Genomic DNA, 144179 nt, shown 5'->3' on the forward strand with positions numbered 1-144179 from the left:
TTCTCTCACTTGGAGGAGGGTGGTCATGATCGTGTCCAGCGTGGGGATGGGTAAGGAGTTGGGGGAGGGCACTGAAAGGGAGCAAGTGTCTAGGTTATTGGAGTAGGGGGGGAGAGGGGTGAGGGTGTTAGGGAAGTCATTGGAGTTGGAGTTGGGGGAGATAGCGAGTGTGTTTGTGTTCGGGTAGGTAGGGAGGTTGGGGGGAGTGAAAGGATTAGTGATGGTGTTGGTGTTAATGGACAGGGAATCTATGGTGGGGGGGTGAGGCAATTGCGGGACGTGTGGAGGCTGGGGGTTGCGGGGGAGACAGTGTAGTAGAGGGGAGTGAGAGTGGGGGGGAGAGGTTGAGGGAGGAGTGAGGGTCAGGAGTGGCGGGAGTGCAAAGAGTGGAGGGGGAGAGGTTGAGGGAGTAGTGAGGGCTAGGAGTGGCGGGAGTGCAAAGAGTGGGGGGGGAGATGGGTTGGGAGAGAGTCATGTTGTGTGGGGTGCGGTCAGGTGAGGTGGGTTGTTCTGAGAAGCTAGTAGGAAGTGTGGGGTTCTCGTTCTGTGGGAGTGGGGTAGAGGGGGTGGGGGTGTTGGTGGCAGAGGGGAGATCCGCGTCTGGGATTGAGGAGTGGGAAATGTATGTTCGCGGGGGGTGACAGTGTACAGTACTGGGGGGAGGGAGGAGGTGCGTGTTAGTGGTAGGAGGTGCTGTGGGCTGTGGGAGTGGGGTAGAGGGGGTGGGGGTGGGGGTGTTGGTGGCAGAGGGGAGATCCGCGTCTGGGATTGAGGAGTGTGAAATGTATGTAGCCGGGGGGTGACAGTGTACAGTATTGGGGGGAGGGAGGAGGTGCGTGTTAGTGGTAGGAGGTGCTGTGGGGTCGAGGATGTTGGTATTGGAGGTCAGATGGTGTGGGAACTGCGCGTTGGAAATGTATTCTTTGAAGGTGGGGAACAGGTTGTCAAATAGGTCAAGGTTTCTGTCTGTGGATTGAATTAAGATGGTACCATTATTGTAGATAGTGATGGATGCTCTAGCTGGGTAGAGTTGGGATGGAGTGGTGGAAAGTGTTATGCCATGGGCAGTTTTCCTGTAGGTCGTGATGGTGAGTAGGGAGAGGAATGCTTTTCTCCATTGTGCTCTGCGTACAGTGTAAAGAATGATATCAGTGCTCTTAGCTCCATTGGTGAGGGAGAAGTAGGTGTCTAAAAAGAGGGTTTCAGGGTGGGACTTTAAGAAGTTGTGTTTAAAACGTTTTGCGTTTTTTTTGGAGAGCTCTGGGGGGTAGTTAATTTTATATGTGTGCTTGCCCGTGTGTTCCATGTTGGATGAAGGGGAAGAGGCAGTGAGGGTCGGTGTGGGAAAGGAGCTATGGTGAGCGCGAGGGAGGAGTGGTAGAAAAAGTTAAGAAGTGTGTATGGAGGGGTAGAGAATTTGACTAGCCTAAGATGGCCGCTTCGTTAGGTATGGTGGAGTGATGAGGATTGACTAGTCTAAGATGGCCGCCAGGGTAGAGAGGCAGCAAAGAGTATAGTAGTCCTATGTTTGTTATTATGACCTTAGATCAGGGAGGCAGATACGTTTCGAGGAAGTCCTGCTTCCATCTTACTGGGAGGGTAGAGGTGAGTCCTATGTCTATTTTGGAGGACCAAGGGAAAAGCAGTGCTGTTTGATTAGCTTTGTGAGGGTCTGGCAATTTGTTGTTGCAAGTTTACGACCCCAGCCATTTTGGGTGAAAGATGTGTTTTCTGAGGAGGTCAGGGAAATGGAGTCGAGTAAATACCACAATTTTATGATCCCAGCCATTTTTGGCAAAGGATCACAAAAATAAAGTCTCTGTAAATCAACTTAAAAAGCGGTGCAAAAATGAAAATGAAAAACTGAGAAGGAGGCACGATACCTTGCCATAGTCCTGGGGTCGTTTTTTGTCCGAGAAGATTGATTTGCTGGCTTCAAAATGCCCTTTTTTCACATTGCCGGTGTGTGTATTCCTCTCTTCCAGTTGAAGGTTCAGTAGAAATAAGAACTCCATTAATGAATGATAGCCGATGGTAGTGCTATCAGCGTTCTTTTTCATTTATTCAGAGCATTTCCTGGGGGGGGCGGGGCTATTAGGCGCCTTCTTTCCATGTGTAAGTTTCCGTGTGATCTAGCCGACTCACCGCCCAGCTCTCCCACTAAGCACTGCAGCCCAACCGCTATTGAACAGTTGCTCCGCTGCCCTTCATCTCCATAGCTCCCGGCGGGCAATCCGGTGGGAGCGGGGAGAGGCTAGATGTACCTCCGTCACGAGCCGCGTAGAACGGGGACTTGGCGCTCCAGCGCAGGGATCAATCCTCCGGGGCCTCTGCAATGCTCGCTGCCTCAAACATCGGCACTCACCGCAGGAGGGCCGGCCCCGTCGCTTCGCTCCGTTCTGTGGGCTCCACGCGACCACCTGCGACTGGCGATCGCAGGCAGTCACGGCAGGTTGAACGGCAAGCAGTCACGGCAGTGTCGGGGCCCCAGACTACAGCGCTTCTCCAACGCCCACAGGCTGCACGGCAGTGACTGCAGCCCCGGCAGGCAGTCCCGGCAGGCTCCAGACTGCCAACAGGGAAACCGAAGAAGATCCGATGCCTTGCGGGCCAGACGTGACCGCTAGTGACCGGTGATCGCAGCAGACACGGCAGGCAGTCACGGCAGGCAGTCACGGCAGTGTCGGGGCCCCAGACGACAGCGCTTCTCCGACGCCCACAGCCTCCCGGTCACTAGCCGCTACCAGCCTCCTCGGCGACCGCAGCATCCACAGCAGGTTCTCCCCCGCCGTACTGGGCTCCGCCGATGTTCCGGTGAGAGATGCAGGGGTCCCAACCGCCAGTGCTACAGGTACGTGTGTTACATCGATGTTACCATTCGATCCAGTTACTTTTAGACTCCAGTTACTTGTGTTCAATCCAGTTACTTGTTTTCAATCCAGTTACTTGTTTTCCTCGCCAAAGATGAGTGCTATCAGGGATAATTCCAAGAAAGGGATCCCAAGCACTAGGAGCTCCGGACTAGAGCTCCTACCAGGCGGCCATTTTGATGGACCATGGATTGATGCATTGTGATCTGCTGCATTTAGCCCACACCACAACGCGACAGTATGCCTGCAACCTCCGCATCATCTTGGACAGCAAGCTATGCATCAACCAACAGGTAACCGCTGTCTCATCCGCCTGCTTACACACCCTGCGCAAGCTCCGCAAGATCTTCAGGTGGTTCCCAGCCAACACCAGAAGGGCCAACATGCAGCCCTCATCAACAGCAGGCTAGACTACGGGAACACACTCTATAAAGGAATTACTGAACACCTGCTGAAGACACTGCAGACAATACAAAATGTATCAGCAAGACTCACCCTTAACCTACCCAGATGGATTCACACTACACCCCACCTTAGGAAGCTACACTGGCTCCCAATCCCGAAATGATGCCAGTTCAAGATGTTGACCCATGCATACAAAACTCCTGCACAACGAAGGACCAGCTTACATCAACAAATTCATGACCTTCCACTAACCCACCAGGCACCTACGTTCTGCCTCCCACTTCCTTGCGGACCCCCCGGATCCATCAAGCCAACATCGGTGGATGCTCCTTCTCACATTTGGCAGCCAAAGCTTTAAACAACCTTCCCTTGCACCTCAGGACCTCTTCATCGCTCCAGCAATTCATAAAAGAACTCAAGACTCAAGAACCGACACCACACAGCAGCTAGCATCTCCAGCAACTTTAGACCCTCACAGGGGATTTGCCACCCTTTATAAATGAGTGATTGATTGTCAAAAGATGTTCCCTTTTCTCAACTATGGTAATGCTGATTTTGGCTCAATAATATTTTTTTTTATAAGCGATCCACTAGTTTACAGTCTTGAGTCCGAGAACTAGCCTAAACTCCCCTGAAGTCTTTTGGACAAGGAAAATGATGAATGCCTTTCCTTTCTTCTCCTCTATCACTGGAATGAGAGCTGCTTTGATGATCACATTTGGAATCCCATCCATAACATCTGCTCGCCGTAAAGGGTCCTTTAGAAGTGTGGCAGCAATTCTATGGAGGAGTGGAGGAAAAATTCACTCTGTTATATTCTTGAACAGTCTCTACTGCCCATTTGTTAGTAATTGATGTTGGCCATGGCCTTGCAAAATATTTAAACCATCCCCCTTCTTGTGTTGCTGACAGAGTTGGATAGTATTCCTTTCAGCATGTAGGCAGAGCACTGAGAAATAGGCTGAAACTGGGATTTATTCCTACAGGGATGACCCAGCACCTTCAGAGGATGAGGTTGGATCAAACACTCTTTGAAAGCTGAAACCCCTTCCTTCTTGACTCAGATTTGACTGTGGCTAATGAATATTTGTCCTTTGTTGACTTTTTTGAAGATTTGCTACAGCTTGCCACCGTGCAGTTTAGCCCCAGAGACAGGAAGATGCATTAGTGTGTTCCTTTGTGTTGAGTCTGCTTTCCATGGGTGAGTTCAGAGGTGGCTCTTGGATGCTATGGAAGCTCCTGATGCTGCTGCGTCTGCTCTTAATGCATCAAACAAGATATCTGAAAGAAAGCATCCCATTTGCTCCTTTATAGAAAGAGTGTTCCTTAAATCTAAAACCTGTTGAATTTTGTTAGACTTGGCATCTTTGGTGTGGTTTCCCCTGACTTTTCTCCTGTATTTTTGATGCTGTGCTGGATTTCGTTTTCGCTGGCTTAGATGCTTTGGGCACTTTGCCGTTGCTGATCAGTGTCAAAGTGCAAGTGCTTCCTGTTTACATTGTGAGCACAATTGGTTCTGTCTAATTGGCATATTTGATTTACTAGTAAGCCCCCAGTAATGTGCCCTAAGTGTGCCAGGGCCTGTAAATCAAATGTTACCAGTGGGCCTGCAGCAATCCTTGTGCCACCCACATGAGTAGCCCTGAAAAGGTATCTCAGACCTGCCACTGTAGTGCCTGTGCGCAGTTTGATAACTACCATGTCAACCTGAAAGTGCACCCACTTGGGAGGCCCTCACCTTCCCTTTTCTCTCTTTGGTAGGCCCAAGGTAACCCTCAGACAGGCGGCAGTGTGGGTGAAATTTAGGACATGTACTGGTGTGTGTGGCATGTCCTGAGAGTGAAATACTGCCAATTTTGTTTTTCACTATTGAAAGGCTATCTGCCCCATAGGATAGAATGGGAAAAACATTGCAACACCTTACAAGTATAACTTCTCATTGGGGCAAGATAGAGAAATAAAGTTTAGGCTCTCTGAACTCAGAATTGAATAACACCTCTTTTAGAAAAAATGTTTTTTAAATTGTGTGTTTGAAACTGTCACTTTTAGAAAGTATACATTTTCTTGTTTAACGATTCTATGTGCCTCTGCCTGTTTGTGTATTGTCTATCTGGTTTCGAAGTGACAGGGGCTGGGGATGTGCATTCCCTGTAGACAGCCACTGGGGGGGGTGGGGGGTTGAGGTGTGCATGGCCTTTCCTGGATGATTCAGAGAGAGCTGACTGGGACTTGGCTGCATTTAGAGTAGTGGGAGGAGATTTCCTTGCACCTGAATTAGGCCTGTCTCCCTTGCACCATGCTGTGTCCACCCCCTGTGGTCATACTGCACCAGTGAGAACAGAACTCATTTGGACTGGCCTCATAGACCCTTGCACGTAGAGAACAAAGACATTTTGGGGTATAAGTATTAGACATAAAACCACTGAACGTGAGATTACTTCTGTACTCAAGAGGATCCTTTGCCAAGGAGAAGAGCTGAAGAGCTGTGAGGAGGAGGAATCTATGGCATAATATCGACAGAATATAGACATACAAAAATATCGAAGCAAAAATATCGACATCAAAAATATCGAAGGTCTGTCTACATAAAGGTAAGTACAAAAATATCGGAAAAGAATATCGGAGTACAAAAATATAGAAGTCAAAAATATTGTTTTTTTAAATGTATTAATAATTATGCAAAAATAATTTAAAAAGACATATAATTTAACAAATTATAGATATAAACATTAAAACATGTTTAAAAAAATAACTAATACATATACATTTAAAATAAATTAAAAACTCTACATATAAATTAATATATATACTTACTCTACATATTGCATCAGTAGTGAAAGCGTGGATAGCGTAGGGGTAAAAATTACTATTCCCACTCCAGAGGGTGCAACAATAGGGAAAGCGCTGGATAGCGTAGGGGTAAAAATTACTATTCCGACTCCAGAGGGTGTAACAGTAGGGAAAGCGTTGGATAGCGTAGGGGAAAAATATACTATTCCCACTCCAAAGGGTGCAACAGTAGGGAAAGCGTTGGATAGCATAGGGGTAAAAAATACTATTCCCACTCCAGAGGGTGCAACAGTAGGGAAAGCGTTGGATAGCGTAGGGGTAAAAATTACTATTCCCACTCCGAAGGGTGCAACAGTAGGGAAAGCGTTGGATAGCGTAAGGGTAAAAATTACTATTCCCACTCCAGAGGGTGCAACTGTAGGGAAAGCGTTCGATAGCTTAGGGGTAAAAATTACTATTCCCACTCCAAAGGGTGCAACTGTAGGGAAAGCGTTGGATAGCGTAGGGGTAAAAATTACTATTCCCACTCCAGAGGGTGCAATAGTAGCAAAAGCGCAGAATAGCGTAAGCGTTATATTTACATACTTATCAGTTCGATATTTTTTTTAACAAAAATATATTACTAAATACCAAATATTTATAATTATTATGTACTTAAATAACAAAAAATTACTTCCCACGCTACTCCCCCTTTAACACACAACACACTACACATACAAAAAAACACAATTAATATATATATCAATTAATCAATTAATAACGATTAATATTATTAAATTGATGTAATTATAAATTAACTAATTGACAAATATTAATTACCAATTAGTAATTAATTACCAATTAATAATTTATTAACAAGATATTTACAAAAATAAACAACATTTATTAATAAATTATGTATTATTAATATTATAAAATAATTAAAACAAACTAATTACCAATTAATTAATTAACAATTAATTAATAATAAATACCAATAAATAAATACAATCTCTTTAAATAATTTAATTTAATTATTTCACAACCTATTCCCCTATAAACACACACGCCACTACACATAAATAAATCACATAAAAATGTAATTAATCACTTAATAATACTTAATTACCAATTAATTAATAATTAACAATAACAAAAAATGAAAAAATATTACTACATTAACTCTAATTAATTTAATTAACTAATTAATAGTAATTAATTACCAATTAATTAACAATGAATTATTAATTAAAATATTTAAAAAAACATAATAATTAATTAATTAATTATAATGAAATTACTTCCCACCCTGTTCCCCTATAAACACACAACCCGCTCTGACACTAAAACGCAAAATGTAAACCAAATTACTAATTTCTAAACATACATTAAAAACATGTTTAACAAACATATAAAATACATAATAAAATACATAAAACTAAACAAAATTTCGATAGTAGGGCCATATGTATCATAGTTCCGTTTTGCGAATTCTAAATAGCGATTTTTAAGGAATCGCTATTTAGAATTCGCAAAACGGTATGTATGTAAAAAATCGCTTCTTTTTAGCGATTCCTTAACATTCCTAATTTGCGATTACCAAATTGCTAATCGCAAATTACCCATTCATTTCTATGGGCCAGGAGGCCCATAGGAATGAAGGGGAAATTTGCGATTAGCAATTTGCTAATCGCAAATTAAGAATATTTTCAAGGGTGCAGGAGTGTCTCAAGAACACCCTGCTGCACCCCTGAAAATGACATGTGGGGGCATATGGCGCACATACATGCCCTAAGGGCATGTATGAGCGTCATATGGCACCTTTGTTTTTTTTTAAAAGAATTCGCAACTTACCACCAACTAGAAGTTGGTGGTAATTTGCGAATCCTTATGGGCATTTTTGCATTATTTTTTCTTTGATACATTGCATTTAAGGAATCGCAAAATTTGCGATTTCTTAAGTGCAATCGCAAAATAAGGAATAGCAAATTTTGCGATTCCTTATTTTGCAGCAAAAATGTTACATACATACCATTTAGCAAATTAGCATTCGCAAAGGCTGAAATTCTGCGAATTTCGGCCTTTGCGAATTCTAATTAGCTTGATACATATGGCCCTTAGTAACATACATACCTTAAAATCGATCGATATTATTGCACATCAATATTCTATACCATCGAAATTAAAACATCAATATTATTGTATATCGATATTTTAATTTCGATATTTTGTCTCCCTACCGAGGAGGAGTACTGACCCTTTTGCTGTGTGCTGGTTGGGTTTGGCCTTTAGTTGCCGTTTCTGCCACAGAAAGGACAAAGACTGGAACATTGCTTAAACCTGCTTGAATAAGATCTCCAAGGGCCTGTGTGTGCTGGCCTCCTGTTCTTAAGTCTCAGGGACACAAAGCCTTCACCCCCCAGCTCCCTTGAACTCTGTTGCTGAGAGTTCTGATCAGCCAGGAGGAGCCTGTTCCAGTTCTGGGCTTCTTGAGGTTGTTCCTGCTGTTTGGGAGCTGGAAGAAAAGAAAAACTGAAGAAATTGATGCAACGCTCTTCTTGCAGCTGTTTTTCCAACGCAGCACCAATGTGTGAGAAGAATCTCCATGCATCGCTGTGCCACTGCCTAAATCGATGCACCGACTTTCGCTGCTGTAAGAACCAATGCATTGAGGTATCGCGGCTGTAGAAACCGACTCAGTGATGCGCGATGCTGCCGCATCGATCACCGACGCATCCCAGATTTCCATGCATCATTTTTCAGACGCCTCACCCACGGACCAGAATTGTCTTGGAGTCGATGCATCCCTTCTCCCTACAGTCCGAATTTGACGCATCACTTCTCCTGCGTGCAGCAGAACTATCACATCGCCTCCCCAAGGTCTCAGGAACTGACGCATGTCTTTGTTTTTGATACTTCCCATCTCTGGGGCTGTTTAGCCTTGTGAATTTTGACACATCTACAGGTACTTTGTAAGAAATCACACATCCATAGTTCTCTATGGACTAAGTTGTTTGAAACCTTTTCAAAGTTATATTCCTATTACATGTATGTTGGATTATTGTCATTGTGGTCTTCTTGAGTTTAAATAAATATACTTCATTGTTCTAAGCTGGTGTGGTGTCCATTTGTGTTGTTATCACTGCATTACTGTTTGTGAACCCTACTCTTCTACTGCAACCTTGGCTCTCGGCAAATCTTCTTAATTCTTTTTATTTGTTTTATTTTTCTAAAGCAATAATTGCTATATTCAATTGTCAGTCTTTATAGTCTTTTTCAGTAGTTCTGTTCAGTCATAATGCACTGTTCAAATAATCATTATTGTTGAATTGAATCAGTTATTTATCAGATGTAAAACTTGATTGTAATTTTGTTTCAAGAATATGAATCATAGCATACTGTGATAATGTGGCATGTCATGGAGGTTCAAGTGGTTCTGCTCTCAATTCATTTGATTCATAGGCTGTCGGAGTAGCCCATTCTCCGTATAATAAATCTATTTAGGTGCTGAATACCTGCAATTAGTACTCCTGCTCTCTTAGATCGCGTTGGTGCCTTTTGATCTTCTTCTTTATCACTTATACCACTTGATTCTGTCTCTTCCACAATGGTTTAGGGTATACGTTAAACTGTCAAACTAGATTTCAATTTTCTCCTACTCCTTGGTCATTTCTTTCTCCTTTGTACTCGTTCACTCCTCACGCTTGTTTTTTCTAGGGTCATTCGGTTGCACCAGTGATGATTCACCAGCTTTCCCTCTTTCTGGTCTCATATCTTTGTCTTCAGGGAATATGCTAACACCACTTTGTGAGACTTCAGGCACTTTGACAGAAGTGGAATTCTGATGGACGTTACCCCCCTCTCATCCTTTAGGCTGCACACATGATGTCATAGACTTATCTAAAATGTCATCAGGTCATCAAGTGAACACCTCACCCTCTAGGTGTGTAAGACATAAATCTAATTGGGTATTCCAAAACATTTCACAACTGTACTGTTCATCTGGATCACCTGCCCCTTCCAGCCTGGTTCCAGGCAGGATTTCCTAACATTCTTTTTAAATACATCCCAGTTATTGGGGCTAAAATTGTGGCACTGATCCTGACTTGGGATGAGAGTGGCAGCTCCAACCTGGTGAGAGAACATACCACATCAGCCAACCCCATGCATTAGTCGAGAATTATGACATCTGTGATATTTAAAAGCGCATTTGCAGGCACAACAGGCAGTCGCATGGCACATCCCATGAGTATCTCAAGTGGCGACAATCCTGTTCTCCTGTCAGGGGTACTTTGGAGACTCATCAATACTAATGGCAAAGCATCTGGACATTTCAGTGATGTAGATGCACATACTTTGGCAAGAAGAAATGTCAGTGTTCATTTAAGCTGCTGTCCAATTGTAGGGCCACAAACAGCATTCTTAGGATCACATTATTAAAATGAGTCCCTCATTCTGACTCCAGAGAAACCAGGAATCCAACCCTTGGTATGATTTCTCCCAACAGCATATGGGCCACAGTGAGGCTGTCATTTCTCAGTGTTGAATAGGCTTCCACGGGAGAAAAAGCACACCATAATTAGAATATATCTCAACCCATTGCAAACAGGCATTTTGATAAAATCCAACTGCATTCTGGTAAAGAGTCCACCTCATAATCGTGTGTGACTCAATGTTATAGGGGTTCTCCTTCCTACATTCATTTGCTAACAGGTCACTATCTGTGGCACCATTCCTCAGCTAGAGCTCTAAATCAGGAATTGAATTAGTTCTGTCTAAATATTCACACCATGGCATCCCTTCTGATGTGTGCAGGGCCATGAATATGTCTCATCATGGGAAATAACAGGCTAAGAGGCAACACAAACTTTCCATCAGCTGAAACTCAAATCGTATTTGTATTTTTAACACATCATGCTCTGAACCATCACTGTTTTTCTCCGTCTGGCACTTCTTCCTGCATTCTCTTGATTTTCTCCCAAATGTCAGCTACTGACAACAGCAATGAAAATGTGGTGACCTAATCATATATTCATTTGCACACTCCCCAATAAATGCACATGCCACACCGGCACAATACCGAGAACTTCATTGGCCAATCTGTTTCCAAAAGTCTCCAAATGATTTCATCTCCAGTGGGCTATGCATTTATCAACTGAAAATTCTGGTGGCAATTATAATGCTTCCAACAGTCTTATCACATATCCCTCAGTCCGGATAGGAGTTCCAGACAAAACTATGAATACCCTTTGTGAGCATAACTGTCTAACATCAGGGCCCAAACCAAAGCCATACTAACAATCAGTAAATATTGTCACCAGCAATTGCTCTGAAAGATAACATGCTATTGTATGGGTGACCAATTCTTCCACTTGAGCAAAGGTAACACCTCGAAGCCAGGAGGCTTCTGCCACTTCCTGAATTGTACAGACAGCATAATCTGCTCCTAAATTCCCCTCGTTATCTTTTAGGCATGAAACATCACCAAAGATTACATAATTCGACTCATTAATGGGTTAACCCTAAATATCAGTGTTAGAAATGACGGTCCCTAATTGGCAGAGGTATGCACCTTTGTCCAAGTACAGACGCTTGTTTCTAGTTAGGGCCTTGGTGGATACACACTTTAGATAACCCTTGCACGGGCTTATCCCATAGGTAATATGTAAAGTATTTGAGCTCAAAACAAAAAGTAACACAGTGAAAACATCCCTAATGGACACCACACCAGTTTAGAAAAATAATGTATCTTTATCTAAGCTAAACAAGACCGAAATGACAAAAATTCAAAATTCACATATCAAAATGAAACTTAAAAACAGTTACTTGTAGAAATAGTACTTGTAGAAAAAAATAGCTACATCTGGAGCTATTACGATGTCATGACAGGCATAAATGAAAAGAACAATGCTGGCGAGGTGTGCGGCATTGGTCATGGAGTCACAAAGACCCCCAAACAACAGTACCTTAGAATGAAGTCTTTGGACGATGCATCGTGGAGGTGAGGCGATGTTGCCAGCTCCCTGGCTGCCACGAGGGTGAGGGGTCATGTCCGCAAGGCGGCAAAATGTCAAGTCCAGGACATGGGAAGTGAATTGCATCAGCAGTGAGGCATCAGTTCTGGTGAGGTGATGCAAAGTCAAAGAGTTGTGAAGTCACCCTGGTCATTTATTGGTTCCGTGTTAACAGGATGCAGGCGCTGGCAGTGACGGCGATAGTGCGAGGGCTAATGTCAAGAAGGCTTATAAATGAAGTCGTCAGCAGACATCGAAGGACATCAGAGCTGCTGTGCAGGCAGAGCGGTGCATTGTGCATTTCACGAGCAGTGCCCCTGGCCTTGGTGCAGGTTGCGCTGTTGCTGGCGGTGGCTCTGTAGGCGTCAGTGTTATTTGCTTTCTTTAAGTTTCTTCCAGCTCCCAGCAGCAGGGACAGCCTCCAGAGGCCCAAAACTGGAATAGGCACATCCTGCCAGGTCAGAAATCCAAGCAGTGGAGTCACATGAGCTGGTGGTGCTGTTTTTGTGTCACTGAGACTTCAAAACAGGAGGCCAGCACACACAAGCCCTTAAATATTCTTCTTCAAGCAGGTTTCTCAGCAAAGTTCCAGTCTTTGTCCATTCCTTGGCAACAGCAGCAACTGCAGGCCAGTCCTGCAAAGCACACAGCAGAGGGATAGTACTCCTCCTCACAGCTCTCCAGCTCTTCTCCTTAACAAATGTTCCTCTTGAGTCCAGAAGTGATCTAATTCTCTGGGGTGTAAGGTCCACTACTTATACTCCATTATGTCATTGCTCTCTTTGTGGCTAGGGTCTCTGAGCCCAGTCCAAACCAGTTCTGCCCTCTCTGGCCCAGCTTCACCACAGGAGGTGGAGACAACATTGTGCAGAGGAGATACTGCCTATTTGCCTATTTAGGACTAAGTGGAACTCCTCCCACCACTCGCAATGCAGCAATGTCTATTCAGCTCAGCTCTGAGTCACCCAGGAAAGGCAGGACATACCTCAACTCCCCGGTGACTGTCTACAGTGAATGCACATCCCCAGCCCAAGTCACTACAAAACCAGACAGTTAATACACAAACAACAGAGGCACACATAACGATTAAATAAGAAAATGTCTACATTCTAAAAGTGGAATTTTCAAACATACAATATAAAAACCATAAAAAGATGGACAAATAGCCTTTCAATAGTGACCAACAGAATTGCCAGCATTTCACTGTCAAGACATGTCACACACTCCAGTACATGTCCTACCTTTCATGTATACTGCACCCTGCCCATGGGGGTATCTTGGGCCTAGCTAAGGGGTGTCTTACATGTAAGAAAAGGAAAGGTTAGGGCCTGGCAAGTGGGTGTACTTGCCAGGTCGGCATGACTGTTTAAATCTGCACATGCATACACTACAGTGGCAGGTCTGAGACATATTTACAGGACTACTTATATGGGTGGCACAGTCAGTGCTGCAGGCCAACTGGTAGCATTTGGTTTACAGACCCTGGGCACACACAGTGTACTGTACTGGGGAATTACCAGTAAATCAAATATGCCAATCATGGTTAACCAATTATAATGATAATTTACACAGAGAGCATATGCACTTTAGCACTGATTAGCAGTGATAAAGTGCCCAGAGTCCTAATGCCAACTAACAAAAACAGATCAGGAAAAATAGGAGGAAGAAGCAAAACGTTTGGGGACCACCCTTCAAAAAGTGCCAATTTTAACACAACTCCCTTCCAGCCTAAAGCCAGGGTAGACCAATCAATACCTTGATGGGCTTCCCTGCTTGGGGTGATAGAACATGGAACCTGGCCTGCAACAGCAGGTGTCTATTCCAGTTCAATGCTTCCCTAAACCCCTTTATATCTCTCCGTCCAAACTCTCAGGGCACACTAAGCTAGCCCATGGGGAACCCGTCTCCTCACCTGTGGACATCATCTGTGCAGTGCCTTAGCTTACCTTGCTCACAGATGTGTCCCAGCAGCCAGACAGTACCCTTATGGGCAACACAGCGGTGTGGCCCAGTCCACCCCTGTGTCCCCCTCCCAGGGGCAACTCTGTCCACCCAAACAGCAAGCTCCCTAATCTCTTTGGCACCAGAGAGTGGGGGCAATAGCCTCAAGTGCCTGGCATTGTTTCAGCTGGAATCTGTACCATGGGCAACATGGAATGACTATGGTATTAATCTTTTGTTAAGTCCTGCATAATTGTACACATGAGTTTGGCTTCTGCATGACAAAATTCCTTGTTTTAACACTGATTTGATCACTGGTGTGATTCCAGCCACTGTCTCTGCTGTGAGATTGTATGGTGGCGGTCTCGGGAATTCTGTTTCTGGTTTAATTGTTATTCAGAAAGGTTCTACATTTTTAATGACTTTGATATCCTTCCGTGAAAATCCCATGCTTCGAGTTTTACAATGTCTCTTAAATAAGACGTTAAATCAATTGCTGTTCTTACAAGGAAGAGTCCACCATTTTAAATTCAACACCTTCATTGTGCATTTGAAATGCAACACCCTTCAGTATACAGTAAATTGGGTAGATTGTGCAATTTAATTTGCACAAAAGATCTCTTCCTAACAAATTTACAGGACTTTAGTGATACACAACAATTGATGATCTTCTTCAAATGAGACTTTTTTTATAGAAACCTTCATTGAGACAGATTTAGTTATTTTCTTGTTTGTGACACCTACAACTGGGATCTTCTTTCACAAGAGGGGTAGGTCAGTGACTTCCACTGTTCTAACAGTGGAATGAGTGGCACTGGTTTCAATCAGAAATAACACTGGCTGGACAGTTACTTCCCCTTCTACAAATAGGCCATTCTGGTCTACCTCCATGTACGCAATCTTCCTCCCCCCTCTTGTACCATCACTGTGAATTGTCAGAGTCACAGCTCTCATTGTCAAACATAGGGAATTGTTGAAAAGGACTCTGATTCTGGAAAGGATTTGGGTTTCTTGGTGCTTCATTCACATTAAATATAATTTACTGGTGTGCTGTTGGGCCACCGGAGCTTGAATCATAGAGGCTTGAGACTGATTTGACGTTTGCATTTGATGAACTGGGACCTGACTGAGACATTCAGCATTTGAGCTGGATGCGCACTTTGCATTTTCCCATCACCAGTTACTCAATTCGAATTTTGACTGCACTCCCTCCTCCAATTCCAGAGTTTTTTTACAATAATTAGAAGGAGTCAACATCTTCAATGTCACAATATCTATTCCTGATATTTGATCAATCGGAACACCGCAACCTCTTCCCTGTGGAACATTCACTCAGCCTTCTACAATTTGACCTCCATTCTGAAAACCAACACCTTGAATTCGACCACATTTCCTTCATACACCTGATTTTGAAACCCTTTTCTGTGAAAGCTTCACCTGTGCAAGCATAAACGTCTCTTTATGTATTTCCTACTTCCTCTCTTGTTCATCGCTACAGTACTTACCATACCTCAAGATCTCATCGAATGGGTTTGTCTGCCAGCAAATCACATGCTGTTGTTTCTGCATACTGTTCTCTGGGTGCACCACAAAAAAAGAACTGTGACAGGAAACCCCCCATATCTCCTTTTTCAGGATTTTCTCATTATTTGTGTTGTTTAACACCTGTAACAACCATTCATAATAAGCATGCACTGATTATTTGGCTTCCTGAGCCATCCTGTTAATTTTCAACCATGTCCCTTGATGGTACCTTCCCCTTCCCTTCAAAAAGGTTATCACCGTGTCATAATTTGTCATAACTATGGGCAAATGTGCATGGGTACCTGAATCTCTTGGGGGCTCGCTACGTGGCCATTTTACAAGTATCTTACACTCAGCCCATAGATCATTCACTACCACAATGCTGAAAAGGGTATTGTTGGACCTGGCCCTCTCTGCAGGGTCACCCCCAAACATTTTGCCTTCCTCCTCCTCCTTTTACTGAATTCATTTTTGTCGGTCCTAGGACTCGCACTTTGCCACTGCTAACCAGGGTTTTAGTGCTCGTACTCACTCCCCTAAACATTGTTTGATTGGCATCTACCAAATTTGTATATTTAATTTACTTACAAGTCCCTTGAAGAGTAGTATACCATAGACCCACGGCCTGTAAATTAAATGCTACCAGTGTGCCTGCAGCACCTATTTTCCACCCACTTACATGGCCCCTAAAACAGTGTCCCACTACCATGTTGACTTTAAACATCCTTATCAATCCTTCAACTCCCCTTTTATTGCATTTGTCCCCCCTTAGGTAAGTCCTGTTAGCGCATAGAGCAAGGGGGCGTACATTTAAGAAGTTGGACATGTACATTTAAGTTTTACATGTCCTGGTAGTGAAAAACTCAGAAATTAGCTTTTCACTACTGTGTGGCCTGCCCCTCTCATAAGAAAACATTGTGGATTCCTTATTATATTTAGTAATCTGTAATTCCGAATAGGGAGCACATAGATTTCATGTTTAGTACCTATAAAACTTCAATGATAAATCCTCTCTAATGGTAAAGCAGGATTTTTCATTATAATTTTGCAAATGACACCTTTAGAAAATTCAACACAAAACGATGAGAGAATGAATGTTGAACATTGTCAAACATTCACCCCCCTCAAAGATCTGGGTTTAATCCATTGTAATTTTACTTACCTTAGCATTCCAATTCGGACCCAGCCATATGTAAATCAGCCTTGATCCTGCTTGCCATGGGAACAGCTCCCCCCCCCCGAGCTTTCAGGCCATGTCCTCCATAGACTGGAAAAAAGCATCCTGGGACAGTTTTCGGGGTATCACCCCTCATCAGCCAGGCTAGCTTGAAACCGGTGGCATAGCAAGCACGGGACCCACATCTGGGTATACCTTTCCCACTTAGGGCAACATTGCAACACAAAAAGATGATGGATGGAATGCTGAACATTGTCAAACATTCACCACCAATAACAGATCTGGGTTTAATCCACCTTTATTTAGCTTGCCACGCCATTCCAGTTTGGACCCGGCTTAATGCAAATCAGCCTTGTTCCTTCTCCCCATGAAAATAGTCCAGCTCAAACTGCCAAGCCAGGTCCTCTGTGGACCAAAAAACAAGCATCCTGTGACCGGTTTTGGGGTATCACGCCTCATCAGCCAGGCAAGCTAAAAAACAGTGGTGTATTTAGCAGGGGACCCACGTCTGGGCATACCCTTCCCACTTACTGCAAAATTGCAAAACAAAAAGATGATTGACAGAATTCTGAACATTGTCAAACATTTTCTCCCAGTCACAGATCTGGGTTTAAATCCATCATTATTTTGATCGCCACGCCATTCCAGTTTGGACAAGTAATATGCAAATCAGCCTTGACCCTTCTCGCTAATGGGAACAGCCCAGCCCGAACAGCAAGGCCAGGTCCTCCCTGTACAGGAAAACAAGCATCCTAGGACCGGTCTCAGGGTACCACCCCTCATCGGCCAGGTTAGCTTGAAACCAGTGGATTAGCAATGCAAAGTGAGATGAAGCCCCACAAGGACTCACCACAAAACTTTAATCCTCATTGGAACTGAGGCCAAGTGGCGTGAAACCTCGCAAAGCCTTGCTGCACAACTGCTAGGTTATCGGACTCAAAGTGTTGCCAGACCCTGCAAAGCCTCACCACAGAGCTCAAAGGGACTCATGCAAAGTGGCATCAAACCCTGCAAAGCGACACAGCATAGCTCCTCTGAACCAATGCAAAGCAATGGCAAGCCCTACAAAGCTTCACCGCACAGCTCTTTCAGAACAGATGGTGGACAAAACGAAATCTCACAAAGCAATGCCATGCAGACCGCCCACCAGAATTTATGGTACTGTGTTGAGCGGACGTAGGTGGATCCCTGTAGTCAGCCCATGCTCCATCGAGGTCAGCCTGAACTTGTGACTTTGTCCCTGTCTGGCGAGACTAGATAACCTTAGATGGCACTTGGTGCTTTTATTTGCTATATCCACTTTATTCTTTAAAATGTATTAATTCCGGTTCTAATTATTTGCTCTTTTGCTTTTATGTTGTTTTAGTTATTACATTTTGCTCTATTTTTCTAACTGGTGTGGGATCCTTTTTGTGTGGGATGTGCACTGATTTAATGTTCAAAGTGTGGCACAAATACTTTACAGATTGCCTTCAATTTAAGCCTGACTGCTCTGCGCCAAGGTACCATGAGGTAGAGGACAGGTTAATTTGTCGCTTGCCTGTGCCTTACTCTGGCTAGAACTGTGGTCGCTGCTTCAAAAGGGCTCAAACCTCAATCTACCAGTGACCCAATTTCAGTTATTCAAATTTGTCCACAGAACCTTCTAAATTTTTACAAACCTTTCAATCTGTGTATGCCATTGAGCAGGATTCTCTTTCAGTTAAAAAAAGCTGTTCATGAATGTCACAAGATCCTCTCGACTCCATGCACATTACCATACTTTCCACCAGGTTTTCCCCTGTAGGCAATGTTAAAGCCTCATCTTCATCTGGAGGTAATGGACGTGGTTCACCATTTAGTGTCTGGCTGCTTCTTTTTCCTTCCCTGCTTGTTCACCCACTTGGTCTCTAGTCTGCCAATTCTGAATACATGCATACATGTAGCCAGTACGGCAATGCGCAACCCTTAAAGAGATCTACTTTAAATATCTTTGCTAATGTTGTCCGTTTTTTTATGTGTAATAGCTGCACAACTTGTAATTTACTTACTCAGGTATATCAGTTCATCTTCCTGATATTGATTCAATGCAAAATGTCTAAACATCCCCTAATGATTTCTTCCAATTCCACCTTCAATTTCAGTACAGCTAGGGTCCCGCCCTTTCTTGACTCATGGATGATATCTTTGTATTTCTGTTCTCTGATTCAACAAAGTCTCATTATCAAAAGATCCTATTTCCTCCCATACAATGGGAGGCATAACAAACATCCTTATCCATTCTCTTAAAGTCTGAAGATTCTGTGGTGGAGGAAAGGCAACAATTTGTGAGTGTGGCGATGTTGGGATCAACCCTATTGCGGCCACTCCATCTACAGCTTCTGGAAGAGTAGCATTTGGAGCAATGTTTCATGGGGCAGATGCAACAGATATTGCTAAAGTCCGAGCTGATATGACTTGAGACACTTGTGCAGGAACAGTCACAATAGAAGCAGTAGCACCTGGAGCTAATGCTGTAGTGTTGGGAGTGATCCCCTACATACTACATACAGGTCAACAGGGGCTCTGCCTACTGTACCACTAGTACAACTAGAGTTTGTAGGGTTATATTGACCTGATGATAGAAAAACATAAGGCGGTGGACGTGAAGAAAACAAAGTATCCAAAATATGATCCCCAGAATCACTATCAGTGTCAGTTTTTCTTGCAGTCTCCTCATCTTCATTTTACTGCTTTTAATAATTTTTGTGCTTTACTGTTGTCAAAGCAGGGTTCATTCTAGTTCCCTCAACTACTAATTTCCTCCATCCTTTCATCTCATTTATCATCAGTGTAATGACGCACCACTCCACTTGCTCTATTCTATACTTTTCTTTCTCTTTGGTATTAGCCGCACACTCCCACGCATTTAATGCTTCATATTGTGTGGGTCTAGGAGGTGGTTTCAACTCATATATTTTATTCCTTAAAATATCTATAACCTTCACATAAAATGTGCCAAATTGGGAAATCATAATGCTTCCTCCTTCTCATTAATCTTATGCGAATGACGAAGCCACCAACATGTATGGATCCCTACATTTGTCACTATTTAATGGCTGGCGTACCTTCGGGTGGACCCTCCTCATGCTAACGTTCAGGGACTCCAATATCATCCCTGATTATAGCTCTAAGAGTTTTAAAGCATTTCATGACTACAATGATTCAACATAAAATTAGAAATATCGATTCAAATATTTTCAATGATTTGTTTAAATCACAGTCCAATACAGATCAATATTAGCCCCCAATTTGAACGCATTTCTTTTCTTTGTAAACCTAACACAACACAACACCTGATGACTCACCAACCAATACCTGCATGATATTATGCACTAGTTGTCTATCCTAGCGTGGTACTATTTGGTGCAATTCTCACTCCTAGCAGAATTCAACCTCCTTTACAATTTTCTTGTACACTAAATCCACAGCTTTAAGCAAGCACTATAAACAAATAACTCTTGTCTGCTCCACTGAAGAATTCAAAGTAGTTCAATTACACAAGTATTGAACAGAAATCACCCCAGCGGATATAGTTTCACTTTTACACTGTAAATGTTACTAACACCAATAACTATTAGAAAAATCACAACAATCTTTTATAGTCCTTACCTCGATTGTGTGGTCGATGGTGCTTCACAAACCGACACTACAAAACCTTAGTACACCAGAAATATCACAATATCTTTTATGTATTTATGTTATCCCGGGATCTTGGATTGCGCTGAGTCTGATAACAACTTCAACTGCTCAACATCAAACATGTACGCACATTTTCACAACTAAACCATACACATTATCAGAATGCAAGACACATAACTTTAACAAAATAATGGAAGCTCAACATAGACAACTGGAACGCACAACCCTATTGATACTCACACCGCCACCCCAACAAGCACTTTCGGGACTGCCAAAGTTATTCAGTCTTCAAATTCAAGCTATGGGCTTTTGGACATGGGTAATTATAACCCTGGCTAATTTAGTTAAATTGGCTCCTTTTCTCCTATGACATTAACCAGCACTCTACTACTACTTGCCTGAGCGGGTTTCTTGTATCTCAATTGCCAAGTATAATCATTAAATAACACCCACCACTGGTCGTATGGACCTTTGTTCCTTGACAAAGAGAGACAATAATCATTTCTATCAAATCACACAAAAAGTGACGTCTAATTATGGCTTTACAAGAATCAATAAAGAGAGTTGGTATGATTTAAAGGGTTTTATTAGCAAATGGATTTATTAATTTAGTAGACAATAAATGTAGTCATCATTATTGCAGATTCAAATAATCCTTTAGTCGATATTTCAAAACAAGACAAAATACCACATTAGTAGGAATGTCAAATAAAATAGAGAAAATACAGCAAGTGTGTTCATCTAAATCAATAGGTGGGTAGGAGTAGAGAGTAGTTTCTTCAATAGGCAAGGTAAGGTGTTAGTTCAAAAGACCCAAATGAAGGGTTCTGATAAGAGAATGAAAATGTAACGGCATGAAGCATTGGCACTTGGAAACATTGTAAAGCTGTAAAGTATTCTCAGCTGTAAACAGCAAACGTACCTGGTCTCTAATATAATTCTGCCAATGCCTTATTTCTGCCAAATCTTGCATTCTCCATTCCCACCAACCAATTGATCCTCTGCAAACTCTGGGAGCAGATAAACTACCTAGTTTCCTACATCTTCACAATTAAGTGCACAATCAAGTCCTTGAATTGTTACAATGGGCACATCTTGTGGTCCACACAGTTCTTCCCATGAGTCATGTTTCCTACCATCTCCACCTCTCACAGTGAGAACTTCACTAGCAGTTGTCTAGCACATAACAAATGTCTATTAACTAACTAACAGAAGGTTTCAGGGAAATTAATACATCTGCAGTGGAGGAGAGAAACAACTTGTGCATGACAATAGCTGATTGTGAAAATAGGCCTTTTAACCCTAAGATGTAATGTCGATATTTAATATGGCATCAGTAGTCAGGCTATCTTAAGTCAAAACCATATGATAATTTTTTGTGTGCTTTTAATGTCTAAATATGATTACTTACTACAGATTTGCATTCATTATGTGTGTGTTATTCAACATAGGAAATTGCACTTTTCAGTTAAATGGGTTTCAGTTTGATAAAGGAGAACATTCACTCAATCACAGAGAATGAGCAGGTATTGTCCATAACACCAGACAAATCAAACTTAGATCCCAAATACGGATGGGGCTTTACTTGAGATTGACTAAAATATCAATTGCCTCAGATAGCAACCATTTGAATTAATCTCTATTTCGATCAAAGTTCCCAAGCATAACAATTGTGATATAAGGGTGTGGGAAATTAATGTAATGGCCGATGCCCGGTGGAGCTGTCCTATACAGCTATAGAGGAGTCTGGCCCCTTGGCCGTCACCTACCCAGCCAGTCTTCTGACATTGTTTTTCCTCGTCTCCCCATTTGTGTCCCCTTCCCTCCCCCTCCCCCTCCTCCTCCCTCTGTGATTCTTTGATACAAATTGATGCAACTATGTAACCTGTAACTTGCTGATTCAACTGATATTACCATGTTTCCTATAACTCTCTGATCGTCATGTAAAGCGCTCTGATACCTCCGGGTCTAGCCAGCGCTATATGAAACTCGGCAAATAAAAAATAAATAAATAACATAAATACGTCAAATTTCGGCCAAATTGTGCAACATGAAAATCAGTGATTTGCTGATGTACCTATGCAAGAAATGCGTTATTCCATTAGTTTTTTACCTGTAGACACATTTTGCAGTAAACATTAGTGCAAAAAAGAGACTCCTGAGGGAATTTTTAGTCTCTGCCACTTTATCACCTCAATAAAATAATCAACTTTATGAAAGGCTGATGTTTGAAGTCAATGAAGCATCAGTGAAGAATTCCTGTTATATTCTTTGACCTCAAGGAGGCTGCCTATAGAACAAAGGCATGATCATTAGTTCTGTGTTTGCTGCTAAAAATGCACTGTTTGTAAGGAAATATGTTGCACTTCTCAAACCAAGAGGTTAAATATTGCAGTACAATATTTGAAAATTCCTTTGAAAATATGTGAGAAATCAACCAGGAATCCCCTAGATTGAAATAAATACTTTTCTTGTTAGGTGGCTTTTCATGGTCTCTTTCCAACTTTCAGGCAACTCTTCACTAATTGTTCTATATTATATTACTCTGGCTAAATACCTGTCCTACCCTATGAGATTCACATTTAGAGTGGCAATAGAATACTGGCAATAGAATACTAGTCCGGCCTGTAGCATGGTGCATTTCATGCTGGTTATGGCCTTTGTGATATTTTGCTCATTCATTAATGTCAACAGATTTGTATCAAGTATATGTGCTAGCAAAAGGTTGTATTGTGAGGACAAAATTAAAACCATGTTGGTTTGCCAATAACACATTCCAATGTTTTGAAATTAATCCAAGCCCACCTATTCGCCTTGCTATCCATGTGCTAAATACTGAGGTCCTTTTCCCTTGCTTTGCTTAATAAAACCTAAATCTGGAGCCTTTATGATAATTCTTATAGTATTGTTTAACCTTATGACAAGATTTGATTTGCTTAAGGGAAACATTCATTTAAGTTCTCCTTCTAAAGATGATGTAATCTTTGTCTTGCTTTGAAGCATCCCCCTGGAAACCAGTGTGGACAAGCTGGTGGCTGATGGGAGTGTTTAATCTACATGCCACATGAGGTTTATAAGAAACAGAAGCATTTGCTATAAATGATTCCTATATACCTCCAAAATCTATTAGTTACACTCAATGCTATCAGCAAGACAGGTTAGGTGATTACATTTTTAATTTTGATGGTTGCTCTAATGTTATCAAAGTTTCAAAATGCTGGGATAGTAAACTGAGGTAGTAGTCTGAACATTTTGTGACTCAATACTGAATCCAAACATGGTATCTGAAATGTAGATTGATTATAGTCACTACATCTGGTTGTTAATGCTTTAGGTTTATCAATTAATGAGCTATAGTCAATATAGACCAGGGTATAGTCGATGAAATATTCAAGCACACACCTGCAAATTCCTTATAAGATGGTCTAACCAATTGTAAATTAATTGGATCTGAGTCTAAAAATTATTTCCATTGAACACTGCTAAACTAAGGCAATGTGATAAAAAATAATTCTCTCAAACCATATCAGTAACTTTCAGATCAGTTCTCATGTTCAAAATGCCCCCAATAATGATCATTGAATATGGAAAGCAATACTGTATGTTTTGCATGGATAAACAAGTTACTATTTCATGCCATCTATCTTGAGACTTTTTAGACTTATAGGTATTGAGCCCGATTCACAAAGGTAAAATGAGACGAAAGTCTAACTTTAGGACTTTTGGTATTCTCAAAGGGCATTTATGAGTAGTAAATGCCCTTTGTGAATACCAAAAGTCGTAAAGTTAGACTTTTGTCTCAGTTTACCTTTGTGATTTGGGCCTATTGACTATTACTAGCGGAAAATTGCAAGTTAGGGTCATTTATAGGACTATTATAGAGGCGAAAATACAGTTTTTTGATGTTTCTGTGTTAGGCACGGTGGTGTTAACTTTGGTTCCGACAAGAGTTATATGACCTTTGAATGGGCATGCGGTCTTACTAGAAATGTCTTACTTAATATGCATTTGAAACCCATTGATAGTTGGGCCATCCACTAGTCACTTTTCTTGAGTCAATAATATGGCATGCATGGCAAAAAACTGGACATGTTGAATTGTCACAACAGCACAAGTGGTCAATAATGTTCTGTATACAAGTAGTAGTCACTTAGGGGCACATTAGGATAGCGGTCGGTAAAATCACCCCGACCGCCATGGAGGCGGAAAACACCCGCCCGCCAGGACCGCGGATAAACCGGCGTACAAATTAGGATCAACCGCCACTAAAGACCGATCGCGGCGGTAGCGGTGGAAATAAAACCGCCCGATGCGTGCATTGATGCCAAAACCCCGACCACGGCTGCCGGAAAAGCAGCGGAAAAGACAAGACCGTCCTCAGGTAAAGCGGAGACACCGCGCGGGAAATTAGGATATCCCCGAGTGTCCTGCGGTCGGAACCGCTGTTTCCGACCGCCGCGGTCGCACACAGGAGTGAATGGGAGAGATAGCGGAAGAGCTAAAGTATAGCCACCGCAGCGGAATGAACCTGAAATAAATGGCGGACAAATTCAAAACACCGCAGTGATGACACACATTGAACAAATCAAAGTAGCTATGCCCCCCCCCCCCCGAAAGAAATACAAATAGCAATAAACATTGCAAAAAAAATAAAAGGACAGGGCAACTCCCACAACACACCTGACATCCAAATACCACTTGGCCACACCCACACAGCTGAGTATAAAACCATCAGCTTCACTGACCACAATCCTTTGCAATACTCCAGTAGAGAGGGCCATATACCACATCTTACAGGAGAGGCAAAAGAGCACAGCACACACACACAAACACCACCACCATCATCACCACCACCATCACACCAGCACCAACAATCCCCCAGCACACCTCAGACCTCACACACCAACATCACACCCACCACCCACCCACCAACACCCACAAACAATCCAAACACAACAAAACATGACTGCAGTTAAAATGCCCAAATTCACTGACAGTGAGTTGACAGTCACGGTCAACGAGATAGTGAGAGTAGAGCCACAACTGTTTGGTAGTCTGGTCCAACAAACACCATTAGCCAGAAGGAACCAAATGTGGGAAAGGATAGTCCAAAGGGTGAATGCAGTAGGGACCACCCCAAGATCCAGGAAGGAGATCATGAAGCGGTGGCATGATCTCAAGAGGGTAGTCAAGGAGAGGAGGAGTAAGAACTGGACGCTGGCTAACGTGACTGGCAGTGGCCCTCCCATCCCACCGAAAACATTCACACCATGGGAGGACAAGGTGCTTGCCATACTGCTTCCTGAGAGTCTCACAGGAGTAGCCGGGGGAGCGGAGGCTGGTAAGTACAAACACATGCCAAACAACACACTGAGAATTACTCTCTTGCACAACCCAAACCCCATCACACTGTTCCCCCTCACCTAACAGGTAGGTAGGCATCTTGGAATGGAGTCCTGTTTGTGGGTGGGATGCCTGTTTCACTACTCCCAGCATGCCCCCTGCCCCACAGCCCAGCAGCATGGAGGCCTGTCCCACCCAGGAGCATGTGGCAGCCATTGCACTGTTTCCCCTCACCTAACAGGAAGGTAGGCATCTTGGAATGGAGTCCTGTTTGTGGGTGGGATGCCTGTTTCACTACTCCCAGCATGCCCCCTGCCCCACAGCCCAGCAGCATGGAGGCCTCCCCCACACAGGAGTATGTGGCAGCCATTGCACTGTTCCCCCTCACCTAACAGGAAGGTAGGCATCTTGGAATGGAGTCCTGTTTGTGGGTGGGATGCCTGTATCACTACTCCCAGCATGCCCCCTGCCCCACAGCCCAGCAGCATGGAGGCCTCCCCCACCCAGGAGCATGTGGCAGCCATTGCACTGTTCACCCACACCTAACAGGTAGGTAGGTATCTTCGAATGGAGTCCTGTTTGTGGGTGGGATGCCTGTTTCACTACTCCCAGCATGCCCCCTGCCCCACAGCCCAACAGCATGGAGACCTCCCCCACCCAGGAGCATGTGGCAGCCATTGCACTGGTTCCCCTCACCTAACAGGTAGGTAGCCATCATGTAATGGAGGAGTGTGGGTGGTAGGATTGTATCACAACTCCCAGCATGCCCCCTGCCCCACAGCATGGAGGCCTCCCCCACCCAGGAGCATGTGGCAGCCATTGCACTGTTCCCCCTCACCTAACAGGAAGGTAGGCATCTTGGAATGGAGTCCTGTTTGTGGGTGGGATGCCTATTTCACTACTCCCAGCATGCCCCCTGCCCCACAGCCCAGCAGCAGGGAGGCCTCCCCCACACAGGAGTATGTGGCAGCCATTGCACTGTTCCCCCTTACCTAACAGGAAGGTAGGCATCTTGGAATGGAGTCCTGTTTGTGGGTGGGATGCCTGTATCACTACTCCCAGCATGCCCCCTGCCCCACAGCCCAGCAGCATGGAGGCCTCCCCCACCCAGGAGCATGTGGCAGCCATTGCACTGTTCCCCTCACCTAACAGGTAGGTAGGCATCTTTGAATTGAGTCTTGTTTGTGGGTGGGATGCCTGTTTCACTACTCCCAGCATGCCCCCTGCCCCACAGCATGGAGGCCTCCCCCACCCAGGACCATGTGGCAGCCATTGCACTGTTCCCCCCCCACCTAACAGGAAGGTAGGCACCTTGGAATGGAGTCATGTTTGTGGGTGGGATGCCTGTTTCACTACTCCCAGCATGCCCCCTGCCCCACAGCGAAGCAGCATGGAGGCCTCCCCCACACAGGAGCATGTGGCAGCCATTGCACTGTTCCTCTCACCTAACAGGAAGGTAGGCATCTTGGAATGGAGTACTGTTTGTGGGTGGGATGCCTGTTTCACTACTCCCAGCATGCCCCCTGCCCCAGAGCCCAGCAGCATGGAGGCCTCCCCCACCCAGGAGCATGTGGCAGCCATTGCACTGTTCCCCCTCACCTAACAGGTAGGTAGCCATCATGTAATCGAGGAGTGTGGGTGGTAGGATTGTATCACAACTCCCAGCATGCCCCCTGCCCCACAGCATGGAGGCCTCCCCCACCCAGGAGCATGTGGCAGCCATTGCACTGTTCCCCCTCACTTAACAAGAAGGTAGGCATCTTGGAATAGAGTCCTGTTTGTGGGTGGGATGCCTATTTCACTACTCCCAGCATGCCCCCTGCCACACAGCCCAGCAGCATGGAAGCCTCCCCCACCCAGGAGCATGTGGCAGCCATTGCACTGTTCCCCCTCACCTAACAGGTAGGTAGGCATCTTCGAATCGAGTCCTGTTTATGGGTGGGATGCCTGTTTCACTACTCCCAGCATGCCCCCTGCCCCACAGCCCAGCAGCATGGAGGCCTCCCCCACCCAGGAGCATGTGGCAGCCATTGCACTGTTCCCCCTCACCTAACAGGTAGGTAGCCATTATGTAATGGAGGAGTGTGGGTGGTAGGATTGTATCACAACTCCCGGCATGCCCCCTGCCCCACAGCATGGAGGCCTCCACCACCCAGGACCATGTGGCAGCCATTGCACTGTTCCCCCCCAACTAACAGGAAGGTAGGCATCTTGGAATGGAGTCCTGTTTGTGGGTGGGATGCCTGTTTCACTACTCCAGCATGCCCCCTGCCCCACAGCCCACCAGCATGGAGGCCTCCCCCACACAGGAGCATGTGGCAGCCATTGCACTGTTCCCCCTCACCTAACAGGAAGGTAGGCATCTTGGAATGGAGTCCTGTTTGTGGGTGGGATGCCTGTTTCACTACTCCCAGCATGCCCCCTGCCCCACAGCCCAGCAGCATGGAGGCCTCCCCAACCCAGGAGCATGTGGCAGCCATTGCACTGTTCCCCCTCACCTAACAGGTAGGTAGCCATCATGTAATGGAGGAGTGTGGGTGGTAGGATTGTATCACTACTCCCAGCATGCCCCCTGCCCCACAGCCCAGCAGCATGGAGGCCTCCCCCACACAGGAGCATGTGGCATCCATTGCACTGTTCCCCCTCACCTAACAGGTAGGTAGGCATCTTAACTCCTCCTGGAGTGTGTGTGTGAGAGACCTGCATCCCGAAACGCAGCAACAATTGCATGCAATGCATTGACATCCAACATGTATGAGTAAATGATGTTCCAATGCACTATTAATATTTATTTATTTAGTAATTTGTAGCGCGCGCTGGAGACCGTGTCTTAGAGGGTTCAGGGGGGTGCTTGTGAGAAAGGGTAGATTAAATTAGGGAAAAGAGCCAGGTCTTGAGTTTTTTCCGAAATGGAGGCTCTGAGGTCAGGAATCTCACAGCCTGATTCATGTACATGCCGTTTTGCGTGTCCCTAATAGCGAATCATAGCGATTCGCTATTGAGGACACGCAAAACGGCATTCATGTAGGAATTGCTACTTAAATAGCGATTCCTACATGTTCTTTATTTGCGAGTAGCAATTTGCTACTCGCAAATACTCCCCATTCATTCCTATGGGCCAAGAGGCCCATAGGAATGAATGGGGATTTGCGAGTAGCAATTTGCTACTCGCAACTAAGATAGCGATTTTAAGGGTGCCAGGGGTGTCCAAAGGACGCCCTGTAGCACCCCTAAAATGCACTTTTGGACAGGTGTTGCGCACACACATGTCCAAAGGACATGTGTGTGTGCTACATGCAACTTTGAAAAATGCTTTTAAAAGCATTTTTCTGAGTTTTTGCTATTTACCGACAGGTCTGACCTGTCGGTAAATAGCGGCCCCAAAAGTCCAAAATCGCTATTTTGTTTTGTGTCATGAATAGCATTTGAGGAATCTCTATTAGAGATTCCTTAAATGCCATTCCACGCAAATATGCGAATTCTTACATAGCGATTTTTGCATTTGGTATCATGAATACCAAATGCAAAAATCGCACTCGCAAAGGGCCAGATTCTCAGAATCTGGCCCTTTGCGAGTGCAATTTACCTACATGAATCAGGCTGTCAGTTCCATGGGCAGTTGATTCCACAGTCTGGAGGTGGCTACTGTGAAGGCCCTTCCTCCCGTTCGTGCAAGGTGAAAACGGGGACAGATCATAAGGCGGAGATGGTTTGATCTTAGGTTTCTTGATGCTTGTGAGAACTTCATTCTTCGTCTCAAGTAAATCGGGCCACGATCATTAAGAGCTCTGAAAGCTAGAATTAAAGATTTAAATTGGATGCGTAGTCTTACTGGGAGCCAATGAAGTTTGATCAGATGAGGTGAAATGGAGTGACGATAAGGGATGTTGCAAATCAACCTGGCCGCTGAATTCTAAAATGTTTGTAGTTGATTTACAAGATATGTCGGAGCTCCTACATAAAGACTATTTCCGTAGTCCAAATGATCGGTGATGAGGGCGTGGACTACTGTCTTGCGTGAGTCTAGTGGAAGGAAAGGGAGAATTTTTTTTATCATTCGGAGCTTTCCAAAGCAAGATGTGGTGACTTTATTAATTTGGGTCTTACAGGAGAGAGCGGTATCAACTTGGAAGCCCAAGTAACGAGCAGCTTGGACTGGTACCGGAGGAGGGTTTAGCTCAGTCGGCCACCAGAGACTGGGAGAAATGGGAGATTTCTGGTTAAAAAAAAGGACTTCCGTCTTATCTGTGTTAAGTTTTAAATTGTTGGATGACATCCATGCAGTGATATGCACCATGCAGTGTCTGAAGTTGTTTTCAGAATGGTCTTTAAAGGAGAACACCAACTGAGTGTCGTCAGCGTAAAAATTTACTCTGACGCCCCAGGATTCTACCACTTTTGCCAGTGGTTTTAGATATACATTGAATAAGAGTGGGCTGAGGGCCGATCCTTGTGGAACTCCCCAGATCAATGGTTTCTTGGTGGAAATGTAGTATCCCAGCATCACCTGTTGAAATCTGTCCGTGAGGAAAGATTTGACCCAAGCAAGGGGAGTTCCGCCGACTCCTACCTCTTGTAAGCGAGTGAGTAGTACGTCGTGGGAGATGGTGTCGAATGCAGCGGATAGGTCGAGGAGGACCAACTTGGCCTCCTCTCCCCTATCCGTGCACTCTCTGATTGACTCAGATACCTCAAGTAGGGCTGACTCAGTGCTAAAGTTTGGTCTAAATCCTGACTGAGAGTCATGGAGCAGCAAGTTTGACTCAAGGTAGTTGGACAGCTGCTCTTGTACCGCCTTCTCAAGCACTTTGGCTGGCTTGGGTAGAAGTGAGATTGGTCGGTAATTGGTCAGGCAGGAGGGATCGACACCTGATTTTTTTGGGATGGGAATTAGCATTGCTTGTTTCCATGCGGAAGGAACGACACCTAAAGATAAGGAGGAGTTCCAGATTTCAAGTAGGGGATTTTTTATTTTTTTGCAGCGTTTTATATAGCGCAAACTAGACCCGAACCGAATCAGATATCAGAGCGCTTTACATATTTTTCCAGTTACGTTACATTTTTACGTTTTCCAGTTACTTTCATTTTAGGCACGGGGAGATGAAGTGATTTGCCCAGAATCACAGGAGGTTTTGGCGTCGTTACCGAGACTCGAACCCAGTTCCTCCAGGTCCGAGGTCGAGCGCCCTAGCCGTTAGGCCAACTCTTCTCCCCGATTATTAGCTAACGGGGCAATTGCATTCATAACCAGGGCCGGGGCTGGGTCCAATGGTGAGCCTGATTTACATTTCAAAAATAAATTCAGTGCATACTCCTTGGTGATCGGTTTAAAAATAGTAAATGTAGTCTTGCAGGGGGTGATAGGGACTTCAATAGTCTCTGTTCCATTTTGAAGAATAGTAGCCGTGATGTTTGCAATTTTGTTCACAAAGAAATCAGATAGATCTTCGCTAAATGCTTGGGAAGGGGAGACTGATGTGGATAGAGCAGTGGGGTTGGTGAATTCTTTTACTATGTTAAAGAGGGCTTCAGTGGAATTTTTTGCATTGGTAATAGTTTTTGCAAAGTAGGCACTCATAGAGTTACGTTTGAGTTTGTGAAACTCCTTGAGGGCCTGTCTATATATTAGCTTGGCAGGGGGGTCATAGGTCCGTCGCCAAAGTCGCTCCAACTTTTTGCAACGGCTTCTATGTTCCCTTAGTTCCACGGTAAACCAGGGGGCTGATGGTTTTTGTCTGCGGGGGGTAAGGGTCTGTAACGGGGAAACTTTCTCGATGGCAGTCATAAGATCATTATTGAATGTAAGGACCGCTACATTGAGATCGTCAGGGGGAGAGTTTAAGCTGTTGTTGTATGATTGCTCTAGGGCAGTGCAGGAAATGTTGTGCCATTTTCTGCCTTGTGTTCTAATGGCTAATTCTTTTTTGCCAATTTGAGTTATAGATACCTCGAATGGGATCAAATAATGATCGGACCATGTCAGGGGTGTGGAAGGGAGGATTTTTAACTTCGGCCAGTTGGAAAAAATAAGGTGAAGGGTGTGACCTGCCACGTGAGTAGGACCCCTTACCCCTTGAGTCAAATTTATATTTTGCATGGAGTTTAGGAGGGAGGTGGCCCGGTTGCAGCTACTTATATCAACATGGTGGTTGAAGTCTCCTAATACCGTAAAATGAGGAGGTTTAAGAGACAGGTCTGCAGTTACTGCCAGTAGTTCAGAGATGGCAGCCTGGGGGGTGTTAGGCGGGTTGTAGACCAGGATTCCTGAGAAGATGGCTGTGGTGGAGTCCGAGACTGAAAAATATAGCGCCTCAATGGGCTTTATGTTAGTAATTTTCCTAGACCTGATTGTCAAGTGAGTCTTTAATATTATCACAATTCCTCCACCCGTTTTGGAACTCTCACGGTTTATTCCTGTGAGGTAGTAGTCGGTAGGTAAAGCAAGGGAGATGTCTGGATTGGAGGAGTCTTTAATCCATGTCTCCGTTAGGAACAACAAGTCCCAAGACATGGTAGATAGTAGCAGCCAAATGTCACTGGCGTGGCATGGTAAAGATCTGCAATTCAGCAATCCCATTGAGTATGTTTTCAAGGGAGGGGGCAGGCTATTTGCAGAATTGTGGGAGCAATTCGAATAAGGGGAGAAAGCAAAAGGACAGTTGTGACATTTAAACCTAGAGGGGCTGGACATAGAGAGGTTACATGGTGTAGGGGAAGTGCAAGGTATCTTACATAGGTCAATTAACTGTGATCTAGTCCAGGACAGTCTATGAGCGGGATGGGAACTGACAGCATGGATGGCCCTTGGCCCGGAGCTGGCGCGGACGGGCGCAGACGGGCTTGCCTTAGGCACGGCTTAGGCACGCAAACGGCGCGCCCGCTGCGCTCGCCCGCTGCGCGTTCGGAAGAGGCACATATTTTATAGAGGTGGGATGACAACAAGAGAGGGCGTGGCCTCAGAAAAGGGGCATGGCCATGGGTCTCGCCGGTAATGGCGGCAATGCGGTTTGTTTTTCGTTCCCGCGGCAGCGCTAAGATCCGCTGCGCGGGCTTTGGCAGGAGCGTGATTGTGGGTAAGAGAAAGTTTTAAAATATCACACAAATAGTAACACTCAAAGTTTTTAAAAGATACAGCAAACAAGCTCCCGGCTTCCGCACTATGAAATTACACACAGTGTTGCCATGATTTGTACCACTGCTGATTTCATATTTGTGTAGTGTACAGACAGTCGGTTACACGCAGCTGAGACAATACTTGCACAGTGCCCAACACTGACCATTCCCCATCTACTCCACAGGTGATGAAGAACTCACTGCTGAGGACCACACCAACGACCAGCAGATCCAGTCTCCACCTCCGACACATGGATTCTCAGATGAGCTCCAGCCCGGCCCATCTGGTGTGCCGCAGACCCAGAGGTCCCAGGCCCCCAACCTCACCACCACCACATCTGCTGCAACAACAGCGCATCAGACCCCTGCTGTCACGGCCTCTGCCTCCACTGCAGCCACCACCGTCACCACCGCCACCACCAGTACCAATTGTACCACCAGTACCACCAGTACCACCTGCAGCACCTTCCCTGTCCCAGGGGATGACCAGCCCACACCAACAACTGTGGAGGACAGGGAGAGAGTGCGTGGACCCACAGTGGTGAGGCACGAGGTCCGTGGCAGCAGAGCAGGTGGGAGGGCCAGGGTCACCACCAGACCTCGGGAGGAGTGGACACCATCCCTGGACCACTTCACCAGAGTAGTGGAGGCATTCCAAGAGGTCCAGGGACAAAGTGGCCGGTCGGATGAACTTTTAGAGGAGCTCATCCTGCTGCTGAGGTCCATTGACAACCGCCTTGGACAGATGGTGGACCTCATGGGCCAGCAAGTGGCGTTGCAGAGGGACAGGCCTGTGTCCCAACCACCACCTCCGTCCTTTTGTGCCGCAGGATGACAGTGCACCATCCTCCCCTGCGCCAACAGAGAGGGACAAGTCCCCTCACGCCGCTGGCCAATCAGCAGGACCCCCACCGCTAAAAAGATCTAGAAGGTGTCCAAAGAAGAGCCTGGGAGTCTCCGGAGGCAAAGCACCTGCCACGCGCCAGTCACGGAGCCAGCCGTGATGACAACCCTCTTCCCTACTGCATTGACTGTTTGGACTGTCTTTACCCACATTTCCTTGGCAATGGCACCTGTCTGTTGGACTGGGTCACCACATCCATGTGGACTCTACTCTTGCATCTCATTGAACAGGACTGTCAACTCACTGCTCATTCCCCACTGTCATGTAAATATTCCCGCACAAATCACATGTACACTGTCAAAATAAAATACCAGATGCACCAGTTTTTGTGCTGTATCATTTTTAGTGCAATATTTACAATGTTGACAATGTCCATGATTTGTCCAAATGATGTACAGTAAGTACTGCAGGAATCGTCTGTAGCACCTAGGGAGACACAACAGAACAAAAGTCACTGGTCACATTGTGGCATCACAGGCATAACACTACACAAAACATACACATGACACTACAGGCATACTAGACAATGGGCTGCAGGTGTGAACAAATGGGGTCCTGCATATGTTCAAATATGGAACGTCAATGTCACTTTCACCACACACAGGTGACTGTACGTGTGGCTGTCTGTTACATCCGCGCATAGCCCTTCACAACAACAGCAACCACACCAGACAATTTACACGTTGTACATCGTCCCACACCTTCAAGTGAAGTAGCGTTCAATGAGCTGCTGCCGCAGGTCAACTCCTTCATCCTCTCCACGGTCCTCATCACTGGACGCAGGTCCTACAGCAGGTGCAGGTCTTGGTTCCTCATCATCGTCCAGGCGCAGGGGGATCCCCTTGTGGATGGCCAGGTTGTGCAGCATATAGCATGCCACAACGATCTTGCACACCTTCCCAGGCGAGTATGACAGTGCACCTCCTGTCCTGACAAGGCAGCGGAATCGTGACTTCAGCAGCCCAAACGTCCACTCGGTCACACGTCGGGTCCTGCCATGGGCCTCATTGTAGCGGTGGTCAGCTGGGCTCTGTGGATTCCTCTGCGGGCTCAACAGCCATGGCCTACTGGGATATGTAGAGTCACCTGTGAATGACAAACACACATTGCAATGTTGCACAGCCAGAGTGCATCAGGGAACACACAGCACGCAAATCTGTAGGTATACTCACCCACAATCCAGGCACGCTCGGGATGCAGATTTTCCATAAGTTGGGGCACAATGCTGTTCCTCATGACGTAAGAGTCATGTGCAGAGCCTGGAAATTTTGCACACACATGTGAAATGGTCATGTCCGCAAGGCACACCACCTGCACATTGCTTGAATGGAAGTGTTTTCTGTTCCTATATATGTGCTCTGTTGCCTGTGGAACAACCAGACCTACATGCGTGCAATCAATGGCACCTACAACATGTGGGATGCGCCCAAGGGGATAGAAGTAACCCTTCACACCGGCCAATTCTGCTCCCCTCTGAAAATGGATGTATTGATTCCTATATGTCATTATGGCTGCAAGGACATCCCTCAGCACCTGGCTGAACATGGGCTGCGACATCCCTCCAGCGCTAGCCACGGTCTCCTGGAAGGAACCTGTTGCAAAAAAGTGAAGGGCTGCCATCACCTTGTATGTGGGTGTGAAATCAGTCGGATAGTGATGTCGAGGCTGCAGGTGGGGCTCCAGAAGATCACAAATGACTTTCAGTGATGGTCTATCCAGGCGGAATTTCCGAATGATTGCAACATTCTTCATGTCCTCCAGCACTGTCAGGTGACGTAGGAGATTTGGCCTTCTCCTAGTTGCGAAATGACAGAGAAAAAGTCAGGTTCAACCATCATGAGATGTCCACAGCACATGCCAGCAACTATGTAATGTTACAACAAACACTGCCTGAGAGCTGTATTGCACATCAGCTTACATGTGTGTCCTCATGATACACATAGTGGGCACACATCTCCACTAACCATACTCAAGTGCCACCGACACATTGGTCAATGTAAATACAGAAAAGCAGAACAACACATGTCACATGTGCCCGCCAGTTGCTGGTACATATACAAATGTGGTAGCAGAATCATGACTTTTCCATGATCATCTGCTGTGCCTGTCACAGCTCTATGCATTATGTGAAGCCTGCATACATCCGTCCACACATACATCACAGCAGCATGAAAAATGTCTGTTGTGTGCATGAGCTGATGTGAAGGCACCAGTCTGGGACTATAACATACAGTGACACAAGCCTTGTCAAGGTCAGCAATGACACACATCACATTGATCACATGAACATCATTGTTACCATCTCGAGAGTGTCAAGCACCATCCATCAACAAATGCACAAATAACATGGCAGGGACCACATACCAAAGTGTGGGTTCGACATGGAAGAAGGGCATTGTGTGTACAAAGCTTTGCCCTGCACCATGTTGCTGCTGGGTACTGATATAGTGTCCACGGCGGACAGAGCCATTTGAAGTAATGGAAATCGCGGTACCTACCGCCTGGCCCCGGTGGTGTGACCCCAGCACCACCATCTACCCAGCCAAGGCAGCCATTGGCATGTGGACATGTGTATATGGCGGTGGGTATGCTCCGCCGCAAGAGTCGCGGTACCTACCGCCTGGCCCCGGCGGTGTGACCCCAGCACCACCATCTACCCAGCCAAGGCAGCCATTGGCATGTGGACATGTGTATATGGTCGTGGGTATGCTCTGCCGCATGAGTCGCGGTACCTACCGCCTGGCCCCGGTGGTGTGACCCCAGTACCACCATCTACCCAGCCAAGGCAGCCATTGGCATGTGGACATGTGTATATGGCGTTGGGTATGCTCCGCCGCATGAGTCGCAGTACCTACCACCTGGCCCCGGCTGTGTGACCCCAGCACCACCATCTACCCAGCCAAGGCAGCCATTGGCATGTGGACATGTGTATATGGCCGTGGTTATGCTCCGCCGCATGAGACGCGGTACCTACCATCTGGCCCCGGCGGTGTGACCCCAGCACCACCATCTACCCAGCCAAGGCAGCCATTGGAATGTGGACATGTGTATATGGCCGTGGGTATGCTCCACCGCATGAGTCGCGGTACCTACCGCCTGGCCCCGGCGGTGTGACCCCAGCACCACCATCTACCCAGCCAAGGCAGCCATTGGCATGTGGACATGTGAATATGGCTGTGGGTATGCTTCGCCGCATGAGTCGCGGTACCTACCGCCTGGCCCCGGCGGTGTGACCCCAGCACCACCATCTACTCAGCCAAGGCAGCCATTGGCATGTGGACATGTGTATATGGCGGTGGGTATGCTCCACCGCATGAGTCACGGTACCTACCGCCTGGCCCCGGCGGTGTGACCCCAGCACCACCATCTACCCAGCCAAGGCAGCCATTGGCATGTGGACATGTGTATATAGCCGTGGGTATGCTCCGCCGCATGAGTCGCGGTACTTACCGCCTGGTCCCGGCAGTGTGACCCCAGCACCACCATCTACCCAGCCAAGGCAGCCATCGGCATGTGGACATGTGTATATGGCCGTGGGTATGCTCTGCCGCATGAGTCGCGGTACCTACCGCCTGGCCCCGGCGGTGTGACCCCAGCACCACCATCTACCCAGCCAAGGCAGCCATTGGCATGTGGACATGTGTATATGGCGGTGGGTATGCTCCGCCGCATGAGTCGCGGTACCTACCGCCTGGCCCCGGCGGTGTGACCCCAGCACCACCATCTACCCAGCCAAGGCATCCATTGGCATGTGGACATGTATCGGGTCTAGAGATCATCAGTTTTACAAGTACCTACTTGCACCCACATGGGTGAACCACTCAAGAACTCCATGTACCAGATTCCCGAGGGGTGATCCGGAGGAGGGGCTAGCGGTGTGCGCTCCATTGCGATTGCTTAGGCATGTGGACATGTGTATATGGCCGTGGGTATGCACCGCCGCATGAGGCACGGTACCTACCGCCTGGCCCCTGCGGTGTGACCCCTGCACCACCATCTACCCAGTGAAGGCAGCCATTGGCATGTGTACATGTGTATATGGCGGTGGGTATGCTCCGCCGCATGAGTCGCGGTACCTACCGCCTGGCCCTGGCGGTGTGACCCCAGCACCACCATCTACCCAGCCAAGGCAGCCATTGGCATGTGGACATGTGTATATGGTCGTGGGTATGCTCCGCTGCATGATTCGCGGTACCTACCGTCTGGCCCTGGCGGTGTGACCCCAGCACCACCATCTACCCAGCCAAGGCAGCCATTGGCATGTGGACATGTGTATATGGCGGTGGGTATGCTCCGCCGCATGAGTTGCGGTACCTACCGCCTGGCCCCGGCGGTGTGACCCCAGCACCACCATTTACCCAGCCAAGGCAGCCATTGGCATGTGGACATGTGTATATGGCCGTGGGTATGCTCCGCCGCATGAGTCGCGGTACCTACCGCCTAGCCCCGGCGGTGCGCCACCGCCATGGGTCATTGCATTCAGCTAATGGCAGCGATGATCGTGGTGGCATGATGCAGATTTGAATATCGTGGAAGATGTGCTCCGCTACCGCGGAGGCGATCATTGGATGCTTTTGAATGATGCACCATTGCGGTAGCGCACCCCAGGCACCCGCAGTGCGTCACCGCCGTGGAGCATTGCACACAGCCAATGGCAGCGATGATCGCGGTGGCATGATGCATATTTGAAAATCGCGGAAGGTGTGCTCCGCTACCACGGAGGCAGTCATTGGATGCTTTTGAATGATGCACCATCGCGGTAGCGCACCCTGGGCACCCGCGGTGCGTCACTGCCGTGGAGCATTGCACACAGCCAATGGCAGCGATGATCGCGGTGGCATGATGCAGATTTGAATATCGCGGAAGATGTGCTCCGCTACCGCGGAGGCGGTCATTGGATGCTTTTGAATAATGCACTATCGCGGTAGCGCTCCCCGGGCACCAGCGGTGCATCACCGCCTTGGAGCATTGCACACAGCCAATGGCAGCGATGATCGCGGTGGCATGATGCATATTTGAAAATCGCGAAAGGTGTGCTCCGCCACCGCGGAGGCGGTCATTGGATGTTTTTGAATAAGGCAGACCCGGGCAACCAATTGTAGCAGCTTTTAAGCTTCCAAACGACCCCAGGGGGCTATAAATCTGTGGGAGTGAGCCTCACATTGCCACTGCTCACAGAGCCTGCTGCCTGGGACCATCTCCTGCTGCTGCCTGGGACCATCTCCTGCTGCTGCCTCAAGAGCCTGCTGCCTGGGACCATCTCCTGCTACTGCCTCAAGAGCCCGCTGCCTGGGACCCTGTCCTGCTGCTGCCTCAAGAGCCTGCTGCCTGGGACCCTGTCCTGCTGCTGCCTCAAGAGCCTGCTGCCTGGGACCCTGTCCTGCTGCTGCCCCAAGAGCCTGCTGCCTGGGACCATCTCCTGCTGCTGCCTCAAGAGCCTGCTGCCTGGGACCATCTCCTGCTGCTGCCTCTAGAGCCTGCTGTCTCGGACCCCTCACAACTCACTTCCACCACAGGTCTGCCATATCCACAGGGATGTCAAGAACAGATAAGATCTGTGCCAGTCCATTCACGAGTGAAGGAGCTGGATGTCCTTGTGGACGAGGTGCTGGCACAGTACCCACGGCTGTTTGGTGGTCCCAATGTTGTGGTAAGTCACCATGAAGGGATCTGTAGGGCAGGGTGGTGTCAGACGTGTAGTCGTGATGCTGCAGTATATGCTTGGGGATGTGGGGTGATGACAAACACTGACAGACAAGCTATCTCCAGGTCGAGGGAGTGTTTGTGTTGCAATGTCACTCTTTCCTAGGCCTGTACTCGTATGTGTGAGTGGGGTGTGTTACGTTGTCGGGCATACAGACCCAACGGTTGTTATCCTTTTAGATGCCAGGAAAGTGAAGGTTTGTGAGGACATTTCAGGGTGCCCCTGAAGTCAGAGTCAGTGTGACCCACAGAGTAGGTTCAGTGGCTGCACATCCAGATGTTAAACATCATCCGACATACCTGCTACAGTTGCTTCACACTGAATAGTAGATATGCCCCATCAGTGCCCTGTACAATCTCTGACTTACACACTGCTGTCGATGCATTTGTGTTGAGGCAACATGCATTTGTGTGAATATCATGGAGACTAGGAACCACAATGTGTGCATGCATTCACTAATGTTTATGCCATGCAGAGTGCCCTTGTGAGGGTACCCCCAGTTCTGGAGGGAGGGAGGTTACTGTGAGTCCTGAGTCAGTGTCTGGCTGCTGTACTGATAGATGCTGACATCTGACATTGTGTAATTGTTCATTTGCCCTCCTTTACTCTCATACCTGCAGCTCAAGGTACACCAACGTAAGGCCGTGTGGAGGGCCATAGCAGCAAAGGTGCGAGCCCTGGGGGTATCAAACAGATGACACACACACTGTCACAAGAGGTGGGACGACATCAGCCGGCTGGCTAAGCAAGTGGCAGAGATGACCTTGGGGATGCTACCACGCACAGGGTGTTTGGCACGGCGCACCATGACTCCGCTGATGGGACGCATACTAGCAGTGACCAATCCAGACCTGGATGCACGTCTGAAGGGGCATCAGCAGCAAGACAGAGATGGTGAGTATCTGGGGAGGGAGAGTTTGTCTGGGAGTGGATATATGTGTACAGGGCCTGTGGCAGCGGTGACACATGTGATGTGCGTGTGTTGCCATGCTGTGATATGTGATGTGAGTGGTGACTGTGATGTGTGCCTGTATGAGGCATTGGGCCACCATGGCCTTACTGTGCTGCTCCTGCCTGCAGTTCTCACTCCTTGACAGGATGACAGATTGTTTGTGTCCACATGGTCACTCTTCATTGGGATGGTGTGGGGAGTCCATATTGTGGCGAACTGCAGTGTCCACTTAATGAGTGTGACACCATGTCTGTCTACTTTGCATGCACCATGATGGTTGAGGCCCACACATTCGACGACAATGTGAACCCTGATTGGCACATGGTGATTGCTATGGCCTAGTTGGCATTGTGGCATGTGTAGTCAATACAGGTGTGTGTGTTCCCCTCTGGTTCCCTCTAGGGCTGTCAGTGGTGATGTGTGTTGTGGCCACATCATGTCCATGGGGCAGGTCAATGTGGGCTGGGGCACACCATCCACGGGCAGGGTGCAGTGCTTTTCTTTTACATTTACCGAATCTGTAAGATTCGGTATTTACCGATTCGGTAAATACCGAATCGGTATGTCCCATTGATTCCTAAGGGCCTTGAAGCCCATAGGAATCAATGGGCAATACCGATTCGGTATTTACCGAATCTGTAAATACCGAATCCTGCAAGGGTGCAGGGGGTGTCACTTTGACACCCTCTAGCACCCCAAGTACAGGCTTGTGTGACATGTGGCACACATACATGCCCTAAGGGCATGTCTGTGTGTCACATGGCACAGGTGTGCATGCACAGATGTGCATGCACACCTGAATTCGGTATTTTACCACACAATAGGATTGTGTGGTAAAATACCGACTCTTAAGGGCCTGTGGCACTCTTTGAAGTGCTAGCTACATCTAGAATTACAGAATCGGTATATTTTCCGATTCGGTAATTTACAGAATCGGTAATTTTACCGAATCGGTAAATATACCGATTCTGTAATTTTAAGCCCCCTACATTGCAAAACCCAAATACCGATCGGTAACGGCCGAAATCGGCCGTTACCGACCGGTATTAGAGCTCCTACATCTGGCCCCTAGTGTTGTATGAAAATATGAGTCAGTCTAGCACATGAGGGTCAATTTCGTATATCTAAAACAAAAGAGAGATTCAGATTGGATTTTTGGTGTCCGGGAATAGCCATTCAAGCTGAGAGAAATGTTATAAAGTGGGCTTCATGTTTGAATAGTGGCACAGTGTTGGTAATCAGAGCAGTTCCCATGCAGTACTGTCAATTAATTAATGGGCCATGATTGAACGGTGCCATGGATATTGTGGGACATTTAAGAAGGGCAGTGAACTTTCCTTATGTGATAGTTTTGATACACCTTTTTTTTTAAAGTTGCCTGAAATGAAGTGTGTTGCTGATATATCTAGCAATAGTGTGATTATATTTCTGTATGAGGTATTTAGTATGTAATAATCAGTGTAGAGGGAATAAGAAGCTGTATTCCATTTGGCTTCCCATGGTTAGTTCAGAAAATCAGGGGGAGAATGGATCTTAACCGCTTTATTAGGAGCCGCAATGAGCACCTAAACATATTCGGTCCTGACGAAAGCCTTGAGAAAATACGAGAAGGCTGAAACATGTTGATCTACTAGTGTGGTAGACTAGTAACTGGGCCTACACACACACCATCTTTATATTTTAATTTCTCACATCGCCCGTTTTTCTGAATAAATTCTGTGTCACACAGGGATGTTGGGAATTTTAACCTCACTGCACTTGAGCACTCTTACGCCCTTTTTTAATCTCTGGACAATACTGGCAAATCAGTTGGTCTACATCCAGGCGGAGGACAGCATATGTACTATCTAAAAACCCTATGATGATGCTGTAATAGTACACCAATAATTTCAAAAAGGGGGTGGTGATGGACAGAGTATCTGAGTTAATCAGAACACTCCTACCCAGTCAACAGATCAGGGCATGATCCATCACCGTTTTTTAGCTCACTGCACCATCCCAGTTCAGAACCTAGCTATATGCAAATTAGTCTGTCCCTGGCCCAGTGCATCATGGGAACAGGGCAGACCAAACTACCAAGCCAATTCTTCACTGGAAAGGAAACAAGCTTCCGGGGACCGGTTTCTGGCATTACAGCCGTCTTCGGCCCGGGTTGCTTGAATCCTGATGGTGAAGTGAGCAAGGGACTCATGTCTGAGCATACCCTTCCACACTCATGGTGGCCAAAATAATTTCAAAAAGGGGGTGGTGATGGACAGAGTATCTGAGTTAATCAGAACACTCCTACCCAGTCAACAGATCAGGGCTTGATCCATCACCGTTTTTTAGCTCACTGCACCATCCCAGTTCAGAACCTGGCTATATGCAAATTAGTCTGTCCCTGGCCCAGTGCATCATGGGAACAGGGCAGACCAAACTACCAAGCCAATTCTTCACTGGAAAGGAAACAAGCTTCCGGGGACCGGTTTCTGGCATTACAGCCGTCTTCGGACCGGCTTGCTTGAATCCTGATGGTGCAGTGAGCAAGGGACTCATGTCTGAGCATACCCTTCCACACTCATGGTGGCCAAAATAATTTCAAAAAGGGGGTGGTGATGGACAGAGTATCTGAGTTAATCAGAACACTCCTACCCAGTCAACAGATCAGGGCTTGATCCATCACCGTTTTTTAGCTCACTGCACCATCCCAGTTCAGAACCTGGCTATATGCAAATTAGTCTGTCCCTGGCCCAGTGCATCATGGGAACAGGGCAGACCAAACTACCAAGCCAATTCTTCACTGGAAGGGAAACAAGCTTCCGGGGACCGGTTTCTGGCATTACAGCCGTCTTCGGCCCGGCTTGCTTGAATCCTGATGGTGCAGTGAGCAAGGGACTCATGTCTGAGCATACCCTTCCACACTCATGGTGGCCAAAATAATTTTAAAAATGGGGTGGTGATGGACAGAGTATCTGTCCATCACCACCCCCTTTTTGAATCGTTTTGGCCACCACAAGTGTGGAAGGGTATGCTCAGATGTGAGTCCCTTGCTCACTGCACCATCAGGATTCAAGCAAGCCGGGCCGAAGACGGCTGTAATGCCAGAAACTGGTCCCCGGAAGCTTGTTTCCTTTCCAGTAAAGAATTGGCTTGGTAGTTTGGTCTGCCCTGTTCCCATGATGCACTGGGCCAGGGACAGACTAATTTGCATGTAGCCAGGTTCTGAACTGGGATGGTGCAGTGAGCTAAAAAACGGTGATGGATCAAGCCCTGATCTGTTGACTGGGTAGGAGTGTTCTGATTAACTCAGATACTCTGTCCATCACCACCCCCTTTTTGAATCGTAATAGTACCCCAAGGCGGAGAATCTGTCGTGTATTTCTATAGGTTCTGAATCGATCCCCCTATTCCTGACCCTATTCTGGTTAAACTACCTAGCTAGTTAACTAACAGTCAGCCCATGAGGCAAGAAAACCCCCATGATGCAGATACCGTTATCTGACGCAGTCACACTACGGCACAGGAACGTGTTATCTGATTAGGTCATAACGCTTGAGATCTAATTAGACAAGCGACATTCCTCCAGCCCCTGATAAGGCATACGACGTTCTCATAACAAATCAAACCTATGACAACCTGGATAATCCGTGCGGCCATTGTTTTGATTTCACAGAGAACTTTAGTAAAGAATGTGCTAACGAGCAAGTCGTATGACATCTTTATTGACGTACCTATGTCCATCCTTACGTCAATCCCGGCACCTTTAAGGTATAAATATTGCCGACCTTGCCCTATGCAAACACACGCGTGGTGACAAGACGGAGCAGCCATACTTGCCGAAGCCGAGAGCAGAAGCAGACCCCGCTGGCAGCAGCCCCGCCTTCCTGACGCGCTGAGAGACGCGCTGCTATCTCAAGCCGAGAGACCCAGCACCGGCGCTTCCGGGTAGCCCTCGCAGGCAGCCTGGAATATCGAGAGCAGAGAAAGAGATACCATTCCTCATTCATCCTAAATTCCAGGTACAGAACTGAATAACCCCTCACAGAGAATTCTTTAGTTATTCACTTGGCAAAAACAAACTTAACTTAAACTGTAACTTTCTATTCCCGCCCACGCATTAGACTTAGGTCAGGTACACGGGGTAGGCGTATTTAGAAACACCAGTTGAGTACGTTTAGTCAAATGTATATGTGTATGTAAATATATTTTAATCATTTTAAACATCATATGGCTCAGAAACCATATCAATGTTTTTACAGTATTATTTTATACTATTGCTTCTAATGTATGCACTTTACTTAACTATAAGTATTGCAATAATATCGATCCATTTCTCTTGTACGAGAAAAGAGACTGATCAATAAATAACATCTTTTATTGAACACGCCCGTCTCTTCCTTTTCTCTACATTCTGATGAGACTAAGAATGCACGTACTGACTGAGTAAAATAATTGCCTTGTGCTCACACGACTCTCGAGATTGACTCTTAATTAGGGGAGAGCAAAGTTGTCATGTTCTATGGTTGTCAGAAACTAAATCCCTTCTTGTCTAATCAGGGAAGTTAATCCTTCCTTGAACATTCGAGAAAGTTTCTAGCGAACTCTGAGCTTAGCTGGCAAACCCAAAAATTAAGTCTAGTATCGACAGTAGTAGACCTAGTTAACGTCTGGCCTAGGCCTTCACTGCTGTAGGTACTATTCCAATGCGCAGAGCCTATTGGGAAAATAGGAGCTACACTACATGGCGCCCAACGCGTTTGGAAAGGGCGATAAAACTAACGTAAGACATTTAGAGTAACTCAGTCGTGCTTTCTCACTCAGACCCCTTTTCCCAAATACTCCAAAGACGTCTGGAGTGGGTGAAAGGTTATTATATCCTCCAAAACCTCGCAGGAGGGAACTCCTATGTATGGTTTTTGGTCTAGTCAACGTTGAAGGATAAAACAGTTCCAGAATATTGTGCATCTAATCTCTGTTTCCATAAGAAACCTGATCTGCAAATAAAAATAATACCATCCTGTCAGTAAAATGGGAGACAGTGATGGAGAAAGAGAGGCAATTAGATTAGCTACTGAAATAGCAGATGCTGATGCTACCATGCAAGCAGCAGACGCGGATATAATACTCATTCCGGTCATTAAAAGGAGATCTATAACCTTAAAACTTATAGAAAATGGACTGACACCTAGAGGTGGCACAGTCATATTCGTAATTGAGGCACACGAATATCGGCAGACAGAGGTATACTATACATGGATACATTTTCCAGCAGCAAATGCTGTAACAAAGTACTTCCACTATTACAAAGTAGAGGAACCTCCTGAAACGTACACTCCTTTCGAGGAGGTGGAAGTACCACTCAAATTCCAAGAGCATTTGCTCTTATTTGATGGCGCCCTAATACATAACAATCACATTACAAGGCTCGGTCCTTTAGGAAGACCAGGAGCAACGTGGCCGGTCTTAGCCGGATACACACCACATCCAGACATCGAAAGAATGCCTGCAGCAGAGCTATTAATACAGCTAAAACAACTACTAAAAATTCATAGACAATTAGTTCAGTATGTAATGCGGACTTCAACAATTCAGCCAGCGATTAAACTTCCACAGCTGACCCCTCACCAGGGGAACACAAATAAAATTACACCACAGAACATCCAATCCTGCCTAGGTAAAGTTCCAGCTAAACGGGAACAAATACCATTCTGGTTGGCACAGAAAATTACCCAAATAGAGGCGGTGTTTCCTGACACCACCCCGCTGGAAAAACACAGGATTCTGACTATATGTCTCCCAATGGGAATCGCACCACACATTGAGGACTGTGACACTTGGGGTACAGTCTTTGCTTCCATCTACACAAAAACGCACGGTGTTCCATCCATTTCGGTAATACCAGATGTGCTAAAACAAATTCAAGATGAATACGGTCCAGAACCTGCTTTAACTCTTGGTATGAAATTACTGAAAGACTTCAAGCAGGTCTCGGCTATATTATTAGCCAACATAAAAGGTGAAGCAGCAAACGTGGCGATCCGCCAGAGGTTAAAAGAGACAGATATAGCAGACCAACCAGCTGAAATTGCCAGAATCATAGAAAAATCCTATGAAGAACTAGGCAGAGATAGTCTAGGTGGAATACCAGTAAAACCGCTACTGACTACAAGTCCAGAAAAAATGTTTTTTAATAATAATAATAATTCACCAAAAAAGAACTGGGATGGGAACAAACAATCCAATCCTAAAGAAAAGAAATTCCAGTCCAGAGGAAGGTCTCCTAGGCGAAGAGAGAAATCTCCAAACCCGAGACAAAGGTCACCCCAGAGTGACCCCTCTGGGAATAGATATAACCTTAGAAATAGGGATAATATTAAAAAACCTGATAGATATCAAGACATTGATACACGTCCCTCTCAATCTTTTCAGAATTCCTCGCAGAAATCGGAAAGAAGAGGACGATCAGAAGAGCACGCCAAGTCCAAAGACAAGGAACCTGCTCAACTGAAAAAGAAATTACAATTTCCAAAAAAGAAGGTAGCCAGTATCAAGGTAGTTAACAATGCCGAGAATACTGAGGACACAACTGAAAAACGGAGAGTGGGCTCAGACAATGCTAGACAGCGCAGCAGAGGTGAGCATAGCTCGCAAAGTCCTTATGAATCATCTGGAGACAGTGGACACGAATGAATACCTTCAAGTGGAAACTGCAGATACCAGAGTTAGCAAGCCCCACAAAATATACGAGATAACATTACGTATAGAGGGAGATAAGACTAGGAAAATTAGGGGACTATTTTGGGATAACCTCTCCAAAGGCTATGACATCCTTCTAGCTGAAAAAGACTGGCCACCAGAGTTTGTCAGGGAGTGCCCTCATGGCGAAGAAGTAATTATGCCTGCCTTCTCGAATCAAATACCGATTCATAAAAAATATACACTTGCTAGAAAGTGGGCAGTGGCCTTAGCACCTGCTTTATATAAAAATCATGTAGGATGGGATGAGGATTCTCCTCCTCACAAAATCCAGTTAAAATCACAACCAACTGCACAAAGGCAGTACCCAATTAAGCAAGAAGCTAAAAAACAAGTAAATGAAATACTAGATCAGCTAGAATACCAGGGGGTGATTGAAACTTGCACCTCACAAATGAACAATCCTTTGTTTCCGGTCGCCAAACCAGACAACTCATATCGTCTAGTTTTGGATTACCGACACCTTAACACATGTTGCAAAACCTTTGCAGTGCAAAACTCACACAGTGCTGCACTAATGAATAACATAGTGCGCAAAAAATACAAAACAACCTTGGACATCTCCAATGGATTCTTTTGTCAAAACATAGCACCAGAGAGCAGATATTTAACAGCTTTCTCAGTAAATGGCACTCAAAAACAATTCTGTCGGTTAGCCCAGGGGTACAAGAACAGCCCGGGGGTATTCTCAGCGAGAGTAACAGAATTACTACAACTATATGATGATGAAGCATTATCTTATGTCGATGACATTTACTTAACAGATGATGACTTGAAGACTCACTTGAAAAGAGTGAACACCATAATACTTGGTTTCGCTGCAGAGGGTTACAAATTCAACTTCAAAAAATCCAGAATTGCCCATCTGAAAATCCAGTACGGAGGATATGAATTATCAAGTATTGCCTGGTTGACAGTCTTTTAAGAACTAGAAGAATTAAAAAATCTAAAATATGAAAAGACGTATCCTCTGCCAATCGACATTCTGCCTCTACGACATTACGCCTGTGTAATCTATACAGACGGACATGCTCAACCATCCGTTTGGGGAGAACAAGCATACAACCCCACATGTGAGATTACAAAAGAAGTGTGGCGCGGAGGTAAACTAAGACCTCTATTAACAAAGACACACTCAGTAGAAACCAATTCAGAACAACAAACTGAAATATTAGCTTTGAAAATGGCGCTAGATAATGCGGATCGCGAATTCCCGACACTTATAGTGTCAGATTCATATTACTGCGTCAAATCATATAACAGCGATTTGCAGACATGGATTCAGAACGGTTACAAAGATGACACAGATGCACCAATAAAGCAGAGACTGCTCTGGGAACAAGTAGCTCTTTTGAAAAAAGAACTACCAAAGACTCACGTGACTCACTCACTGAGTCATCAACGTGATGGCGTTCACGTTGTAGGGAATTCATTGGCTGAAGCAGCCGCAGCGGCAGCCACTAAACCGGCTCCCGTAGATCGAAAAAAGCGTACATTAAAATACATTGACGGTGAAACATTGCTGGCGGTGAAAACGTCATCAAAAGGCGACTGCTCAGCGTTACCGATCAACTATCCACTCAATTATACATACATAATCGATGCAAACTCCGTCCCTTTTGCTCGAATCCCTGGAGTGGGGGATAGAGTGATTCCAAACATGGACAGGAGAAAGTTGTTAATCGCAGACGCACACATGGGCGAGGGTCACAGACACCTTAAATTAAAAGATTCTCTGGAAGAATTACAATCACGGTACTGGTGGCCAGGCATGAGCCTGCACTACAACATGTTTGTAAAAAACTGCCCAAACTGCAACAGAGATCGCAGTGGGGAGAGAAGCAGTTTAATACCTCGTCGTATCAAGGCAGATAATATTACCAGCAAAAAGAATGGCTTGCGATTAACATATACAGGCTAGTTTCCACTTATAATGTAGATCACCAGCACTCGGCTGACGTCCGGACTATTATACAAGATTTGCGAGTCTAAATGGCATATACGCTAAGAGCATGCTACGTTCGACCATTTCTTTCACTCAGGCAAACCAGCCTGGGGGGGAAACATGGCCAAATGAGCACAGCCCAGCGGGAATCTTCTCACTTCCTTCCTGAGGGTATGGGATGGTGTAAAGAAAAAACCAAGGCAGAAAGCAATCTATAATAGAAAGGATATTAGGTTCGGGAGCTGGGTGGGTCAAACATCTAATAAGTGTCCAACGTAGTCTAAATAACTTGCCAAGAAATTCTCTGAAGGGATTCAGTCCGTACGAATTATTATTCGGAACTAGGATGTTGATCTCTGACCTTGATAGTCAGACTTCAGTGGTAATAGAAAAAACCTTTGATGTCAAAGATCGTTTGGCTATTTTGCAGGACTTAAACAAAACAAGAAAAGACCTGAGCAACATACAGTTGAAACAACAGCCAACGACCACTGAAGATTCACCACCTGTCCCAGCAAGACCTGTCTGGATTCCAAAAGTCGGGGATCTAGTCAGGGAGAAGATCGCGGTAAGGAAGGAATTTGGGCCTTCTTACAGAAAAGCAGTTCCTGTCTTGTCTGTCAACGGGACAAGATCAGTTGTACTACCGCCACCTGCTGGAAAAAAGGAGAACCGAGTTGTATCCATCGACCTGGTAAAACCACAACATGTGGCCGATAACAAACAGTAGGCCAAGTGGACTCCCAATAAGTAGCAGAACACCAAGGTTTGCTACCAGTACAGAGGTCCTATCAAAGAGGCTCATCACATTCGAAACGCCTACAGAAGAACAACAAGGACTATGCAACAATGCAATAGAACTCAGACCTCTGAAAACCCAAATAAAGACATTTAGCAGAGACACACCAATCTACAATGAAGTTCCAAGTGAAAATGCAAGAAACAAAAATCCTGAACCAATTGGAACAATTGACAGAACTGCATCTGGTTACTTCATCAACTTCGATGATTCCTCTGAAGGTTTCAGCGAACAAAAGACACAGCCATCATCAAAATCCTTTAAAGACAAAGCTAAGGAACTTTTGAAACAACTGAAAGAAACATATCTGGTTACTCCATGGATTGAATTTTGGGTGGGTTTTGGTGCATTTATCCTCATACTTTGGCTCATCATGGTATTTACCTTGGGACGCTTCATTGAGGGAAAATATGCTAAAATGGACACAGCAAGTCAGAACATCAACTTGGTCCTCAAACCACACACATCTTCACACGTCGAGAAACGAGAACTTTCTTCAGAACTTTCTTCAGCCAACTTCACAGCAATTCCAATACCTGGTGGGGTAGCCTGGGACAACACTGACTATGAAATGTATGGTCCGGTCGAGATCCTGAAATATCCACACCAAATCAAGATCTCCTTGAGTGATTTTGCAAAACCAAACTCATTTGCTGATGATTGGGACTTTGAAAGTATAAACAATATGATGTCTGACTTAGTAATGTCTGCTAAATTTACAAAACATGATTATTTGCAAGGTTCTACAAATTATGATAGTATGTATTGCTATAACCATTATGGTAACAGTGTTTTGCATAAATCTGCACAACCAAGAAATGTTTTAGATTATAATCAATGGGAACATTGTGCTACACCTCCAAAAGGGAGCTCTAGAACCGTGTATGACAAATATTCATACTTTCAAGGTTTTAACACTAGTAATGCTGAAACATTTTATTATAAATTGTCAAACAAGACAGGGATGAAAACCATGATAACCAACACAAAATTGATATATTCAGACATATTCTTTGAAAAAATGAATACTTTTGGATTTGATTATTGGGACAAAAATGTTGATTTGAAAAGTGTTTGGGGTACAAAAGAATGGCAAGTACAGGGTTTAGAAGCTTTGTTTAGAGCCTGCATGATCCCAGAACAAATGATATTTTTAAATGACACTGTTCAACAAACCACCTGTCTTGACTTAGCCAAAATCAAAGATTTAAATAACCTGTCTATTCCAAAGCCAACAATGTTTAGCAATAGCTCTGAAACAGATGAAGAAATAGACATAAACCATATACTTAACCAAAACAGAACACATCCTGATTGGAAACAATGGTTGATCTGGCCCACAGATACAAATAACTGTCAAGATAGATTCCTGAATAAAACACAGGGTTTCAAAATGACCAGGCCAGACCCTAGATATCCCCAAAGACATCACCCAGGGATAATAACAACCTACAGTGTGGGCAAATTATGCCTTCAATGGCTACAAACTTCCACACTGCCTGAAATTAAGCAACACCTAACTTTACTTACTGATGGTGCTGAATTGCGTGATTTCATACTGGGACCACGCAAACAGCGTCAAAAGCGTTTCATAGCAGCCTCTGTATATGCAGCATACAATGAGGCCTGGAAGGTTACTCAAATTGAAACAGCAGAAAGAATACGGGAAATTGACCGTATTAATTTGGAAAAATCACTTTCTGTAGTGGACAATGGGTTAATGACTCTGTCCTCCAGAATTTTTTCATTGGACAGCATTGTGTCTTCAGCAATCGATATATTATCGCAAGACTTACTGTTATTACAACATGGACAGTCACAATTGCGTTCCATTGTACAGCTTGGCTGGACGTTACAAAATCTGCGTTCAGGCTATGTGCCTTGGCGTTTAATCAACACAACGTCACTATTCCAAATCTTTAACCTTACTGATAGACAAATCGGTATGGCGCAGAAGGGTGCTGATTATACAATCTTGAGCATTGAAAAACTAGAAAGATTACCAATGACAATGTCAGAACGACCTGTCAGTGAATGGATAATCCACGGAATCATAAATATTCCAATCTCAACCTTCAGGTTTCAATACTGCCAAAAATATATACAGGCTGGCATGTACGAGAAATTGGGAAAGGGGTACCTTAAAACAACTTGGAACCTGCCCTATTCACATGCATGTGTCAGTAACAAAGGACAGAAAGTGTTTCTTAGTGGCAACAATTGTGATATGTCACTAAGCGGCACGGTTCTGTGTAACGGTATTAGTTTGCACGGAGCCTGTGAAGGGAATTCATACAACCTTTCATGTCACCAGCAAGGCGCACCTGCAACTGAAATAGAACCATTCTTTCAAAGACTCTATAATGGGAGTTACATTCTTATTGTAGACCGCAGATGTTGTAGTCTTATGCCCGGGACTCCTTATCTCGTCACTACGACGGCGAAGGTCAAGTGCTGTGGACGTTCTTTATTCCCCAGCTCCTTTCCAGACAGGGAGGCAAGGGCATGGCCCGGTTTGAAAATTACTTCTATTCGAATAGATACTTTAAGCAGAATGAAAACAGTGCTTCTTCAGATGCCTACAAGGCTCACGTCATCTAAAGAAACGTATGATCTACAAGTCGCAAGGACGACTGCAGAGATACATACATTATTATCAACTAATTCCCCCGTACATTTCGCGGAAATCCTGAGCGAAATCTTAAATATTTCTGATACCACTGGGGTCTCAAAGGTATTTAAGACAGTATTTTCGATGGCATTAACACCATTCAAAGCCATACTGGGTATTTTTCCAGATTTCGTCCATTCGATTTTTGGCGGACTTCCCCTGATCCTGGGACTAATTGCAGGAATCCTATTCCTAGTCCTTATTTTCCGTTATGGCAACCCATGTCACAGATCAAACTCTCGCGACAATGGAAGATACGATCCTAGCCATTGGATACCGGGACCGGATATCAAAAATCCTGGGACTCTCCCGGCTTAGAGACCTAAACATGACTTGGTTTCTATCATTTCGACCAATGTGGCAAAGGTGTGTTTTACCTGTACTAAGGTGTCTGCTATGCGGAGAAGAATGCGTGTTAGACACCTGTCTGACGCTACAATCGGATGCGCCGGTGGATGCAGATACACTGTTGGTTCCTACCAAGGTTCACGCACTGTGCTGCCCTCAAAGGCTGCCAATTCTGATGACGGCATTCCTGGAATCTTCACCACTACGATTGAAGGGTAGTGAAGTTCGAGATGAAAGCAGCATCGAACAGGTACGACCTTCTGTCAGCAATGCAAATCAGAATGTCAATGGAGACAATCATGCACACGAATGCATGGTTACCCCTATTTCCGACTTAGTGGAACTTTCCCATGAAGCTGTTGACAGTTTTTTCGAAAGCCTGAATGATATGATGTTCTCTCCGGAACAGAAATAGAGACTTTTGAGTAAACTCGCACACGGCGTTCCCTGAATTCGGCCTTCAACTTTAAAAAAAAAAATAAAGTCACATGAACAATTACAATCCAGTTCACGGACAGCAACTTTTTTCAGCAAGCCCTTAAATTATTTTTCTATATATTTTTTCCCCGGGACACTGATCTTCTGCTTAAAGTAAGAAACTATTCCTAGAGAACTAAGATTTCTATTTTTAGATACTTTATATAGACTTTAGCTGCCCGCTGGTATGTTCACAAATATGTTATTATGTGATGAAATGGTCTCGACCTTCCTTTCTGTATAGCTATATTAAGAGCCATTTCATGTGTATTTCTCATATACCAAAAAGCAATAATGCATAACAATGCGTGTTTAATTTTGCATTTAATTCATAGCTTAAGTGCATACAATATATATGACTGCAATTTTTCAGTATATTTGAAAATTTCAAAATGCATTTATGTATTTTGGGGTGGTAAGGTATACACTATACTCTATAGTATGTTGTACTATGTTATACTATGCATAGATTAGTAGATATGACCATAGTTAGCGTGGAGTGGGTGTCGTGTATTTCTATAGGTTCTGAATCGATCCCCCTATTTCTGACCCTATTCTGGTTAAACTACCTAGCTAGTTAACTAACAGTCAGCCCATGAGGCAAGAAAACCCCCATGATGCAGATACCGTTATCTGACGCAGTCACACTACGGCACAGGAACGTGTTATCTGATTAGGTCATAACGCTTGAGATCTAATTAGACAAGCGACATTCCTCCAGCCCCTGATAAGGCATACGACGTTCTCATAACAAATCAAACCTATGACAACCTGGATAATCCGTGCGGCCATTGTTTTGATTTCACAGAGAACTTTAGTAAAGAATGTGCTAACGAGCAAGTCGTATGACATCTTTATTGACGTACCTATGTCCATCCTTACGTCAATCCCGGCACCTTTAAGGTATAAATATTGCCGACCTTGCCCTATGCAAACACACGCGTGGTGACAAGACGGAGCAGCCATACTTGCCGAAGCCGAGAGCAGAAGCAGACCCCGCTGGCAGCAGCCCCGCCTTCCTGACGCGCTGAGAGACGCGCTGCTATCTCAAGCCGAGAGACCCAGCACCGGCGCTTCCGGGTAGCCCTCGCAGGCAGCCTGGAATATCGAGAGCAGAGAAAGAGATACCATTCCTCATTCATCCTAAATTCCAGGTACAGAACTGAATAACCCCTCACAGAGAATTCTTTAGTTATTCACTTGGCAAAAACAAACTTAACTTAAACTGTAACTTTCTATTCCCGCCCACGCATTAGACTTAGGTCAGGTACACGGGGTAGGCGTATTTAGAAACACCAGTTGAGTACGTTTAGTCAAATGTATATGTGTATGTAAATATATTTTAATCATTTTAAACATCATATGGCTCAGAAACCATATCAATGTTTTTACAGTATTATTTTATACTATTGCTTCTAATGTATGCACTTTACTTAACTATAAGTATTGCAATAATATCGATCCATTTCTCTTGTACGAGAAAAGAGACTGATCAATAAATAACATCTTTTATTGAACACGCCCGTCTCTTCCTTTTCTCTACATTCTGATGAGACTAAGAATGCACGTACTGACTGAGTAAAATAATTGCCTTGTGCTCACACGACTCTCGAGATTGACTCTTAATTAGGGGAGAGCAAAGTTGTCATGTTCTATGGTTGTCAGAAACTAAATCCCTTCTTGTCTAATCAGGGAAGTTAATCCTTCCTTGAACATTCGAGAAAGTTTCTAGCGAACTCTGAGCTTAGCTGGCAAACCCAAAAATTAAGTCTAGTATCGACAGTAGTAGACCTAGTTAACGTCTGGCCTAGGCCTTCACTGCTGTAGGTACTATTCCAATGCGCAGAGCCTATTGGGAAAATAGGAGCTACACTACATGGCGCCCAACGCGTTTGGAAAGGGCGATAAAACTAACGTAAGACATTTAGAGTAACTCAGTCGTGCTTTCTCACTCAGACCCCTTTTCCCAAATACTCCAAAGACGTCTGGAGTGGGTGAAAGGTTATTATATCCTCCAAAACCTCGCAGGAGGGAACTCCTATGTATGGTTTTTGGTCTAGTCAACGTTGAAGGATAAAACAGTTCCAGAATATTGTGCATCTAATCTCTGTTTCCATAAGAAACCTGATCTGCAAATAAAAATAATACCATCCTGTCAGTAAAATGGGAGACAGTGATGGAGAAAGAGAGGCAATTAGATTAGCTACTGAAATAGCAGATGCTGATGCTACCATGCAAGCAGCAGACGCGGATATAATACTCATTCCGGTCATTAAAAGGAGATCTATAACCTTAAAACTTATAGAAAATGGACTGACACCTAGAGGTGGCACAGTCATATTCGTAATTGAGGCACACGAATATCGGCAGACAGAGGTATACTATACATGGATACATTTTCCAGCAGCAAATGCTGTAACAAAGTACTTCCACTATTACAAAGTAGAGGAACCTCCTGAAACGTACACTCCTTTCGAGGAGGTGGAAGTACCACTCAAATTCCAAGAGCATTTGCTCTTATTTGATGGCGCCCTAATACATAACAATCACATTACAAGGCTCGGTCCTTTAGGAAGACCAGGAGCAACGTGGCCGGTCTTAGCCGGATACACACCACATCCAGACATCGAAAGAATGCCTGCAGCAGAGCTATTAATACAGCTAAAACAACTACTAAAAATTCATAGACAATTAGTTCAGTATGTAATGCGGACTTCAACAATTCAGCCAGCGATTAAACTTCCACAGCTGACCCCTCACCAGGGGAACACAAATAAAATTACACCACAGAACATCCAATCCTGCCTAGGTAAAGTTCCAGCTAAACGGGAACAAATACCATTCTGGTTGGCACAGAAAATTACCCAAATAGAGGCGGTGTTTCCTGACACCACCCCGCTGGAAAAACACAGGATTCTTACTATATGTCTCCCAATGGGAATCGCACCACACATTGAGGACTGTGACACTTGGGGTACAGTCTTTGCTTCCATCTACACAAAAACGCACGGTGTTCCATCCATTTCGGTAATACCAGATGTGCTAAAACAAATTCAAGATGAATACGGTCCAGAACCTGCTTTAACTCTTGGTATGAAATTACTGAAAGACTTCAAGCAGGTCTCGGCTATATTATTAGCCAACATAAAAGGTGAAGCAGCAAACGTGGCGATCCGCCAGAGGTTAAAAGAGACAGATATAGCAGACCAACCAGCTGAAATTGCCAGAATCATAGAAAAATCCTATGAAGAACTAGGCAGAGATAGTCTAGGTGGAATACCAGTAAAACCGCTACTGACTACAAGTCCAGAAAAAATGTTTTTTAATAATAATAATAATTCACCAAAAAAGAACTGGGATGGGAACAAACAATCCAATCCTAAAGAAAAGAAATTCCAGTCCAGAGGAAGGTCTCCTAGGCGAAGAGAGAAATCTCCAAACCCGAGACAAAGGTCACCCCAGAGTGACCCCTCTGGGAATAGATATAACCTTAGAAATAGGGATAATATTAAAAAACCTGATAGATATCAAGACATTGATACACGTCCCTCTCAATCTTTTCAGAATTCCTCGCAGAAATCGGAAAGAAGAGGACGATCAGAAGAGCACGCCAAGTCCAAAGACAAGGAACCTGCTCAACTGAAAAAGAAATTACAATTTCCAAAAAAGAAGGTAGCCAGTATCAAGGTAGTTAACAATGCCGAGAATACTGAGGACACAACTGAAAAACGGAGAGTGGGCTCAGACAATGCTAGACAGCGCAGCAGAGGTGAGCATAGCTCGCAAAGTCCTTATGAATCATCTGGAGACAGTGGACACGAATGAATACCTTCAAGTGGAAACTGCAGATACCAGAGTTAGCAAGCCCCACAAAATATACGAGATAACATTACGTATAGAGGGAGATAAGACTAGGAAAATTAGGGGACTATTTTGGGATAACCTCTCCAAAGGCTATGACATCCTTCTAGCTGAAAAAGACTGGCCACCAGAGTTTGTCAGGGAGTGCCCTCATGGCGAAGAAGTAATTATGCCTGCCTTCTCGAATCAAATACCGATTCATAAAAAATATACACTTGCTAGAAAGTGGGCAGTGGCCTTAGCACCTGCTTTATATAAAAATCATGTAGGATGGGATGAGGATTCTCCTCCTCACAAAATCCAGTTAAAATCACAACCAACTGCACAAAGGCAGTACCCAATTAAGCAAGAAGCTAAAAAACAAGTAAATGAAATACTAGATCAGCTAGAATACCAGGGGGTGATTGAAACTTGCACCTCACAAATGAACAATCCTTTGTTTCCGGTCGCCAAACCAGACAACTCATATCGTCTAGTTTTGGATTACCGACACCTTAACACATGTTGCAAAACCTTTGCAGTGCAAAACTCACACAGTGCTGCACTAATGAATAACATAGTGCGCAAAAAATACAAAACAACCTTGGACATCTCCAATGGATTCTTTTGTCAAAACATAGCACCAGAGAGCAGATATTTAACAGCTTTCTCAGTAAATGGCACTCAAAAACAATTCTGTCGGTTAGCCCAGGGGTACAAGAACAGCCCGGGGGTATTCTCAGCGAGAGTAACAGAATTACTACAACTATATGATGATGAAGCATTATCTTATGTCGATGACATTTACTTAACAGATGATGACTTGGAGACTCACTTGAAAAGAGTGAACACCATAATACTTGGTTTCGCTGCAGAGGGTTACAAATTCAACTTCAAAAAATCCAGAATTGCCCATCTAAAAATCCAGTACGGAGGATATGAATTATCAAGTATTGCCTGGTTGACAGTCTTTTAAGAACTAGAAGAATTAAAAAATCTAAAATATGAAAAGACGTATCCTCTGCCAATCGACATTCTGCCTCTACGACATTACGCCTGTGTAATCTATACAGACGGACATGCTCAACCATCCGTTTGGGGAGAACAAGCATACAACCCCACATGTGAGATTACAAAAGAAGTGTGGCGCGGAGGTAAACTAAGACCTCTATTAACAAAGACACACTCAGTAGAAACCAATTCAGAACAACAAACTGAAATATTAGCTTTGAAAATGGCGCTAGATAATGCGGATCGCGAATTCCCGACACTTATAGTGTCAGATTCATATTACTGCGTCAAATCATATAACAGCGATTTGCAGACATGGATTCAGAACGGTTACAAAGATGACACAGATGCACCAATAAAGCAGAGACTGCTCTGGGAACAAGTAGCTCTTTTGAAAAAAGAACTACCAAAGACTCACGTGACTCACTCACTGAGTCATCAACGTGATGGCGTTCACGTTGTAGGGAATTCATTGGCTGAAGCAGCCGCAGCGGCAGCCACTAAACCGGCTCCCGTAGATCGAAAAAAGCGTACATTAAAATACATTGACGGTGAAACATTGCTGGCGGTGAAAACGTCATCAAAAGGCGACTGCTCAGCGTTACCGATCAACTATCCACTCAATTATACATACATAATCGATGCAAACTCCGTCCCTTTTGCTCGAATCCCTGGAGTGGGGGATAGAATGATTCCAAACATGGACAGGAGAAAGTTGTTAATCGCAGACGCACACATGGGCGAGGGTCACAGACACCTTAAATTAAAAGATTCTCTGGAAGAATTACAATCACGGTACTGGTGGCCAGGCATGAGCCTGCACTACACCATGTTTGTAAAAAACTGCCCAAACTGCAACAGAGATCGCAGTGGGGAGAGAAGCAGTTTAATACCTCGTCGTATCAAGGCAGATAATATTACCAGCAAAAAGAATGGCTTGCGATTAACATATACAGGCTAGTTTCCACTTATAATGTAGATCACCAGCACTCGGCTGACGTCCGGACTATTATACAAGATTTGCGAGTCTAAATGGCATATACGCTAAGAGCATGCTACGTTCGACCATTTCTTTCACTCAGGCAAACCAGCCTGGGGGGGAAACATGGCCAAATGAGCACAGCCCAGCGGGAATCTTCTCACTTCCTTCCTGAGGGTATGGGATGGTGTAAAGAAAAAACCAAGGCAGAAAGCAATCTATAATAGAAAGGATATTAGGTTCGGGAGCTGGGTGGGTCAAACATCTAATAAGTGTCCAACGTAGTCTAAATAACTTGCCAAGAAATTCTCTGAAGGGATTCAGTCCGTACGAATTATTATTCGGAACTAGGATGTTGATCTCTGACCTTGATAGTCAGACTTCAGTGGTAATAGAAAAAACCTTTGATGTCAAAGATCGTTTGGCTATTTTGCAGGACTTAAACAAAACAAGAAAAGACCTGAGCAACATACAGTTGAAACAACAGCCAACGACCACTGAAGATTCACCACCTGTCCCAGCAAGACCTGTCTGGATTCCAAAAGTCGGGGATCTAGTCAGGGAGAAGATCGCGGTAAGGAAGGAATTTGGGCCTTCTTACAGAAAAGCAGTTCCTGTCTTGTCTGTCAACGGGACAAGATCAGTTGTACTACCGCCACCTGCTGGAAAAAAGGAGAACCGAGTTGTATCCATCGACCTGGTAAAACCACAACATGTGGCCGATAACAAACAGTAGGCCAAGTGGACTCCCAATAAGTAGCAGAACACCAAGGTTTGCTACCAGTACAGAGGTCCTATCAAAGAGGCTCATCACATTCGAAACGCCTACAGAAGAACAACAAGGACTATGCAACAATGCAATAGAACTCAGACCTCTGAAAACCCAAATAAAGACATTTAGCAGAGACACACCAATCTACAATGAAGTTCCAAGTGAAAATGCAAGAAACAAAAATCCTGAACCAATTGGAACAATTGACAGAACTGCATCTGGTTACTTCATCAACTTCGATGATTCCTCTGAAGGTTTCAGCGAACAAAAGACACAGCCATCATCAAAATCCTTTAAAGACAAAGCTAAGGAACTTTTGAAACAACTGAAAGAAACATATCTGGTTACTCCATGGATTGAATTTTGGGTGGGTTTTGGTGCATTTATCCTCATACTTTGGCTCATCATGGTATTTACCTTGGGACGCTTCATTGAGGGAAAATATGCTAAAATGGACACAGCAAGTCAGAACATCAACTTGGTCCTCAAACCACACACATCTTCACACGTCGAGAAACGAGAACTTTCTTCAGAACTTTCTTCAGCCAACTTCACAGCAATTCCAATACCTGGTGGGGTAGCCTGGGACAACACTGACTATGAAATGTATGGTCCGGTCGAGATCCTGAAATATCCACACCAAATCAAGATCTCCTTGAGTGATTTTGCAAAACCAAACTCATTTGCTGATGATTGGGACTTTGAAAGTATAAACAATATGATGTCTGACTTAGTAATGTCTGCTAAATTTACAAAACATGATTATTTGCAAGGTTCTACAAATTATGATAGTATGTATTGCTATAACCATTATGGTAACAGTGTTTTGCATAAATCTGCACAACCAAGAAATGTTTTAGATTATAATCAATGGGAACATTGTGCTACACCTCCAAAAGGGAGCTCTAGAACCGTGTATGACAAATATTCATACTTTCAAGGTTTTAACACTAGTAATGCTGAAACATTTTATTATAAATTGTCAAACAAGACAGGGATGAAAACCATGATAACCAACACAGAATTGATATATTCAGACATATTCTTTGAAAAAATGAATACTTTTGGATTTGATTATTGGGACAAAAATGTTGATTTGAAAAGTGTTTGGGGTACAAAAGAATGGCAAGTACAGGGTTTAGAAGCTTTGTTTAGAGCCTGCATGATCCCAGAACAAATGATATTTTTAAATGACACTGTTCAACAAACCACCTGTCTTGGCTTAGCCAAAATCAAAGATTTAAATAACCTGTCTATTCCAAAGCCAACAATGTTTAGCAATAGCTCTGAAACAGATGAAGAAATAGACATAAACCATATACTTAACCAAAACAGAACACATCCTGATTGGAAACAATGGTTGATCTGGCCCACAGATACAAATAACTGTCAAGATAGATTCCTGAATAAAACACAGGGTTTCAAAATGACCAGGCCAGACCCTAGATATCCCCAAAGACATCACCCAGGGATAATAACAACCTACAGTGTGGGCAAATTATGCCTTCAATGGCTACAAACTTCCACACTGCCTGAAATTAAGCAACACCTAACTTTACTTACTGATGGTGCTGAATTGCGTGATTTCATACTGGGACCACGCAAACAGCGTCAAAAGCGTTTCATAGCAGCCTCTGTATATGCAGCATACAATGAGGCCTGGAAGGTTACTCAAATTGAAACAGCAGAAAGAATACGGGAAATTGACCGTATTAATTTGGAAAAATCACTTTCTGTAGTGGACAATGGGTTAATGACTCTGTCCTCCAGAATTTTTTCATTGGACAGCATTGTGTCTTCAGCAATCGATATATTATCGCAAGACTTACTGTTATTACAACATGGACAGTCACAATTGCGTTCCATTGTACAGCTTGGCTGGACGTTACAAAATCTGCGTTCAGGCTATGTGCCTTGGCGTTTAATCAACACAACGTCACTATTCCAAATCTTTAACCTTACTGATAGACAAATCGGTATGGCGCAGAAGGGTGCTGATTATACAATCTTGAGCATTGAAAAACTAGAAAGATTACCAATGACAATGTCAGAACGACCTGTCAGTGAATGGATAATCCACGGAATCATAAATATTCCAATCTCAACCTTCAGGTTTCAATACTGCCAAAAATATATACAGGCTGGCATGTACGAGAAATTGGGAAAGGGGTACCTTAAAACAACTTGGAACCTGCCCTATTCACATGCATGTGTCAGTAACAAAGGACAGAAAGTGTTTCTTAGTGGCAACAATTGTGCTATGTCACTAAGCGGCACGGTTCTGTGTAACGGTATTAGTTTGCACGGAGCCTGTGAAGGGAATTCATACAACCTTTCATGTCACCAGCAAGGCGCACCTGCAACTGAAATAGAACCATTCTTTCAAAGACTCTATAATGGGAGTTACATTCTTATTGTAGACCGCAGATGTTGTAGTCTTATGCCCGGGACTCCTTATCTCGTCACTACGACGGCGAAGGTCAAGTGCTGTGGACGTTCTTTATTCCCCAGCTCCTTTCCAGACAGGGAGGCAAGGGCATGGCCCGGTTTGAAAATTACTTCTATTCGAATAGATACTTTAAGCAGAATGAAAACAGTGCTTCTTCAGACGCCTACAAGGCTCACGTCATCTAAAGAAACGTATGATCTACAAGTCGCAAGGACGACTGCAGAGATACATACATTATTATCAACTAATTCCCCCGTACATTTCGCGGAAATCCTGAGCGAAATCTTAAATATTTCTGATACCACTGGGGTCTCAAAGGTATTTAAGACAGTATTTTCGATGGCATTAACACCATTCAAAGCCATACTGGGTATTTTTCCAGATTTCGTCCATTCGATTTTTGGCGGACTTCCCCTGATCCTGGGACTAATTGCAGGAATCCTATTCCTAGTCCTTATTTTCCGTTATGGCAACCCATGTCACAGATCAAACTCTCGCGACAATGGAAGATACGATCCTAGCCATTGGATACCGGGACCGGATATCAAAAATCCTGGGACTCTCCCGGCTTAGAGACCTAAACATGACTTGGTTTCTATCATTTCGACCAATGTGGCAAAGGTGTGTTTTACCTGTACTAAGGTGTCTGCTATGCGGAGAAGAATGCGTGTTAGACACCTGTCTGACGCTACAATCGGATGCGCCGGTGGATGCAGATACACTGTTGGTTCCTACCAAGGTTCACGCACTGTGCTGCCCTCAAAGGCTGCCAATTCTGATGACGGCATTCCTGGAATCTTCACCACTACGATTGAAGGGTAGTGAAGTTCGAGATGAAAGCAGCATCGAACAGGTACGACCTTCTGTCAGCAATGCAAATCAGAATGTCAATGGAGACAATCATGCACACGAATGCATGGTTACCCCTATTTCCGACTTAGTGGAACTTTCCCATGAAGCTGTTGACAGTTTTTTCGAAAGCCTGAATGATATGATGTTCTCTCCGGAACAGAAATAGAGACTTTTGAGTAAACTCGCACACGGCGTTCCCTGAATTCGGCCTTCAACTTTAAAAAAAAAAATAAAGTCACATGAACAATTACAATCCAGTTCACGGACAGCAACTTTTTTCAGCAAGCCCTTAAATTATTTTTCTATATATTTTTTCCCCGGGACACTGATCTTCTGCTTAAAGTAAGAAACTATTCCTAGAGAACTAAGATTTCTATTTTTAGATACTTTATATAGACTTTAGCTGCCCGCTGGTATGTTCACAAATATTTTATTATGTGATGAAATGGTCTCGACCTTCCTTTCTGTATAGCTATATTAAGAGCCATTTCATGTGTATTTCTCATATACCAAAAAGCAATAATGCATAACAATGCGTGTTTAATTTTGCATTTAATTCATAGCTTAAGTGCATACAATATATATGACTGCAATTTTTCAGTATATTTGAAAATTTCAAAATGCATTTATGTATTTTGGGGTGGTAAGGTATACACTATACTCTATAGTATGTTGTACTATGTTATACTATGCATAGATTAGTAGATATGACCATAGTTAGCGTGGAGTGGGTGTCGTGTATTTCTATAGGTTCTGAATCGATCCCCCTATTCCTGACCCTATTCTGGTTAAACTACCTAGCTAGTTAACTAACAGTCAGCCCATGAGGCAAGAAAACCCCCATGATGCAGATACCGTTATCTGACGCAGTCACACTACGGCACAGGAACGTGTTATCTGATTAGGTCATAACGCTTGAGATCTAATTAGACAAGCGACATTCCTCCAGCCCCTGATAAGGCATACGACGTTCTCATAACAAATCAAACCTATGACAACCTGGATAATCCGTGCGGCCATTGTTTTGATTTCACAGAGAACTTTAGTAAAGAATGTGCTAACGAGCAAGTCGTATGACATCTTTATTGACGTACCTATGTCCATCCTTACGTCAATCCCGGCACCTTTAAGGTATAAATATTGCCGACCTTGCCCTATGCAAACACACGCGTGGTGACAAGACGGAGCAGCCATACTTGCCGAAGCCGAGAGCAGAAGCAGACCCCGCTGGCAGCAGCCCCGCCTTCCTGACGCGCTGAGAGACGCGCTGCTATCTCAAGCCGAGAGACCCAGCACCGGCGCTTCCGGGTAGCCCTCGCAGGCAGCCTGGAATATCGAGAGCAGAGAAAGAGATACCATTCCTCATTCATCCTAAATTCCAGGTACAGAACTGAATAACCCCTCACAGAGAATTCTTTAGTTATTCACTTGGCAAAAACAAACTTAACTTAAACTGTAACTTTCTATTCCCGCCCACGCATTAGACTTAGGTCGGGTACACGGGGTAGGCGTATTTAGAAACACCAGTTGAGTACGTTTAGTCAAATGTATATGTGTATGTAAATATATTTTAATCATTTTAAACATCATATGGCTCAGAAACCATATCAATGTTTTTACAGTATTATTTTATACTATTGCTTCTAATGTATGCACTTTACTTAACTATAAGTATTGCAATAATATCGATCCATTTCTCTTGTACGAGAAAAGAGACTGATCAATAAATAACATCTTTTATTGAACACGCCCGTCTCTTCCTTTTCTCTACATTCTGATGAGACTAAGAATGCACGTACTGACTGAGTAAAATAATTGCCTTGTGCTCACACGACTCTCGAGATTGACTCTTGATTAGGGGAGAGCAAAGTTGTCATGTTCTATGGTTGTCAGAAACTAAATCCCTTCTTGTCTAATCAGGGAAGTTAATCCTTCCTTGAACATTCGAGAAAGTTTCTAGCGAACTCTGAGCTTAGCTGGCAAACCCAAAAATTAAGTCTAGTATCGACAGTAGTAGACCTAGTTAACGTCTGGCCTAGGCCTTCACTGCTGTAGGTACTATTCCAATGCGCAGAGCCTATTGGGAAAATAGGAGCTACACTACAAATCAAGATATACCGCCATTTGCCTGTGTACGTTTATGAGGGTTTTTATACGGCTCCAACACTACCTAGACCCTGATTTCACAGGACAAGTGATCCATTCTCCCCCTGATTTTCTGAGGTATTTAGTAAAAAGGATTTCCAGAACTTGATTCTGACCAACAGTGGAGCATAGTTTTGTTCTTTTGAAATACAGATGTACTTGGGAGGAAAATTGATCGAACATCGTAGGTGTGTGCTGTATTCTTCCACGATCAATGGTGTTGTGGAAAGTTTTAATAAAAAAACTCAAAGAGGGTATACAACTGGCCAAAAGTGGTTGCTTGAGATGGAGAGATTAGTTTTTAGAATGGTTGATTGTCTATTGTTTGGCACCATATCGGGTGATGGCTAATAATCTATTTGAATTGTTTAAGGGCAGAAGATCTCATTCTAAACTATTTCTAAGATGTGATGAAATACCAAAAAGATGGATAAGCATGAACACCCAGGATTCCTTGAGACACAGAGAGTGAAACTTACCAAAAAGAGGAAGAAAGAGCATGATGTTGCAAACAATACCAAAGCAGTGAATGTGAAGTTAAGAGATGTTGTGAAAGTTTGGGCTCCTACAGGAAAGTCTATGTGGTCCAAGTTTACCAAACGAATGGTGGAAAAAATCCTGCAATGTGGTCAAGTACAAGGGTGGTATTATTTGGAACTTAGGGCGAGTGGGAACTTTTAGCTGATGGGCGAAGGCTGGTTTGGATGGAGGGTCTAATGATTCATGGAGAGGGCATGGTGTTGTTGCAGTGTGAGTGAGCCCAGAAAAATGGTACGTAGGCCCAGTGCATGCATCACACAACCTCCAACCGTGAAATTAACCACAAGTGCATTATAGTTATGCCTGCCCTGAAAACGAGAGTGATGTGAAGCACATGTCTGCGAGAGCAAGTAAGTGAAAGGATAACTAGTGATATATGAAGAGGGTGCATTTTTAAGGATATATCATTGCAATAAAAAGTTTTTAACCTAACCACCTGAAGAGGATGTGATATTTTTAGCATCACTGTTGCAAGGATTATGGATTTATAGTTGCATAACGGATGGATATAACACTTTTGGGCATAAAGGTAATTTTTTGACTTCTAGCGTGAACTGAGCTTCAGTATCATAATCACGATTCTGCCCAGAAACGTTGAATACAAGTATGTCCTATTACAGCAGTTTAGAGTGACACTTTAGGATTGGCTGTAAGGGTCCCATTGAACCTCCACAAGGTCACTCAGGGTGTGATGTTACAGATTGCACATCTCAGGGAGAGCTCTGGCCATTTGCCTAAGACACTGTCTGTCTTAAAGACAGACAAGAGTCCCCTCGGTACCTCATATTTACACTGTTAGAGGTGCCCTTCAGAACACTCTCAATGCCAGGGCAGAGGGTTTGATCACAACCCTCAGAGAGCATTGCGTCCACCTGTCTCCATTGATGGTGCCGCTTGTTCTCTACAATGAGAGAATTCATCTATAAGGTGCCTGAGAATGCCTTTGTGTCACGAACAGGCACAATATCTCTACTAGGCACTGACTCAAATTAGCAAAAATTCATGCATTAACTCCCTCCGTTGGTGTATTCAGGTGTGCAACCTCCTCTGCGTAAAATGTTGTAAGTATATCTCTACTAGTTGGAACTGAACACGATCAAAACATTGAAGGCTGTTGCACAATAAAAGTGACTTGACATGAAAACCATGACTGAACGTGACTCTGATGTATCGTAATGAACCTGAATATTTCGAAAACTAATTGACTAACCTGAGGCTTTTGGTGGCAAACTCATAATCAGTGATATGGGCAATTGTGAGGTATAGCTCAACAACAATGTACTGGAGATAGAAGAGCCTATATTACAGTGGTTTGTAGAGTGTTTAGATCAGTCTCACGGAGACAGCTCAATCATCATGCAAATATGTTTGAAATATTTCATTTAATTTTTCTCTACAAAGAGTAAGAAAGAGACTCAAATTATTTTGGATTGTGTGTCATGTAAAGCTGCCTAATCCATGTACTAAGAACTCCAGTTTCCCCTTCATGTTATATTATTAATGTCCATTTTTGTGAAATATATGTCAGTTTCTTTTATAGACAGTCCATAAGTGGCTTTGAAGGCACTTGCAGCAGGATTGCTTCTGTGAGTGATAAGAGAAAGGGGCATTACGAGGGTAACCACAACAGAACTTAAAAGAGGCTGTATTACATTCGAAGGTGTTAAACAAAAGCGTCGAGAATCAAATGTGGTTCCCGCTTTGTTCCTTTCTTTCCTTCCTCCTGAAGTGATCACAGCGCCTGTGCGGATAGAAAGGCTTAAGAGTTTTCACTCACTTAAATATGAACAAAGAGGAAAAGCTCTCTGGGGAACCATGGGTGTCATAGATGTCGTGTAAAAAGGGTTTAGCGCATTTTGGAATTGTATCATTACTGCCATATACTTATATTCATTCAAGCAAGGAGTTATTTTTTTCATAGGTGTGAGTGTGTCGACCGTATCCCTTTATATCGACTCATTCAGCTCCATAGAATCAGTGGTATTTACTTTGGTGTGGTTCAGTCAGGAGGCCAGCGTGGTTATTTAACAGGATATATATGTGCAATATGATGTATAAAAACTAGCAGTAATTTTTATTTTTCAGTCTCCATTTAACCTCAACTTAAGGAAAACCAACAGGAGGCCTTCCATTTAAAAAACAACTATTTAAAATAATCACTGATCTGTCATGATTTTTTTATTCTGGAAATAAGTGAGATTTTGGCCCAGTTTACCAAGATGTCAGGCAATGCAGTGTCAATGTTTGCTGTCCTGGGTTGAGTGAAGGAAATAATGCTGCACAGACTATATCTACTAAGATTGATCTGCAGCTCGTGTCTTTCCTTCTATTGGAGCACAAAAAGGCTGCCATGCAGGATGCACAGGCTCGCAGCATTACACATAGACTAGTGTGAGCTGCCTAGCAAGAATTTGTAGGGGAAGCATACGCTTTAGGTGAATTTCCTATGTGTAGACAAGCATAGAGGTAGCACTTGGATTGGATATGCACTGTAAATTACAGCACACACCATTTCAGGAAAAAATCAATGCATTCCCCCTTGTTTTTGCCTGCTTCGAGTGGGTGTTAGTTGTTCATGCAAAGCCCCGTTTTTTAGTAGTTGATTAGGCTTAGGGACTGATTACGATGTCATTCGGAAAGGCTCCGAACGGGATTCGGTATGTCAGAATCCGATTCAGAACCCTTGTATCCAACCGAATAGTACACATTTCCGAACAACCAATTAAAATGCGTGGAAACCGTTCTGTATGTCCGAATTTGTTCCAAAAAGCATTCGAGCAGGCCAAGTGTTTCGGAGCCGAATCATTCAGTTCTATGCACACGGTTTCTGAGCGAGTAATTACAATAACAAGTTTGGACAGCCGTTCCGGTTCGGTCTGCCCCACACAAAACGACTGTCAGAATCTGTCTTTGGGGGTCCGTAGCAGGCCCCCTTCACCTGGAGGCATATGAATGGTGACTATGGAGTACCCAAGGGACCCCTCTTTCCAACCATTCCCACTGTGGCAGGCACCATGGGGTGCATGCCACAGGGTGCAAGGTTTTCCCCCTCCCACCCCTTTTTTCAATGGGAGCCTGTGTTCTAATTCGGAAAACAGGCTCCCATTGAAGTCAATGCGTGCCTGACCGAACAATGTTGGGACGCATCTTAATCGGTCAGTCGGACTCGCACAACCTGACTCGTCGGAAACGATTCCGGAAACGATTCAGTTGGAAGAGTTTCCGAACTACATCGTAATTAGCTCCTTAGTTTAAAAAACTATGGGTGTTTGCATCAGACTGCCCCCATTAATGCCCCATTGACATAAAGTGATACAAAAAGGGATGATGGACGGAGCGTTTGAGCAAATCAAACACTCACCCCCAGTCAACGGATCTGGGTTTAATCCATCACCATTCTCTAGCTCACTCTGCCACCCCAGTTCAGACATGACCATATGCAAATCAGTCTGACCCTGTGCTTCATGGTAACAGTCCAGCCTGAACTGCCAAGCCATATTTTCCCTGGACCGGAAACAAGCATCCAGGGACCGGTTTCGGGTTCATAATCTTCATCAGCCAGGCTATCTTGAATCCAGTGGCAAAGTGAGCAAGGGACTCACGTCTGAGCATACCCTGCCAACTTAGGGCAAACAAAGCGATACAAAAAGGGATGATGGACGGAGCGTTTGAGCAAATCAAACACACTCCCCCAGTCAACTGATCTGGGTTTAATCCATCACCATTCTTTAGCTCACTCTGCCACCCCAGTTCAGATATGGCTATATGCAAATCAGTCTGACCCTGTGCCTCATGGGAACAGTCCAGCCCGAACTGCCAAGCCATATCTTCCCTGGACCAGAAACAAGCATCCTGGGACCGGTTTCGAATTCATAATCCTCATCAGCCAGGCTATCTTGAATCCAGTGGCAAAGTGAGCAAGGGACTCACGTCTGAGCATACCCTGCCAACTTAGGGCGAACAAAGCGATACAAAAAGGGATGATGGACGGAGCGTTTGAGCAAATCAAACACTCACCCCCAGTCAACTGATCTGGGTTTAATCCATCACCATTCTTTAGCTCACTCTGCCACCCCATTTCAGACACGGCCATATGAAAATCAGTCTGAACCTGTGCCTCATGGGAACAGTCCAGCCCGAACTGCCAAGCCATATCTTCCCTGGACCAGAAACAAGCATCCTGGGACCGGTTTCAGATTCATAATCCTCACCAGCTAGGCTATCTTGAATCCAGTGGCAAAGTGAGCAAGGGACTCACGTCTGAGCATACCATGCCAACTTAGGGCGAACAAAGTGATGCAAAAAGGGATAATGGTCGGAGCGTTTGAGCAAATCAAACACTCACCCCGTCAACTGATCTGGGTTTAATCCATCACCATTCTTTAGCTCACTCTGCCACCCCAGTTCAGACATGGCCATATGCAAATCAATCTGACCCTGTGCCTCATGGGAACAGTCCAGCCCGAACTGCCAAGCCATATCTTCCCTGGACCGGAAACAAGCATCCTGGGACCGGTTTCGGATTCATAATCCTCATCAGCCAGGCTACCTTGAATCTAGTGGCAAAGTGAGCAAGGGACTCACGTCTGAGCATACCCTGCCAACTTAGGACGAACAAAGCGATACAAAAAGGGATGATGGACGGAGCGTTTGAGCAAATCAAACACTCACCCCCAGTCAACTGATCTGGGTTTAATCCATCACCATTCTTTAGCTCACTCTGCCACCCCATTTCAGACACGGCCATATGAAAATCAGTCTGAACCTGTGCCTCATGGGAACAGTCCAGCCCGAACTGCCAAGCCATATCTTCCCTGGACCAGAAACAAGCATCCTGGGACCGGTTTCAGATTCTTAATCCTCACCAGCTAGGCTATCTTGAATCCAGTGGCAAAGTGAGCAAGAGACTCACATCTGAGCATACCATGCCAACTTAGGGCGAACAAAGTGATACAAAAAGGGATGATGGTCGGAGCGTTTGAGCAAATAAAACACTCACCCCGTCAACTGATCTGGGTTTAATCCATCACCATTCTTTAGCTCACTCTGCCACCCCAGTTCAGACATGGCCATATGCAAATCAATCTGACCCTGTGCCTCATGGGAACAGTCCAGCCCGAACTGCCAAGCCATATCTTCCCTGGACCGGAAACAAGCATCCTGGGACCGGTTTCGGATTCATAATCCTCATCAGCCAGGCTACCTTGAATCTAGTGGCAAAGTGAGCAAGGGACTCACGTCTGAGCATACCCTGCCAACTTAGGACGAACAAAGCGATACAAAAAGGGATGATGGTCGGAGCGTTTGGGCAAATCAAACACTCACCCCCGTCAACTGATCTGGGTTTAATCCATCACCATTCTTTAGCTCACTCTGCCACCCCAGTTCAGACATGGCCATATGCAAATCAATCTGACCCTGTGCCTCATGGGAACAGTCCAGCCCGAACTGCCAAGCCATATCTTCCCTGGACCAGAAACAAGCATCCTGGGACCGGTTTTGGATTCATAATCCTCATCAGCCAGGCTACCTTGAATCTAGTGGCAAAGTGAGCAAGGGACTCACGTCTGAGCATACCCTGCCAACTTAGGACGAACAAAGCGATACAAAAAGGGATGATGGACGGAGCGTTTGAGCAAATCAAACACTCACCCCCAGTCAACTGATCTGGGTTTAATCCATCACCATTCTTTAGCTCACTCTGCCACCCCATTTCAGACACGGCCATATGAAAATCAGTCTGAACCTGTGCCTCATGGGAACAGTCCAGCCCGAACTGCCAAGCCATATCTTCCCTGGACCAGAAACAAGCATCCTGGGACCGGTTTCAGATTCTTAATCCTCACCAGCTAGGCTATCTTGAATCCAGTGGCAAAGTGAGCAAGGGACACACGTCTGACCATACCATGCCAACTTAGGGCGAACAAAATGATACAAAAAGGGATGATGGTCGGAGCGTTTGAGCAAATAAAACACTCACCCCCGTCAACTGATCTGGGTTTAATCCATCACCATTCTTTAGCTCACTCTGCCACCCCAGTTCAGACATGGCCATATGCAAATCAATCTGACCCTGTGCCTCATGGGAACAGTCCAGCCCGAACTGCCAAGCCATATCTTCCCTGGACCGGAAACAAGCATCCTGGGACCGGTTTCGGATTCATAATCCTCATCAGCCAGGCTACCTTGAATCTAGTGGCAAAGTGAGCAAGGGACTCACGTCTGAGCATACCCTGCCAACTTAGGACGAACAAAGCGATACAAAAAGGGATGATGGACGGAGCGTTTGAGCAAATCAAACACTCACCCCCAGTCAACTGATCTGTGTTTAATCCATCACCATTCTTTAGCTCACTCTGCCACCCCAGTTCAGACATGGCCATATGCAAATCAGTCTGACCCTGTGCCTCATGGGAACAGCCCAGCCCGAACTGCCAAGCCATATCTTCCCTGGACCGGAAACAAGCATCCTGGGCCCGGTTTCGGATTCATAATCCTCAGTGAATGGCTTGGCAGTTCAGGCTGGACTGTTCCCATGAGGCACAGGGTCAGACTGATTTGCATATGTCTGAACTGGGGTGTCAGAGTGGGCTAAAGAACGGTGATGGATTAAACCCAGATCTGTTGACTGGGTGTGAGTGTTTGATTGGTTCAGATGCTCTTTCCATCACCACCCCCTGTTGTACCGCATTGTTCGCCATAAGTTGGCAGGGTATGCTCAGATGTGAGTCCCTTGCTCACTTTGTCACTGGATTCAAGCAAGCCTGGCTGAAGACGGCTGAAATGTCAGAAACCGGTCCTAGGAAGCTTGTTTACGGTCCAGGGAAGGCATGGCTTGGCAGTTCGGGCTGGACTGTTCCCATGAGGCACAGGGTCAGACTGATTTGCATATGGCCATGTCTGAACTGGGGTGGCAGAGTGGGCTAAAGAACGGTGATGGATTAAAGCCAGATCTGTTGACTGGGTGTGAGTGTTTGATTGGTTCAGATGCTCTGTCCATCACCACCCCCTTTTGTACCCCATTGACATAAAGTGGCACAAAGTAGTTTTTACACTTTAAAAAGTGTACTTTTCACACCTTTTGCTTGGATTGTAAATAGCTTGGGCAGCTTTGTATCACACTGGCATTGATGCAAAGCCTTAGTAAATCTGGGACTTATAAAGTATTCTTTAAATGCAAGAGCAGACAAACATACAATATGTGTTATTTATGTTATTATTTATATATAAAGTTTTATATAGCACAAACTTGTCCCTAGAGGGTATCACAGCGCTAAACAAATGATTAAGAGTTGTAGTTATGTGAACACCGCAAACCACTATGCAGGTGGAGATTAAATTAGAATATCAAATATACAATTCATTGAAGACAATCACCATTTCTCGTGTGTGTGAATGTCCGTAAAAGTAGGTTGGAATCAACGTATGGCTTTGTTTTTGGTTGCTGTGGTGTATCAAGGATTTTCATTATGAGCATGGTTTTTGTGCTCACTTCTTTGCAATGTTAATTCTTGAAATGTTTTTTATATATGATTTGTCATGCTACTTGATTTTATAGACACGTTTCAATCTCTTTTGTCCCTTGACTTTGTAAATCTCAGTGTTGGTGGTTGTTTCTGGTTGAGTGGGTTTCCAAAATGTAAGGTTCTGGGCTCCCATTGTATTATAATCTCAGTAGGTATAAATTTGACAGTTGTATTCTATTTTATTGGATTGTAGCGCAAGTACAGCCTACAGTGCCTGTATGAGTCCCTTGAGAGCCTGCGGGTACTTGAGTAACAGGCTACTCCATTTGTTGGGCAGTTGGTCGTGTGTGAGTTACTAGAGAGACTTTTGTGGGACATATTGGTTGTCACTGTAAAAAGCAGAGGAATGCTCCAAACGTGCAGTGGAGATCATGTGGCAGTGCTTATGCAAGGAGTGTGGCAGAGACTGTAAAATAAAAGAGACCGTAAATCATCTAATAGGACCTGTGCACGATAAAGTCATGTGTTAGAAAGTACTCATTTGAATGAAAGGGGGGTCATAGCAGAGGAAGGAAGGTGGTTAGTGTTGAAATGCAAGGAAAAACATACTATCCACTGCTCCATGTAACGTGGTGACCCATGGTTGTTTATCGGACACGTAAAATACACTGTGGGTGTGAAAAGAACACAACTGACCCGGCCAGCTCCTATCTTCAACAACACCCCCTGTCCCCAAGATTCCACCCTTCCACATTTCGCCCTGTGGCGTTCTACTAATAACAAGGTAAACTAAAGAATACGCATGTGGCACCTGACCAGAAGCTACAGATTGCCACAGTTAGCTCCATCGTTAGTTATGATTTGTGCATGTTTTTGATCTTTTTTACAACCACAATATCAACCCAGCTGAGTCATCCAATAGTTTTGATGATGCATTTGCATTAATCTCAATGCTTGTTGTTTGTGTCCCTGAATACCAGCTTGTACGAAATATATTTAATTGCTCCTTATCTGTTTTTATAAAGCATGACAAACACATCTCTTGTAACTAGACGTTAGAAAGTATTCTGAGCCATCAGGTCTCAAAGGGCCAATGCTGTCTTTTTGAATTCATGAGACAATCTACACTTTCACAGGAGCGCAAGAGGAGAGAACATAAAATCGCTGTCATGCAGTGCGTGGAGATTTGTCCTACTAGCATAAACAGCAATCATGTCATTGTGCAATTTGTGCCAATATGAGATTATGTTGATATACTGTGCAGCTTTCTCTTTGTATGAGAACCATTGTCAATGTTCTTCGTACAACGTTCCTTTCTAAGGGAAGGCAATATATTATCTTTCAAACGGCTTATCAAAATGAAGATTTTAATTTAAAGTTTAACAATGCCATTTTTTCCTACAATGTTTATAGTCATTGATCTACCATTGCATTTTGAGGGATGCACTCATGACTTCAAAGCTAACTGCTGTGGATTAGCTGTCATATTTGTTCAAGTTGAAAAGATTCAACAAGTTTTTGCGAATTCTGTTTACTATTAGGCACCAGGGGTCAGATTTACAAAAATTAGGAATTGAGATTTGGAAACGGCAATTCATAATGTACTAAAGATCAATTTTTTACATAGCGATTCCTAGTGGGGTCTGGAATCGACCTACCTCATGAATAATACTGAGCTAGGTCGTACTTTTTGACCCATTAGGAATCACAGCAATCACAAAGATGGTGGCTTGCTGGGGCCAACAGACCTCGATGTCTGGGATTGTTTTTAAAAGCAAACTTCTTTTAATGCAACTTGATTTTTTTAAAGAAAAATGCGATGCTTAAAAAAAAAAAGAAAATTAAACTTCTGTGTTTTATTTGTTAAGAGCAGGCAGTGGTCCATGAGACCTTGAGACCACTGCCTGCACTTAAAAAATAGTTGTTCTTACATTCTCAAAGGGGAAGGGATCTCTTGGTGATCCCTTCCCATTTGAGAATAAATTACTATCTCTTTTGAGGTGCGAGCAAAATATTAATGTTTTACTACTAGACTTTGGTTGCAAAACAGTAATACATACCCCTGTTATTTGATTGTTGCAGGCTCAGGGTAGAATCTCGGGATGTATTGAAAGGTTGGTGTTGGGTTCCAGGATGAGAGTTGCTGCCTAGAGGTTGGTGTTACAAGTGAGAAATAAAGTTTCTCTGACACCCTTACCTGCTGTCTTCCTTCCATGGCAACGAGGACGAGACATGAACCCGCTCGTGCAAAGCACAATGAATTACATTTTTGTTTCATTCTTGCTATCCCTGCATTATATATATTTTTCTTATATTTGGAAGTATAAGGGGGCCGTCAACTCGTGACTTTGAAACGCCCCAGCTTTACCAGCTGTAGTAGTGGTTGAATTAATATGCGAATCACCAACAGATTACATAATGAGAGTATAGCTTGAGGGAAATATGAAATAATGGAAGGTTAAAATAAAGGAAAATGATGTATGAGTGAAAGCGTGGGTGGGTGAAAAGGTGCATGGGTGGGTAAAGAGATGGATGGAAGAAAGGGTGAAAGGAAGAAACGGTGGATATTGAATGGATGGATAATTGATTGGGAATGTTGGTGAAAGACTGGATGAGAGAAATTAAAGCTTAATCATGGTTGCTATTGGTGAATTAGAAAATGATAAATGAATATTTGTATTGTTGAAATGAATAAGCAAGAAAGCTCTTCTCATTGAAAGGGGCATGCTGATCGTCCGCTTACTTTGTTTATTTAAGGTTATCAAAGATATGGTTCAAAGTGGGAGGGCATTTGTTCAGTGAGCCAGATATCTCCCACCCATCATTCATCAGCCCCCCACCAGCCAATGGCATATTGCCACTTATGACTGAAGTGCAGTATGGTTTAATCATAAGGACATAGACCTCAAATCGGTGATCTTGGAAGTAATAAAAAAACAAAAAACAGATCTGACCAGACCACTACATATCAGAGAGCAGAGATGGGAATACCGCCTTCGAACATGGAAAGAAGGGCTCAGTGATGAGATTCCATGGTTACAATTAGCTCTATAACCAGTACATGCCTTTATGTAACCATCATATATCAACAAAAGGAGAGGTAGGGAGGGAGCAACACTCTTATTCCCCACTTGACATTATGAACAACAATGAAAGAGTACTGTTTGTTTGAAAACAACAGGGGTATTCGAGCACATAGGGAAACAACACCTATTTGGTGTGTTTAGAAAGCCCTCACTCACCGACCTGGTCGGTGACATGCTTCATCATCGGGCCCCACTGGGAGTGACCGAATGCCACCCCAGTGTGCTTCAACGCCAGATTTATTGCGGAGCGGGTAATGGGAAGATGTGAGAGCTAAATGTGAATAAGGAAAATGTGAAGTGGTGAGTTTTAAAATGGTCTATATTGTATCAAAAATTGATTTAATGGCTGATCAAAAAGACATATTAAAAATGTGTTGAAAAACTAGGCCAACTAATTAGAATGGTCTGTTTCCAATACTCTTACGTGATGGTCAACATGTTTCTGCCAATGTCGGTATTATTAACCTGGCATTCGTCAGGACCTATGGTGATTTATACCCCGGCGGTATGGACACGCTAAGGCCCACCCTACCAAGGGACGTGAAAGTTAAAAGTCGTCTGAAAAAGTGCAAATGAAAAAGGGGGCCACACAAATAAATTATATTGGTGGTAGGAACCCCTTAGTGTCTCTGGATTGAAGACACTCCAAAAATTAAAATGCACTTGAAAGGTGAGCGAATATCACCACATAGACCATGTAACAATCATCAACATCTAGCGTGCACCCACCCCTACCTGCATGTACACGTCATTTACACAGTCCAGTGCATGATACATCTCTGACTGGCGAGATGAATGTCTTGAGAAATTTCCAACATCAAGGGAATTTATTATGTAACCCTAACCTGAGTGACCCACAGTGAGGCGATCTCCCATCCACCGTGATCCACTATGAATGACAAACATGTGCCTGTCCACACTCTGCCATTCCCTCCAATCTACTACAATTGCGCTTTATCAGGCCACTCGGCAAATCGTATTGGGTACTATGGACCCATTCTCATTAATACCATTTGCATTAATACCATGCAAATACCTCAGAGATTGGGGCATTTTTATTGTGCCATTTTAATTGTGCCAGTGCACTCTATTCTAATAGTACGGCAATATGCCCTGCAACACTGACATGTGTGATACCTCACTCCTTGGCACCGTACTTCTTCTCACAGACGCATGCGTGTAATTCTGCATCAACACGCATGCGCTGCACTCAGACACCTCAGAGCATCCACGCCCCTTTGCCTGATGACAGAAATGACTCTGGCACCACCCTGGGTGCTACATGTCCCACTACACGGACGACAGGCAGCTAGGGTCTTACACCGGAAGCCCATATTTGGCAGCACAGGCAGCGGTCCTGATCACTTTACAGCGTGGCTTTTTGGACACCGGATCCCACACTCCAGCACCCAATTAGTCTTAATTTTACCATTATTGGCCCTATTTACCTAGCGCTGACACTATATATAGCTAGATGCCGCTTCTCTCTTTCCACATTGAGGAGAGTAGGAGCACACACATAGCCGCAAAAGCGGAGATCGCACCACGTATTATTAAGAGTATGAATGTGTGAATGAATGAGTCACCATTTTTATTTTTCAGGTACTTAGATTCTGAAATCACTATGGAACCTCATGTGTGTTCTATAAAGTAACTACCAACGTTTTGTAAATATATGGTACTATGGTACTATGTTTTTTCTCCTCATCACTTTCTTTATTTAGCACTGGACCCTCCTATGGGGCATTCTGTCCCAACTTTAAGGTAAGCAGTGTGGAGACAACTTCTCCATATATCACTTAGTGCACAGATGACTGACACAAATTGCTGCACTTGTAGCCCCTCACTAATAGCGGTTCATGTTTGTGGCTGATTTTAAATCCTATTCTATTTCATGTGCTATGTTTCGTGTTACATTTTCCAATCTTCATGTTATTTCTTTCAGGCTTTAGAAACCCTCTCACCACAGTTTGGTAAGAGTGGAGCTCGTAGTTTTGTTTCCCACTTAGGTCCTGATGAATGCCGCTGACCCTACTGGGCCATCTGGCAGAAACATGTCGACCCCATTGACATCGGTGGGGGGACAATAATATACCTGATTCACCAATCACCCTTTTTTAATCACCATATAGATGCCACCAATATTAAAATTAATTTGACGTCTGTAATGGCTTTTTAAACTCACTTTTTTCTGTAAGGGCCCCACCTAGTTTAGAAGTGCATCCTTGTCGTCAGGTGCATGCCCGCCCTCTATGAAACCGAGTTTTTAGAGGGCGAGGACTGGTCTATGATGAAGCATGACACCAGGTGGTGTGTGAGACCAGTCCTTCACTTTTTGTGAGATGCCTGCACTCACAAACTAAGAAACATTAGCACTTAGATCACCTCACTGGGAGAAGCTCTGTTGTGTTTAAACTCAATTTGTGACTTCACATGATTGCAGTAGTGTTGGCTTTGCAATGTGTGTCTGCTTCAGTTAATGCATCATTCACAAAGTTTCCAATGTGTTACAAACCGAACACACAAGGTGTACTTCCCTTCACCCACTCAGTCACCTCTTAGTACTTCACTCCTTTATTTTGTCATAGGTTTTATGTCCCAGCATACCCAAAAATTGGAAAATCCATTCTTGGCATGTGACATATTTCATTTTACCATGTGAAGTGAAGTGATTTGAGAATATATTTCATGGTATCTTATAACAGATTCCCTATACACCTGTGCAGAATTTTCCCTTTCAATTTCTGGCGACTAGTACAGTGACTTAATAAGCCAAGGATGACAAATCACTGATCATAGTAGTGACACCTCTATTCTATATCAAAATATCTAACCTAACCACCTAATCCCTCTACCCTACCCTGCAATAGAGTAAGTCAAGTTTCCTTTCCTTACTTAGGGGCCGATTAGAATGGCGGACAGATTGCCCCCGCCGGGCTGGCGGTAGCTACCGCCGGCCCAGCGGGGACAATCTGTCTGCCATTCTCACAGAAATGACCCCCCGCAGCATTAGGATGGCGAGGGAGTGCGCGGCGGACTGCAAGACCGTCCGCCGCTTTTCCGCCGGTCACCTTCGCGACCGGAGGAAAAAGTGCTTACATATGGTGGCGGTGTCTGTGAGACACCGCCAACCATATTATGAAGCTGGCTGACCTATGCCTTTCCACGGCCGCGGTGGAAAGGCATACGGTCTTTGCTTTGGGGGCCCGTGGCGGGCCCCCAGGGTGAAGGGGGGTGGGGGGTGCACATAGGGGGCACCTATGGTACCCCCATGTGTTTCAAAGTACAACATGGCAGGCACCATGCGGTGCCTGTCATGCTGTGCTTTAAAACGCACAACATGCATTTTTAGCATTGCGGCAGATGGTGCTTTCAGCACCGCCCGCCGCAATGTTAAAAATGCGGGATGCACCCACCACTGTGGCGGGTGCATCCTAATTCGATGCACGGGACCTCCTCCCTGTGGCGGACGGTCCCTTCCTACAACGGGATGGCGGAAGGACAAAGTCCGTCCGCCGTCCTAATCAGCCCCTTAATGCCCAGCAAATTAATTTGTTGGAAATAAATATGTGGTATGGGTGAGGCAAGGGAGGAAAGTGGGAGTAAATGCATGATTTGATGTCAAGTTTGGTGTGGAAAACATCCTACAATCGAGCAACCATGTCTTTTATTCAAAGGTGGATGTCGCTAAACCACCTTAAGCTAAATCCGGGAAAAACTGAGCTCATTCTACCTGGGAAGAGCGAGATCAGTTGGAACCCTTGTTTTTGGCCATCGGACATGGGCTCGCCTCCTAAAAAATCTCGTACAACTAAAAGTTTAGGAGTGACTCTCAGTGAGGATCTTTCCTTGGAAAGTCAAATTGGAACAGTGGTTTCCACGGGATTTTTCCAATTGAGGAAGATCAAGAAGATAGCACATCTCCTCACAGGTATGGCTTTAATTCAAACAGTCAGTGCTCTTGTCCTTTCTCACATCGATTTTTCAAATGGCCTCTATTTGGGGGCTCCTATCGGCCAGTTGAAAAGATTGCAATATCTGCAAAATCAAGCAGCGAGACTCATTTGTAAAGTCCCGAAGTGGGAATCGATTAGATATGGACTGGAGACTTTGCACTGGCTGCCTGTGGAGCAGAGAGCAATGTTTAAGGTAGGCTGCATTGTATTTAAGGCCTTGGAGGGTAAGGGCCCTATCTTCCTTAGACAATTACTGCGTAGATACCAACCCCCTCGCAGTCTGAGATCTGTCCAGCATAACCTACTTGAGGTCCCTCGTTTTAAAAGGAAACGTCAGGGAGGCAGCAGTTTCCAATTTTTAGCGGCCTCATTGTGGAACTCTCTCCCCCTGACTTTACGACACAGTAGGGACCTCCTTACCTTCAGGAAGACATTTAAAACTTTCCTTTTTTCTCAGGTTTACTGTAAGTAGTGATTTGTGTCTTTTTATGCACTGTTATGTTTGATTCTTTCCAGCGCCAAGAAGCCTTCGGGCGTATGCGCGCTTAACAAATAAAAAATAACATAACATAACATAACATACAATGTTGCATTAAAACATAATGCATTTACAAGGCAGCCATTACAACAAATGTGCTAGTACAACACATGCTATTACAATGCATGCCATTAAAACACATTTGACATTACAAAGCATGCTATTACAGGATGAAGTAAGGCAAGTGTTTAGGTAAGTACATTATCTTTTTGTTTTAATAAATTAGTTTTGATACTTTGTGAATTTAATATTATTTTTAAGAAATGTATAAATGTAAATTAAATTTAAATAATAGTTTAGAGGGTGTGGCACCTTGTTCTCTGGCACAGGAGGCCAGAGAAAGAGAGGTTTTGGTTGGAAGAGTGTATTATTACTCGGGTTTTCATTTTAATACACAGGTATTGATTTATATTACCCTTAATGTTATTTGTTAAGTAATTAAAAATATATATTTAAATAACATTTGAGAGAGTGTAACACCATTTCTCTGGCCCAGGATCCCAGGGAAATGAGGGTTTGGGTGGGGTAGTGTATTAATACTCAGATATTCATTTTAATGCACTGGCATTAATGTGTATTACCCTTAATATTATTTGTTAAATAATTAAAAATATATGTAAATACAATTTGAGAATATGTGACACCCTTTCCCTGGCAAGGGATGCCAGGGAAATAGGGGGGTTTGGGTGGGGGAGTGTATTATTACTCGGGTATTAATTTTAATACACCAATATTAATTTATTTGACCCTTAATATTATTTTTTAAGACATTTAAAAATAATATTAAATCAAATTTGGCAATGGATGCCTGGGGAATAGGGAGTTTTGGGTGGGTGAGTTGTTTGATACTCAAGTATTAATTTTGATACCTGAATATTGATTTTTTTTCCTTAATTTGAATTTTTAAGTAATATATAAATACATATAATTAAAATTTGAGAGGGTGAGACACCATTTCTCTGTCACAAAATACCATGGAAATAGGGGGGTGGGCAGGGAAGTGCATTAATATGTGTGTATTAATTTTAATACCCTGATATTAATCGTAATATTATTTTAATATAATTTAAAAATAAAAACAATAATATTTTAAAGGGTAGGACACCCATTCTCTGACACGGGATGCTAGGAAAATAGTAATTTTGGGTGGGGGAGTGTGTTAGCACTCGGTTATTCATTTTAATACTTATTAAGTATTCACTTATTTAATAATGTAATTTTATTAAACATTTCAAAATAAAAAAAAAAATTCGAAGAAAATTATGAGGATTTAACATTAACAATGTGGTATGTTAAGATATAGATATTGATTTTTGGGGAAGGGTAGCAAAGCAATTAAAAAAGACTATTTATTAAAGAATAGTTGATAAGTTAAAAATAATATAAAATTAAAATATCTTTGAAACATAGGTAAAAACGGTCAAATGTACACACCAAGTAAGACAAACTTCATTTATTTATTAGAGATTGTGGGTGGCATAATTTATTGTAAGGAGATAGAAGGGAGGTAGGTAGATAGATGTAAGTATATGGAAGTATGTTTTTTACATATCTTACAACTATTTCTTTTCTATACATGTAGCAGTTTTGATTGTTTTTTTTTTACATGCTACGTTTAAAAAAAAAAAGTACGTCTGTGAACATAAGTATTAATCACGCTCATGGAATTTTGGCGAACACTGATGAAATGGATGGCTGAACGGATCTTTTCAACAATTTGGAGTTTTTTTTGTTAATGGATTTATTCTTTAATGCATGTTTTTTTGGCAGTTGTAAGCTTGGAATTTTGATTTCTGACACACCTTGGACAGAAAAATGAAGGAAAGGTGATTGCAACGATGGATTTCTGGTTGTGTTTTTTGGCAAACATTTTTATTTTTCGGGATCAGGATCACCTTAGTGATGTTGCTTTATTTTTGTTTGTTTGTTGTTTGACGGTCCTGTTCGGTATCTTCAGCTGTTTTTGCTGATTTTTGTATTCTTCATGCGGTGTCTGCCACATGGCGCAGGGTTATGTAGGGAGGCATCATAAGTAGCCCTGAGCGCCCATATCTGAGGTGCAGGCGAAGGGCGACCCTCTACAGGCCCCCAAAGTCCCTTTCTGCCTTCCTTTTCATGAAAAAGGCAGGCAGAAAGGGACTTCATAATCCCTACAGTGGTGCCTGGTAGGCACCACCACCGTTGTATGGATATGATTCCCCTCCAATGGTCCGACGGGCTCCTTGAACCCATCGGAACCATGGTGGTTGGTTTTTTAGACTGCCAAAGACATGCTTCCATTTTAATATGGCAGGCGTAAAACCTGGTGAAACCACCACCGACAGGCTGTCGGTAGCGGTTTCACCACCATTGTAATCAGGCCGTCCGTTAAAAAATTGACTCAAAGTCTTGAGTGGGCAAACTTAGGTTAGGCATTTACGGTTACACATCACACGGCATGAATGATGCTGATGACTGATGTTCTTGGTTCTATATCTAAAATATGGATCATTTTTCATGTGTGGGTAGCTAAATGGGGCCAGTGTGAGCTATAGCTTAGAAGATTCTTCAGTAAGTTGGTGTTGCTTTTACCACATCCACCCAATCAAGTGTGTGATCCATTGATGGTGTAACTTAATCCACACCTCAATACATCACACAGCCCAGGGGAAGAAGGTTAGAGGTATGATGCATGGATGGGAAAGAGGATTTGGGAAAGGTTTGACAAAGACAAACACTATAACAACGCAACATTCATCTGAGCAATGAGCAACACTTAATTTGTTTTCAATCTATTATTGAAGGAATCACAGGAATTGGTTTGACAGAGTACACTTAAATGCATTCAAATAGTCCTTCTGCCCCTGAGACCCAACTTATCAGATATCTATATTAATATTACTTGCCAGACAGGAAGTATGTATAAAATGGATAAGAGTAAACCTTCCAACTGTAAATGAATGGCTGACTTCGGTGAATAAGATCAAAGAACTAGTAGTGAATAAGGAGGGAAGAAAGCGAACAAAGTTCTGAGAGATTTGGGGTAAGAATTAGCCTGAGAGTAGTGAGAAGGGATAAGGTAGGGAGGGCAGTCCGATGATTACTCTTGTGTAATAAAAGAATTACGAGCATGGTTCAGTGGAAGAACATCGAGTGACCTGCCAAAAGAATTGGAGATCAGAAGGCTAAACCCTCACCTCAGAATATGCAAGGTTCCGTTGTCCGAAATGAGGTGAAAAAGTTCCTGTTTGGTAAAGTTACGTTTAAAGGAACATTGTCTTCCAATATCTTATTTTTGCACATTATGAGGGGAAAAAAACTGAGATATGCCATTGGTTGCTGCATTATATTTGGCTAGGCCCAACACCCTGAGTAGTAGTAGTAGAATGGTGAAAGATCAGCACAAATTGAGGTTTAAGACATGTTGGCAGAGGGATTAGTGATTAGGCTACTTTGTATTAGACTGTTGCAAGGTACACTTCAAGTATACCACATGATTTTTGGTGTCTGCTTGAAATGGGTTGTGCAGTCTCTGTAGTGTTAAGTTCTGCATGGTCTTGTGACTGAAGTATGTCTCTACTTACACAAGTATTCTGATACATGTTATCCATCTGAAGATGCTGAATGTGTAAAGCACAGGTATACACATATTTGTATGTTTCTTTTATATATGGTGTCACTAGCAAAAGGTATAGACACATGTATGCTTTTAGGAATATGGTAAGACTTATAGCAGGGACGTGTGAAGGGTTGCTGCTTTGTATTTGACTAGGCTGAACACCCTTACTAGTAGTAGAATTGTGAAGCAGCAGCACAAAAGTGAGGTTTAAGACATGTTGGCAGGGGGATTAGTGATTGGGCTATTTTGTATGAGTCTGTGGAAAAACACAGGTATACAACTATTTGTATGTTTTTTTATATATGGTCTCACTAGCAAAAGACGCATGCTTGCTTTCAGGAATATGGTGAGACTTACAACAGAGACATGTGACTGGTTTCTGCTTTATATTTAGGTAACCCTAACACTCTAGGTGTTAGTTTGAAATGGGAACACCAATCTTTGAAGTTTAAGGGACTTGATGGTGTTGTGAATGACGTATGTGTCTACTTCAACATCTATTGTCTGATGTATTATACATCTGAACCTGGTTGGTTTGGGTAATAGTAAACACATTCTTAAGTTCTGCTCTGTTATTCTGTTGACATGAAGTTGTGATGTCTTCTGAATGAAGGAATTGTGCAGTGTCTGACATAGCTTGTTCAATACCCAGGTGACATATTCATGAGTAGAAACAAATGCATACATTTTTTAACTCAAATTTAGATTGTATGTGCTCTGAGATGTTATTGTTTAGCTGTTTGGTTCTTATTATAGGTTTGATGATTTGTAAAGTATAATATTCTAAATATGTATGTGTTATGGAGACATTTGCAATGCAATTGAAAGTATTTGTTTATTTATAGATGAGAATATTTGTATATAATTATTTAAATTATATAAAATCATTTTTTAGAAACTATTTAAACTTTTCTTTTTTTTCAGATATTTACCATTATTAGTAAGAAAGATTGAGTATGGAAAGAAAAGATCAAAATAGAAGACAAGAAAAAAACAGTACTATTTAAAGGAAAGAGAAAAGCAGAAATTAGATGAAGTGCAAAATGTTACTTTGAGGAAAAAGACTTCTGGTAAGAGAACTAAAGAGTTTGTTAAAAGACTTTTAAAGAATGTAAATAATTTTCAAAATGTGGAATAGAGAAAAAAAGTTCTACAACCAATCTGAAGGAAACGAAAAAAGGACATATGAATAGAATATCATTTTCTGAGAAAACAATTCATGTTGAAAGAAAGCTGAAAGAATAAAACGACATGAAGAAGAGAATATACAGAAGTACAGTACTACAAAATGTATTGAAAGATTGTAAAAAATATAAAAAGAGATCAGTAGTTTATAAGAAAAAGCAACAAATTGAAAATGTAGTTTGAAAAGCTTTTGAATTGAAACACACATTATTTATATTGGTATGGAAGAGAATGAAAACATTGAATAAAACAATGCACTTTATGTAGGAGAAAAGAAAAAGAAAAAGACTGGTGAATAGAAGTAACTTTTGCAAAACTTTTACTGGTGAATGGAAGCACACTTCTAGTACTGAGCCATTCTTTAATGAAAAAATATATTTTTAACAACACACATTAGTTCATGCAGTTGATACCAGTGGTCGATGCTATGAGATGAAAGATGGTTCTCATTCAAATAGAAAAGATGGTTCCTAGGAATGTGGAAGATGTAATAGCTGAAGAAGTTCAAGGAAGGCGTACACTAGCTCCAGGATATAAGTGGAATTGTAGTATTATTTGTAGTAATTGACAGGAATCTATTGACATATATGAAGAAAGAGTGAGTGACCCGACTGACCAAGAGACAGGGTACCAAAGCTGAATAATAAAGGAGAACTCTCTTGGACCTAAAAAATAATTTTTTCTCAAATTTCATTCAACTGTATTCATATCACCAACCATAAGAACACTTTAATACTTCACAATAATCACAAGCATGGACCCAAAGAACACTTATAAAAAACACATAGATAGAGTCTATAACTGGTATTATGCAATATTTTCATTAAAAACCATGATAAACAGTTTTTTTGTTAAAATCAGATAAAGCAGATGCAATTCTATACAACAAATGATAAAAATCATAACATTTGAAATACATGAAATACACGAGAGACAGACAACATATGAAAAATTAAAAACATCATAGCATGGTTATTCCAAAAGAATCAATTTTATGGAGGTACACTAATTAATTATTAGATTAGACATAGAAAGTTCCTTGAATGTAACCATATAAGAACAGGGAGTCGACGTGTTTCGGTGGTCGTGATCTATTCAAAAAAGCACCTTCATCAGGACACGAATAATAATTGTCTCTCCTGTTAATGATACAATTTCATTGCACCTCAGCAGTACGTATTGACAGCAGTACGTATTGATAGCAGTACGTGTCACCATGATATGGGGACACGACGATAATAAAATTCCTTAAAAATATTGGGAATTGGAGATCCACTCGTAGTGTTTATCAATGTAAAGACTGAATAGTCCTCAAGTCTTAATTAGAGTCTGATGCGTTATTCATCAGGTACAGGGCAACGCTACTCCCCTTTTATATCAGTGGGATCCTTTGATTTGCATAATGTATCCCTCAATTAAGGAGATTTTTGAATATCTTCAATGTAGTCCTTTTTTCTATTCAATTTTTTTATTTTAATCCATGATAGTTACAATAAATTACAATACATTACGACAATGGTTTTTGATATATACATTTAGATTGCTGGGCTAAATACATGAGAGTCCGTTAAAGTGCAAGTGCATAGGACCATGAAAATGTATCCCCAACATAATACCTCATTCATCCATGTAGTGCACCACCTGCCCCCAAATCTCCATGCCTAATTTCTTTTTACGAATACCTTTCAATACATGTAAACTATATTCTATGTTAAACACATTGAGACAATACATAACCTGGCCACAGCTGTAGCTAGGAAGATCAGAGACCGATATTTATAAGCCAATTGATCAGATACCTCTCTCTGAGCTACCCCCAACAATACATGAGCAGCTGACAGTCTGACTGAACCCCCCAAGATTTCAGCTAAAAATTTCTCTATATGCCCAAGAAAGTTGATTAAGTGCCTACTTGTGAAAAAGATATGTACGATGTCGGCATCCTCTGTTCCACAGCGAAAACATTTCCCATCATTTGTCCCACCCAATTTAGACAGCCTGGCTGGGGTACAATAAAGGTTAAACACGGTCTTGTAGGATTGTGCTCGGAGATTAGCAGATATTAACTGTCTCCCCACCAATTCAATGGCGGTTTCTACCCGAATATCGAGGTGCCCTAGCCTGTTGTCCTATTTTGTATTATGCATCTCTAAATCACTGCCCTTAGTGTCTAACAGTAAATTGTACAGTATACCAATACGTGCATTTTCCCTCAGGGCTTCAATAACATGGTTTACTCCAATATTCCATTGATGTTTACCTAGGTAGTCGCGCACTTGCAGATATTTAAATAATTCAAACCTGGAAAGGTAATATTTGTCAATTAACATTTCAAAATACATTAATCCCCCATTAGCATATTGATCTCCCATATATTGAATCCCTTTATTCTGCCATCTATCTATGATCCTGTCCCAAAATATCAGTGGAAGGAGTGTCGTAGCTGTGAGCGGGGTGTACTGAGATATCTTCTCTAATCTATGATACTTTTGCACAGCTTTCCACACCTTATAGCTTTGTTCTTCAATCTGTGGGGCGTGCCCCCCTGGGGGGGCGCGACACCTTCCCATGGGGGGCGCGACCTCCACTCCAATCTCACCTTTGTTCCCTCCGTCCGTGCAAGAAGACTCCGCTATGTGGGGTGCCCGTTCTTTTGTCCTGTTAACTCTCCCAGGAGGGGCTTAACTCACAGAGCTGACATCAGCTGCAGTGGGAGGCGAGGGGTCTCCTCTGCTAAAACTGAAAGCGTGTCTGTTCCTTTGCTTTTGGTTTTAGCAGAGGAGACATCCTGCCTCCCACTGCAGCTGAATTAACCCCCTCCTGGGAGAGTTAGCTCTTCCCAGAACGGAGTTTGAGTCTCTGCAATGAAGCTCAACATCCTGTGATTCTGGGCAAATCACTTAATCTCCCTGCACCTAACAAAAACAAGTGGCTAAAGAATCAGGTGACAGGACTAATACAGAGTCAACACATGCAGATTAGGTCAATGTATCATAGCTGCCAAGGTTTCAGATTGCTATGTGTGACATTTTTGTAATTTCAGTGTAATGATGAGTGACTTTTCAACCGCAGGGGGTGACACTTGCTCGGGAGCAAAATCAAGCAATGAAGACAAGGGTAACATACAAATATCAGAAATTACACCCATTTAAGCAAAAAGAAACTAAGAAAATCTTAAAACTGCAGCAAATCACAGAAATAGAAGGGAACTAACTGATCATAGTTTTGGGAATGTGCAATGCATCATTGGTACAATCGAGAGCTTTCAACAGGGATATTTAACCCCTCTGCGAAATAACTGTGGCAGTGTTTGTTTTGTAATACTTTTTCTCTAATAGTGACAACACTACAGTGCTGCACCATAATAATAATAATGCATCTGCAGAAGTCCTTGAGAAGTATCTCTGTCTGCTCAGTCAGCTGCATACTCTCTCACGTGCTGCACAGTATCGAAGTCAGTCTGTCCCCAGTCACGAATGCAAAACTGGTCACTGTAATCCATATGGGTATTTTTTGCTTTAATGGGAAGTTTTTCTCTGAATTAACGATGCTTGGTTTGTTTCTGTTAAAAAATTGCTTTCATTAGATTTGTAGTTCCATGCTAGGCGAGTCTGCCCTAAACACGACCTGCTCACCTTCTGCCAGACTTAGAGCAGTGTTCCTGAGGAGTTCTAGTGTTGCCGGGAGACAGCAAGAATTTCTGGGGGCCCGGGCTGAGGCACAGTATAAGGGAGTAAATAAACATCGCAAAGAACTAGAAATGTAAGCGCAATACTACGCTACACTTACCTAGTCACATAGCGCAGTACTGTACTTTCAGCAATTTATATATGGCAGTTACGGAAAAGTGTTTTAAAAAAGACGTGATTGATAATTACAGATAATAGATTACCTGCTCTCCCAGTCGTTTGCTGATTATTTATGATCATCACTGGGCAGCTGAGCCAGGCTGGTGGTGCTGAGGCCCGGTTTCTGGGTCCTGGTCGTGTGAGATATTACGACCGCAGCTGTGCCATTAATCATGCTGCACCCTGTGAGCACAGCAGCTTGCTGCACCCACTCTCACTGCAACTGGCCCCCGGCGCTCTCAGTGATACTCGCTCGTGGGTCAGCTGCTGTGGCCCTGTCTGGGGCCGGAATGGTGCATGTGGGATCCAAGTCCAGATTGAATCCATGAGCCACAGACGGCGGTGTCAGCAGCTTTCAGTCTGACTTGCCCTGCTGCACTGACCGTCCACGGCGGAGATGCATCACCTCGTCCCCGCACCCCGAGCGAGGTCAGGAACAGGAGCTGCGCAGGGGGCAGCAGGAGGACGGACCCTGACTCACGGTCCCCCATTGCGTCTCACTGTCTACGTCCCCATTCGGCACTGACGTAAATTTAAGTTTGGCGCCACGTGCGTCGGCCGAGAGTGTGCTTAACTTAGCTGCAGCAGGCAGCGTTCAGAGCGCAGCGGCCAGCGCCATGATAATTTTTCAAAACTTCTACGCAGCACTGCCTCAAATTAGCCAACCGCCCTATAGCATGTTAAATAAACTCTGGGGTCATGGGTGCCAGGCGCCTCACAGCCAGTAGGCACGACTTGAGGGAAGGCTCCTGGGTCTCGGTAACCAATTGCCAGAATACGTGACAATGCATTTCAGTGCGGTGATGCGGATCACCGCACTGAAATGCGTGAACGTCACACCTATTGCGTGATACTTGACAGGACTGATGTATCAGAGTGATGCTACTCGGCTAGTGGCAGATCTGTGGGCCCCGGTTACTTAGATTATCAGCTCTGGGCACATGGGTGAAGAGACCATGGGTTGGCCTGACCGAGGCGGGAGGAGGGCGATCGAATGCCAACAGGTCTTTACATATGAGGAGACCTTGGCAGCAACTTTGGGAAGAACACACACCACCGCCCCTCTTAAAGGCATTAACCAGAATAGGGAGCTCGGATTTACAGAAAATATTTGAAGAATATCAAATGTTTATCACCCAGTGATAAATGGTCTGCCCACAGTGGATTGTTAATCAGGTACAACTGCTAACTATCCCTGCTTTGTAAAACCTAAAAAACACCTCCCCCTGTTTTTAGTCGACCCTCTCCAAAAACCGGGACATGAGCTAAATATGCCCGGAATGTGCGCGTGGCGGTCGAGTCCAGAAATTTCTGTCAGATGGTGGGGGGGCCCAACATCTAAAAAATGTCAGCTGGGGGGGCTCAAGCTACAAAAGTTTGAAGACCTCTGCCTTATAGGCAATATTTAAGACCTTAAACCTGGTTTTCTTATGATAACTTGGCTCAAAGTTAATAAACAGTCCATTTTTAGCATCACTGCCCAGTAGCATTTGGTATATCGATGGGGCTTCGGCAGTGCTAATTGGTTCTGCACCTGTTAATAAAATATTCATGTGCTGCAGAATACATACAAAGTAATATAAGGTAAAATCAGGAACAGCCCAACCTCCTTTCTCCCGATGGAGGGTCATATAGCGTATGGCTCTACGGGGCTTACCCTGGGCCCATAGAAATCTGGCACAGATTGACTGTGTTGGGCACTTCAATTTAGTCCTAACGTGCTGGGAGGTGATATCTTTTTTGGTCACCGTTATAGGTTCCCTTTGTTGTAATTTGTAATCTGCCATTCTGTTCTTCTATGCGATCGCACACGACCTTTGAGCCTTTTTACAAATTAGAACAAAGGGAACCTATAATGGTGACTGAAAAAGATATAATCTCTCGGCACTTTAGGACTAAATTGAAGATATTCAAAAATCTCTATGCACTCATGCAATCACTGAGGCACTGCTCTTGAACTCATCCCTTCCCTCAAATACTACCCATTCATTAATTCACTTACTGAGACACTACTTATACGCAATTCTAATCATACACACATTCATACAATCATTCACTTTCATTATGTACAATTTTTCTATTTTTTACCAGTTTAGGTGGTTTCATTGGAACCTTTTTATTGTTTTAGAACAATTTTATATATTTTTTTATTTTCTAAATGGTTTTTGTTTTGGGATGTTTTTCATTTTTTTAAGAAAAAGAAGAGTTATACAGTCCAACTTTCCTGTTTCTGTATAAATATCGAATTGAGTGATTATTTAATAGGGTTTTAAGGCACCATAGGATTGAGTTACACTTATTGTATTTATAATCAAAGTATGAATCTTACGGTGCTAAAGGGTGTGGAGATCCACTAGACTCCACCAGTTGGGCACAAAACCTCAAACGCAAATCTACTCCCAGCACACGTATATAGGTAAATACTGGTTTCCCTCCAAGTAAAGAGTTAAGTACAATAAATAAGTCACAGAATCTGTACAGTTCCTCTTTTGTCTTGTTCACGTTTTTATTCTGGTTATCTTGGCCACAACCAACACGTGTTTCGACGCTACAGGGTGTGATCCCGCGACTTTCTCAAGGTATACTGTCCCAGTATAAAGCTTTTTAATGTGGTGTTAATTCCGACCCACACAGGGTAACTAGAAAAATAAGCAACAAACAAAATTACCATGTGTGATTCTTGAGGAGCGTATTGATGGCATCAATGCATAACTCTCCCACACACAGTGTTGTAAGGCAGTGGCGGCAGACAATGGCAACATCTGCCAACTCCGGAACTGTCAGGGGTTCTGGAGTGGTCAAAGCAAGCCCTGCAGTTGTTGATGATTGTTGTCCAACATTGTTGGCTGCTTCCTTTTGTCTTTGATGCTCCACCTCAAGGTGAGTAGGATGCATTGTCTCCAGATGATTTTTCATTGAAGAAGTACCACTAGAGAACTTCTTCGCAGAGCCTCTCGATAAAATTTTGTGACAGATAGTACATATCACATTACGGGCATCTACTTTTATTTGCTTTCAGGCACAGTGAAGAAGGCCCACACAATGCTTTCCTTCCTCTTTTTCACTGGCTCTACCACCTCCTCCATCTCCTTCTTGTGCTCTTATGGGAATGCTGAAGCAATTTTTCTTAAAGAAAAATGAAAAACACCACCAAAAAAAGAAAACTGACAGAGCCTATAAAACAGGTTGTCTTCAAGCCAGACACACCCAAAAAGAGAGGACTGTAAGAGGTGTTGGTTCCACCGACAAAGAGAATGAAAAGCTTTTCAAAAAATGACAAGCTTTCTTTCTATGACAGTAATAAACCTCTATGTTTGAAACATATATTAATTTGTTCTAAATATGTTTTTGAGATTGAGATTCGAATATCGATCCGCGCTCCCCTCGCGTAGGAATGCGTACAGTGAACAACCATTTTTTGTAAATTTAAAAACAACAATCGGTAAAAAAGATAGTTATCATAGGAAAACAACAAAATTACTTTCATAGTATCTAACAATCTAGCAATCTAACAACATTTTACTTAGCATAAAATATTTGAAAAAAAAGTATACATTTAAAAACAAATGTCTTTTTCAATTTAAAATTCTCTTACATTATATCACACTGATCAGAATTACAAACAATTTAAGTAGTTAACACTATAAATCGTTCATCAGCTATGTTATATATTTTTTAACAGATTATAAATATTTTAAAACATAATAAAAATACTTAAAAAGACATAGACAGAAAATAAAACAATAGTTACAAAGATCTTTCCATAAACAAAATCATGTACAGAAACTTAAAAATTCAATAAAAAAACAGAGGTTTCAGGGACATTATAGTTAGGGATTAGCATTTAACATAAGTGATATCATTTGAGATGTCATCAGTGATATCATCAGTGATATCACTGACCATGTCATGAGTGATGTAATATGTGACATCATCAGCAGTGCATTGCGGGGGCACTAGTTATAAATACCTCAGCTAACTGTAACGGCCAAAGTTTTTGTATGACGGAAATGTCAGCTTAACTATAACGTCCATGAAACCCATGTTTTTTCAATGACTTTCTAAGGTTTTTTATATAAAAATCCCTAACTATAATGTCCCTGAAACCTGTGCTTTTTTTCAGTGAATATAAATATAGATATAGATATTAGAGTTCAGGGTGGGTATGGATTTTTAGGTGTAAAGGGATTTTTTAGGGCTTAGGGTAGACATAGGTTTTTGGGTGGCAAAGGAATTACTAGAGTTTCAGGTGGGTATATGTTTTTGGGTGGTAAGGGATTTTTAGGTTTTAGGGTGGGTATAGGTTTTGGGTGACTAGGGAACCTTTTTGGGTTTAGCATTTGTTTGGGGTTTTGCGTGGCTAGGGATTTACTTGGGTTTTAGGTGGGTTTGGGTCTTTTAGTGGCAAGGGAATTTTTAGGGTTTTGAGTGAATATGGGTTTTTGGGTGGTAAGGGATTTTTCTAGGGCTTAGGTTGTGTATGGGTTTTTGGGTGGCAAGGAAATGTTCAGGGTTTTTGTGTGGGTATGGGATTTTGGGTGGTAAGGTATCTTTTAGGGTTTAGGGTGAGTTTGGGTTTTGGAGCGGCAAGGGATTTTTAGTGTTTAGGGTGGGTATGGATTTTTGGGTGGTACTGGATTTTTTAGGGTTTAGGGTGGGCATAGGTTTTTGGTAGCAAGGGAACCTTTAGGGTTTAGGGTGGGTATGAGTTTTTGTGTGGTAAGGAATTTTTTAGGGGTTAGGGTGGGAAAGGGTTTTTGGGTAGTGAGTGAATTTTTGGGTGTAGAGGGGGTATGTGTTTTATAGATGGAAGGGGAATTTTTAGAATTTGGTGTGGGTGTAGATTTTAGGGGGCAAGGAATTTTGTAGTGTTTACAGTGGGAATGGGTTTTTGGGTGGCAAGGGAGTTTTTAAGGTTTAGGGTGGGTGTGGGTTTTGGGTGGGCAAGGGACATTTTATAGTTTAGGGTGGGTATGGGTTTTATGGGTGGAAAGAGAATTTTTAGCGTTTGGGATGGGGTGAGATTTTGGATAGCAAGGGATTTCCTAGGGTTTATGGTGGGAATTAGTTTATGGCTGGCAAAGTACATTTTATGGTTTACGGCGGGTATGGGTTTTTTGGGGGGCAAAGTACATTTTATGATTTAGGGTGGATATGGGTTTTTGCTGATAAGAAATTTTCAGGATTTAGGGTGGGTGGGTGTTTTTGGCTGGTAAGGTATTTTTAGGGTATATATTTTTGTTTGGCTGGCAAGGGAATTTTCAGAGTTTAGGGTGGATATGGGTTTTTGGGTGGTAAGGTATTTCTTAGGGTTTAGGGTTAGTCTGGGGTTTTGGGTTACAAGGAACATCTGTATCTAGGATGGGTTTGTTTGTTGGGTGGTAAGGTAATTTTTTTGTGTTTAGTATGGGTTTTTGGGTGATGAGGGCTTTTTCAGTGTTTAGGGTGGGTATGGGTTTCTGGGTGGTAATGGATTTTTTATGTTTTAGGGTGGGTATGGGTTTTGGATGGAAAGGGAACCTTTATAGGGTAGGATGGGTTTTTGGATGGTAAGGTTTTGTTAGGGTTTAGTGGTTGTATAGGTTTTTGGGTGGCAAATGATTTTTTTAGGGTTTAGGGTGGGTATAGGATTTTGGGTGGCAAGGGAATATTTAGGGTTTATGGTGGGTTTTTTGGCATTACATTTTTTAAGGTTTAGGGTGGGTCTGTGTTTTTGGGTGGCAAGTGAATTTTTACATGACATGAATAATGTCACTGAGTTTGTCATGAGATATCTAATATGTTAGGTGCATTGTGGGGGCATACATTATAGTTAGCTCAGGTAACTATAACTGCTGAATTTAACTGGTTTTCTATGAGTGAAGTCTGAGCCTAACTATAACATTCCTGTTTTTTTTAATTCTATTTCCTAAGTATAACAGCCCTGTAACCTTTGGTTTTTTAGAGGATTTCTAAGTTTTTTTTATGTTATGTAAGATGCTCATTGCAATGCACAGTGGGGGGTTAAACACAAACTCTGGCTCAGCATTGGGCTACCCTTCCCCAAACTTGCTGCCCCTGCCCCTTCCTCTTTGCTATCCATTGTCCAAGTCCATGACCCTGCTCCCTCATTACATCCATTTGTGGCTATTGTTCTGCTACTGCCCTTCCTGCCTGCCCTAAATAGTTAGCTTGGTGCCCCATCCACTTCCTCTGTACCCTGTGTTGTCTGAGTCCATGTGTGAGCCCACTCCCTCCTGCCCTGCATGGTCTGATGTGCTGCCACTGCTTTCCATTAAACTTGATGTCCTTGCCCACTCCTCCTGCCTGCCGTTGCCCAATACTATGCCTCATCATTTCCCTTGTGCTTAGCCTCTCTGCTCAGCTTGCTGCCCTTACTCTCCTTCCACTTGCCCTCAGATGTCTGTGTACAAGCCGCTGTTCCCTCATTTCTGTCCCCCATGTTCCATGAACTTGCCATACTCTTATCTACTCTGAGTGTTCTGTTGACCTGCCACTGCCCATTCCACCTGCCTAGTAAGGTCACTGGTCAGATGGCTGCCACCTGTCCCTGTCACATCCACCCTGCCAGTCTAAGTTCCATGCCCCATCCCCTCGCTTCTGTCCTCCATGGTCCATTTTGCTTCCACTCCTTCTGCCCTCCATGCTTTGTTTTGCTGCAACTGGTCCTCCTGCCCGCCATGCATGGCCTGTTGTAAATCCCCTTCCTCTGTTCTCTTTTGTGTGTGTCCATCCCCTACCCTCCCTTCTGTCCTCCATGGCCCTTTGTGCCTGCTCCAGTCCCCTCTCTCTTCCCCTCCATGGCCGTTGTGCTGCCCCTAACCCCTGCTTGATATGCATGGTCTTCTGTGCTGCAACATCCCCTCCCACCTGCTCTGTGTAGTCAATTTGCTGCCCCTGACCCACCCCTCCCACCTTTCCTCCAATGTCTGTGTGTATACCATTATAGTCTCAATGTTGCTCTCAATGGTGTTTTGTGCTTCCAAGGCCCATCCTCTTGCCCTCCATGGTCAGCTTGCTGCTCCAGCCCTGTCCCCTTGACCCTGGCCTCCGTTTTCAAAGTGCATACCCCTATCCCCTCTCTCCTGCCTTGTCTCTTCATTTGTGGTGCCCCTGCCCCCTCCCTCCTGCCTTTCATTGTCTGTTATGGTGCAAATGTCCCTCCTGTCTTTTCGGTATTGTCAGCTTGCCGCCTTTGCCTCTTTCCCCTCTGCTCTCTGCTGTCAATGTGCCTGGCTCTGTCCCATCCCTATTTCTTTCCATGATCAGTTGTACTGCTCTTCCATACCGCTTGCCCTGTGTGGTCTATTGTGCTGCTACAATCCCTGATGCCTGCTATGTAAGGTCAGTTTGGTGCCCAGGCCCGTCTACTTTCTGTCCTCTCTTATTTCCCTACCCCATTCTTTCTGCCCTCCATGATCCAATGTCCCTCATTTGCCAACAATTTGAACTTGGGGAATTTATTTTTCCTCATTGACTCAATTTGGAAAAGCAGAGCTTTCACGCAAGAGACAGATTTAATAAAGCCCCTTTGGGCTTAAAAACATTGAGAGTCTCCTGCCTGAATGTGGTCTGTTGGCATGTATGGTTGTACTGCCACTGCCTCTTCTCCTGCCCTCAATGGTCTTTCATGTTGCCCAGCCTCATTTGCCTGTACTGCCTGGTTGGTTTGCTGCTTTTGCCCCCTTTTCCTCTGCCGTCTATGGTCCGTTCTGCTGCAACTGCCCCCCCCACCTGACCAACCTGGTCAACTTATTGACTCTGCACTCTCCTCCATGAGAGGGTCTTATTCCCAGAGAAATAAAAGTTAGTGCTCTAAACAACTAAAATAAGGACATGTTTTCTGAGTTCTCAAATAGCAACAAAGCACTTTTAAATGATTTGATATCTTTATGTTTTTGTATACAGTGTATCACTTGATTATGTGTTTCACTTAAGGGAGAGGATGTGGCATTATGGTCAGAGCTGCAGACTTTGCAAGTGGGGAACCAGGTTAGAGTTTTTCGAAGTCAGCTCAACATCCTGTGATTCTGGACAAATCACTCAATCTCCCCAATGCTTAAGATCAAAATTAATTTGTCCTTAATAATGATGCTCATGTAATGCACTCCAATACTTCTAGGTCAAGCCTGCGCTAGACAATAGTACCAAAAAACAAAAAGGAAATGTGGTTTTCACAATTCTGACATTGGGCTACACTTGGTTAACATTTGTGTGATATTTGTGCTATATTTTGGCTCATTTTTCTCTAGTGGCAATCTTGGGAGACTTATCTGTTATGTAGTTCTCCAATTTCCTCATTTCCTCTTTTACTGAAGTATCCACAGTAGAAAATGATTTCAGTTTTCTTCTTCCATTCTATCAAGATTGTGTTCAGATGTGCTACACCTTTGGCATAAATTAATAAGAATAAATTCAGAATGTTAGCACTCTAGTTACTCATTAGAACACCATAGTTAAGCTGATGATCACCAGGGAGTTAACTGCCAATCTGCTGCTGGTATTGAAAGTGCATGTTTCAGTCTGCATGTCAGAATGTTTTAATTAAATAGAAGATGAAGATATTTGAGAACTCACTTAAACTGTGTCCTAATTTTTCTTAATGCAGCACTAACCATAATTTCTTTGACAAACTCAACCCCCTCATTGTGTTCCTTATTAAATTAAATGTTTTAAATGATACCTATTTGATTCAATCAACATGGCTCAAGTGTGTCACAGTTTTGTCAAAAGTAACACTGTTAGCGCTCTAGTTGTTCTTTAGAACACTTTAGGAGGCTCCACTAGGCACAAGGGAATCAACTGACAGGCTGCTCCTGTTGGAAGTAAATGATTTACTGAGAATGTCAGACTTCATTTTCATATGGCTAGGAAAGAAAGTGTGAGTTTACAGAAAATATGCTTTTCATTTAGCTTCTGGACCACATTCCATAACCTCTATTGGAAAATCATGAGAAAACAGTTTTATCTCAAACATGATCATGAAATTCCAGCAGAAGGCTTTTTCAAATGTAAAATCACCTTAGAAAACACCACTATTCTTAAAATTATTCTTAAATTAGTATAGTACCATCAATAAATGATATATTTTGAAACTAAGATTTGTGACCCTCAAAACTTGCCATTCACTACAATGCATTTTAATGGGGAGCTAACATGTAAATTGGTCCCAAGATGGCTTCCAACACTTCCTGGTCCAAATTTCAATAGGTTTTTGGGCTGCCCGATACCTATTTTTTTTCTTTTCTTAAATATCTCTGAAATTACTGAATGGACTTATAAAAAATAACAAAAGCACACTTTCTGGACCAACATCTAGCTTTCTATCAAATTTGGTGCAATTCCATCAGGGGCTGTAGTCGTGCTCAAAAAATCAAAAATCGCCATAGACTTAATATGGGAAAAACTTGTTTTGGGTCCACCCTATTTTCTTTACCCCCGCTTGATGGATCTCTCTGAATCTTTCAACAGAGCAGCTGAACAGAAATGGGGAAGTTCTTTGTAAATTTTTGGAAGATTGGTCAAGTGGCACCAACGTTATTGGCACAACAAAAAATGCTTTTGCTATGGAAACATTTGTCCTAACTATAACTACCTACTGGCTACATATATATATATATATATATTTTACCTACTGGCACTAGTTATGGTAAGGCCCTAGTTTCTATAGGAAGTGTGTTTTTTCATTTTCCAATCTCTTTGGCGTCGTTTGACGAATCTTTGCCACATTTTTAAAACTAATACGCCACTCACTTCAGCTGTTATGTTGAAAGATGTGGGGTGATCGGTCGAGCGGGAGCCCAAAAAAAGTGGGGTCCCCAAACCCTTTTTCTCCATGTTAATTTTCATTGGAAACTTTAGACATGGCTACAGTCCGAACTGCTAGATGAGATGGAATTGCACCAAATTTAGGAAAAAGGTATCTCTTGGTCCCGAAAGCACTCTTTTTGTTAAATGGTGTAAATCCATTCAGTAGTTCCTGAGAAATAGAAAGATTTCTCAGATATACAACTGAGGCCGTGGTGGATCTGCAAACCTTCTTGATCTCGTGCCTGAGATCTGATTGGCTGTCAACACTTCAAACCAGGAAGGATTGGCAGGCATCTTGTGGCGTGGTTGAACCAACTCAAGAAAAAATGCATAAAAATAGAAAAGGGGGCAGGGTAGAAAACACTCTGAGCCCCTAGGCCTACAGGGCCAATAAAAACAAAGCATGGGCTGGCACACTTTGTTTAATTGAGCCCCTGGGTGGGTGTGGTCCGGTGGGCAATAAATAATAATGATGAGGACCCTGTGTGGACCCCTGCAGTCCCGGGGACCGCCACCTCTCAGGGGCTGAATTACAGAGATACGGGGCAACGCAACCCATCACACAGCCCCAAGGACTGCCACTTACCTGTGGCTAATATCATGGAGTGCAGGGGCCACGTGGTTACCCCGCAGCCCTGGGAACGCAATAAGATTCGTGGGGGGCTCCACAACCCCGGGGAACACCACCTCACTGGGGCTACTATAATAAAATGTGAAGGGGCCATGCGCCCCCTCAGCTTTGGGGGAGCACTACTTCCCTGGGGATACTATACTAAAATGCGGAGGGGCCACACACCCCCCACTGCCCCATGGACCACCACCTCCCCAAGGGTATTTTCCATGGGGAGGGGAGGCTGCGATGCCCCCCTCCTGGAGCCATAAGTAGCCCTGGGGACTGCCACCCTGAAGGGCTGGCTCCAGTAATGTCCCGGGATGCCCACCTACCGGGACAATGCAGTTTGCTATGGCATGGCGGGAGCATTGCTGGAGTAGTGTGGCTCACTGGTTAGAGGCGGCAGGCCTGAGAGCAGAAGTCAGCCTGGGACCAGGGTTCAATTCCCGACGCGGCAGGGTCGTGGACCTTGATCAGCGGACTCGATAATTCTCGCTTCGGTGCTTACTCTAATCAGGGGTTCCACTCGGCAACTCTGGGCATTAGCTTGCCTAATCTCCACAACGGCCCCACCAATTCCGGGGATGCCTGGCTCCACCTTGGGGACTCCCAGCAAGGGACCATCCCACAGGGAAAGCCAGGACGGGTTCCCCAGAGTTATACAGCGCCGGGACGCCCCGTTGCTGGGGCAGCTGTGCGCTTTACAAGTATACTACATTTACAAGTATACTACATTACCATGCCACAGCAAACTGTGTGCTCTGCTTTCAACAAGCGAGAGCATTTTGCACTCCCTTGTTCAAAGCGGAGCACACTTTGCTTTTTCAACCCAGGGAGCTGCATGTTAGCAGCACCCTGGGTGGAAAAAGCAATTCAGGCTCCCACAGGAGGTGGCGAGCCGGCCAGTACTGCAGGGGCCTTCATTTTTTATTCTTTGAAGCAAGACAACGATGCAACAAAGTTGCTACCTGCAGTGCATTGAATGGATAAAGAAAAATGTGACACATCTACTAAGATATGATGCCTTTTTCTCTTCCCCAGCGTACCTTTGGTAATTATGTGCCAACACATACACCTTTGCTCCATACTGCAAGGGTGTGTGCCTTCTCTGTAGTATAAGTTTCCAACTGGAAGAGGGCGCCTTTCCAGTACAAAAACTAGGCCTTAAGGCTTTTCCCACTATATATGTGTACTGTACAATGTAGCTTTGTGGTATCTGCCTCAGGGAGGAGGAGAATATGGACACAAATGTTAGTGGATAGGGATTTGCATGACAACCCATTGTTGGATGCATGGTTATGCCCATGCAACACCCATCAAAGGCCCTCTTGATTCGAAGTAAAGGAAAGCAGGGCTGTTCAAAATTGGGCTTTTGGTTGGCAGAGGTATGCACCCTGTCCACGCAGGAACCACAATCCTATACAGGGCAAGCCAGATACACACCATAAATAAACCTGTGCTCACCCTCTGGTAGCTTTGCACAGAGCAGGCAGGCTCAACTTAAGAAACAGTTTGTAAAGTATTGGTGCAACCCTTGAAACACAATAAAATCACCACAAAAAGACTCCACGCCAGTTTTGAGAAAAGGATTATATTTTTATAAATATAACAAGACCAACACAATAAAAATCCAATACATACAATTCAAGAGATGGATTTTAAAGATTACAAGTTAAAAATAGTGCCTAGAACCAATAAGCGGCTATAGGGCCATATGTATGAACACATTTTCCAATAGACACAGAATGGATAAAACCCTTTTATACATCTGGCCCTATAGGGTTATCTGGTCGTGCTTGATTGCGGTAAAGTCAAGAGTTCAGGCCAGCCACAATGGTGCAATGGCCAGATACAGGAACCCCGCAAGGCCCGCTGAATAAAAGTAGCTTTATACTGATTACAACAGGGAGATGTGGTGTGCAGCCAAGAGTGCCTTAGTGTTGATACCGCATTTGAGGTGATGCATCGATTTTCTCCACACAAAAATGGTGATGTGCCTGTTCCAAAGATGGACTACTGATTCCAAGATGCATTGGTTCTGAAACCAATGCTCTGGGTTTCTCCATGCAGTTGAGGTGCTTCTTCGATCAAATCTCTCTGCAGTGGCGGTGATGCGGTGGTATCAGTACAGCAGTTTCGATGGCAATGCCCTGTTCCAAGTGTGATGTGCTGGTTCTGTTCCCACAGTTGTGGCGCTGCATTAATTCTGGTCACACAGCGGAGGATGCGTCAGTTCACTGGAGCAAAAACCGGCATCGTCTACCAATGGACCAGGCACAAGAGCAGGGTGTAACACTTTGATATCCCTGAGTATTAAAATAGGAGGCAAGCCAGCATTCCCTTTGGAGATCACTCTTGTTTCAAATAAGATAGTCCAGTCCTTCCTCAGCAGGGCAGTGAGTAGCAAACAGCAGGGCAGCACAGCAGAAAAGCAGTTCTTCCAGAGCAGCAGTTCAGCAGTATGGCTGTCCTTGTGGCATCACAGCAGTCCTTCCTCCTGGCAGAGTTCTTCATAGGTCCAGTAGTGTCTGGTTTTGGTGGGGTTAGAGACCCGGTGCTTATACCCAGTTGTGCCTTTGAAGAGGAGGTGACTTCAAAGAGGGGCTTTGAAGTCCACAGAGGTCCTCCCTCCAAGCTCTGGATCCAGACTCACTCTAGGGGATATGCAGACCTTTGTGTGACAACAGGACACAGCCTATTCTATTGTAAGTGTCAGCCCCATCTCCCACCCTGTCCAGGAAGACCCCTCAGGGTGTGGATGGCCACTCAATCACATCTAAGCTCCATTTGGGTGTGGCTGTCTAGGGGAAATGCACAAAGTCCAGCTGTCACCCATTGCAGAGGTGTATTGGAGACAGGCTGCAGGCACACAGAGCTAAGAGTAAAAAAACTCCTTCTTTCTAAAAGTGGCATTTTTAAAAGAGTTGTGATAAATTCAACATTGCCAATAAAGAATATTTGTCACTTCCATTCCTGTGATTCGCAACATGATAGATCGACTGCTTCTCCTTCAGGAATTACAGTTTTTAAGTGTAATAAGGAATTCCCATTGTTAACCTATGAGAGGGGTTGGCCTTGCAGTAGTGAAACATGAATTGGGGTGTTTTTACCATCAGGACATGCAACACTTAAAATTACATAGCCTCCTTTTGATTACACAGCACCCGGCTTATGAGCTACCTAGGGGTGACTTATGTGTAATAAAAGAAGAGTTGAAGGCTTGGCAATGTGTTTTAAATGGCAAGTCAACATAGCAGTGTAAACTGCACACACGGCTTCTGCAGTCTCAGGTCTGAGACATGTTTATAGTGCTACTTGTGTGGCTGGCACATTAAGTGCTGCCTGCTTACTAGTAGCATTTTATTTACAGGCCTTGGCACATATAGTGCACTCAACTAGGGACTGATTAGTAAATTGAATATTCCAATTGGGAATAAGCCAATGTTGCCATGTTTAGAGGAGAGAGCACATGTTTAGCACTGGCAAAGTGCGCAGAGTCCTGAAGCCAACAAAAACAAGGCCAGAAAAAGCTAGAGGAGGAGGAAGGCAAAATGTTTGGGGTGACCCTTCAGAGAGGGCCGTTTACCAACAAGGACATAGTGGTGAGGGGGCGTGGCTAGGAAGCCATGATGGCGGACGGAGTCTGCTAGAGCTCCGGTGCCACCGGGGAATCGAGATCCTGGAACGGGCCTTTGAGGGGTGCCAAATAGTCTAAAAGGCGCTGCCCTTTAAAGCGCTACGGCCCCCGGAGGAGCTGGGGAGATTTGGCAGCCCTAACGACCTGGGATTGGCGGCTGTCACTCCGGAAACAAGTGCGGCCTACTTCCCTGCCGGAAGCTGGGACGTGGATTTGGCGGCGGGCCGGAGGAGCGAGATGCCCCTACCACCGGGGGTGCCGGACCGAGACCTGCGTGGGACGCTTTGGAGTGCCCGCTCCCTCGCCTGCCGGTCGGGAGCTGGGGACTGACGTGGCTGCCCGCCGGATTAATTTCGCACAGGGAGGGAACACCACATGAGAGGCCCCAAGCCGGGGTGTGTCCGGATCGGAGCCACCCGGAGTCGGGCAACGGCCCTGGGACCTGGAGACACTGAAAGCTGGGATCGGCCACCTGCAACTCAGATCAGCAGGTAGGGGGGAGAGGCGGGCGCAGTCTGGAGGGTCCTTGCCGCTGAGCCCCGGGACCTTCTCCTCCTCCCCCTCCCCTTACAGTGACGGCTGCACACGGAGGCCGGTGCTGACCTCGGCCCGTGCATCAAAGGGCGGAGGACCACGGGGCTGAGCCCGGAGGCGCAGAGTAGATACCGTGTGGTACCAGAGTCGGGGGGCGGCTGCCTGGGCTCCCGCTGTGTTCCGGGTGGCCTCGAGCCGGGTTGCCCTGTCTCCCGGACCGCAGCCCCACCCTGTCCCACAGCCTGTGGACCCCGGTGGACGGTGAATGAGTGGACAGGACGGCCCGGAGTTCCCTCCTCCTAGTAGAAACCCAGATAAATCCCACATTGCCTGGTGGGCTCCGCTGGCGAATATTGGAGACATGGTGAAGGGGACTGTGGAGGGTGCGGGACACCAGACACCTGAGGACACGCCCTGGGCAGTACCCTGCCCCTGAACAGCGAGCATACCAGGTGAGGATCACCATGGTCCGGAAGGGGTCCAGGATACTGGATGGCCCAGACGGCTCAATAGCTGCAGACCCTGCTTCGGACATCATACCAGAGCGGACCACTTCGGGAACAACCAAACATAATCCTGTTGGGGCCCAACACGCTGATAAACTGGATCTGATACTGAAAGAAATCAGGGACTCCAGGCTTGCTATGGATGCACAGATGGGAGCTATCACCACTAACCTCTCATTACTGAAGGCTGATCACGGCAAATTGGCCGACAAGGTCAAAGATCAAGGCACATTGATCTCAGACTTGTACCCGACGGTAACGGAGCACACTGCCTCCATCCAACAACTACAACAGGTGGCATCCCTAATAGACCGGGTGGAAGATGCTGAAGGCCGCAACCGACGCAACAACATACGTGTTATTGGCCTTCCGGAGCGAAGTGAGGGGACACCCGCGGCGGAGTTCATGGAGCAGTGGTTTGGGGACCATGTCGACAAAGAGAGCCTGTCACCATTCTTCTGTGTGGAAAGGGCGCACCGCATCCCTACTGGACAGCCGAGACCTGGCCGGCCGCCACGCCCATTGATTGTCAAGATCCTAAATTACCGGGATAGGGATATCCTGCTCCAAAAAGCCCGGGAAAAGTCTCTCATAGAATATGAAAATCGCGCATCTCCCTATACCCGGATTATACTACCGTAGTGCAAAAACAGCGGTCCTCCTACTTCGAGGTCAAGCGGAGGCTCCAGAAGGCTAAACTCAGATACGCGTTATTGTTCCCGGCCCGCCTAAAGATCATACATGACAAGAAAACGCACTTCTTCGAGAGCCCCACTGACGTGGAGGAATGGCTGGAGGTGATGGACATTGAAGGCAGCCAGAGGGAGGCCCCGGACGCGTCGGCCGGCAGTTCCGGTCAAGCCCTGACTCGTAATGGCGGGGCATCTCCCACACAGGCCCCGAGATCGGAAAGGCGTAGACCCTCCAAAACGCAACAGAAGGACGACCAGATGAACGCGGTGGCCATGGTGGGCACCTTCAGAGACGAACAGGAAACGGTTAATACGGATACAGAAGACAGCACCCTACACTCGGACTCGGAACACAGTCTGCTCCTATTTCAGACGGTGACGCCAAGAGCAGCTGATGAATTACTGGACAATGCACAGGAGTAACCCCTCGGTGTGAATTGAGCCGAGACCACACGAACTATTGATATCCTTTTTCATTTATGTAACTTACATGATGCTGTGCTCTGTGGGGTGCAGGAGAGGACTGGGGGCGGCCGGGAGGTGTGCTGCTGGGATACATGGAGGATGGGTCCAGGCTCGGATTTTCTTACACTTCTCAGAGGTCACTCGTAGTATGTAGATCTGGCAAACATGTACACTCCTGAGGACCGCTGAAGCCTACTGTCGGGCCCCCAAAGCAGCCCCACTTAACCGATGTTTACATAAAGCTTTCCCCGGCAGCGCCGTGAAGCCGGCGGCAGCGACACGAATGAACAGGCGGAATAGAACGGTGCTTGGCCAGCCCCCCAAAGGCGTATGCACCAATGAGTGGATTGTTCTGGTTGTTAATTTATTGTTCGGCACAGCAATGTTTTCAAACTGCGCCACAAGACTTTTTGGTAGGGGTGGGCAGGCTTACGTCTCCTGGCTAGGGCTGTTACTACATGCCATACAGAGCATGATGCTGTTACTTGTGGAGCTTAAGTTTGACTATGGCTGATACAATTGGAAACTACAGGCTGGCAACCTGGAATGTACGGGGACTTGGTGCTATACAGAAGAGGCATAGGATACATGCATTCTTACTTTGCCATCACACTCAAATAGCGTTCATGCAAGAATCCCACTTAACACTGTCTGAAGCACAAACATTGTGAAAGAAATGGAGGGGCACTGTGTTCTCTACCTCGTACTCTGCCTTCTCTAGAGGAGCTACTATATGGGTGAGACATGGCACTCCCTTTGTGGAGCTAGAGAGGACAGTAGATGACCAAGGGAGATATATACTGGTGAAAGGCACACTGGACGGCACACTGCAGGTTTTGGGCAGCATCTATGCCCCGAACTTTGAACAAGACACATTCCTGGCAAAGGTGGGACGAGCACTGGCGGACTGGGCGGGCATCCCCTGGATACTGGGTGGAGACTGGAACATGGTCATAGACGTGGACCTAGATAGATCACACCCTCCTCTTCAGACAACTGGGGTGCGCAGACTAGCGGATTGTTTCAGGACCTGGTTCACGGAGTGGGGACTAGCAGACATCTGGCGCTCATTGATCCCCAACCATAAAGAGTACTCGTATTACTCCCCAGTGCATAATCTACATACCCGTCTTGACAGATTTCTATGCAGCAGCTCCCTGCTGTCCAAATGCATGTCCCCTGAATACCTAGCCAAAACCTTTTCCGACCATAGACCCCTAACGCTAGATTTGCAATGGGGGAGGGTACCGTCCACAGTACCTACCTGGAGGCTCAATCCCCTACTGTTGGAGGACGGACCCTTCCGTTCATCGCCGGCGGATACACTAGACAAATATTTCCAGGAAAACTGGGACACAGCAACATCCAATCTACTGGTATGGGATGCCATGAAGGTCGTAATCAGGGGGGCGGCCATAGGACAGTTGGTGGGGGCTAGACAGGAAATCCACAGGAAGCTTTGCGAAGTTAAAGACCGCCTGAAACGGTGGCGAGTGTAGACCCCGGATCGAAAGGAGAGTTGCAGACTAGCAATATAGAACATGCAGAGTTGCTGGAAACGCTGCGCGTCATAGACTACAAGGAATACTTACGTCGCCAACAAGCCGAAACAGACAGGTCGGGGGCCCTGCTGGCCCGCGTGATACGGGACAGTCCTGTAGCTCCGGTGATTACCCAAGTTAGGGATGCGGTAGGACGGATTGTGACTACCCAGTCTGATATCAACCATGCCTTCCGAGACCACTTGAGAGCATTATACGCCCCTTTCCCCACCGAGGACGTGGAGGAAATATCAGACTTCCTGAGAGACTTACCCTTCCCTGTCCTGACTAGGGATGCGCAGACGGAGATGGATAGCCCCATCACGAAGCAGGAAATCCGAGTAGCCATCCGCACACTTAACCGAAGTAAAACGCCCGGCATGGACGGGTTACCTGTGGAATTCTACCAGGCCTATTCTACCACTCTGGTACCTATTTTGGAGAAAATCTATAAGACATCATATGAGTCCGGTCACTTACCTGCCTCGACGATGCAGGCCGTAGTGACGTCCATACCCAAACCTGGAAGAGATACCCTTGATTTGACTAACTATAGACCCCTTTCGATGCTCTCCACAGAGTACAAGATCCTTAGCAAAGTTATTGCCTTGCGGATGCAGGCCCATCTCCCTGGCCTAATACATACGGATCAATGTGGATTCCTCCCAGGGCGGAGTACTTCCCAAAATACGCGGAGACTGCATGCCCTCATGTCCGCTACGCCACGAGACCTTCTGCAGGCCGGCTGTGTAGCGCTGGATCTTAGGCAGGCGTTTGATTTCCTTTCATGGACTTTCATGTTTGAAGTTTTCGGTTTCCCCGAATCCTTGCTAAAATGGATACTATTATTATATACGAACCCGTCGGCCAGGGCGCGCACAGGCAAATATATCTTGGCTGACTATTTTATTCACAGAGGCACCCGGCAGGGATGCCCACTGTCCCCCCTGTTGTTTGTCATGACACTGGAGCCCCTAGCGATAGCCGTACGGGCCAGAGGGGATAGAGTGGGCATCATCACCATAATGGGGACTCATAACCTGATATCGATCTATGCCGACGATATCTTGTTGTACTTCCAGGACCTGGGGGCAGACCACACGCCCATAGTGACTGTCTTTGACCGCTTTGAGGCCATGTCGGGCCTAGCAATTAACCCAGCGAAATCGGTAGGTTTTTATTTCCAAGAGTTGCGCCGACCCCCCCACATGCAATTCGGCGGATATCAAATACCGATAGCACAGACCACATTCAAGTATTTAGGCATCAACGTTTATAGATTGCCTGAAGGTCAGATTGAAGGTAATATCCGAAAGGCCATTAACAATCTCCGTAGTAGTGCGACCTTCTGGACATCCTTACCCCTGTCCATTATGGGTAGGATAGCGGTCTCAAAAATGGTCATGCTTCCCCGTATGTTATACTATTTTGTGAGGCTACCGGTGCTTCTCCCACAGCATATCTTTGCTACCCTGAATACGATCCTGATTAACCTAGTCTGGGGTTCTGGGCGACGGAAAATAAGCCTTAGAAAGCTGCAGCGAAGCACCAGGATCGGAGGCCTTGGAGTGCCGGACCTACGGGGTTATTATTATGCAAGTCAACTACAGTGGCTGTCCCGCTGAGTGGCGGGCAGAGACCTACATGAAATTGACTTCTCGACAGACCAATTGAAGTGCGGAGAATTACATTCCCTCCTGCTGCCTGGGGCTAGGATCCCCCCTGACTACCATCCCCTGCTATACACCGCCCTGATATGCTGGCGAAAGGCGTTAGCGTACACGCCAGGGGTCAAACCCTACGCAGATAATATTCCTTTACTAGGGCTATTAACATCGCAGGGGCGACTGACACAACATAGATTGATACCCTGGATGGAGGCGGGGGTTGAAATCGTGGGTGATTTATTTGGCAACGATACATTGTTAGATCATGGTTCCTTTACACAGTCCACAGGGGCCCCTCCACGATTATACCTCCTACATGCTGCAGTGTCACACTATGTACGGAACACATGGGCCCCACAGCGCATTAAACCTGCCCAACATGAGCTTGTACATCTCCTCTACTACATGGGGACGGGAGGACACTTAGTACGGTGGCTCTACGCTGGGATCAGGGGACACGCGGCCATACCACTCACTGCGCTCAGGGACACTTGGACCCGGGATACGAGAGAGGACCTGACGGATGGGGCCTGGAAAATTATCCTGGAACATCCCAGAAGAGTGTCCAGGAACGTCAAGTTCAAATTTAAACAGGCAATGATACTACATACGGCATACCTCACTCCTAAGAGGCTACATAGAATGTTTCCTGATTCTTCACAGTGTTGTCCCCGTTGTCAGACAGACGAGGCTGACCTTCTCCACATGTTGTGGGCGTGTCCCAGTCTGCGCAACTACTGGGGGACAATCTGTCATATATTGCACACGGTCACATCCCTGTGGGTCCCAGAGGAAGCGACACACTGTCTGATAGGTCATAGGAAACGTCCCAAGACCCACAGAGCCCAATTGAAGTTTTTGGACCTGTCACTGTTGTTGGCAACCAGAGTACTAACTATGAGGTGGAAGTCCGCCAGACCTCCAGGGGTGGAGATGTGGCGCTTGGACCTGTTAAAGTGGGGCGGAGCAGAGGGTGCAGTCTTGCGTAGGGAGGAAGGGAGAGGACTACGGAAATATCCAATGGCACAGGATTGGGAACGAATGCTGCTAGAGGTGGAGGAACTAGATTTGATGCCATCACAAGCAGGCACTGCATCCTAAGGAGCAGCGGGAGGGAGATAGTAGAGATGTCCGAGTGGAATTGACCAGTGCATATGTAGGTTGACCAGACGAACGTAGATAAGCTTCACTAGGTAAAGTAAAGTCCACATTTGTAAAGCGCACAATCACCCGTAAGGGTCTCTAGGCGCTGGGGGCCGTCGGGAAGATTAAGCGAGCTATTGCCCAGAGTTACATGGTGCTGGGCTAACCTGCCGCCGGAGCCGGGGATCGAACCGTGGTCCCCAGATTCCAGCGTCAGTCGCCCTGGCCGCGGCGCCACACCTCTTCCACCAGGTGAGAATGGTTTACCTTCTATTTGTAACGCAGACAGCTGACACTGTAGGTGGAGGGACCAGGAGACGTATGGCTGGGCGGGGAGTTGGGTGAGAGAGAGAAAGTTTAATGGTTAATTAGTACGTGACTAATACTGCAGAATGTGAAGGCAACACCTGCTAATGTATGGTCGGGCCCCAATATCACAGATAATTATGTGCACTGATTTAGTTTACGGTCCTTTTGATGACATATTATAGGAGCGACGTGTAATTGTTAACCTTTCAACCTGTCGTAGTTGCCTGGGGAGAAAACAGAAAAGACAGTACATTTCTGAAAATGCATACTGATGTACACTAATATGCTTTGCAGTCGCAAATAAAGAGTTTAAAAAAAAACAAGGACATAGTGGTATTTTGCATTACTTTTTGGATATCATCCAACACAAATTGTGTTGGACAGTAAATTCCAACACAACACTTTGCGTTTGGTTTGCATTTCTAAAATAATGCAAACCAAATGAATTTCCTACTAGTGTTATTTAGTCTCTATATTGGCCATTAAGGATCTGCGCGTTTGGATAACATAAACTGTAGGATTGGTGGCAGACAATTTCTAAGCACACCACTGAGAACGTTAGCCTGTTTGCATTAGCTATCGCACAGTGCCATTATAATCTCCTCTTATCAGGAAGAAAATAGTTTCAAGCAACCTTAGAACATGACAACCCTGATCCCTCAGGATCGTGGAAACAATGTACTACTTTCGCTCAGTTGCTCATGCTCACTTAGATTCTCTCAGAGAGTTACACAGAAGAAACAGTCGGTTGTGTTTACAATAAGTATTTATTGAACAGTTGTTCTTCTAGTGTATAATATATGTGCTGCAACAACCGTTAGACAGTAACAGAGATATATGATAACCAGTACAGTCAATATAAAAGGATAGTACAGTTCTACCATTTTGCCATAGTCCTGAACACATACATGAATATAAAATGCATGATGAAAGAAAGCATGCATACTCCTACGATGCCTTTCTAGATGTATCAAAGTGTACCTAGCATGTGAGTAGGTGTGAAACCAAGAATCCCTCAAAGGTTAGTCTAACCCCATTACCTGAAGCAAGAGAGTGTGGCACCCCATTCTGGTCTCAAGTTGGACACCCCGCAAGGGATGTTTAGACCACTGGCAGCTGGAGAGTCTGTATGCAAGAGCCTCAGCGCCTCTGGTCATTGTGTTAGCCTGGAAGTCTCGGTTCCCTCTAACTAATATTAGAAAGAGTATCTAGGGTTCCTTTGTCTCTTGTTTCTTGTATTGGCCATTGTTGGGTTTAAGGATGACGTATGGGATGAACCTTGTATGTAGATATTATGCAGGTGGATGCAGCCCCTGCCTGGTTTCCAAGAACCCTCATGAATATTCATTCATACTGTGTTAGTCTAAAGATGAAGTCATAGAACGTTATTGTTCAGGGAAACACTCCTTCTGCACCCAGAACTAGAACAAGATAAAGGTTCAATCCTAAAAGGTTTGTTACTGTGTAGTGTATAACCCTGGTCGGAGTTCGCGGAGTTACGCTATGACAAACTCCGCGAAGTGGTAAAAAGAACTCCGCCGCACTACGTGGATCTCTGCGAGCAGCGGAGTTTGATAGAAAAATGCTGTTCATGGTGATTGCACACTGCTGGATGCTTGTCCGCACTGTGCGATCATCACGAACAGCACCATGCACAGCGCAGGCTTTCCTTTTCTGCTGTTCGAGTAGATTTTTACTCGAGCTGCAGCTTTCTCAACGTGAACAGGCAGTTTCTAAACGTGAGCAGTCACAAGCATACGCGACCACTCGCAATGAGAAACCTGACCCCCCCACGTTGAGAAATCTCGCCGGGAGGTTTATTAACCCACACTCACACTCGCTAACTTGATATTGACTATCGCGAATGAGGAAAAATCTCACCGGGAAGTTTATTTTCCTTGACCGCCAACTTGGCATTGGTGAACGCAAGCGAGGGAAAAAAATTGCTCCGCTGCGTGAAGCAGAGTTTTGGGGAACTCTGCGATCACCGCGTAATGCGTATTGTGGAGAACTCCACAAACTCCGCGAGCGGAGCGGAATTCACCGCCCAGACCTAGTAGTGTAGGGGAGGTTATGTAGGTGAAAGTGTATGATGTTACCCAGGCCTATATTAGAGTACCTATATGAAACATAAACCTAGAGGTCTGAACTCAACACTTAGTAAGAGTGCAAATTGCTTTGCGGTAATGAAGTGGTGATATTTGACAGGACCTTTTAACTTTATCCATCTGCAGATTAGCATTCTATCAAAACACGTGCTTGGGAATGTTTTAATATCACTATCAACAATGTGCTACCAAAGTATAGTAGTTATATGGTCCATGCATACGCTTCTACCGGACCATCATACCTACTTTTGTGTATAACAGCAAAAATAAAACCAGCTTTCCTAAAATTCAAATTGTTTTATACTTCACCTCAGTAATTGGATGGCCACTGGCAGCTCACTGGAAACTCCAATTTACTATGCAGATTATGTGAAACTTATATGGTGACTATTGAACAATTAATGTTTTTTCCTGTATCACCAAGAAGTATGAGTTGTGAGAATAATGTATAATAGGACATGTACAAGGAGGGTAGAATTAGCATGAACTGCGTGCAAAAACCCTCAGTCAGTGCAGTCTGCACTCAAGTTGAAATCCTAGTTCAGCTTCAAGCTTGAGTTTGCATTTGATTCAGGATTTCAATCTCACTTGGAATTAGGTACTAAACTGAGTTATGAAAACTTCTCTTAAGATTGTAACTAAACATTACTGTATTCTCTTCCATGTAGTGTATCTAAAATATATATTTTTTAATTTTAAAAATGCCTCCAGAAATAAAAACGGGGAAAGTGTGTAGGGAATTAGCAGTGTTGTCTACTACTGAGTTGCTAGTCCTGAAATATGCAATTTCGCCTGCATTAAATGTGTATTGAGTAGCAATAGGTTGGCATTAACTAATTGAACAATAAACCTTTTTGGTCTCCTTACATATTTCTCAAAATAGAGGATTTATTGCAGGATGTGGTCCTTAGTGATCAATGCATAATCTTCCTGATACTTAACCCCCACATGCATCAAGCATTTTTGTAGTCGCAAACGGTGCGATTCCTTAAAATCGGCCGTTTGCGAATGCAAAAGTGCTTTTTGGGATGCATGAAGCAATTTTAGAATTCGTAACATGTTTGCGAGTTCTAAAATTGCGGGTGCTTTTAAGAAGTCGCAGATGTGCGATTTCTTAAAAGCAATGCATCATTAAATTTAAAACTGTGAAATCGCAATTAGGGTGCCAAATTTACCGAGTGGTTGAACCACTCGGTAAATTTGGAAAAAGTGTTTAAAAAGCTGAAAATGTTTTTTTTTCAACATTCATGTTTCACACACACATGTCCTTAGGACATGTGTGTGTGAAACATGATGCGAAAAATACATTTCAGGGGTGCATGGGGGGGTCCTTTGGAACCCCCCTGCACCCATGAAATTTTCTAAGTGCCACTCGCAATTTGCATTGACTCCTATGGGCCTTTTGGCCCATAGGAATCAATGGGAATTGCGAAAATTAACTTAAGAATTCGGTATTTATTTGGGATTCGGTAAAAATTGCGATTTTTACCGAATCACAAATGAATACCGAAAATAATGATGCATAGCATTTTGCACTTCTTAATTTGCGATTCCTTATTTTTCGCAAATTAAGAAGTGCAAAATGTCACAATGATGCATGTGGGGGTATGGCCCTTAGCAGATAAAGAGAGCATTGCAGTGCTAATTTAATGTATAGTCTTTGACACAGTTTTGGCTTGACTCTTATCTTAAATAGTTCTAGAGCTAAAGCAGCGCTATTTTAGCCCCTTTGATGGTGGTAAATGGTTGCTTATCACAGGGAGTTTAAATGCAGGTTCTCCTTTTGGATGAGAATTAGCAGAATGTGTTGACACTACTGGAATAAACAACGTAACACAATAGCATACTCAAAGCAACAGACCAAAATATAACAGGGCACAACAGAACAAAAGTGTCAAACCAGAATGCAATACAACAGCATCACCTTGTAATATTGCAACACAAAGAACAGAACACATCACCATCATACCAAATTCCACAAAACAAACATTCTTGTACCACATTACCACCTCGAGAAATCAATTTTCTTGATATGGCAGATAAAGGTGTTCGCATCAAGCCCCCCTTCACTTTCGATCAAGGACCTGAAATACTACCAGTTAAAAATGTTTTATGATTCAGCCCTGTATGCTTAAACCATTGTATGCATTAGCATATGGTAGGGAAAACTGCTTCTCGTTCTGTAGTCTCTGTTGTTCTACTGTTGTCTTAGAGACTGAATGTTAGGTAAAGTGTTTTAATATCACGTTTATTGTGGATGAGAATATCTTATGAACATATTTCACAAAAGAACAATAGAAGTATTTTAATTTTTACCATCGCTATGATTCAGCATTTGAAACCTAAAATACATTTCACTAACCCAATTTTACTGGCCAGAAAGGTTTTTTTTCAACTCCTAAAATGGGATTCTGAATGAATACCGATTTCGTATCAGGAAGGAGTTTGCTGGAGACATCCCTTCCAATAACCGAATCAGTAGCATATGTATCGATGTTTTGCAACTGAATTCTGATCAGAAAATATTGAAAATGTAGTGATACATTAAAGGAGGTGGCAACCTATTCATAAAAAGGAAGAGGACTCATGACGTCCTCTTCCCTTTTTTGAATGTGAAAAAAGCGTGTTTTAGAGGAGGTACTGGTCATGGGGACATTGAAAAATCCTAATCAAAGCTTAACAAAAATGTATTTTTCTTTTAAATTATCCCCTTTAAGTAAATCGAAGCTTTATTTAAAAAAAAGTTTACCATATTGAAATCAATCGCAGACATATTGGCCTGCTGATCCGTGAATACCACCATCCCTGCGTAGTGGGCAATCGGATTTGGTCAGATTTTTAGACTTACCTAATGAATATTAATTAAATAGGTTAAATTGTGACTCAATCTACCTCTGTTATGGACTGACCTAATAGTAAACACATATTTACTGCTCCAAAAATACTCAAAGCAAATAGTTACTAGTATTTTGTGGAGAGCAAATAAAACATCTGACTCTTGATGATGATGATGTTGAAATGTTGATTACTAGCACAGACCGGTACAATCATTACACAAGACAGAACAAGAGAAATGTAATCAATTTGTGTCTAAATGGCATGAGTACAACTGAATCTAAGAAGAACAACAATATATGTAAATCATGAGCAGTAGAGATCTGCAGTAACTGGGGAATGCATTTCTTCGCAAAATACTCATTTTTGTACTGCATGGGAGAATCACTAAAATGACAAATCAGGATTTGGGGATGTTGTTTTACCTTAATTGCTCCCTCTATTATCTATTCTACTTGCAATTCTAAACTGCAGTTGCTGCTTTGAATCGTAAAATATCAAAATCTCAGAAATGAACTGAATACTTCTTTTGAAGCATTTAAAAATGGCAAAGCCATAAAGATATAAGGTAATTGGGACCTGCAAATGTTAGAAAAGGTTATCTCAATTTAGAAAATCTGCCAGGACGTCTTCATAGAATGTCATGATTTGCAGGGCTTGTTAGATTAATTAAACCCCTGGGATTTATTTGCAAACATTTTACTACACTACACATTTGCACATCACTCCTCCCTGTGATTAAATTGCTGATGCTTTCATGCCCTTTCTATGAACAACAATATAGAAGTGCTACTGTAAAGCAGATAGAGTCCCCCCGAAGACAGAAATAATGGGAGTCTCAAGGCTGTTAACGAAATATGCTCAGCAATTATTATTTAACAGCATCAGTTCATTTTTCAGGTTGGGTTGGTATTTTGCTTGTTACTAATCTATGTCAATAACGAAATTAATCAAATTAATCTCTAAAAGCCTGAATTACGGAGGTAAACTTACACTTTTGTGCAACTGTGCGATTGTTTGTAGTTCACCAGGCTATTTTGTAAGTAGTATCTTTACGAATGTGTGTCTCCGCACATAGAAAGATAGTACTTTCCTATCTTGGTATAAGCAGAGACTTCGCAGCCATAACGATACTACTATTAAAATACCTTTCCGTATAGCAAATAATCATAGTCTTATACAAAAGTGTAAGTTTATCTGTGTGAAACATGCCCTACATTTCTAAATCAGTGCAGAATATATCTCATTCCCCCACAATCGGAATTTATACAAGAAATTATAGCGCAGGATTATGAAATATCACTCTATAGTACCGTAGAACTATAAGATCTACAACCTTCAATCCAATATTTTGGATTAACGGACCTAAGCACTAAATAAGAGCAAAATGAAATCAAAGGAGGAGCCAAACATCTATGTAGAATAATATAGAATATCTTTATTTTTCTTGTATACTAATAGCTCTCTTGCACAAGTTCCATTTTCCTGATATGCATACATAAGTGTGTGTGTGCACTTGTGTGTATATAACTATATATCTATCCATATATCTATATATTTGTATATCTATCTATATCTAGCTATATATAAATATATATATACAGGAAGCTGGCCGGCATCCCCGTTTTCCTTCACTCACTTGAGGACATTGACTTTATTTTTCCACTTGGTAACACGCTGCAGAAGTGGGCAGGACCCACTGGGGTTTGCATTTTTACCTTGAGTCTCTGCAACTATTTCATGGACTATACTTACCAAGATGCCTTGCGCCCAGTGGGGCGGGACTCATCAACAATTATGGTTGCTTACACTGCCACTTCTGCATTCATTTTTTGGCCACTGACATAGAGCATTACAGGCTCGAAATGCGTTTTGCTGCGTATGAAGGTGCGAGGGTATCTGTGAAAGCGACTGACGGCGACAGTGTGCCTTACTTCTGCTGGTGAGACCTGTTCACCGAGGCATCACTCTTTCTTGCTGTTTAGCGGCTAGTCGGCTGCGAACAGGTTCCGCTGCTTGAAAAGCAGCGCCAGTTGAACGCAACCGCTGGCACTGTTTGGACCTCAGGAGGCCTCGCCTCCGGGATGTAATAGTAAGCTGGCCGGCATCCACCTTTTCCTTCGCTCACTTGAGGACATTGACTTTATTTTTCCACTTGGTAACACGCTGCAGAAGTGGGCAGGATCCACTGGGGTTTGCATTTCCTTGAGTCTCTGCAACTATTTCATGGACTATACTTACCAGGATGCCTTGCGCCCATTGGGGTGGGACTCTTAGCAATAAATATGGTTGCTTACATTGCCACTTCTGCATTCATTTTTTGGCCACTGACATAGAGCACTACAGGCTCGAAATGCGTTTGGCTGCGTATGAAGGTGCGAGGGTATGCTGTGAAAGCGACTGCCGGTGACGGTGTGCCTTACTCCTGCTGGTGAGACCTGCTCACCGAGGCACCCCTCTTTCTTGTTGTTTAGCGTCTAGCCGGCCCCGAACAGGTCCCACTGCTTGAAAGGCGGCTCCAGGTGCAGGCAACCGCTGGCACTGTTTGGACTTCAGGAGGCCTCGCCGCCGGGATGTAATAGGAAGCTGGCCGGCATTTCCATTTTCCTTCAATCACGTGAGGACATTGACTTTATTTTTCCACTTGGTAACACTCTGCAGACGTGGGCAGGACCCGCTCGGGTTTGCCTTTTTACCTTGAGTCTCTGCAGCTATTTCATGGACTATACTTACCAGGATGCCTTGCGCCCATTGGGGCGGGAATCTTATCAATAAATATGGTTGCTTTCACTGCCACTTCTGCATTGATTTTTTGGCCACTGGCGAAGAGCATTACAGGCTCGAAATGCATTTGGCTGCGTATGAAGTTGCGAAGGTATGCTGTGAAAGCAACTGCCAGGGAGGGTGTGCCTTACTCCTGCTGGTGAGACCTGTTCACCGAGGCACCCCTCTTTCTTGTTGTTTAGCGCCTAGACAGCCCCAAACAGGTCCCACTGCTTGAAAGGCGGCTCCAGGTGCACGCAACCGCTGGCACTGTTTGGACATTTCACTAGGCCTTGCCGCCGGATATAATAGGAAGTTGGCTGGCATCCCCGTTTTCCTTCACTCACGTGAGGACATTGACTTTATTTTTCCACTTGGTAACATGCTGCAGAAGTGGGCAGGACCTACTGGGGTTTGCATTTTACCTAGGGTCTCGGCAACTATTCCATAGACTATACTTACCAGGATGCCTTGCGCCCAGACTCTTATCAATAAATATGGTTGCTTTCACTGCCACTTCTGCATTCATTTTTGTCCACTGACGAAGAGCATTACAGGTTCGAAATTCGATTGGCCGCGTATGAAGGTGCGAGGGTATTCTGTGAAAGTGACTGCCGGCGACGGTGTGCCTTACTCCTACTATTGAGACCTGTTCACCGAGGCACCCCTCTTTCTTGATATATATATATATATATATATATATATTATTTTTTTTCACTGAAAAAAACATAGGTTTCAGGCCTGATATAGTTAGGAATTAGCATTTAAAAAACCTTAGAAATTCACTGAAAAAAACATAGGTTTTAGGGGTGTTATAGTTAGCTGGACATTTCACTCGTACAAAACCATTGAAATTCCTCCGATATAGTTAGTTGTACTCACTATATCTCGCGCGCCCACAATCCACTGCTGATGATGTGACATATTACATCATTCATGACATGGTCAGTGACATCACTGATGACATCTCAAATGACATCACTGATGACATCATCCAGTGAATGTTGTTTGCTTCGTTATTTAAATACGTAATATATATATATATAGCAATTTGCATTGAAGAACGAGTGGATATATAAATATAAATAGCAGAGTGATTCACTGTTTACTTGACTAATTTAAAGTGTTTCACTAAATATATTGGATAGTGACTTAACTGTGTGAACATCTGTATCACTTTGTCAGTTGTTGTGTAAACTGCTTCTCAAGTTGGTTACTAGCTATTTGAAAGTCTATATTAGTTATTGATCAGTTAAATGAGTATTTGTATGGGAGAGTGAATGTGTGTGTGGTTCGGTGGGGGGTGTGTGACTGCCCAAAGATGTGTGAATAGTTGATTCAGTAGGTATATGAAGTTAAAACTACATGTTATAACAGTTGTTTGGGTGAGTGAATATCTTTATGGGTGTGGTGATGAGCAAAAATCTCTCTCAATGGTACATGTCCAACAAAGTAGAAAAATAAAAGGCAGTGTATGTGTCAGTTGTTGTTTATAAATAATTATACATAAGACTCAGTGATTGTATGCGTGACTGTATGGATAACTGTATTAGTGAGTTTATAACACACTAAGTATAAGTTACTATCTATATCAATAGATAAAGTGGTGTTTGTATAAGTGTATAGCTAATTAAATGTAAGTATGAGCCATTGTTTGCATAAGTAAATAGGATGACTTCATAAGTGAATAGGATGTGTGCTGGTGTATAATGTCGAGATAGGTGTATAAGTATATTTGATAGTGTTCTATTGGTCATTGACTGCATGTATGAGTGAATCTATAGGTAAATGATTAGATGTGTGTATAGATCTAGGAATCAATAAGTGGGTTTTTAGAAACTTGTATTGGTGTGTCAATGGATTCAAATATGGTAGTCTGTATTTTACAGTGAGTGATGAAAGGTTATACTAGTGTATGATGAGGTGTATCTGATTGTCACATGGATGATGTCATCAGTAATGTCATTTGAGATTTCATCAGTGATGCCACTGACCATGTCATGAATGATGTAATATGTGACATCATAAGCAGTGGATTGCGGGCGCGCAAGATATAGTGAGTACAACTAACTATATCAGAGGAATTTCAATGGTTTTGTACGAGTGAAATGTCCACCTAACTATAACACCCCTAAAACCTATGGTTTGTTCAGTGTATTTCTAAGGTTTTTTAAAGGTTAATTCCTAACTATATCAGGCCTGAAACCTATGGTTTGTTCCGTGATTTTCAAAGGTTTTGTAAATGACAATTTTTGAATGTATTAATTGTTATATTCATTTTTTTGATACTGATTTACTACAGTTTTTTAAACTATTTATTTTTAAATATTTTATTTTTTAAATTACATTATAATTACATTACACATTACATTACAAAATATACTTTCTTAGAATTAATTACTTTAGTTTAAATACTTTGCAAATAGGCAATAGACTTTTAAGTACAGTAGTTACAGTTGTTGCAATGGGCAACACAATTTAAAACACAATGCAACATTGAGCTCAAAGGGAATTTCTAGTTAAATGCAATTAGTTACTTTATGGATTACTTGTCTAACCACAGGACTGGATCCTACATTCAGTCCTGGTACATCTCCTGTAAACAGATGAGTGAAATCGTTTTGGTTACAGTAGTGATTTGTAAGGAATATTATTGTATTTTAAAAGTTGACACTTAAAACATTTTTTCACCTAGAATTACCAATGTTATCCTATAGCAGGAAATTCCTTTAGCAGGTAAGTCGTGCTATTGTCACTGTTTCTTACTCAGTGGTGGATCCTGGATCCAGCACTGGTGCATCTCCTGTAAACAGTTGAAAGAATGCGTTTAAGTCATATAGGCGATTTTTTGTAAGGAATATTTTTAGTTTGTGAAAATAGACACTTTGAAACTTTTCTGGTGAAAAACAGACAATGGATTCCTATGGAAGGAAATACAAGTTACTTGTAAGTATGGTTAGAATTACTTTTCAGGGTCAGTGCCCGGTTAAAAGATGCAGCACTGAGTTATCATCTGATAACGGGTGAGTAAATCAGAATTCGTTGTTCGGATGATTTTAAGTGAATATTTAAAAGTTCCAAAACTCCACACTTAGAAGAATTTCCAAGTGAAACCAGTCAATGTTAGCCTATTGATGGAAATTCAAGTAACTGGTAAGTATGGTCAGCATTTCTTTTCAGGATCAGTACTGGGCTCAAAGATGCAGCACTGAGGTCTCTCTTGATAACAGGTGAATAAATCGGAATTCGTTGTTTGGTTGATTTTAGGTGAATATTTTAAAGTTCCATAACTCCACACTTAGAAGAATTTCCAAGTGAAATCAGTCAATGTTACCCTATGGAAGGAAATTCACTTAGCAGGTAAGTAGTGTTATCGTTACTTTTTCTTACTCAGTGGTGTATCCTGGATCCAGCACTGGTGAATCTCATGTAAACAGTTGAAAGAATGCGTTTAAGACATACAGGCGATTTCTTAGGAATATTTGTAGTTTGTGAAAATAGACACTTAGAAACTTTTCTGCTGAAAACCAGACAATGGATTCCTATGGAAGCAAATACAAGTTACTGGTAAGTATGGTTAGAATTACTTTTCAGGGTTAGTGCTGGGTGAAAAGAAGCAGCACTAAGGTCACTCCTGATAACAGGTGATTAAATCGGAATTCGTAGTTTGGCTGATTTAAGAGGAATATTTGTATTTCAAAAATCAACACTTAGAAACTTCTCTGCTGAAAAACACACATTGGTTTCCTATGGAAGGAAATACAAGTTACTGTAAGTACGCTTAGAATTCCTTTTCAGGGTCAGTGCTGGGCTAAAAGATGCCGCACTGGGTTCTCTCCTGATAACAAGTACATCGGATTTCGTAGTTCAGCTGATTTTAGAGGAATATTTGTACAGTGGTGAAGGAAGGGGGCGGGGCCTGAGGTGACATGTGTGCAAACACACCCAGTGGCGCGTTTTAAGTTGCGTGATTAAGTGCCCTTGAATCTTGAGGTCCCCTGGGGGCCAACTAGCCCACCAGGTACCTCCAGTATGCACCAGGAGGCTGCGTTGCAGAGAGGTGTTCAGAGACCACTCCCCTTTTCACAACACTCTGCAACTCAGCTCCATGGTGCTTACTGGAGGTAGTTGGTGGGCTAGTTGGTGGGGAGGGTGTTCCAAGTCTTGGTGGAGAGGTGGGAGAAGGATCTGCTTCCGGCTGTCCTTCTTCAGATGCGAGGGACAGCGGCGAGGGTGAGGTCGGCAGAGCGGAGCTTGCGGGTGGGGGTGTAGAAGCGAAATCATCTGTTGAGGTACACTGGGCTGGTGTCGTGAAGGGCTTTGTGCGCGTGGATAAGGAGCTTGAAGGTTATCCTCTTGTTGACGGGGAGCCAGTGTAGGTCTCTCAGGTGGGGTGTGATGTGACTGTGGCGGGGGATGTCGAGGATCAGACGTCCCGAGTTGTTCTGGATGCGTTGCAGCTGTCTCAGGAGCTTGTTCGATGCTCCTGTGTAGAGGGTGTTACCGTAGTTCAGCCTGGTGGTGACGAGGGCCTCGGTGACTGTTTAGTGGGGATCCACTTGAAGATCTTACGTAGCATTCGGAGGATGTTGAAGCAGGAGGAGGAGACGGCATTGACCTGCTTAGTCATGGTGAGGGTGGAGTCGAAGATGACCCTAGGCTGCATGCGTGGTCTGTGGGTGTCGGAGCAGTTACCAGTGTGGTTGGCCACCAGGAGTCATCCCAGGCCAAAGGGTTGGACTCAAGGATGAGAACATCCGTCTTGTCCGAGTTCAGCTTCAGTCGGCTGTTCCTCATTCAGCCGGAGACGGCCTTTATTCCTTTGTGGAGGTTGATTTTGGCTGTGTGGGGGTCTTTGGTGAGGGAGATGATCAGCTGGGTGTCGTCGGCGTGGGAGATGATGCTGAGGTCGTGTTGATGGGCGACGTGGGCGAGGGGTGCCATGTAGATATTGTACAGCGTCGGGCTGAGGGAAGAGCCCTGGGGTATGCCACAGATTACCTCGGTGGCATTGGAGTGGAAGGGGGGAGGTGGACGCTGACGGAGAGGAAGGATGTGGTCCAGTCCAGGGCCTTCCCTCGGATTCCGGCGTCGTGTAGGCGTGTGCATTGTGTGCGGTGGCAGACTGTGCCGAAGGCGGCTGACAGGTCCAGGAGGATGAGGGCTGCTGTTTCTCTGTTGTCTAGCAGGGTCCTGATGTCATCTGTGGCGGCGATGAGGGAGGTTTGGGTGTGGTGGTTGGGGCAGAAACCGGACTGGGATGGGTCCAGGATGTTGTTGTCTTCGAGGTAGCGGGTCAGCTGTTTCTTGACGATTTTCTCGGTGACCTTAGCTGGAAATGGGAGCAGGGAGATGGGCCGGAAGTTCTTGAGGTCCTTGGGGTCCGTCTTTGGTTTCTTGAGTAATGCGTTGATCTCGGCGTGTTTCCAGCTTTCTGGAAAGGTTGCTGCCTCGAAGGAGATGTTGATGGCCTTGCTGAGATGGGGTGCAATGGATGCGCTGGCTATGTTGAAGATGTGGTGGGGGCATGGGTCTAGCGGTGAGCTGGAGTGGATGGTCTTCATGATCTTGCTGGTGTTCTTGTCGTTGACGCTTGTCCAGGAGAATAGATGGTTGGTGCGTGTGGTGGTCGTGGGGGTGGTAGACATCGGTGCAGTTGTGGCGTTGAAGCTGTTGTGGATGTCGGTGATCTTGCGGTGGAAGAAGGTATGTAGCAGGAATGAGAGTGACCCCTTTAACCAACCAGGGGATTGGAGTACTTTTCAGTAGTCAAAAAATCCCTTGGCGGACAAATTGATTACTGACAATCAATTCACACAAATGGCCCATGTATTGGAACTCTACTGAATAGTAAATAAAAACTTTTCTACAAAACAATAATACCATAAGCAATTTATATAAACCACATAATTTACTAAAAGAGAAAAAGAAAATACATAACCTCTGCTTACAAGCAGATTTGCAATTAATTGTTAACATTCATTTCAATTAAAACAGCACCAACATATATTATATGTGCTATGGTCTCACGAGAGACACACTGCTCATAAAATAACACAATAATAGTAATTCTAACCTCCAAAATGCACTAAATCCCTATACAAGATAAAAAAGAAGAAAACAAGAGAGACACAAAACAAACACCAAAATTTGTCATAAAGTTACACATCTGAGTTTGCACTATTCTGGCTAATCCTTATACCAATCAATTTGTAATTTTTAAAGGATGAGCTGATTTCCCGCGATTTTGTTATGAAGCGCCAACTCGTTTCGATGGTTTTAAAGAAAATAGTCCATCTTTTTCAAGACATTCACTTTTTGTCTCTCTCAATTTGTGAGGCACTGATTGGTTGCCACTGTGCTCTATTCCTGTAGGTAAATACAGTCAAATATTTGTTTTAAAATCATGTATTGTAAAGCTGACTCATACATCACAGTATTCTTAGTTACAGAGAGTGTACACATTGTACCATTTCTCCTAGATATTCTGATTGTTTGTATAATTCCTATAGGTCCATATTTCTACAATTGAGGAACATCCATGTTCAATATGTTTTTCACATTTGAACCCCACTATTGCTCATGATATTCTAATAAATGGGCTGTACCTTTGGTGCATAATGACCACTCAATTTCAGAATTATTTCTGCTGTTTTGGGGATCCATACACAGATTACACTCTCCTTCCCATGACTGCCTTGTTATTAGACTTAGTTGTTCCTACTATTTCAGCACTCTTGGATGTGAACTTTCAAGTGACGACAAAAGCCTGGCAGAAAACTTTCTAGAGAAATGTGTGCCGCTCCAACCTCCAAAAACGCGGAAAAACGTACAGTTGATTCTATGTTTCCTAAATTTCGGAAGAACTTACATTCTAACCTACACAGAAAGGGTTAAACCTCTCTATGAATTAATCAAACCTGATTTCAAAACAGTTAATTGGACTAAAAAACACAGAAATTTTGCATTCATTGCAAGCAGACATGTTAGCAACAACACATTAACAAACACGCGTAAACATACGACACTTAGTGATCCGAATCATTCCAGGACAACGCGGATTCACAATCTTAACCTTTAATGAAGGAGAAGAAGTACCAATAGCTTACAAATCACATTTGTACACACAAGCAGAAATGAAATTCACTTCAACAGAAAAATTCTGACAGCGGTTCAAAATTCAGTAGCAAAAGAGAGAGCCCTCGCACAGGGTAAGCGCATTATGGTCATTACACCTGTACCTGCCTTAGAGGCAGTCACAAAAGCGAGCATTCTGAATGCCAAAGCTTTACATCCAAGATGGATACAATGGGTTAATTCTCTTGCTGCAACAGACGTGGAATATGTTTTTGGCCCTTCTTTGAAAACACAAGCATTTCTACAATACGAACAAAAAATGTCCTCTGCCTAGTGAGATTCTGCCTCTAGAACAGTATGAATGTATAATTATTACTGACAGATCAGCCCAACCCGCTACGAGGGTAAGCAAGCTTCTAGTGCTGCGTGCGCGATTGTTAAAGTTCGTTGGCGCAATGGCAAATTTGGACCAATGGTCACTAAAACGCAATCTCTAGGTGATTGTACAACTCAGCAAGCTGAACTACAAGCATTCAAGATGGCGCTTGAAAATACAGATCACGAATTCCCCACACTCATAGTGTGCGATTCGTATTATTGTGTTCGATCTTACAATGAATACTTGCAAAACTGGATTCAAAACGGTTACAAAGATGCAAAAGGTGGCCCAACTAAGCATAAATTGCTGTGGGAACAAGTAGTTCAATTACGACAAGAACTACAAAAGGCTCACGTGATAAATACACTGAGTCATCAACGAGATGGCGTTCACGTTGCAGGGAACTCATTGGCTGATGAAGCCGCAAAGTTAGCTGTGCAAACGGCTTCCGTAGCTGCAATCACTCTTTCAAAAACGAAAATAGACAGCGAAATAATGCTAGCTGTCAATGCGACAAGCAAAGGCAGCGGGACAGAGTTACCTCAAAACTATCCACTCAAATACTCATACATAATTGACGGAAACTCCGTTCCTTTTGCTCGAATTCCTGGAGTGGGGGATAGAGTGATTCCAAATAGGAAACGTAGAGTAGTTTTGATACACGAAGCGCATTTGGGAGAGGGTCTGATACATCAGGGGATCTCTAAATCTATTCTAGAATTAAAAGAGACGTACTGGTGGCCAGGGATGAATGGTCACATTCACACATTCACAATTAACTGCCATCAGATTGCCGAGCCCATTTCGGTTGGACGTGGCACCCGACAGGGTTGCCCACTCTCCCCCATGCTCTTTGTGGTCGCTATGGAGCCGCTGGCAGCTCGCCTTTGACAGCATCATACTAAGAGAGGTATTGGCTTTTCAGCGTGCGCTTTATTAGTCTCCTTGTACGCAGACGATATGACGCTCTACGTTCGGCATCCACCAGAGAACCTCAGCCCGCTCGTCTGGGAGGTGATACGTTTTGGTGGATATTCCGGTATCCAGGTTAACTGGAATAAGTCAGTGTTATTCCAACTCACGGATGCCATGGTCCCTTTTGAAACTGACTACCCCTTTGTTTGGGCCATGGAGCCTACTAGATATTTTGGTATCTGGTTGAGCAGGCACGTTGATGAGCTCTGGAGGGCTAATTTCAGTCACGCTGTTGACTGGTTTGAGTCCAAGATCTCCCTTTGGAACCGTCTGCCGCTATCCCTGGCTGGGCGTATTGCAATAACAAAGATGGTGGTGCTCCCAAAATTCTTATATCTCTTCGTCAACATCCCCATCCCCCTCACGGCTCACTTCTTCCGCAGGGTCCGTTCGCTGCTCATCAATCTGGTCTGGGTGGGGAGGCAACCCAGGGTCGCCTATACCAGTCTCACCCTCCCAATGACGCGTGGGGGTCTGGGGGCTCCGGATTTCAAGCTTTATGCTTTAAGCCCGCAGGCCAGCTTTCTTCATTTTTGGCTCCACCCTGTTCCAGCCTCATGTGGCGGTGGAGGCAGACTTGGCGCCCCCTTGGCCGCTCTCGACCGTGCTCTTTGCTCCCGCGAAGCCCCTGCGTACGAAGGTGGACACGGTTGAGACCTTGTTATGGGCCTGGGATGGCATCCGTAAGGTTTCTGGCCTGGATCTGCTCTCGGTGAACACCATGCCTATTGCCCACCACCCCGCTTTGCCCTCACTTCAGTCGTCGTGGATGATTAAACACGCTACTCGCTTCGACCTCCCTACCATCTCGGATCTGTATCCCGAGGAGACCTTTTTCTCGCTCGCCCCTACTGCTGGTCCCAAGGATACTCTGTTACCAGCTTCGGGTGACATGTAGAAAGATACATCCTACCTTTCCCCAACCCCCCCATTGCTGGCACCTCTTGAAATGCTTTACGCCTCTTCTTCCCGAAAGAAACTGGTTACCAAGATCTATGCTTATACGCTAGCGGCTTCCTCCATCTCCACCGATCGGGTGCGATTGGCTTGGGGTGAGGACCTGGGAATCGAGATATCCCATGCGGACTGGCTCTACTGCTGCACTCAGATCAAGCACCTCTCCCCCAACTACCGCTTGCGACTTATACATTTTAAATATATCCACAGATTTTACCGTACTCCCGTCCTCCTCCACAGATTCGGCCTTGCGGCCAGTGACAGATGTCTATGCTGCTCCACACCCATGGCTGACTTTGCCCATCTTGCCTGGTTGTGCCCCCGTGTCGGGCATTTTGACAAGAAGTATGTGCAATTATCTCCGATATAACTACCTCGCTACTACAGCCTGACCCCATGATCTGCCTCCTCGATTGACGGCCATGTTGCTTCTTCTGGCTAGGCGTAGGGTCTCCATGTGTTGGGGCCGTAGGCCCCCGCCCAGGGTGTCGCTCTGGCTGGAGGACGCTTCCCGATGCCATACCCTCCTCTCTGAGTTCTGGGATCTCCAGCCGGGCAAAAGCCATACCCTAGATATTTGGGGGCCACTGGTCACCTATCTTGCAAGCCGCACCCCTCAGCATTCAGCGACCTCTCCCGTGCTCCCTGCTGGCTCCCCGTACGCGGTGGCCCCTGGCGCTGGTCCGTAAGCTGGTCCCCTCTGATCTATGGCCCCCGCCTTTGTTTCTCCCTCCCTTTCACATGACATTTCCCCTCTGGGTGCCTGCCTTCACCTTCTTTCATTGAGCAGTTGATAACCCCTCAGGATATATTGTCGCTACGATCCTTAGAACATGTATTATTTTTGCTGCGATGTAACATTTCGACTCGTCTTGTCTTCTGCAATGATGATGACTGTGGAATTGTTTTGTGCAATTTCTTTGAAATAAAGGTCTTTTGAAACCTCAGTGGTGGAACAAAAACCCTTTAATATCAAAGATCGTTTGGCTGTTTTGCAGGACTTAAATGAAATAAGAAAAAGCCAAAGTAAAGTGTTCCTGAAGCCAACAACCACTGAAGAGAAACCGACTGACCCAGCAAGACCTGTCTGGATTCCAAAGATTGGGGATCTAGTCAGAGAAAAGATCGCGGACCAGAAGGAATTTGGGCCTTCTTACAGACAACCAGTATGTGGTCGGGATGCCCCAACAATATGTCTGTCCCTGCCTTTTTTTATAGAATCAGTTCAAGGCTACACTGGTTTGTATGTGTGGTTTATTCTATTAAGGTACAGACATTAACCAGAGTGCTTTTTATGAGAACATCAACAGCCAGTGTAAATGGGCTGGACGGGATATTAGTTGTAGGATCCTTCCCTGTAGATTACTGGTGACTCTGCTCCCGGCTCCGTCTGGTGGCAGGCGAGCGTGGACCCAAAAGAAATAAAGAGAACAAAAAGGGCTCCGGCTACTGTTCCTCTTAAGCACTTGAAAATAGGGGGGGAAGTGCACCTTCACCAATTCCCTAACGTGCTATGCCTAGTGTGGGGGAAAAACAATGGTGACTTATTGGTGCCCCGTGATGTGAGCCCACACCCCCTGGACAAGCCCCGAGCATGCACCCGGTACTTGCCTGCTCCCATGACCCTCCTGGGCCGTGGTGTTGGGAGACCAAGCCTCCTCGCTGTTGGGGAGATCAGTGGTCGAGGGGGTAGTGCTCCTCAAGCGGTTCTCTGCTCCTGGCTCTGTTCTGCTGTTGCGTGGCTCCCGCGTTGTCCCTCCTGTGCAGATGCCGCCGGCGTCCTCCTCCTCATCACTCAGGGTCGTGGTTTCTCGTTCCTCCTCTCGTTCGGTCCCGATGGCGTCCTCCTCTTCTTCCTGCTTACAAATGCCTGAATGCCCTTCTGGACGCCTGCCGCGCTTTCCAACGGTCTCCTCCGCTTGTCCTGCTGCATAATCTAGACCGCTGACTGCACTTCCGGTCTTTGCGTCCCTGGCGGCCATGTTGGGTTGGTCGGTGTTTAGGTCCTGTGAGGGTCGAAAACCATCAAATTGCCTTTCCCTTCAGAATGGCCGGTCGGGCCAGTCAAGTACCGGAAATCTGGAGAGATAGTCCACATTTGTTTGAAATTTTCTGGGCACATGTATTGCTTCAAAGGTGAAGGGCTGTAATGCAAGGAACCATCGTAACACTTTAGGATTAGAGTCCTTATGCAGGACAGCCAAGTAAGGGGAGCATGATCAGTTAAAACCAAAAAGGAATGTCCCAAGAGATAATATTGGAATGCCTCCATTGCCCACTTTAGTGCTAAGCATTCTTTCTCGATCGTCGCAAATGTAGTTTCTCTGGGGAACAGTTTTCTACTGAGATACAGAATGGGGTGTAGGTCTCCGGAGTCATCTGGTTGGGATAATACCGCCCCAAGACCCCTCCCTGAGACGTCAATTTGGAGGATGTCTTGGATGTCTTTCTGAAATCAGGACAAGTAAGTACAGTAGACGTACAGAGAATCTTTTTCAGTTTTTGGAAGCTTTCCTCTTGGGAGGACAGCCAAGGGAGGTGTTTCCCTGTGAGCGTTTTCGTGAGCAGATCAGTAAGGGGGCTGGCAATTTCAAAAAAGTGTGGTATAAACCATCTGTAATACCCCACCAACCGAAGAAATGAACGGACTTCTTTCTTACAGGAGGGCCGGGGAGTCTTGGAGATGGCTTCTATTTTGTTAACCTGGGGCCTAATACATCCTCCGCTGATAGTGTATCATAGATATTCTATGTGGTTGGTTACAAAAGTGTTCTTTTTGGGATTTATGGTGAGGCCTGCCTGTTTTATGGACTGAAGTACTGCTTCCAGATACATCATGTGTGTCTCCCAGTCAGGGCTATACACGACAATGTCTTCTAAATAGGCGACTGCAAATTTGTGATGGGGGGTCAGTATTGTGTCCATAAGCCGCTGAAAAGTAGCGGGTGCCCCATGGAGACCCAAAGGCAGTACTTCAAATTGGTACAGGCCCGTGGGTGTCGAAAAGGAAGTTTTTTCCTTGGCTGACGGGGTCAATGGTATCTGCCAATAGCCTTTGATTAAATCTATGGTGGTCATTACTCTGGCTTGTCCCAACCGTTCAACCAATTCGTCCACCCTGGGCATGGGCTAGGCATCAAACTTTGATACTGAGTTCACCTGGTGAAAATCAATGCAAAACCTGATGCTTCCATCAGGTTTCGGGACGAGAGCAACTGGAGAGGACCAGGCACTGTGGGAAGGTTCATCAATGTCAGCTTCCAGCATTCCTTGTATCTCCTGGTCTACTGCCTTCCTCCTAGCCTCGGGGATACGATATGGTTTAAGCAGAGACAAGTGGGAGAAGTTGATAATAATATGCAGAACGAGTACGCTGGAATCAAATTCTGCCTACGCTGGCAGAAATGCGTGACGTTTTGGGCTTTTAAAAGAACATTATTGGTATGCCATCTTTCAATCCAAGGCCTTGCAATAATCCAATCCGGGCTTTCTGAGTGACGTAGAAATGCATGATGGGACTTTGTTTTATAAAATGAACTGAAAGACTCAATCCTCATTGGCACAGGTGCTAAAAGAATAGTGAAGTAATGTTATCTGTAAGCTTTAGCCTGTTTTCGACCTTATCTGAGTTTTGACAGCTGTGTATTTTGTTTTGCATAATTAATTTCCCACATGCAAGTGCGTACCCAATCAGTGTTAAGGAAAAGGCATCTTCTATGTTTATTATTTTTTAACTTTAAAAGAAGCACCAATATGGCGCATGACAGGTCGAAAAAGGCAGCTAGACTGACGAAACGCATCCCTGTGATGTTCGTGTGTGTGATGCAGCTTATTCAATAAACAGGAGAACACCCATGACTACGAGTGACAGTTCCTTAATCATAGAAGGTTGGGGATAGTATTTTTCATATATATATACAAACAACCATTCCCGGCTGTTCCTCGTCTCTCGCCACGGCGAGCCTGTGTGGGTGCCGGACACCCTCAATATGTACAAACCGTTTTCTCCCGTTTTGAAGAAAATCAAAGGCTACTTTTGATGCTTAAAGTGATTTTATTAGAGGCACGAAATCAGCAGCTCCCTACCGACGCGTTTCGCCACTAAGGCTTGGTCACGGTAAATGTGATCATTGCACTGTGCTATTTACATATCCAACTAGTAAACAAGGAAAGAGGACTTGCATCAGTCATTCCCGACCAGTTTATGGTCGCCATCTTGGAATGGTAGTAAATCATAAACACAAGTAACACCACGATATGCCTTTTCAAATGAAATTCGAACAAATACATTCTAGCGCTCAATGGGCTAATATTTAGTAAAAGTTCATGAATAAAATTAAGTCTCGCCCAAGTGGGCAAAAGTACTGCATGATGTGTAACAAAATTAATAACGTAATGTATATGATAAACATTTTCAACATAAATCTTGCCCCTATGGGCTCACATAATGCAAATCTTGATAATCAAATTTATCCATGAAATTCATGAGTCTCGCCCAAGTGGCCAATTCAGTCGTGGCTGTCCTTAATCAAAAGAATTTTTAAGTCCTCCGGATATTGGTCGTCCCATGTTCCTATGTAAGAAAGAAATGTGTGTTTTAAAATTCGTTAAACCTAACTTATATACATATTAAAAACTGAAATGAGATATCAAACACTGATTACAATTTACAATTCATCATAGGTGGACTGCCAGTTCTTCACTGCAGTTCATCCCAACGGGATGGAGAGTCTCAAAGTTAATAATACATTTCGATTCCAGGATTCTCAACTGGCGCAGTCTGTCACCCCCTCTTACATTATCTTTGACTGCATCAAGTACCACAAATTTCAATAAGTTGTCATTTTGGTTGTGGTATGTCTTAAAGTGACGAGCAACAGGGTACTGTTCGTTGTTATTCCTGATAGCTCGTTTGTGCTCCAATATCCTGATCTTAGCCCTGTGCTTGGTACTCCCAATATAGAATTTCCCACAGGGACAGATCAGACAATACACACAATATTCAGTGTTACAGTCAAAGCGCCCCATGATGGAAAATTGTCTGGAACTATTCGGTACTTGCACTTTTTTGCAATTGGAGCTACCTTTACAGGCCTTACATTTCATACAGCACTCGAAACCAGCCATACTCTTATTCTGTGTTCCTTTTTTAGATGAAATCATATTTTTGCTAAGGTCATCTTTTAAGGATTTCCCTTTGCGGAAAGTGATCTGTGGATGTTCCATTACATGCTTGCTCAGAAAATTATCTGTGGTTAACATTGGCCAGTTTTTCGTCAATATTTTTCTCACCAAATGTGCTTGCCCTGAATATGTGGTGATGAATCTCACTGTCTCTTCTTCTTCATTCACAACTTTTTGTTTAGGGACTAACAAGTCTGTTCTTACTACCTTATCTACTCTATCAACAGCTTGTTTGATAGTTTTTGCAGAGTATCCTCTTTCTTTAAACCTGTCTATCATCAGGTGTTTTTCAGTTTCAAAATTGGTGCTGCTGCTATTATTTCTTTTAGCTCTTAGCAGTTCCCCGTAAGGGATACTCTGGATAAGGCTGTAAGGGTGAGCACTGGTGGCAAATAGTAAACTATTTCCCGCAGTTTCTTTTCTGTGGAGGCTAGTGGATAGTTTGTTATTTTTAACCTCTACTTGAGTATCAAGAAAGATAACTTTCTCCTTGCTGATGTGAGATGTTAATTTGATATTGATCTCATTGTTATTGAGATTAGCGATATATCTCTTGGCACTTGATTCATCTCCCTTCCAGATGCAGAAGACATCATCTATAAAACGGGTCCAGAGTATTACCCTTTCCCCCTGGTCACCTTGGCTACTGGACACCTGCTCCTCCCACCAGCCCATGAATAAATTTGCGTAGGTGGGGGCAAAGCAGGTGCCCATCGCCGTCCCTTGTGTTTGCCTGTACAGTTGGTCATTGAAATAAAAAAAGTTGTTGGTTAGGCAAAAATTTGTCATGTCAATCAGCATTTCACTGTGTGCCAAAGTATTGATCGATCTAGCTCTCAAAAAATGCCTTATTGCTTGGATGCCAGTTTCATGTTTGATAGATGTATATAGACTGGTCACGTCCATGGTTATTAAAAGATAATCAGGTTCGCAAGCTAGGTCATGAATCAAATTCAGGAAATGCATTGTGTCTCTAAGGTATGCAGGTAAAGACATTACAAAAGGTCTCAGGAAAAAGTCTATGTATTTAGATGTTGTTTCTAATTGTGACCCCATGGAGGACACAATGGGTCTTCCTGGTGGAACTAATGGATCTTTATGCAGCTTTGGCAAAAGGTATAGGACCGGTGTTTTCGGATATTTACAACTCAAACCCAAATATTCACCCTTTTCCAAAATACCACTTTCGTACCAATTCAAAAGCATTCCATCATATGTCTCATGAGAAATCTGTAATTCCTCAACAGTTGCTTTGCAATAACATTGTGTATCTCCTAACTGTTTGAGGCCTTCAGATAAATACTCAGTCTTTCCCCACACCACAACATTTCCCCCTTTGTCCGATTGAAGAATTACAATCGAATCATCATTTCTAAGGGAATCTATTGCCTCACATTGTTCCCTTGATAAGTTGTATTTTGCCAAGCCTTCAGTACAGTAGCGTATCTTTTTCAAATCTCTAGTGACACTCCGTTCAAAAACATCAATTGCATCACTTTGGATCACTGGTACAAATGTTGATTTGGGTTTAAAACCACTTTTGCATGGCATTGCTGTTGCCGCTTCCTCGTTATCTGCATTGGAGACATTGTCACCCATAGTGTCAAGTCTATTTGCACCTTGTGTATATTCCACTTCAGGGGCAGGTGAACCTTCTGCAGCATCTACCACAACATTTCTAGACAGATTAGATGTATGATATTGGAACCATTTTCTTAGTTTTAATTTTCGAATAAAGCAAAAGGTGTCTATTCGTGTTTGTACATAATCCATTCTACGCATCGGACAAAACGATAAACCCAGAGTCAATAAGTCAATTTCAATGTTGTTTAACTCACGTTTGGAGAGGTTGACTACTGTCATCTTGTCCCCTTTCTTGCTCTTGTCTGCATTGGTGCGGGTGTGTTGGAATCTCCTTTGCTTTCTTCTCCTTGCTTTTTGGTTCCTCTGAATCCTCCGGCTTTGCCTCGAAAGTTTCGTCCTCGGCCCCCCGTGAAAATCCTGGTCCGCTTGTCCGCCTTGTTGATTTTGTTTAGCTTTATTCAGCATTTGAAATTGTGTCAAGAAGTTGATCCTGCCTCTGCCCCCTCCACGTATAGGTGTTCCCGATGCACTCCCTGTGGCATCAGAAACATTACCATTGGATGCGTCACTTTCTTCAGGGGCAGTACTGTCCCCTTCCACTGTAATATTGGCTTTGGTTTTGTCAGTTGAATTGATATTCGCTTTTTGGAATAAGTAATCATATTTCTTGTGAAATGTTAAGGTTCTGCCTGTTTGGTAATCCTTGAAATCCCTTATAAATTTGCGTTGTTTCCTTGCTGTTATTTCATCTTCAAGTTTCTTGAGGCGCCCTTCGAGTTTAGTCATGAACTCTTGAATTTTTTCCTGGGTAGTTAATGTGGCCAGTTCAGATAGTACTTCATCAATTTGTTCTAATAATTTTGCTCTATCTTTTATAGCGTATTTAATCAAGATTCGCATCATTGTTGCTGAGCAGTCTTTAGAGTTGCCTGCCCACTCCTCTAGCATCTCTGGGTCAGGGTTTTCAACAGTGGGAATAGTATAGATTCGCAGTCCCCTTGGTGCTCGTTGTGCATCCAAGTATTTCTGCAATGATTCTGCTTCCCACCATTTGGCTACCTCCTTGCGGTGCAATTTGTCTAATTTGTCAAAAAGTTGTTGTACTTTAACTTCATTAGTCAGGAGTAAATGTTCCCCTTGTTGTTGACCTTCAGTATTAGTTCCAGTTGTAGGGTCTGTTAAAAATAACCGGTCCGATATCTCCTATCTTTTAGCTTCAAAGCGAGCTGCCATCTTTCGTGTTTGCCTGCCCTTGTAATTGTAGCGCTGCTCCCAGCGCGTATAGCATCAAATGTATACGAAAGCGTGTGAGGTCCCGCTTTCCGTCTACTCCGTTACCCTAAATTAGGCAAGTTCGCAGCGAACCCGAACCCCCTTGTCAAGGCACCTTCCGCGTTACTCACCGCGGAACTGCCGAACAGGAGTTCACTTCCGGGTTTCCTTGTCGCCGTCTTGCTGGTACGTTTGTAGATCAACGTTGCCAAACTTGAAACTTGCTCTAAGAACTTGCTCTCCGCCGCCTCATACACAGTACTTGGCCATTCGTTGCTTTAGAGGTTCTTGATGCGGAGTCCATTTACGGGAAACAAGGAACATTAAATAACATGAACAAACAACCATTCCCGGCTGTTCCTCGTCTCTCGCCACGGCGAGCCTGTGTGGGTGCCGGACACCCTCGATATGTACAAACCGTTTTCTCCCGTTTTGAAGAAAATCACAGGCTACTTTTGATGCTTAAAGTGATTTTATTAGAGGCACGAAATCAGCAGCTCCCTACCGACGCGTTTCGCCACTAAGGCTTGGTCAGGGTAAATGTGATCATTGCACTGTGCTATTTACATATCCAACTAGTAAACAAGGAAAGAGGACTTGCATCAGTCGTTCCCGACCAGTTTATGGTCGCCATCTTGGAATGGTAGTAAATCATAAACACAAGTAACACCACGATATGCCTTTTCAAATGAAATTCGAACAAATACATTCTAGCGCTCAATGGGCTAATATTTAGTAAAAGTTCATGAATAAAATTAATTATATTATTATATATTAATATTAATTATATATATATATATATTCACTGAAAAAACCATAGGTTATAGACCATATATAGTTAGGAATTAGCATTTAAAAAACCTTATTTTACTCACACAAAACCATTGAAATTCCATATATAGTTAGTTGCACTAACTATATATCGCGCACCCGCAATCCACTGCTGATCATGTCACATATTACATCATTCATGACATGGTCAGTGACATCACTGATGACATCACTGATGACATCTCAAATGACATCACTGATGACATCACTGATGACATCTCATTTGACATCATTCTTGTGCTAATACGATAAACCTCTTCAGACTCTAATATAACCTTAGATACACTCAGTGTATACAGACACTCACACACTGTCACTCATCCATGGAGTTACTCACACACCTAGTCAGTCATGCAAAGAAACAATCTCACCTCCATTTCCTTAACTATACAGTTATACACACCTTACTTATTCAAGCATATACTAACACATATTTACTCTCTTACACAATCCCTGATACAAGTTCACAATGATCCATACAGCCACTCACACATTCAGTGGCTCTCATGCACAGTTAATTATATATGCCAACTCTCACATGTACTGTGTTTTACATATGTACTTACTATGACATGTAGCATTGAGATATCCATTCACTCATCAATACACTCATGCACACAGTCAACTGCCCATGTAGCTGTTTCCACATGCACTCTTGAACTCATACACCTAGTGAATCAACTGCTGACACATCTATGCACAGAGTCACACACCTCCCAGCCACCCCCACACAAACTCAATCTCCCATACAAATACTTGGGCAACCAATCAATAACACATATAGCCTCTCGTATAGCTAATGATCAACACATGCAGCAGTTTACATCACAACAGACATACTGATGCACACATTCAGACTGTTTAGTCACTAACCCATGCATTTAGTACGACACATTTATTCACTCACTCACAGTCAGTCACGCACCTACTAAATCCTTCATCCAGACACTTATACATCCACTCATTCTTCAATATATCAAACATATTTAAACTTTACAGAAACACACAGTCACTGGATGATGTCATCAGTGATGTCATCAGTGATGTCATTTGAGATGTCATCAGTGATGTCATCAGTGATGTCATTTGAGATGTCATCAGTGATGTCATCACTGATGTCATTTGAGATGTCATCAGTGATGTCATCAGTGATGTCACTGACCATGTCATGAATGATGTAATATGTGACATGATCAGCAGTGGATTGCGGGTGCGCGATATATAGTTAGTGCAACTAACTATATATGGAATTTCAATGGTTTTGTGTGAGTAAAATAAGGTTTTTTAAATGCTAATTCCTAACTATATATGGTCTATAACCTATGGTTTTTTCAGTGAATTTTCAAGGTTTTGTAAATGCTAATTCCTAACTATATATGGTCTATAACCTATGGTTTTTTCAGTGAATTTCAATGGTTTTTTAATAGCAAATATCATAAGCTGTCGAATGTCAAGTACGTGGTAAGTGAAAACATTTTCGTGTTTATGCACACTGATCTGCTTTGAATGGTGCCCCCCCCCCCTCATTTCTATTAGGAGTACTCTCTCTTTGCAGATAGTGAAAGGTAGTTAACGCAGGCCTTTGCCCCCATTGTAATCCATCGTGCCTGCTTCTCTCTCCATTTGATTGATTGTTATCCAAGTATTTACTGTTTTAGAATTAGTTCTCTTTGGTTCATTCTCTATTTACAAACAAACACAGAGTCGCAATACTCTGTTTAGTCTTTGCAGATAACGAAAAATCGTGTAAAAAAAAAGAAAAGGAATCGAGCAAAATCAGTAGGCCACTAATGGGATTTCTTTTTGACCTCGCTAAAATAGAAACATTAGGAACAACCCCTCATGACAAATACAAAACTAGTGAGATGAACTGAACTCCACACAATGATGGCTGCAAAACAGCTCGGCTCCGCCACCCACCCCGCCCAAAATAACGATAAAGAACGGCTGCCATGATTGGTTGCGGAATGACCACGACGGAGCTACGAAATGGTGCTGCTCTCATGCTAACCCCAGCTTCAGTCTGAAACATCCAGAAACACTGTAGACTACCAATTCGATCAGTTCCGGTAGCGCCCCAATGTAACCCGGTAGAGAAGAACTAGCCCTCCCCTCTTTGACTGATGGTTCTTGTTGCCTGTCCCTTCTGTTGTCATTTAACAGAACTATTTAGCCTGCTGAAAGGGGTTGTGTTCCGACCGCTGGTTGGTGGAGACATTTTGACTATATTCTGTACCTGCGTTGTCGCGTAATGCGTCATATGACGCGCCGCGTTAGCGCATCCGGAAGTCATCCGGGGCGCGCAGCGCGTAACGTAAGCATAACAAGTCATGTGACTTGTTAATAAAACTTTTCATTGGTTCATTTTACTTTTCTTATTGTAATGATGAAAGGCTTGGTCATATGACCTAAAAATTACGCTTTTCATTACTTCCGAACATTATTTTTTCTTAAATATATGTTATAATGTTTCAGGCTAATGTACTTTCCCGGAAATTTTACAACTGTCCTGCAAGTAAAATATATTCTTTTTTCGAGAAAAAGAGCGTTTCTTCGTCCCATGACGGAGCCGTTGAGCAAAAGAGGGTCGACCTGCTGTCTTAGTCGCCGATAAGCCTGAATATGAGATTCTTATCGATCACTTTATGTTGCAGGAATAGAAAACACAACAGCCCTTGACCATTTATCTTTACTGCGTTCCTTCGTATTATACCTTTTACCCTTCATGTAATTGGTCTGCTTTATTTCACTTGCCTTTTAATGATTCTAAAACAGTCACTATTATTAAAAACTTTACCAATGTATATACTACTACCATGTTTTCTTTTAAAAACCTTTATTGTGAAAATTTCATTATACAAATACGAGCCTATAACCACGTGGGCCTGCCACAGAGCAAACTGTAATCGTATATGATGAATAGACATTTACACTGTAGAGGAACGTAACGGGCGAGCCATTAGGTTGCAAGAACTAAGGTGTCTAACAGTTACGGAATCGGTGGACGTACATTTTATAATTAAAATACGACAGGGCCAGTTACAATAAAATTATCTAGATATACATTTGCGGGCAAGTACCATGGGTGACGTTAATTCGAACTTTCAACAGTACAGTAATCAATAACACATCAGAACTTAATATCAATAGGGATGTCGAAATATTCAATCAATTCTTGTCCCCGCCCGCCATGTGCTTCAAAACTGCATACGTATCTCGTGATTTCAAGGTTCTGCAACCAGTACACAACAAGGAGTTACGAGTCCCATTTATTCCGGCGCCATTTTGGGCGAGGACGGGCAGGTCCAGGATATAGTCAAAATGTCTCTACCAACCATCGACTATGATGATGTTCATATGCTGTATTTATTAGAGTAACACTCATCTGTCCACATGAAATTAATTTGCCACAATCTAAACATGTCATTTTAATCTTTCCAAAGTTCTTCTAAATATTTGGGACCGTTTCCCTTGCCTCTGAAGCTCTCAGTGCCACTTCTTTGATGAATGTACTAGCAGGTCAGGGGTTCTCCTCCAAATCTCTCTTTTATGCAGCACTATAATTAATTGGTGCCACCTCTCCATATGACGATGCATGGTATAGTTACCACAACTATATTTTTTTTCGGTTCCTCTGGAGAGTTCATCGTGGCAGATGAAGCGTGTAACTTAACGGGCATTTATCTTTTTTTGCATGTACAGGAAAGGAAAAAAAAATCGAGCGTCCGAGTTCTAAGGTGTCCCAGGGCCATTTTAGTGGACCAGGCCCAAATCCAAAGAACAGGCCGCCATTTTGAGAGTCCTCTTGCAGCCGCCTGTCGCTGTAGCATCAAGAGCAGCCGAAACTCAGCTGAATGGCAACTGAAACGGTAAAGGGGCGCCCCACTACAGCAGACGAGCCTCCACCTAGGAAGGCCCATTCACGCCGGCTCCCCCCCCCTTCGGGCACCCCACGCCGTTATTCGGAGCAGTATTGTAGGATGGCCACACCAGTGCGGCAACTTGCTAGACATCACCTCGGTGGTAACCGAATCTCAACGCCTTGTGGTGTCTCCTATTCAGAAAACATTGTTATGCTGCCTTCGACCTATTCGCCGCAAGTGCGCACACAACTCAACTGCATAGCTTGCTAGACACCACCTCGGTGCCATCCGGATCTTGGAATGTCAGCACCTTTTGGTGTCTTCTCTTCAGAAAATATTATTGCGCTGCCTTTGGCCCCATTCGCACATCAGTCCGCTACTGACGCCATCTCACAGGCTAATGGGGCGCCCCACGCCGACTTTCAGCATTGTAGAATAACCACACCAGTACAGCAACTTGCTAGACATCGGTGCCATCCGGATCTCGGCGCCCCACTGCAGATGAAGTGCCTCTCAACTATGAAACCACCACGGTGACATCCGGATCTTGGCGCGTTGTGCTGCCTTCGGCCTATTCGCACATCGGTCCGCTACTGACGCCATCTCACAGGCTAATGGGGCGACCCACGCCGAGTTTCAGCATTGTAGGATGACCACACCAGTACAGCAACTTGCTAGACATCGGTGCCATCCGGATCTCGGCGCCCCACTGCAGATGAAGTGCCTCTCAACTATGAAACCACCACGGTGACATCCGGATCTTGGCGCGTTGTGCTGCCTTCGGCCTATTCGCACATCGGTCCGCTACTGACGCCATCTCACAGGCTAATGGGGCGACCCACGCCGAGTTTCAGCATTGTAGGATGACCACACCAGTACAGCAACTTGCTAGACATCACCTCAGTGCCATCCGAATCTTGGCATCTCAACGCCTAGTGGTATCTTCCATACAAAAAATATTGTTACGCTGCCTTTGGCCCCATTCGCACATCAGTCCGCAACTTAGACACCACCTCGGTGCCATCCGGATCTTGGAATGTCAGCACCTTTTGGTGTCTTCTCTTCAGAAAATATTATTGCGCTGCCTTTGGCCCCATTCGCACATCAGTCCGCTACTGACGCCATCTCACAGGCTAATGGGGCGCCCCACGCCGACTTTCAGCATTGTAGAATAACCACACCAGTACAGCAACTTGCTAGACATCACCTCGGTGCCATCCGGATCTCGGCGCCCCACTGCAGATGAAGTGCCTCTCAACTATGAAACCACCACGGTGACATCCAGATCTTGGCGCGTTGTGCTGCCTTCGGCCTATTCGCACATCGGTCCGCTACTGACGCCATCTCACAGGCTAATGGGGCGACCCACGCCGAGTTTCAGCATTGTAGGATGACCACACCAGTACAGCAACTTGCTAGACATCACCTCGGTGCCATCCGGATCTCGGCGCCCCACTGCAGATGAAGTGCCTCTCAACTATGAAACCACCACGGTGACATCCGGATCTTGGCGCGTTGTGCTGCCTTCGGCCTATTCGCACATCGGTCCGCTACTGACGCCATCTCACAGGCTAATGGGGCGACCCACGCCGAGTTTCAGCATTGTAGGATGACCACACCAGTACAGCAACTTGCTAGACATCACCTCAGTGCCATCCGAATCTTGGCATCTCAACGCCTAGTGGTATCTTCCATACAAAAAATATTGTTACGCTGCCTTTGGCCCCATTCGCACATCAGTCCGCAACTTAGACATCACCTCGGTGCCATCCGGATCTTGGCATCTCAGCGCCTTGTGGTGTCAGTCAGAAAATATTGTTGCGCTGCCTTTGGCCCCATTCGCACATCGGTTCGCTACTGACGCCATCTCACAGGCCAACGGGGCGCCCCACGCCGACTTTCAACATTGTAGGATGGCCACAGAAGTGCGACAACTTACTAGACACCACCTCGGTGCCATCCGGATCTTGGCGCGTTGTGCTGCCTTCGGCCTATTCGCACATCGGTCCACTACTGACGCAAACTCACAGGCCAACGGGGCGCCCCACGCCGACTTTCAGCATTGTAGGATGGCCACACCAGTGCTGCAACTTGCTGGACACCACCTCGGTGCCATCCGGATCTTGGCGCGTTGTATTGCCTTCGGCCTATTCGCACATCAGTCCGCTACTGACGCCGCCTCACGTGCCAACGTATTTTCTCCGCATTTTATACCCTATGCCGCATAACAGGTCATGTGACTTGTTTATAAAACTTTTCATTGGTTCATTTTACTTTTGGTTTCCTAATGATGGAAGGCTTGATCATATGACCTAAAAACAACACTTTTCATTGGATGAAAACTTCTTTTTTCCCCCAAACGATGAAAGCCCCACCTTGTTTCTGGATGTTTCAGACTAAACTGGCGTCAGCATGAGAGCACCACCATCTCGTAGCTCCGTCGTGGTCATTCCGCGAGCAATCATGGCAGCCGCTCCCCACCAGAAGCCTGCAGGAGTCGGGGCCCCCAAAACTTTTGATGAATTCTCAAGGCGGAGGGGACGCTTTCGAGAATGGGGTCCAAGACCTAGCAGACAAGCGTCCGATTTCCAAGGTGTCCCAGGGCCATTTCAGTGGACCACGCCCAAAAAGGAAAGAGCCTGCCGCCATTTTGAGAGTCCTGTGGCAGCCGCCTATCGCTGCACCGCAAGAGTGGGCGCAACTCAGCTGAATGGCGGATTTTGACACAGTGGACCAAAAGCGGACGGAATGGCAACTGAAACGGTAAAGGGGCGCCCCACTAAAACAGATGAGACTCCACCTGGAGAGGCCCGTTCACGCCGCCTCCCCCGGGGCGCCCCACGCCGTTATTCGGAGCAGCATTGTAGGATACCAAAACCAGTGCGGCAACTTACTGGACATCACCTTGGTGCCATCGTTCTGCTGCCTTGGAACTATTCGCACAACAGTTTGCTACTGATGACCCACCCCCCGCGACGCCCCACGCCGTTATTTGCTGGGTGGCAACTTACTAGACATCACTTTCGTGTCATCTAGATTTCGGCGCGTTCTGCTGCCTTGGAACTATTCGCACAACAGTTTGCTACTGATGACCCACCCCCCGCCGGAAATCTGGACGTTGTGCTGCGTTGGGACTATTCGCACAGCCGACCGCTACTTCGTTGTTTTTCCCTAAAAATGTTTATATGTTATTACTATTTTTGTTTTCTTGTATATATTTATAAATTATTAAAGTTTTATAATCTTACTACTTTGTCGGAGTGCTATATATTTTTAATGTGACACATAATTGTAAAAACTTTGATGTACAAAGAGTCATCCCTGGAATCTTCCGCTTCACGCTCGGTCCCCTCCCCAATCACAATACAGGATGGTTTTCAGATAATAGCAACGCTTCTGCTGTGACGGATCTCATCGAGTGTGGGCCTTGATCTACTATAACTCCTTTGAAGAGGGGTGATTCTTTACAGCTGTGGCCATAAACTACATCTGCAGGGCTAGCTGATAGCCTAGGACCGGCCTGGACAATCGGACACAGAGGAAAAGGAGTGTCAGAGGGTGCGGTAGTGAATAGGGCGAAAGGGAGGTGTCGGGCGGGCACAGGGTGTGATTCTCAGGGAAGAGCAGCGCAGATGGGGGGAGGTTTATTACCCATGCATAAGACAGAGAGCGGGGGTGACCACTGCCTGGGTGAGATGCTTGCGAGGGTGGGGAGCCATGCTAAGGATCGACAGCGTGCACAGAGTGGGTCTGGTCAAGGCATCTAAAATGGCTGCCGTGCACGACAAAAGTGTGGCATTTGAAAAAAGACAAGATGG

This window comes from Lissotriton helveticus, chromosome 4_1 (assembly GCF_964261635.1).
Source record: "Lissotriton helveticus chromosome 4_1, aLisHel1.1, whole genome shotgun sequence".
Taxonomy (NCBI): Eukaryota; Metazoa; Chordata; class Amphibia; order Caudata; family Salamandridae; genus Lissotriton; species Lissotriton helveticus.